Source organism: Centruroides vittatus, unplaced genomic scaffold (assembly GCF_030686945.1).
Source record: "Centruroides vittatus isolate TY-2023 unplaced genomic scaffold, ASM3068694v2 contig_459, whole genome shotgun sequence".
Taxonomy (NCBI): Eukaryota; Metazoa; Arthropoda; class Arachnida; order Scorpiones; family Buthidae; genus Centruroides; species Centruroides vittatus.
The window spans coordinates 43,067-165,744 of record NW_027122255.1 but is presented as its reverse complement, the minus strand read 5'-3'; the positions used below and the strand labels follow the sequence as shown (position 1 = coordinate 165,744).

At 30.1% G+C, this 122,678-nt stretch overlaps 3 protein-coding genes across 4 annotated transcripts; 1 reads left to right on the top strand and 2 right to left on the bottom strand.

Moving 5' to 3' along the window:
* Positions 1-5,056: 5,056 nt before the first annotated feature.
* LOC136977476 (tigger transposable element-derived protein 1-like) lies at positions 5,057-6,307 on the bottom strand. Its single transcript, XM_067272972.1, has one exon. The coding sequence runs from the start codon at positions 6,305-6,307 to the stop codon at positions 5,057-5,059; it is 1,251 nt and encodes a 416-aa protein (XP_067129073.1).
* A 22,297-nt stretch (positions 6,308-28,604) lies between these two features.
* Positions 28,605-70,663, top strand: LOC136977411 (protein FAM107B-like). The gene is made up of 6 exons (XM_067272880.1): positions 28,605-28,621; positions 44,191-44,251; positions 60,708-60,774; positions 63,353-63,569; positions 64,261-64,414; positions 69,773-70,663. The coding sequence occupies exons 2-6, from the start codon at positions 44,201-44,203 to the stop codon at positions 69,881-69,883; spliced, it is 600 nt and encodes a 199-aa protein (XP_067128981.1). The 5' UTR covers positions 28,605-28,621; positions 44,191-44,200; the 3' UTR covers positions 69,884-70,663.
* Positions 70,660-112,510, bottom strand: LOC136977410 (general transcription factor 3C polypeptide 2-like). Of its 2 annotated transcripts, XM_067272879.1 has the most exons (21): positions 112,383-112,510; positions 112,089-112,198; positions 105,375-105,430; positions 95,324-95,545; positions 94,984-95,168; positions 92,434-92,791; positions 85,003-85,152; positions 84,875-84,899; positions 84,722-84,797; positions 83,948-84,037; positions 81,767-81,885; positions 80,362-80,575; positions 80,101-80,286; positions 78,272-78,450; positions 76,337-76,543; positions 74,644-74,737; positions 74,486-74,564; positions 74,290-74,409; positions 71,749-71,973; positions 71,501-71,599; positions 70,660-71,433 (listed from the first exon to the last, which is right to left on the bottom strand). In XM_067272879.1, the coding sequence occupies exons 2-21, from the start codon at positions 112,105-112,107 to the stop codon at positions 71,311-71,313; spliced, it is 2,826 nt and encodes a 941-aa protein (XP_067128980.1). In that variant the 5' UTR covers positions 112,108-112,198; positions 112,383-112,510; the 3' UTR covers positions 70,660-71,310. The 2 variants fall into 2 exon arrangements, with proteins under 2 accessions (XP_067128980.1, XP_067128979.1); XM_067272878.1 differs by lacking the exons at positions 112,089-112,198; positions 112,383-112,510 and adding an exon at positions 105,907-105,978.
* Between the last annotated feature and the right edge of the window lie 10,168 nt (positions 112,511-122,678).

Genomic DNA, 122,678 nt, shown 5'->3' with positions numbered 1-122,678 from the left:
AAACAATATTGACAAACGGCCGGATGGCCGAGCGGTCAAGGTGGCAACCTACCGCTCTGGGTAACCCGGGTTCGAATTCCGACGGGTCGAAAAATCTCCAGGAATTTTTCGGGGGTGATCCGTCCGGGTATGTCGGGCCCCATCCCTCGCCACCCGGTCCCCCCATTGTGGGCCTTGCCGAACCCATAATGGATTGCAAAAAAGGCCCTCTTAGTGCCCACAGGGCGGAAAGAGTTAAGAAAAACAATATTGACAAAAGACGCCAATGTAATTACTTCCTTTTTTTTTCTTGTGATGATCATGGAATGCAATTTTGTAATTATAAAGATAAATATACGGCGGATATAAGTGGTTTTAAAAAGTTTATTTCCGTATTTATTACATGATATGCAACGTTCTAAAGACTTATTTGCAATGTATTATATTAATTATTTTATGTCCTCAATCAAAGGTGCCGATTTGATTATCTGAAATACAGTCGATTCACATTACCTGGGATATTCGGGATTCTACTGTACATAAAGTCGTACGAAAATGTATTACTCACTATAATTGTAATTTTTTACTAATGGGTTAAAATGTATGAATGAAAACTAAACCTATTTTCTGAAGCTGTTTATCGAAAGCAAAGAGATAGTCGCCAGAAAAGTTCGTAACAATTTTATATAAGGATCTTTGAACAAATATTTTTAAAATGTAAACAAAACAGGAAAAATTCTCTGTAATGTGTTGAAAACGATTCATCAATGTAGGTTCTGAAAAAGTAATTTACAGATCTGAGATTGAAGATCAATTATTGAAAAAGAACATGTAGACGTCCGACTTTAGACGGGACAATTCGGTTTTTCAGCACTCTTGTCCTCCGTCCGATGGCACTTTGAGCCCGGATGTTTATTTTGTCCTCATTTTTGGAATCTGTCTAAAATTCGTAGCTAAAAACGTTCGAAATTTTATTTTCATGAAACTTATTTAAAAGTTACAATTGAATTATAGTTTGATCTCTTGAAAAAACATAAAGAAACATACAGGAGAACAATGCTTTTAGAGCAAGATCCTTTGCCAAAAATCTTTGACGCTTATTGAACTGAAGTGCTAAAATAAGACAATGCAAGTACATAGCCGATCTTCCGAGGATGAGTGTCTCACAGGAGGCCTTCTATAGAAATTGGCTTCTATTTAAGTGTTATTAGACACGTGAAAAAATATAAGGAAACTTCATTCGACTAGCCCATTGGTGTTCAGTGGATTATTATCCACTCGGCCGTTGCTGGGCACTCCATCCATATGACTAACAAATCTGAGATTTATTTATATTAGATATATAAAAATAAAATTTCATAAATGTTTTGGTGTTACAGAAAACAAAACTGAATAGAAAGCTCCTCAATACAGCAAAAAAAAATTTTTTTTTTAGTCGAAAATGTGGGAAGCGCTAATTTTGTGTACAAGTGGTTTTAGCAGTAGCAAAATTTTTTATACGAAAGAATGAGTTGTCCGGAATTCAAAAATTGCCTGTATATGGTAGCTCATTGACACATACGCAATGTCCCTAGTGATGTAATGAATATTCGGTTACTATCCGGTATTCGGCCTATTCGGCCTATTTTTCGCTATTCGGCCGAATACTAAATACTTAAAAACAGGAGTAAGTAAACTAATCATTTTGGTAACTTTTATTAATGCTGAACATTAAATTATAATTATTAAAGTTAATAAGAAATAGCATCTAACTCTAGTATTAAATTATTTCGTAATTAAATAATATTATAGACTTTATCTAGCCCGATATCTTATGGAATTGATGGCGTGTAGGTTAGAATGTATCGGGCATTAATGTTATTGTTTAGTTAATTATGTTATATTCGTATTCGCGTGTATTTTTATATTTTTTACGATATTTTAAAATGATTTGCGCAACGTTTTATTGAAACTTATCGTATTTAATGGAAGAATTATTTATCTATTTCTAAAAGATGAGTAACTAATATATAATTTATTTTATATATAAAGCAAAGAATGAGCATTTCTCATTATATACAAAAGATAACATTTGAAATCATGTTAAATTTTAAAAATATTGACAAAAACAATAGCAACAAAATATCACAAAACTTCACAAATAGAAACCCCCAATAATATATTTGAACTGTTCCACAACTGGGGAGAAACTAGACCATATGTCCCCACTAAAGTATATCCTTATGGTACTATTCAGTCTACAAATACGTAGTAAAAACAAAATTTTAGTGCTTAATTAAAAAGTTAAAAAGATCGATTGCAAATAAAATAACTTATAAGTTATAACTTACATCTAAATACCAACAACTGCCGAATCATATCGGGCTATTTACGGCTATTACATAAATTATAAACCAATTTGGCATTAGAGGTAGGCGTTAGGCTTCATCTCATATTAACTTTAATAATTATAATTTAATTAATTAATTTAAATAATTTAGACCTACTGGAAGAAAAAATCGTAGTGACAGCGGGCCAATAGAGAGCAGGGTGCGCGATCCTTGCCATAATGCGGTTTGCGCGCCAATTTTCGTACGTGCGTTAATCAAGCCGAATAGTTTGGCCGAAATCGATTCGGCCATGCTCCTGGCCGTATTCGGCTCGCAGATGGCCGAATATTCGGTATTCGGCTGAGACCGAATATACTATTCGTTACATCACTAAATGTCCCCCATTTTGAAAGTTTTGAAATGGATACTATTCGAATTCAATTCCCTTAGCAGAAGACTGACACCCTTTCTTTTGGACGGTTGTAAAAACTGAAGAACAGTTTCGGGTTCTATCGCGTTACGATGTCTTATATTAGCGAGGTTGAAGCTGAAGTTTTTAACGCGAAAACGTGTACGTCGGACGTTCAGCGCCGCTTTCCTGTAAGCCTAGAAGTTTGACAATGGTGTTTGGAAAGTCAGTGGAATCATGCTCGACATTCCAAACGCCATTGTCAAACTTCTAGACTTACAGGAAAGCGGAGCTGAACGTCCGACGTACACATTTTTGCGTTTAAAACTTCGGCCTCAACCTCGCTATTGTAATGTAAAAAAAGTTAACCTATTGTATTTATTGAGGCGAAGCGTTAGAGAAGCCTCCTTTATCTAGCTTATAGAATTGAGTTCGTTCTCAAATTTTGTTCGGTCGATTTTTATCGAACTTTGTTATTTTATATGGAATGGTATGAGACGAGGAAATTAAAAATGTAATAAAAATTGGGATCCATAATTTTGTTTTCGAGATACAGTGGGATCAAAGAGATAATATCAAAGATCACTAGCATCATCGCGCACAATTTTTTTTATATTCTTTTTTATGCCAGAGGTAACGTCACTGCCTCGGAAACGGCAAGTGATCGTCACAAATAACGTAGGGAACTACAACGTTGTCCTTTCAAAATTTGTATTTGATATTTCCAATATCGTATAAAAACTTGAATATCAAAATGCCTATTTAATTGATAAAATCATTTCTATAGAAAATTGTAACTACATCCAAAATATTTAAAATTGATTTTCTTATTACTAATTGCCTTTTAATTTTCCAAGGACGAATGGCTTTATTGCATTACAAATATTGGATTGACGTCTAAACTTTTCAATTGATACGCCTATTCGGTAACAAACTCTCTAGCAATTGGGAAATATAAAACGAAAATTTACTAACTCTAAAATTTGAATGGACAATTATTTCATAATTAAAGTAAATATTATAATAATATATTTGTTTGTAAAGTGGGTCATGTCATAAATAATCTTTAAACAAATTTTTAAGGAAAATTATTTTAATTTAATTATAATAAGATTATTAAATAACAATATAATATGATTTGAAATGAAAAAAGCAAGAAATACTTTTTAAGTTTTGAAATAAAATAGACTGCAGTAATTGTAACTATCAAAAATTTTCTATTAATGTTTATTGCTTGTTATTCATGAAGAACAATGTTTAAAACTTTGCACACAGCTCTTCGCTTGTCTGTATTTTATCAAACAACTCATTAGTGTTGGTCATGGGTTAGTGCGTCGCCAACAGACTGGCCACGTGGAGATTTTTGTGTTTTCTTCACGTTAGTAACACCTAAATAGGGGATATTTCCCATAAAAGACCACCCGGGAGACGTTCCCCTTGACAGATCGTCCATGTGTCTCGTTGTCATAATCGAATAAACCCAGAACTCGCACGAAGAAGTGTCTAGTCTCGAGTGCATTCCGCTCAATCTTATTAACGTAATAGGAGTCACAAGACAAACTTGGTGTTCCCCGAGCGGAAATAAGTCCAAATTTTTCAGATGGAACATTTAATGTTAAATTTAAACTTTAATGATTCAAAAGAAATCAACATGTAAATATTGATTTATTTCGAATCATTAAAGAATCATTTTTATGACCTTGAGAAAAATCTTGTTTTGCTGTTAAAAATGTCAGTCTAATGTGATAATTTTTACACCGAAGTGTTAAATTGGATCTCATTCGTATAATACAGTTCAGAATTGTGAACATTTCAGTTGTTTATTTTCGTTAAAATGGAAGTAACCGACGAATATAAAAGACACGTTTTATACTTTTTATTTGGTGAGAATGCTACAAATGCAGCCAAAAAAATAAATACTGTACATAATCAAATCGTAATTCGTTCAAGGACTGCGCAGAAGTGGTTTGAAAGATTTTAAAACAACGATTTTAGTGTGGAGGATAAGGCTCGTACGGGAAGATCCATCGACTTCGACGACGATGCTCTCTCTGCACTAGTCTGCACTGTAAAAAAGGCTATTTCTGAATACAGTGGTACCTTGACATACGAGTTTAATTCGTTCCGTAACCTTGCTCGTATCTCAAATTGCTCGTATCTCAAAGCAATTTTCCCCATTGAAATTAATTGAAATGCCATTAATCCGTTCCAGCTCCCAAAACACCACCTCAGTTGTTTTTGTTAAGTGTTTTTGAATAAGAAAAAATGAATTTACAAGAAGAAACATTTATTTATAAATAACAAATACATATTCTATAAAAACATAATAAAAGAAAAAGTGAAGTGCTTACGGAAGCGCTTAATTTTCGTCACTGGTCTTCGCTTTTTTCGTCACGCTTTGCTCATTTTCACCTGCAGATCGTTTAAAAAAAACTGTCCAAGGAGGTTTGTTTTTTTTCTCTTTCAGGATATTGCGGAAATGAGTTAGGCAAGTTTCGTTGAACAACTCCGATGCACGACCAGTTGCAACTTTTTCGGGGTGATTTTTATCCACGAACTCTACAACTTTCTCCCACATTGCCAAGATCTCCTTTATATCTCTTGTTGAGATAACCTCCTCCATCTCTGGCTCCTCTTCAAAACTAATTTTTCGTTGAACCACCGTTTGCTGCTGCGAATGTAGATCGTGTAACTCCTTGGTTGTCAGCTCCTGAGACTGTTCCTCGACGAGTTCGTTCACATCTCTCTCATCCACCTCCAGACCCATGGATTTTCCCAGAGAAACAAGCTCCTCTACCACTGACACTTCGGGTTCCAATCCCTCGAAGGCTTTTTCAACTACAGCCTCAGGCCACAGCTTCTTCCATGCAGAAGTTAAGGTCCTCGTTGTAACACCCAGCCAGGCCTGATCAATAATTTTTAGGCATATCACGATGTCAAAGTGGTCCTTCCAGAACTCTCGAAGGGTAAGGTTTGTGTTCTCCGTCACCTCAAAGCAGTGCCGAAAAATGTGCTTGGTGTACAACTTTTTAAAATTAGAAATCACCTGCTGATCCATGGGCTGCAGGATAGGAGTGGTGTTGGGTGGTAGGTAGGGAACCTTTATAAACTTGAACTCTTCGAGTAAATCATCTTCGAGATTTGGTGGGTGAGCAGGGGCATTGTCGAGGACAAGAAGGGCTTGCATGGGTAGGTTGTTTTCCTGTAGATATTTTTTAACAGAAGGGCCAAACACCAGGTTTATCCACTCCACAAAGAATTTCCTGGTGACCCACGCCTTCGGATTTGCCCTCCACATAACTTGCAGTTTTTCTTTTAAAATCTTATGTGACTTAAAGGCTCTGGGATTTTCCGAATGGTATACTAGCAGAGGCTTGATTTTGCAGTCGCCACTCGCATTGGCGCAAAGTGCTAGAGTTAATCTATCCTTCATGGGTTTGTGACCTGGCATCATCTTCTCCTCTGCCGTTATGTAAGTCCTATTTGGCATCCTTTTCCAGAAAAGCCCTGTCTCGTCACAGTTGAAGACTTGCTGGGGGATGTATCCTTTGGCTTCTATCAGTTCGGAAAACGTTTTGATGTAAGCTATGATTACATAATAGGTTATCATCACTTCTTGCTAAATGTTATCCTGAATTGCGATCTCTAAAGTTTTGTATTCTAGTATTAAGTTACGAGATCATTAAAACAGACTTTCTATAGACAAAATAAACATCTCAATTTAATATTTTATTTATTTATTTTGCAAAATCGAATATTGTCCTTTACTAGTTAGTTATTCGTTTCAGAAACTCTTCATCGATTGCTCTTTCTATACTGATTTTTATCATAAAAACACTTTCTCATATCGCGACTTTTCTCCTTTAAAACAATTTTTATACAGAATTTGATTATCTTTATTGTTATTTTGTTAACTAATCTTATATTCTATGAGCGTTAATACCATTTCAGAAAGAAAGAAAAGAGTTTTGTCCAACGAGAAGTGAAATAGGATCTTTCTAGTAGTAAAACAATACATTTTCCTACAGCCACCCAGATAGACTTACATCAGAAAATAAGTTACTCTATGTATATTCCTATTTACAAAATTCGTAAATTCTTATTAGCATAAATTAGAGATAAAAAATTGTTGACAATTAAAGATTAAAATGTTTCATTCTCGGTTAGGGGCGGATTTAGGGGGATGCACAGGGTGCAGCTGCATCTCCCTTCTGAGGATTTTTTCTAAGTATCTCAGGAAGTAAGAAATTTTGTAGGGCATAATGTTTCTTTTCTGCACCACTCTAAAGATTTCTGGATCTACTATTGCTCTTGGTTACTGTAATATTCAGTTAAAAATGCATAATGGAAAAAAAAAATATTGTGCAATTCCAGTGGCGTGCCGTGACATTTGATGATAGGGAAGCCGTGTTTCTGTTAGAAGCCGACTTACAGGACAATCAATTAATTGCGCGTCAGGCCCGTTCGTATTCGTTTGTTCGATAAGCCAGTAAAAACCGCATACTTCTTTAAATGTGTTTTTAATAGATTATCTGATGTACTTAATAAATATCAGAGGTAATTATATTGAACTTTCTTATTAGATTCAATAAATTCCCTATGCCCTCTAAATGAAAATTCTTGCTTTGAGAAAAAACATATGACATCTATTAATTTAGATATACCTATTAAACGTAATTATCTTGTTATAATTTTCAATATTTATTTAATATTGTCTACCAATGTTAAATTCTATTCTATTTTGATTTCCAAATTGCTTCAATTTTACGAAAGAATCGTCATTCGTCATAAATTTCATCGTCAAAATGTCGAAATTTTTTTGTTGACCTATTTGCATTCAATTTAGGCATTGGTCTTTCTTTTTAATAATGTTTTTTTTTTCATTATATGGTCTCGAGCCAAAACTTTTTTAAAATAAATTTTTTAATCACTAGCCACGATATAAGGGCTAAAATTAAAATTATACTTAGTAAAACAAAATGTGTGATGAATATACATGCTTAGTAAAAAAAAATTCTTCAATTGTATGAATATACTTTTAAAGAAACTTATAATTAAATATAACTTTGTGAAGAAACGTACATAAAAATAACAAAATATTCTTTACTTTTTAAATCTTAAAACAATCCACTTAGTGAAATAGCTCCCTACGAGTGGCTAATGAATGGAATCGGAGACGGTCCAGGTAGGTGTGTGCGTGCCAAATCCCGAGGGTGCCAATACCGGTCAATGTCAAATGCCTCTTTTGTCACGTAACTAGTATATATCAAAGAACGCGACGGGGTTGTTGTAAATTTGACATCAGCATTCTGAGCAGCCTTGGTTACTCACCACTTAATGGAAAATTTTTACTTAATCATACCACCATGATCTTTCTCAAATTAATACAATACATTTTAGGTATTCTTGAAACCGTGTTTTCTTATATGTTGAGCATCAAACACAAGACCGTGTTATTTATTAAACACTTGGCACTTTTCCACTTCTATTAGTTGCACTGCTAATTAGCAGTCAAACTAATAGAAGTGGAAAAGTGCCAAGTGTTTAATAAATAACACGGTCTTGTGTTTGATGCTCAATTTAATACAATACATTTTATGTTTCTGTTTTTACCTGAATAAAGCAATAGATTCAACACATTTATTGCTTTGTGTTTTAGCGTAATTGACAAAAAACTGCTTGAAAAAAATTGTACTTAAAAACATTTCAAATTTCTGTTGGGTGTTCTTAGTCTGTGGAAAAAATTATCTTTAGAACTTCGATAAAATTTTCACACATTAAGCCACAAAGCCACGTCAAGGCGACACCCATTTTGTGGTAGTTTTTTGATTTCCAGAAACTGACCCCGATTGCTCGACAGAATAACAATCGAGGAATAAAACTGGATATTCGTTGCTATTCGATTCATTCGGCAAACTAAAATAAACTACGAAAATTTAATTTTTATGTCATTTTCATCAAACTTTCCTATTAAAGGATGTAAATTCAAAATATTCAAAATATAAATAACTAAAAATTATAAAAATTGCATATAAAACATATACTAAAAAGTTATTATATTGTAACAAAGATGCTGTTCCTTAAAACCCCTTTGCTACCAATTTTTGTGTAGTTAAACTGTTTTTATACAGAAAAATAAATTAGAACGAAAAATATTACGATATTTATTGTGTATCGATTGAATGTTTCATGTAATCATAGCGCCAAATATTTAAGACACGTGTTATCTATCTATTGTGAGAATATTTTTAAAGAGAAATAAGCTTGTGTATCGGTCAAATGTTTCATGTAATCATAGCGCCAAATATTTAAGATACGTGTTATCTACCTATTATGAGAATATTTTTAAAAGAGAAATAAGCTTGTGTATCGGTCAAATGTTTCATGTAATCATAGCGCCAAATATTTAAGATACGTGTTATCTACCTATTATGAGAATATTTTTAAAAGAGAAATAAGCTTGTGTATCGGTCAAATGTTTCATGTAATCATAGCGCCAAATATTTAAGATACGTGTTATCTACCTATTATGAGAATATTTTTAAAAGAGAAATAAGCTTGTGTATCGGTCAAATGTTTCATGTAATCATAGCGCCAAATATTTAAGATACGTGTTATCTACCTATTATGAGAATATTTTTAAAAGAGAAATAAGCTTGTGTATCGGTCAAATGTTTCATGTAATCATAGCGCCAAATATTTAAGATACGTGTTATCTACCTATTATGAGAATATTTTTAAAAGAGAAATAAGCTTGTGTATCGGTCAAATGTTTCATGTAATCATAGCGCCAAATATTTAAGATACGTGTTATCTACCTATTATGAGAATATTTTTAAAAGAGAAATAAGCTTGTGTATCGGTCAAATGTTTCATGTAATCATAGCGCCAAATATTTAAGATACGTGTTATCTACCTATTATGAGAATATTTTTAAAAGAGAAATAAGCTTGTGTATCGGTCAAATGTTTCATGTAATCATAGCGCCAAATATTTAAGATACGTGTTATCTACCTATTATGAGAATATTTTTAAAAGAGAAATAAGCTTGTGTATCGGTCAAATGTTTCATGTAATCATAGCGCCAAATATTTAAGATACGTGTTATCTACCTATTATGAGAATATTTTTAAAAGAGAAATAAGCTTGTGTATCGGTCAAATGTTTCATGTAATCATAGCGCCAAATATTTAAGATACGTGTTATCTACCTATTATGAGAATATTTTTAAAAGAGAAATAAGCTTGTGTATCGGTCAAATGTTTCATGTAATCATAGCGCCAAATATTTAAGATACGTGTTATCTACCTATTATGAGAATATTTTTAAAAGAGAAATAAGCTTGTGTATCGGTCAAATGTTTCATGTAATCATAGCGCCAAATATTTAAGATACGTGTTATCTACCTATTATGAGAATATTTTTAAAAGAGAAATAAGCTTGTGTATCGGTCAAATGTTTCATGTAATCATAGCGCCAAATATTTAAGATACGTGTTATCTACCTATTATGAGAATATTTTTAAAAGAGAAATAAGCTTGTGTATCGGTCAAATGTTTCATGTAATCATAGCGCCAAATATTTAAGATACGTGTTATCTACCTATTATGAGAATATTTTTAAAAGAGAAATAAGCTTGTGTATCGGTCAAATGTTTCATGTAATCATAGCGCCAAATATTTAAGATACGTGTTATCTATCTATTATGAGAATATTTTTAAAAGAGAAATAAGCTTGTGTATCGGTCAAATGTTTCATGTAATCATAGCGCCAAATATTTAAGATACGTGTTATCTACCTATTATGAGAATATTTTTAAAAGAGAAATAAGCTTGTGTATCGGTCAAATGTTTCATGTAATCATAGCGCCAAATATTTAAGATACGTGTTATCTACCTATTATGAGAATATTTTTAAAAGAGAAATAAGCTTGTGTATCGGTCAAATGTTTCATGTAATCATAGCGCCAAATATTTAAGATACGTGTTATCTACCTATTATGAGAATATTTTTAAAAGAGAAATAAGCTTGTGTATCGGTCAAATGTTTCATGTAATCATAGCGCCAAATATTTAAGATACGTGTTATCTACCTATTATGAGAATATTTTTAAAAGAGAAATAAGCTTGTGTATCGGTCAAATGTTTCATGTAATCATAGCGCCAAATATTTAAGATACGTGTTATCTACCTATTATGAGAATATTTTTAAAAGAGAAATAAGCTTGTGTATCGGTCAAATGTTTCATGTAATCATAGCGCCAAATATTTAAGATACGTGTTATCTACCTATTATGAGAATATTTTTAAAAGAGAAATAAGCTTGTGTATCGGTCAAATGTTTCATGTAATCATAGCGCCAAATATTTAAGATACGTGTTATCTACCTATTATGAGAATATTTTTAAAAGAGAAATAAGCTTGTGTATCGGTCAAATGTTTCATGTAATCATAGCGCCAAATATTTAAGATATATGTTATGTATTAATATAGTTGTTAAAAAGTATATCGAGTGAATGTTATATGAAATTAGAGTATTAAAGATTACTAAAATTCCAGCTTATATATCAATTAGAATTAGAAAGAACCCGGTTATTACTTATTGAAATCATTGAATTAAATATTATAATATTAAATTAAAAGAAGGTGTAAAAATCATGCTACTTATCGTGATTTTACTGTCTGGCGTCGGGAAGAAAATTGTTCAAGTTAAATTTTAATTTGAAAGTCGTTAACCTGAAAGTAATATTTTTGTAAAAATTTTTGTATTTTGCGTAAAAAATGATAATGTACATAAAATATATTAAGAGAACTAAGATTATTTATTCAACTGATTCCTGTCTAAACTATTGCACATTTACCGCACCTTCATTTTAATAATTTGAGAGTTATTATCTTAATTTGAACGAAAATAAGCTGGAATATAACCAAAATCTGTATATAAATCAATCTCGCTAATTTAATTCAGCAATAATTTGTATAAATATCTCAACTTGAAGACAAATATGTTTCGGGTCGATGCTCTATTAGAATTTATACTCAATATTAATTATATAAATAAAAACAAAGGATTACTTACTTCGATGAGACTTGCCGAAACAGAATTCAGTTGAAAACCTTCTGAAAAGAAACAACAATAAAAATTAAATACAAACAATATGAAAAAGAACAATTGTAAAGTATTGTTAGTTGAGTATTACCTCGCATCAAGCGCGTCACTTATTATGTCGAAATTTCTAAGATAAACCATTTAAGTCATTACTACAAATATTTAATAAGCTTTTAATTTCGTATAATTCAGATACTAGGGATTATCTGTGCACGACATTTTAATTATGTTTACAGTTCGTAACGTCGTAAGGAATAGCGTAACGATAATTTTACGTCCCTTCTGTTAAAAAGTTGTAGGGAATGCACCGGTCAAAGGCGATAAAAGCGTAATTTTGTTTCAGAAAGTTACGAAATCACCGAAAACAAAAAAAAAAAAAAAAAAAAAGAAAAAATTGTTGGCGTCGGACTGTTCGGAGTTCGAAAGTTTTCGGGAAATACGGGTAAAGTTCACACTACTATTTCCTCGGTCACACTACTATTTCGGTACTTAGTCACAGTGTTGATTTGCGCCCGTTTACGGTGCAAATCAACACTGTGACTAAGTACCGAAATAGGTGAAAAAGGTTTCGAAATAGTAGTGCGACGGAATGTCATCCTGCAACACACATCGTGGTACACATATTGTCCGATAGAAAGCATAAAGAGATCGTAATTGGAAGATAGTAATAAATTTGCGAGAAAATGTCAGTGTGAGTGGTGAATTCGTGGAAAATCGTGTGCATTATAGAAAATTACAAAAATACCTATGAAATTTTGTTTCAAATATAAGTTACGTAGTTATATCGGAAGAGCTCAGAATTAGTGGCGTAGCGTAGTGGAGGCGGCAGGGGTTCCCCACCCCGGGCGGCACTTATAGGGGGCGGCAAAATTTCACAATAATATCTTGTAAAAATACCTAAATAAAAGGGCGGCGAAATTTTCCTCCGCCCCGGGCGGCTGACACCCACGCTACGCCACTGCTCAGAATAGGTCTCCAGGGGACCTATTTTGAGCTCTTCCAATAACTCAACGAGAGCGATACACGGGACATTCGATAAGTCCCCGTAGCGAAAGGCAGTTAACAAACCTTAGACAAATCGCTATTCTATGCTCACGTTAAGTGAGTTTCGCTACAGGCAGTCGGTCGAAATGCGTCTGGGTTCCATGCTATCAATAGCTATTACGCTTTAACCAATCACAGTTTAGTTAACATTGTATTTTTGCCGCGTGACTGCAACCCGCCGTTTTCAAAGTTTTTAGTATTCTGTAGCCTAAGAATTTGTTAAAATATCATCAAAGAAGGAATAACACAGCCAGCGAACTACAACTTGTCAGTTCGAGATATTAATTAAAACACTTCGGTTCTAGTCAGGGTCGGATTTATGTATTTCGAGGCTCTCGAAACCGTGTGAGGCCCCTTATCAACCCTTTACAATTTTAGAAGTCGATCACACAAAAAAGATAATTAATTTTAATCATAAATGTTTCATTGTTTAAAAGTATTTGCAACGTATTAGAAAATAAGATACCGTACAATTCAAAAAGGAAAACACTAAAAATTTCGTTTTTGTCACTTTTCGATGACAAAAAAGCTGCTAAAAGTTAAGAAAATCTACCTATAAAAATCAAATAAATTTTATATTAAAAAGATGGGATCACTAGAAATATAATATAAACAATACTGGTTATTAATATAATTAAATACTACACAAAATAAAAAGTAACGTATATTTTGTTGGTTTGTAAAAAACAAATTACAAAATTTGACTTCAATTTTTTTTTTGTACAAATTTTTGAGCTCCTTTGAAACTCGAGGTCTTAAGCTATAGCTTACATAGCTTACTTGTAAATTCGGCCCTAGCTCTAGCTTTTTTCGTAATTCATTGCATAAATGTAAAAGTAATGGCTTCGAAAAACGACAAAGTTCTTTAAAGCTTGTATCATTCAGCCGAAAAGCATTATCTCGAAGACGAAAAACCAAGATTCATGATGTCCAATGCTAATTTTCTCTATCTCCAATTGCTCGTGAAGTAATATCATCCTTACATCTAAAGTCGCCATGTTCTTTTTACTTTCGTTACGCTCCTAAAACGGCACCTCGAGAGTGATCGATAAGAAAAGCTTAGTCATCGCACGTGGCTATAGGAACCGAAAACAAAACGTGCTGTACGACTCAGAATAACATTTTCACAGTTGATTAAATGCCAATCACGTGGTTCCGATAGAAATTGATTTTTATCATATTCGTTGGTTTAACGATACAACTCAGAATAGGTCCCCTGGATACAAACATTGGAAGCGTTATACGTGTGTAGCTTCCACCAGCTAAACCGGGGTGAGGTTGGTGCTCTGTAAAGCGCATGCGCAAATGCCTATAATCTGGCTACTTGGAAGCGTTATACGTGTGTAACTTCCACCAGCTAATCCGTGTGAGGTTGGTGCTCTGTAAAGCGCTTTGCATCTCCGCTACTATGGAAGTGCGCTGCTGTTTGTAGCCATTTAGGAACGCGTGACGGTGAAAGAAAGAAAGATGGCGGCGCCCATAGTATCATGATAGAGGGATCTATGATTTTAAAATCGTAAGTCGAAGTTATTTTGATGTAGAAGGCTTCATAAAATCTAACAAATTCGTCTGACGGCTCAAAGATTTTTTTTTCTCCCACAAAATTTCCTCGTAACATGCTAATAATTTTTTTATTTCTCGTTTTGTAGAAGAAATGCGCTCTTCGTTGGAGTCTATATTTTCTAAAATTTGTAACCCCTTTTCAATTGAACTGAGGCGTTCTGTCAAGTTTTCACAGCTTCGAGAATTTTTTCTTTACCTTTTGTAATTGTTCTGACCGTCGATTCCGGTAGATCAAACTTCTTTGCCAATTCATAAATTTTCATTTTTGTATCGACGTCTTCAATAATGTTAACTTTACATTCCAAAGATAAAGTTTTTCTTTTCTTGTTTGATGCAGAAGAATCAGTTCTACTTCGTTTGGATGACATAGTAGAATCTCTCAAGTCTCCGTAGATATAACAAACACAGAAATAAACTGTAGCTATGCGTCGATTCCGCGCGACATGTCCAAACATGTAAGCTGAACAATAGTGTGGAGGGAGTGAGTAATCAAGAGTTGCGTGGTGCTCAAACAAAAGACGAATCGTCGAGATTTGGAAATCGCGTAACTCCGGGTTCGCGTAAGTCGAGATATTACTGTATACATGTATTATATCATTGTTTATATTACATAAAATAAGCACTGTTTTATTGTGATTGCTAGTTGTTGCAATCAACAGCAAAGACTCAATACAGTAAAATCCTTTGCATTTTAGTCGATTATTAGAATCATATCACGAATATTAAAATCGATTTATCAGTATTTTACTTTTCCCGTCTGTTATATATAATTGAGAAAAAGTGTGGCTATTGGTCAAAAAAAACCTTTCCAAGATTTTTTCATTTATAGATTCAAGGGAACCTTAAAACGTTGAGGGGAAACGATTTTTTCTTACTGTGTATGGGTGTTGGTGTGTGCGTGTCTACGGTGGGTTGCAGAGATTTGTTCACCCAGTTTGAAGTCTAATAATTCTTGTGTCTTTTGTCGAAAATTATTGAAATTTTGTATGGATAATTGTGTATTAGGATCATTAATGCTGTTAAATTTTGGTACTTAGAGGATTGGGGAAATAGAGAGGGTCGTGTGTCACGTCTGGAATGGGATCGGGCTTAATGAAGAATTTACTCGTTATTAGCATTTACAATTTTTTTTTTCATAAAATTCATCTCTGCCCTGAAAATAAGCTTTTTGCCATTTTATATTAATAATCTAAAAATTTTTAAAATAGAATCTCTTGACAGATGGCACTACACACAATTTTAACTTTTTTCCCGGGAAAGCAACACAACTCTTTGCTGGATTTTTTGTAAAGTAACCTGTTATTTTCATAATCATAATATAGTAAAACCTCGGTTTAACGGAATAATTCGGACGAGATGTCCGTTAAAGCCGAAAATTAGTTATACAATATGAAATAACGTTTCCAAATGCGTTGGTCATGGATTCACGACGCGCCAAAATTAGGAAATCTCCACGTGGCCAGCCCATGAGGAATTCCCCGTTTGTAACACTTATGGGCAGTCTCCCATAGAAAGTCCTCCCAGAAGGCATCTTCCTAGGCGAATCGCCTATGTGTCGTGTTGCCGTATACAAACAAACTAATCGATATGAAATATACGAAATTCAAACATAATAGATTGAAATTGTTTATAGATTTAAAAATTGTATTTACAAGTAATTCAAGAATAAAATTATTATAACCTGTAGAAAATTTTATATAAACTCTACTTAAAATCTGTTCACAACAAATTAACACGAATTTGGTCTATCCATTCATCATTTCATTGCTATTAAATGAAATTTTTATGTCGGAATATGAAAAACAGAAAACAAAATTATTCAAAATTGCAAATTCCACAATGACGATTAATAATTTCCTTCCGGATACTTTAAATTTAGATTAAAAATTACATAGAATGCAGAAATACAGAATTTATTTTTTATTATACTGTATATTCATTTATAAATACGGTTATGTACGAATTTTGAAATTTATGACTTTACAATCTACTTGAAGCATTATCAAAATTGATTCGTTGGCTAATGTAAAATTGCAGAACAGAGACAGAACTATCTATCAATTCGTCTTTAAACAACAAATATCAGAAGTGATTGCTGTTATATTAGAATATCCATTTACGTTTCGTCCTTCCGTCACATCCGGGATTTCAACGTCATATATCGGAGGTAAACTGTCACATTCAGGTTATTTGTCAAATCCGGGTGTTACTGTCAAATCCGGGTTAAATGTCCAATCCGGGAGTCTGTCACAAATCGATAAAATTCTTTCCACTTGACCGGCGTCTGCTTTAAGGAGGTACTGTGCCAGAGGATCTCTTTCTCTCAAAACATGTGCCAATTTTCTTTTCAAATTACTCCGTAATGTCTGCAAAATTAAATCCAAGATTAAATATTTCGTCAAAGAAAGAATCGAATGAAGAGAATCTGCCAAAATGTGCACTTACCTAAATATTGGTTATCGTATCCCTGGTTGCAATATTGTTGGAAGTTGTTTGAATGAACATCGGCTTTGGATTTCTCGCCTCTGCCGAAACAACAGCAAGTGAAGTTCCAGATTATTTTGGACTTCTCTTTATTTTCTGACGGACTTCTGGACATTGCGTCCTGGAAATTGGCTTTGATTTCCAGCTCCTTTTCGTACTCCACGAAAGCCTGTTTGAGTCTTGCTAGCTTGGCTTTGTCCCAATAAATCTCGGGATTCTCCGGCTCTGTAGGTTCGAAAGACTCCCAAGACTCTGAAGAAGACTCTGAAGAAGGCCCACTGACGCCTGGATCCTTCTGACACTCCGAGGGCTCCGACGAAAGTCCTCCATCTTCTGGAACCTTCGGATTTTCCGAAGATTCTGACGGAAGTCCACAGACTTCTGCCTTTTTCTCTCTCTCTTCAACCTTCTCTTCACTCGGAGGTCTTCGTCCGAAGATCCTTCCAATCCACTTCCAAAAACAATTCTTTTTTTCACTCATTTTCCTGAAAACTCGCAAGAAAGCTCAACAACAAATGAAAGCGCTTCGAAATAATCGAAAAAGAAAGATTGTTGGCGCGCGTCAACAATTAAAATATCTGTTGTCCGCAGAACTTAATTAATTTTAGAAATTCCGTTTTATACCTTCACAAGGACATGAACTACATTTAAAATTTTTTAACACTCACAAATCAACAAATTTTTTCCAACAATTTCAAAAACAAAAAAAAAAAAACTTTTTCGAGAGAAATAATCACAAACGAGAAGAAATTATGTATTTTCATAGCTCTAAGAACATAAACCTTTTTTTCAATATCTCTGAACGACAAGGATACAATTGATATACCCTTCTTCTAAATAGCGCCGTTCTCCTAAAGCAGTGGTCCCCATCTAGGGATCCGCGTATCCTCGGGTACGCGAAAAAAAATAATTATGGCGGATAACTATAAAAAATATTCGGATTCTGCGTTGAAGCCTTTGGCGACGTCATGGCACTCGATGCTTAGTTTTAAATAAAAACATAATCACATTTTTATTATATTTATCTGTGTCCTTTCCCACAATTTTTAATTTGAAACCTAAGTTTTGTATTTAACTAAACAAATAGATAATATTCTTAAAAAATAAAAATAAAAAAAATTAAATTTGACAAAATTACAAAAAAAAAAAAAAAAAAAAATATTTAGTCGTTTCGTATGATGATATATCGAGACGCTCCCGTTATGGCGTAAAGTTAAGTGCCGGGACTCTGATTTGAAAAAAAAACCTGTTTATTTGAAAAAAAACCTGACTTGTAATTTTTTTTAGTCTGCAAATATGAAATAAATAAATAAAAAGTTAATTACTACATTTATTTCTTTTATCGTTTTCGAAAATTACAAAGAATTGGAAAAATACCTATTAATCAGTTATTTTTTCAATTTAATAATCTATTAAAGATCTCGCGGGCCGGATAGAAACTTTTCGCGGGCCGTAGCTGGCCGCGGGCCGGGGATTGCCCGCTGTTGATCTAGTCTATTCATGATTCACATAATCAGGCGAGGGCGGCCGAATATCTAGCAGGCAGGTGGCTAACAGCCCACAACCGGTCCAGGATATAAAATTGGACGCTTTATGCGTGTGTTGCTTCTACTAGCTAAACCGGGTGAGGTTGTAGGCCGGATGGCCGAGCGGTCAAGGTGGCAGCCTACCGCTCTGGGGGACCCGGGATCGATCCGAACGGGTCGAATAATTCCCAGGAATTTTTCGGGGGGTGGTCCGTTCGGATATGTCGGGCCCCGTCCCTCACCACCCGGTCGCCCCATTGTGGGTCTGGCCGAACCCATAATGGGCCTTCTAAAAGAGGCCCTCTTAGTGCCCACAGGGCGGAAAGAGTTTAAAAAAAAAAAAAAAAAAAAAACGGGTGAGGTTGGTGCACTGTTAACCGCATGTGCTAATGCCTATATAATCTGGCTGATTGGAGACTGGCCCGGTTTCGACATTCCTTCCGCCACCGAATTATTCGAATATACAATAGCAATCTTATCGTTTTTTTTCACGTGTAGTATAGAAATTTGTAAAAGATACATAATGCAGTTATAATAAAATATTAATTTCAATTAATTCAAAGTACGTTAAAATATAAAAATTTATATTTTATAAAATACAAGGGAAGGTCATTGGAAGATGGAAGCGGCGCTTCCATCGCTTCCAATGACGGCACGCCACTGTGCAATTCTCAGAGAACGTAAAATAATCTTATTTAATATAACTAAATAAAAATTATTCGATAGTTTCAGATTTTCTAATACAGAAATAGCAGGAGAATATGTCAATGAGATTCCAAAAAGTCGCATAGATGAAAACGTATGAATCATTTATCAAAATTTGAATCAAATGTCTTAAAAGTTGGAAAGATCGGCTTTTTGTAATTTTTAATTTAATTTACCGAATATTTTAATTTTCAAATTAACGGATGAAAAATAAATAAATAGAATGTAAAATAATATTTTTAATTGTAAAATAATATTTATTAATTCGAAATCTGTATTAAGAATGATTAACGTGTGAACATATATTTTTGATGTCTCATTTTTATTATGTAGGAAATTTTATTATAATTTATGGCTCGAACTATAATCTTTATGTAGATATAGCCTACACCAGGATGATGAAAAGTCTACATAACATAAATACAATTACCTTATTACATAGTCATTTATAAGTCACAAAATATAATGTATACGTAAACCAATTTAACTAAATGTCTCTGATGTAGTATTATGGTATCCAAAAGAAAAATGCGTCCTCCAGAATGTCCTCCATTTTGGCTTTTGAAAAATGTTCTTCATCTATTCAAGTACGGCTTTTTAAAACAATTTGTCCTCTATTCATATTTTTTATATGATAAACCTATTCTAATGTCATGTGCATTAAGTGGTCTGAGTTTTGTACGATTTGAATCATCTGTATAAATGCTTAATAGCATTCAGTTTTTTCAAATGTTGGTGCCTTTTAATTTATTCTTTCAACTTATTTATATAAGATTCTGAGTTTTTCTATTTTAATATTACACTTCATATTGATGAGGCAAAATAATCAATCTGACAGTTTTTACACGGAAAGTAATGGAATCTTGTCAAGTTTAATGAAGATTTTGTAATTTTATAATTAAAAATATTAAAAAATTTTTATAAAAAATCTCATAACAGATGGCGCCATACACAATTTTATTTATTATAATTAAAAATATACTGTAAAAGTTATTTTTTAACGGCCGGGAAAGTTACGCAACTCTTTGCTGGAATTTTTTAGATTAATATCTTTATAAAGTTATTCTGCATCAAGAACCTGAATTCTTTGCCACATTACTCTTTTGTTAGATATGAGGTTGGCATTTACGTTCTTTTAAAAGAATGTAAAGATTTTTTGATATTCTTCGGTTAACGGGACACCAGTTAATCGATGAAATCCGATTCTCGTTTACATCTTAATATTTGCTGTATTTTAGATTTAATCGTATGTAAAGATTATTTGAATGCAAACTTACTCTTTCCTTTAAGTTTGTATAAAAGTTATAGAAGTCGATTATGAATTTAACAATGATTGTTAATACACGTTTGATATCGAAAACGATTAGCATATTTTCATGTTTGTATAATTGTGAAAAGTTAAATTTCAACTTCTAGTTGTATATTTTACGTACAACTTGTTATTTTATGTTATTGGTGATAAAGTTGATATTAGGATAATATTAAAAGGTAAAATTACATTTTAAAATTTATTTTCAACCTACTTTGCATAGTACAACATCATGTGATTAAGTAAATTACTTTTCTTGGTAGGAATGATGTACAGTACAGTGCAGAACCTCAAAGTTAGTTACTATAATGTTTTTTCGAAGTTCTCCATAATTGTTCCTTTTCATCAGTTTGTTGTTATTCGATTTAAAATGAATTTTAGGTTAATGTTACCTATGGCTCCAAAATGGCGGCTCGTCTCTGATTCCAGCAAATAGAAGAAGGAAAACAGTGGAGATGCATGTTCTAACCTAACCTAACCTAACCTACTCTAATAAATTACCATAATTATTACCAACAAAATTATTAGAATAGGTTAGGTTAAGTTAGAACGTGCGTCCCCACTGTTTCCTTGCTGGAATCAGACGAGCCGCCATCTTGGAACCGTAGGTAACATTAACCGAATTGTAGAATATGGACGAAGAAATTGGGTTTCGTGTTTTCCTAGAAACTGGAATCGTACATGTTGAGTTAGGAAATAATCCCAGCACGATTGTTGATTGGAATGATTATATGCGTTATGTTTGTACCAATTCCTTAATATCTTTAATCATTGTAAAATTAGGTGTACGAAAGTCGATTTACACGTAGAAAACAAAATGTCGGACGTGTTCTTCGGCAGCGGTGGGTATTCGGTGGAATTTGCCGTGAGTCGAAAGAGTGTTTTTTAGTCAACGTGGGAAACCGTTCAGTTAAAACATCGATTGATGCAATACGAAATAACGTGAAAGAAGGCAGTATAATATTTTCAGACTATTGGAAAGTGTACAAAAAGACGAGTTAGAAGAAGCCGGATACGAACATTTAAAGTATAAATCACATTATAAACTTTTTATACTCTGAAACCGGATGTCATACTCAAAACATTTAAAAAATATTGTAAGTTTATTCTTTTGTAAATTGTTCATTATTTCATTATAATTTTAAATATGTATGAATTACGAAATAAAATATCGATTTCGCTATAAATAGTAGTAAAAATGACTGGTGTCCCGCTAACCAAAGAGTGCCGATTTAAAAAAAATATATATATAGGCCTATGTTACCGGCCACACCCGATTTCAGGCCAAACTAGTTTGTCCTACGCGTGTCAGACCAAACTAGTTTGTTCTAGGCCGAACTGATTTATGTACTACAAATAGGTGCCAGTGTAAAAAAAAAAAAAAAAAAAAAAAAAAAATGTGATTTTGTGTAATTCGAAATGCCACCATAGTACACCCTGTAAAAATAAATAAAAGATAAAACATTTTATATGTTCCGCTAAGAAGCACAAATAAGTTCATTTTTAATTTCAGTTTGACTCTAAAAGTTATTTTATTTCGTTTGAATTTTTGAAAATATTTTTGAAAGTTAATTACCTTTAAAAGTGCATGGCTTAATAAAAAAAAAAAATACAAACTGATAAGTACTGATTAGCTTATTTTTATTTTATAGTTTTGTACAAGTGTTGTGTTACTTCTAATCAATTCCGTTTTTTGGTTATTGTTAGCCTAGGTATCGAAGGTGGCGGCTCGTCTCCGATTCCAGCAATCACAAGACAGGGAACAATGGAGATACGTTCTAATCTAACCTAACCTATTCTAATAATTATGGTAATTTATTACCATAATTATTAGAATAGGTTAGGTTAGATTAGAACGCCACCTTCGATACCTAGGGTAATATTAATCCCGTTTTTTATAATTAAGTAGACTATGTTTGAATAAATATTGTTCATCTAATTGATTACCTTTTAATTTTATTTTAACCATTAATATACTTGAGTAATAATTCTAAATCAGTTCGGCCTAAAATCAGGTTTGGCCGGTAACATATATATGTGTGTGCGTACGCAGGGCCGGATTTACATAAGGGCATTTGGGGCCTGTGCCCAGGGCCCCACAAAATAGGGGGCCCCATAAAACTAAAAAAAAAATTATGTTTAAACATAATTTTTTTTCTATTACCGCGACAGCCTAGTGTGGCCTAATCATGAGGGCAACGGGCAGAGAAAACCAAACCCGGGAAAAAACCTATGAAACATCGGAAAATTTCGGGAAAAAATTTCACATAGGTATTTTTCAGTTAAATTAAAATAATTAGTTTTACACAATAAAATATATGTATGTTTACAATAACCGTATTTTTAAATGAAATTTACAACTTCCTAGTTCAAATCTAATTGAAAGTACAGTATTTTGTGTAAATTTTCTAAATCATCAAATTTGTCTACTCTTAAAGGGGGGGACCCCCACCGAATTTGTGCCCAGGGCCCCTGGATTGGTAAATCCGGCCCTGTGTGTACGTATACAGTAATTTTAAATATAATTAGTATATACAGTAAATATACAATATATACAAATCTAACAAAAATATATACAGAATAAAACTTAATTTAAATGAATATTTTAATTTCTAACGATTTAATATGGTTTCATATCATTTCGAAATTTGGGGTTTGGAAGATTTTCAAATCGCATTTGGCCAAATAATGTTCGTTCGAAAAAATTAATATTAATTCATTCAAAAAAATTGTAAAATAATTTTATTAAGGATATAAAATTTATGAAAGCTCTATGGTTTATTTCTGAATCAACTCAATTTTTGTAAAAACATACTCTGAACTTGCCTTCTTAGTAACTTGCAATATACTGGCTTATTTAGAATCATTCAAAGATTGCGGAATAGTTGTGTTGCGATTCTTATATAGTACACCATTTTTAAAATTATTTCTGCCTTGAGGACACCAAGAGGGTTATTATTATTATGTTGGGTTAAGTGAGAGATACTCGGTTAACACCGGTGGCTGTGTACTATGCCGGACCAAAGTCAAGGCATAGTAACCAAAACAGAAATTAAAGAAGTGTATCAGTGTGTGTGTCTGTATTCAGGAATTTTCTCACAATATGACATGTATTCAATATAGTGGCCTTCTGTAGTGTGATGTATATGTTATGTATATGTGAGTATGTGTTTTCTGTAGTTTTTAGTATTTATGACCTGATCCTGTATGGCAATCATGAATCCTTCCGTCTCCCCAAAGAGGCATCCCCGAGCTAACCAGCTGTTTGACGCAGTTTTGTCGACAAAATCCTGGGCCAGATCGTAAGGATGCCTGCCATGGAGTGCCTTTCGAGCCCACGATTGCTTAATGGTGTCTATGCTTTTTATATGTTGCGTTGTGTCCATATGATGTGAGTGTAAGTTTAATGGTGTGTTATTCGAGTCTGCTAGAGTTACTGCTTTATGTAATTGTGATGTTTCTTGTTTTTTGTAGAAAAACTCTCGCAGTGACTGTATTTGTTTGTAGTGAAGGTTAACTATGTCAATCAGGCCACGTCCGCCATCTTTACGTGGAAGGGTTAATCTTTCTGTGGCAGATTTAGGATGATGTTGTTTATGCTTAGTAAGTGTTGTTCTTGTTTTCCTTTGGAGTTGCTCGAGATCTGTGTGAGTCCAATGTATAACTCCAAAAGAATATGTGAGTACTGGGATGACATATGTGTTTATTGCTTTAACTGTGTGTTTTGCATTTAATTGTGTTCTGAGAATAGCATTTAACCTACATTGGTATTCTTTAATTAATCTTTGCTTTATTTGTGTATGTTCTGTTAGTTTGGCCTGTTGGAATCCTAAATACTTGTAGAACTCGCCCTCTTCCATGGATTCAATAATGTCTCCATTTCCAAGTGCAAAATCTTCTTTCTTCAGGATTCCTTTTTCTATGTGAACTGTTTTGCATTTATCTAGGCCAAATTCCATTTGTATGTCCTTGGTGTATGAATGTGTGATTTGTAGGAGTTGATGAAGTTGTTTTTGTGTGGATGCATAAAGTTTTATGTCATCCATGTACATGAGATGTGACAGTGTAAACTGTGTTGTTTTTTTGTGTCTAATATTGTAACCATATTGCGTGTTGTTTAACATGTTGGATAATTGGTTCAGGGCTAAGCAGAACCAGAGAGGACTCAAGGAATCTCCTTGAAAAATTCCTCGCCTAATAAAAATTTGGTTTGTTTGTATGGAAGTGTTACTAACCCTGAGATGTAGTGTTGTTCTCCAGTGCTGCATAGTGTTTTGAAAGAATGCAATGAGTGATGGATGTATTTTGTACATGTGTAGGATATGTACCAGCCAACTGTGCGGAACACTGTCAAATGCTTTTCTGTAGTCTATATATGCCATGTGTATGTTTCTGTGTTGTCTGTGTGCTTGCCGTAGAATGACTGAATCTATGAGTAACTGTTCTTTGCATCCCCTGTGGTTTCTACGACAACCTTTTTGTTGTTCTGTTAGAATGTCGTGTTCTTCAACATGTTTGTATATTTTGTTTGCAATACAGGATGTCAATAATTTGTAGAGTGTTGGAAGACATGTAATTGGTCTGTATTGTGTGGGGTCTGTGGTATTGTTGTTTTTAGGTTTCATGTAGGTGATGCCCTGAGTAAGAAAATTTGGCATGTCTTGTGGATTGATGATAATGTGTGTTAGGTGTTTAGCTAGTTCCTGGTGCAGTGATGTAAACTTTTTGTACCAGAAATTGTGAATGTTGTCTACACCAGGTGTCTTCCAGTTGTGTGTTCTGTTAACAGTGTATTGGAAATCATGTATGTTTATTTCAACACAGGGCATAGTTGGTATGTTGTGCAAGTTTCTGTTCTCCTCCTCGATCCAGCCTGCATCAGCATTGTGCGTGACAGCACTGGACCAAAGAGAAGACCAATATGTTGTGAGTTCTTCTTCTGTTGGTGTGCCACTGTGCTGTGTAACAGTGTTTGCTTTGTTATTGATTTGTCTGTAAAAGAGTTTTTCATTGTTTGTAAATAATTTATTTTGTTGTTTTCGTAGTGTACATGTTTTGTATCGTTTGAGTCTACGTGCTTTGGCAGCAAGTTTTTGTTTTAGTGTATCAATGTATAGTGTATCAATGTATTCTGTAATGTGTGTGTTGTGATGTTCATGTTTTGTGTGTGTTTTTATTTTCTTGAAAATGTTTTTGAGCTGTTTCCTTAATTTGGGTGTTATGTTGTTTTTAGCGTATTGTGTCAGCTTGCCTAATTGCTGTCTAATGTCATTTATTTGTATTTCTATTCTTCTCTGCCAGGCAGGCTTGTGATAGAATTTTGTTTTCTGTGTGTTTGTCTGTGATTGTACTTTCAGCCCATGGTGTGTCACTACTGTGACTGCTCCAGCATAAACTAATGTATGAATGTCTGCGAGTGTAGAAATTGAATGAATGTAGTGTGGTAGTAAGTGAGTGTTTACGTAATTTAGTGTTTTTCCTACTTCCTTTGACGTGTTGATTTTTGGTATTCGTGGTCGTTGTGTGGGATCTGTGCCTGTATATTTAGTGAGTGTTTCCTGAAATATATGTGAGAGTGTATTAACTAAATCCATGTCTATGTTATCAGTGATGGATGAGGAAATGTCTGTAGTATCATTAGTGGTAATTGTTGTATGTGTGTTATTATCAATGCTTGTTGCTGGATTATCCTGACAGGTTACATGATCTTCATTAATGTTAGATGTTTCTGTCTGTTGATGTATTTGATCAGCAACCTGTTGTTTGATAAGTTCAAGTGTTGTTTGTGGAATAAGGTTGTTGTGTATAATTGTTCTTTTTTGATCAACAACCCTTTGTTCAGTGACAGTGAGGTGAGGATACTGTTGTGTGAATCTATGGTGTAGTTGTTGTCTGTATGCTGTCATGTTTGTTTCGAGTTTTGTGATGGTGTAGTAACTACGGATGATAAACTTGTTCATTTCTACTGTCCATTTCATCCGTTGGCGTGGTTTTCCAGTCTTTGTGGTCTGTGGATGCATTGCCACAGAAACACCAAGGCTGGGTTTGTTCCTCACATCTGTTGAGGGCATTGCAGTAGCCATGCTTGGGCCGGTGCTGCTTTCTCCACCGGTAACCAAGGGAGACTGTGGCCTATTTTTCGAACGTGAGCCTCTGCCTAACCCACGAACGCGGACCTTGTTAACCCGGGCGACGTCCGAGCCGGTATCACACTTTGATCTAGTTATTACCATAATAAATATCTTCACAGAATGTGGGTGTGGTCACTCTTAGCTTCATTTCTCCCCATAGACCTTACTGGCATGGGTGTCCCTACCAGGAGCTTATGCTCCAGTGTGCATTGCCCTATGGATGAGTAAAATTACTGGGCTCTCCCACCACGACCAGGTGGTGACCACGGGAGAGTTATTATTATTATTATTATTATTATTATTATTATTATTATTATCTTGGGCCAGACTGACTTATGGGGCAACTGAAAGGTGAAGGAAGAGACCCAACATTTCCTGGACGGATTGCACATGAAAAATTCTTAAGGTTTTTATCACGTGAATTCGATTCCGGATCCTCCAGAGCGATAGGCTGAGACCTTAATGATTCGACCAAAAAATTTATAGCCTATACTGAAATTGTCAGTAAATCATTTTAAATTCAACTTATTAATTTCTCAAGAAAAATATTTAATTTTGAAAACATAGATGACTTTAATGTATTATTTGTATTATTATGTAAAATATGTTTTGTTAAAATTGAAATTTTCAGAATTATTTCATAAAGAATTTTGTTAGGAATAGGAATAGTCATGTTTAGTACATGACTAAACATATAATAAACACGGAGTAAACGTAAAATATTCTAGCATTTAGTAGACAAGCTTATCTCCTGATTATATCAAGAGATAAGCTGCATTCATTTTTTTAATACGTAATGTGCATTCAGATTTAATGAATTATATAATTTACGACAGCTTTAATATATACTGTATATATAATTATATATATATATACATATAAGTCTATTAGTGGATTAATTTGATATAAAAATGCCACAATTTTTGATAATATAAACCAACATTTCAATAAAAAGTAGCTTATAAGCAGTATCGCATTTAGAAATATGGTGCCCACATTAGCTTGAGGTGCCCCTGCATATTGTGGATCTACAAGAATATGTAGCACTTCTCAAATTAATAGTGCCACTTTTGCACAGAATGATTCTGTTATAATTTTAATTATGCAATAATTGTATTTTTACAGGTTCTTAAGTATTAAAAGGGCAAAGGAAAATGCTATTGAAAACCTTCATTAGTATGACCACCTTTTTCATGCAAAATACAAGTATATTCATACATTAATATTATTTGATAGATATATCTTGTTTTATTTCTATTTAAACAGCATGGCTCATGAGGGCCTTGTGACATTAAGCACCAATAATTCATCCAATCTCTAAGCTTTTAATTTGCACTACTACATTTATGAATTGTTTCTACATAAGATTATTTTTTCGTTATTGTTATTGTTATTTTGAATTTTTGCTCACCAAACGCTTGCGCCCCTAGGCCCAGGCTTAGTGGCCCTAATGAGAAATTTGCTACTGCCTAAAAGATAAATTTATAATGAAATTCATGTTTAATGTACAGTACACGCGTGAAATTGATTTTTTGCTGTAGGCTATATGTATAGATTTTTAACACGCAAAATTAAAGTTTTATATTTTATTTTATAGAAAAAAATCACACAGAAATATTTATTAAGCATTAAAAGTATTCACATTAAACGTTTATAATATTTTCCTAACTTTAAGGTTCCAACTAGCTCTCAAAATTAATGATCCCGAATGCCTAAAAATTACATTTCGATCTAACATTTTAATTTTTTAAAATAATATTTAACTTTTATTTACTTTAAGCGAGGAATGTTCGTTATCTTTTATATAATGAATTGTTTCCACTCAAAATTAAGGTAAATATCCAGGCATTCGCAGAAATTGATAAGAATTATTATCAGTAGTAGATTGTTTCTGTTCGTGGAATATTTTGTAGAATTAGATGATGTCTACTTACAAATTAAAAGTAAAAAATCCGTCTCAAAATCAAGTACAAGAATTTTTGTATAAATTAGAAGTTATACAAACAGAAAAACTGCAGATTTTGAATAATCAAAGAGTTGAAAAACGTAAAAATGTAAGTTATTTTCCATTATTTTCGTCTCGTTTAAAGTAAATTGATTCTGGTGCTTCAAATAATTTAATTCTCATTATATACATAAACACGCTACGTTTTAAATTAATTAAATTTAAAAATATACACAAATGACTATTAAAAAATATTAATTATTTTGCCTTCAGTTATTTTATATATTTTTTGAAATTTGTTAAAGATTTCTTTGATTAGGGGTCTTCAGGGATCTCGTGATTTATATAATTAATTTTTAACATTTTTAATTTAAATGAATATAATAAACAATAACAGACTGTTTTTAATTAACTTTTATAAATGTTTTAATATTAATAATATATTGTAAAGCTGTAACATTAAGCTAGGAAGTAATTAAACAAAGTAATATTTTATTATGATTCAGAGTATTTTATATATTTTCATATTAAAATATAGGTTAAACTAAGTAGAAATAAATAACTTCCTTAAATAATTTACATAATAAATTTCTTAATTAAAAAAAATTAACTGAAAGAAGATAACTTTGTTTACATATAATCCTTTAAAAATTTATCTGCAAATAAAATAAAATCAAGTTTAGATTTTTTAAAAATTATAATTAAATTATATATTATTAAAATAATCATATAGATGAATAGAATAGTCTTTTTTCTATAAATTTTATATTTCCTGCCTCAGTTTTATAGATCATATAGTAGAATTATGAATAATTTTATAGACTTTAATAAAATATTAATAACTAAATAATTATCAGGGCATATACTGCTAAATTATAATTAATGAATTATTATTATCGTTGTTTTTTTCTAATCGAAACCGGAACAAAATGAAAAATTTTTTAAATTATTATCCATAAAATGGGACGGAGGCATGTGATGATTCTTCTTCGATAATGATAAATGATGGTGACAAAATCTGTCTATATTTATATAGGCCTATATTAAATAAATATAGGTTTATATATTTTATTATAAGTCGTAAAGTTGTTTAGAAATTATTAAACTTTTTGCGTTAAAGTATACCTTTAATGTATATAAATCTATATTTTGTATAATAAATCATATATATCTGCAAATATAGGTTTATATATTTTATTATAAGCTGCAAAATTGTAATGATATAATTAAATTTTTCTCATTATACCTTTAATAGATGTCAATTTAAATACTTTAATGAATAAGATATGTAATAAGAGTTTAACTGTATTTGTTATCGAAGGATCTTTACTGCAGCTTATTAATTATAATTAACTACAAGTACATGCTTTCAAAGTTATAATGTATTGAGGATGTTCTTATAGTAATCAATAACGTGATGTCAAGTATCTCATTAATTAATGATTCATGACTTCTACATTAAACTTTTATTTATAATACTGTATTATTAATATATTTTTCCTCAATATATTTGTTTATATATATTTATTATATAAGAAATATTCGTTTAGAAGATTTGATAGACTCAAATTTAGATTTAAATTTTTTTAGTTTTTTTACAAAATTATGTATTTGCATTGGATTGATTTATATTCATGTTATTTATAGTATTATATAGGTCTTTCTATGCATAATGCGCCTGTAAAGCACGTAAACACGTGTCTGTAATAGAATGTATTAATAATATGCGCGTTTATATTATGCTGCATTGTACAGTATGGTATATACACATGTAGTACACATGTATACGTGTACAAACAATACATACATATACTTCCCTAAAGTACTCTCCTAAATCGCGTTACCCTCTCAAAGCGTTAATTGTAAACGGATATTTCCTATAAATATTAAATAGTAATTAAAATAGTTCTCTAAATGTACATTTTTCATTGAAAACGACATTGTTATTATCAAATTACATAATTTTCAAGCTCTAAAACTTAAATTTGTATGTAGACTTCATTACTATGAATAATTTTGATTGTTTTGAAGTAGGCCTAGTTTTAAGTAGGCTATTTTAGTCTAGGGAGGTTTTTGAGAGTTGACAAATGGTTTAGGTTAACCGTGGATGCACAAGACTAATTCTGACTATTAATGTACACGCTGACTGTTTTGTGTAATTTGGTATGCAATAGAAATCATTAATTCGGGATCAGAATAGTTCACGATTATCGAAAATGTTAGAAAACCGGGCGTATTTGTAGTTCGCAAAATTATATAAGATATATGCGATATAAAAAATTGCTGACATTTGCAGTAAATTATGTGCCAGCGCACGGTTTTAGCCTATATGCTTCTGATTTGTTTACTTGCGTTCATTAATCAGCCTGAAAATTAGACAATGCTTAACTATATAGTACTTTGTTATGATTGATTTCAAAACCAAACCTTAAAAAGCGTTAATGAATACGTTGTACAAAATCAACATTTACAATAATTTATGTGCATATAATAATTATTTTTCGGGAATGTACTCTACACATTCTATTCACAAAAACTCGCATGCTGAATATATGAGAAACCTGTTTTTAAGTGCAACTTGCAATATTCTGTAAATATGTTTACAACTACTTTGGCGATTGGGCACATATTAGGCACAGGATGCTGTAACAAAATGAGTAATTTGTTTCTTTTTTTATTATACCTTTCTCGATCCTACAGTGAACCTCCCATATGTATCAACTCCACGGTCTCATCTCCTACTTTCACTTGGATCACCGCGAGTCTTTAACATATCACATGTCCAAATGAATTTCGGCTCTATCAATGGTCAAGTGGAAAAGACTGCTAACCAACAGGCTAGTCCCGTAGAGTTTTCTGAGTTTTTTTTTTTTATGTGTTTAACATCTAAATAGTGACTAATTTCCCTTAGAAAGTTCTCCCGGGAGATACCATTCCTTGGCAATTTCTCGTGCAATTGTTGCATGTTCCTTCAATCCAAATGCTAGCATGTTGCAGGCCGGATTATCCTCGGACATTCCGGCCCATATTTACGCAGAATTTGTTTTACGCACGGGCAAATCCTACGTAAAAATACTTTACTATATACAATAAATATGTTATGACTTATAATTAACTGAAAAAATATAATATATAAAATAATATTAAGATGAAAATTATATTTTATATATGTTTTTCTGTTATTTGATTAATTAAATTGAAAATTTTTACTATGAAAAATATTGTAATAAATGTATAATATTTAATTTTTTTTAAATAATAAATTTCGAAATTATTTAAACTTAATTTTATTGTAGAAGCTGAAAAATTTAAGTTTAATTAAATGAAAAAATTATAAGATAAATAAAAATATATATTCTAAGCTATACAAGTTTATATTTTAATGTTCAATCTATTAACTTGAATTTTATTAAAATTATAATTATACATTCTTACTTTAATGTTGTTTTTATTGTAAATAACAGTTTAAACGAAAATAAATTACTGTATTATAAACTAAATTATTGAAATTTAGTTTATAATACTTGAAATTATTGAAGCGAAAAACTTTATAACAACGAATAACTGGTTATATATTGTAGAAATATAAAGAATTGATCTTCTACATTTCTATAGCAAATGAAAGGATAAGGAATTCTCAACCTTTTATCCTTTCATTTTGTGGATTAAACCTGTAAAATTTGAAGCAGATTTCATGTTTCTTGAATATAATCTGACTCTCACCCACTCCCATAATTCTTATACCCTCTCACATTTTCCTTTATTAACACAGTAATTATTATCTATAGAGGAACAACTTAACTTAGGAAACAGTAAAATTTGAAGAGGAGGAAGCAATGTCCCGTAACTAGCTTTTCATATGCGATGCGCAGGATTTTATTTTTGACTCTCTCTGTTTTTTGGAAAAAATGTAAAGAAACAAATACGATAGAAATGATAGGTTATTTTTTAACTTTAACAAAAAACAAAGTTATCGGATTTGGCCCTAAGGCGGAAAAATTTTAAATTTGAAAATAAAAAAATAATATCGATCATTTTTTTGGTAACCCCCATTTTAATGCCTCCCCTTTATCCTGGGTCCTGTCTATGCACCTGTTGCACCTGCCTAGTTATGGCACTAAGAGAAGAGGAAATCAGATTTACTGTTCATTACGAAGAATAAATTATGCTAAGAAGAAACTAGGATTAAAAGCTCAAGAATGATTTAATTTAAATAATAATAAAATTTGAATACTTATATTCAAATTTAATCGTTATTTTATTTAAATTTGGGATACTATTTATTGATTTTTACCTTTATTTTTATAATAAATTAAAATTTAAACGCTATAAATTTCTTTTTTATATTATTAATAGATTTATGAAATATTCTATTATGTATACATTCTTGTTTTTAAAAAATATATTCAATTTTCCTTATTTATAAATCATTAATTCACTGATTTTGAATTTTTTCTTCAACATCATGTTGTATATTATATAGTGGTTTGTTGTTTTTTTTTTGGTATTTATGTAATTTTTTTAAACTTGAAAAATTCTAAATATAGATTGTAAATAATTATATTAACAAAAGAAAGAGGGAAAATTAATATTCAGTAGAGTGTCACATCATTTATTTAACTGTTCTATTTATATATATCAATTTGCATTAATAAATAAGGTACAGTACAATATGGTTTATTTCATATATATGTCGCATACTAATTGTTTTGTATATTAATACATGTAAATGTTTAATCACTATATTATTATTTTATTATTTTCTTTTTATAATTTATCCTTATACTTAATGTATTTATACATAGTTAACTTAATTAGCAACTATACATAAGTAAACTAATACAAAATACACATTAAAACCATTTAAATCATTATTGAAATATAAAATTTAATAAATAATATGACTTTTTATCTACAAATAAACTTTTTATATGCAGAAAAACACAAAAAGAACACTTATTTAACATATAATTAATATATAACTGATTGCATAATATTTTAATTAGTGTATTGATAAGTAATTAGCTTATACAGAATGCCTTCAAATTGTGACAGAGATTTCTTTTTAATTTGAAATCTTGTCAAGGAAAATAAGATAAAAGGTTTTGTTTTTAGTTACAAAGGTGAATATTTTGGTATTTTATCAAAGTAGTTTATGCTGTAAAATATTCTGTACTATTTTTAAGTAATATCATATCATTTGACAAGATATTAATTAAATGTTTGCTTCAAAAATGTAAATTTCATGCTTAAAATTTGTATTACGATAAGCAAGAACAGTTAACTTTAATAAATTTTGTTAAGTTTTCAATAAATGTATAATTTTTCCCATGAATAACCTCATAAATTACACAGCTATTTGTAGTACAGGTTGTGTTAATAATCTTAATAAAGGCTCTTAAAAATTAAATGTCAAAGAATTCTTTTGAGTTTAGTATATAAAAAAATTATATTGATTATAAAGTAAAAAATTCATTTTCCATTTTTATAAAATAAATTGACATATAAATAACTTATGAATAATGCTTTATATTAGAAAAAAATATTTTTAAAGTATTATTTTTTCTAATATAAAAGTTAAAACAATAGTATTCCTTTCATAAAATTTTTTATAGATATTAATGTAATTTTAAAGGCAATAAATATAATTTTACCCGAAAAACTATTTTTTATATATATTATTAAGGCATATTGTTAAATAATATTAATATTAATTGGGGCGGAGAGTTAGCTAAGTCTCTTCTATATGACTTATAGAATTGAGTTCGTTCTCAAGATTTGATCGGTCGATATTCATTAAACTTTGCCACTTTACATAATATGAGACGAGGAAATTAAAAATGTACTAAAAATCCGGAATATTTGATTTTTATTATATTTTCAAAGCGGGGTTCATATTAGTAATTTAGATAAGATTCTTAAGAATTCTACCATACAATATTTCAAAACATATCCTGCAAAAAAGTAAAAGCTATCCTATGGAGGGCAGAATTAACGTTTTCGTGTCTCTTTGTCACTTCCATAAGTAACAATATTCCTTAATAATATATAAAAAATAGTTTTTAAAATAAAATTATATTTATTGCCTTTAAAATTACATTGATACACCACCTATAAGAATTTTTACAAAAAAATAATTTGATATTTTAAAACATTTGCTTCAGCCTACTTGGTCTTATGGAGTATCCATCCTGATCCTAATGGTTCTAGTTATCCTAATCTCTAGGATTTGATGATAATGTAGGAAATAAGATTTTAGGTTTATAAAGTGTTTTTACATTAATCTTATTTCGTAAAAAATTTCAATTAAAAATTAATTTTACAGTCTAAAGTTTATCATAAATTAATGCTTTATCATGTTATTACATAAATAGTCTTTTCTTTGTATATTTAAAAGTTTTGCTGAATGAATACACTATAATAAAAATGAATATTAAATATTTACAATTCGAAATAAAATATCTTCAAATTTGCCTTATAAAATAAATTATTAAAGATTTTTTTTTATAAATTAATATAATATAATATATATAAAATTATATTTAAAATTAATGTTTTCTAAACTTTTTTCATACTTTATTACTATTTATTAATGTAATAAAGGACTTTAACATTATCAAAAATACGACAAAACATTATGATCTATTTGATTGGGAAGCTTAGTTTCAAGGCTTATTCAAACTTTATAAATCTTAATAAAAAGTAATTATAATGCAGTTACGTATAAAATTTATTTTAAAATATACGAAATATTCTGTTTAGATTTAAAATATTTAAAATGCGTGTAGAACTATTTTAATTAAATAGAAAAAATAAAAACTAATTGTTTTATACATATTTATGAATCATTTATTATTACGTATTTGCATTACAATCAATAAATAAAAATTAATTAATCATAGAGGAAGACCTTTTTTCATATATTTAATAAAGGAGGATAAACTTCATTTTCCACCAGTCATTCATTTTAATTCGAAAAATTAATTTAAAAATAAAAAATAAATAAATAAACAAACATTTGACTTCATGCTTTTTATTTTGACCTATTTGTATTTTTGGAATGAAAGGGGAAGAAATTTAAATTTTTATTTTATTTTTTCAGGTCATAAACATCTCAATAATGCGTATAATCACTATAAAATGTATAATTATATTACAAAATTTCCATCGTTTAATTTGCTATGTTATTTATTAATTAATGTTTTTTTAAAAGTCAAATTATGAATATTTTTAATAAAGAAATCTTAAAAATTTATTTTGTTAATCATAAAATAATAAAGAAATTTTTATTTATTTTTTCTTTAAATTAAATTAAATGTTTCTATGTTTTAAACTGATTTATATATTTAATTATACCTTAATTTTTAAAGTTGTTTAAAGACCTATACGGTATTTAAATAAAATATTTTTACGCATAAAATAAATAGTGAAATATGTGAGTTTGTATATATTTATTAATGAATTTAAATATTTCATACACAAAAAAATATTTTATGAAATATATTAATTATAAAAAAATATTTGAAAAATTAAATATATAAAATAATATTTAAAATTGTATTTACTTGATTAAAATTATAAATAAATATTACATTTTTCTATAGATAAAAGTATTTAAATAAAAGGAAAAAACAAGCTATAAATATGTGTTTGATGTATCATTTGATGCTACTTGTATCTTAAAATAATTATACGAAAATATGTTCGATAATGTTTTCTAATTGACGTTTGTTTCTGCTCCAAAAATTCTTTAATGAGTCTGTATAGAATTTTTATAATGAAAGGAATCAAATTGCTTTACTTTCTCTTGTCACAGTTGAGATCTAAGGAAGAGAAACCAGTCGAACATCTCGATAAGTCAACAAGTTTCGATATGGATCTTGCAATAAATAGAACACGTCAATTTTATAAGATTTGCTATTTTAAATTGACTTTTACTCATCAATTTTTATGCTTTTTATGATAGAAACATTTATTTTTAAATATTCAAAAAACCATAATAAATATACAACTACGCTTGCTTTCAATATAGGAATGGAATTTACAGCTTCGTTACTGTAAAAATCTATAAAGTATGAATCACTAAACTTAAACTTTTATTGGTAACTTTATTTAGTTTTTTACGTTATAAAGTCTAAAATTCCGGTCTATATACCGCATAATAATAATTACAGAACGAAAAAGAGTTGTAAGCATATATGTCACTTTCTATTCATCTTCAACAGAATTAGGCTCCTTATATATCGTGTTAAATGGAGCAAAACGAAGTGAGAAAATGAGTATACAATAAAAATAGAGTTATAAGTGAATTTAAATATCGATATCACTCATAAAATATTATTAAATATATGTAATCTTTAACGGAAAACATGGGTATGACGCATCAACCTTCCTCATGGTGATCTCACGGAAGAGAAAAAAAGTCAACTTTTTATTTCCTTCTCCCCGATTTTCACTGAAGTTAGAATAATTACATGAATCAAACATGTTCCTCGTAAAAACTTTCGACGCCTTGATTCCGAAACATCTATGCGAACGACCGGCCACTCACCCACATCCACTAATTGAAAAATAGGACTTTCGCTCATCGCTAATCAACCAATGATGTCATAGTGATATCACAGACATCAGTGGGAGGTTGTTGAGAGCAAACCGGCTTTTAAACAGGAGAAAACATTGGTGAGTATCTTCCTCTATCATTCTATATTATTCAACAACATTAACTAGATTATGATACTATATTTATTCCTGTTATTAATAATAAGTAACTTTTTTTTATAAGCATTTATGCATATAAACTTAGATTATTATAAATTTATTTATTATATTTATACAATACATTGAATAAAATTTAAAAAAATAATTATAATTTAAGCAATTTATTTTATTTATAAGATAATATAATATGCATAAAAGAATATAAAAAATATGAATTTTATGAAAAATGTAATAAATACACTCTGAAATTAATGCATGAACACTTTAAAATTAAAGTTTTTAAAAAAAAAAATAACTTTAATTAGTCAAATAATTAACTTTTTAAATCATAAAACGTTTAATATACAGTAGCCTATAATGCATTATTATATTCTTATTTAAAAGCTCTGTTATATAAATATGTTTAGAAATTATCAATATAATAAATATTACTATTTTATTTAAAATTTTTAAAATTATATTATGAAAATTAAGTAAATAAATAATAATAATAATAATATACATACATATTATGTTGTTTTGTATACATATACATGCATGTATTGTACGTATAATTTAATCTAATACGTACATAATCTAATGTATGTATGTACATTAGATTATGCAGTACATATGTATATATGTACTGCATAAGTCTTTTATAATAATTATAGATAATTGTTTAGTAAATACTGTCATAAATTCTTGATAAATAATTATTGCATTTATATGTAAATATTTATGCAATTTATTAAGACTTTATAACAATATGTATCTGCAATTATTTATAATTATAAAATATTCTTCAAATTTTACGTTTTGAATCTACTTCGTTATTAATAAAGTTAAAAATTATTTTATAAATATCATATACTCTAAATTATTATTAAATTAATATATAATAATAATAATAACATATTAATTATTCCCAATTTTAAACATATTTAAATAATGATAATAATAATAATAATAATATTTCTTATTGTGATCTGTTATCCAAATAATCAAAAATTTGGAATACATGATTAAATAAATGAAAATTTAATATTTATAAATATTAAAAAATATATTGTTAAATATATTTAACAGATTTAACTAAAAAAAAACTTTAAAAAAGTTTTTGCACTTTCTGTAACAAGCCAATGATTTTTGTTGCATCATTAACTTGAGAAATGATAGAATCGAGCCAATTATTATATTCTCCAATGATTCAAAAAGTTTTATTTATAATAGAAAAAAACACAAAATTATTAGGAAAATAAGAGAATCTATCCAATTCTTTTATGCATCTTCTTAACTTAGTTTGTACGAAATAAAAATATATTCGTGATCATTCGAGCGATAAGAATCAATTTTCCGAACTTAAAAATTGAATGTGATTTATGAAAACCAAGATATGATTTTGTTTTGTTTATATAAAAATGGAGAAAAATCTTAGTACGGTTAGAACTAGACTGACCTTGGCCCGAGGGGTTAATGAACAGATAAAAGCGAACGGTTGAATACATTTGACCTATATATGGCCCACAATATATTATGCACCATATATAATATATACTATACGTCACGATTCTTTTCACATTCATTGAAAAGCATCTCTTGCGTGCATCCCATCCAAACCCTTGTAGTTCCTACTTCTCAGAGGAGAAAGAGAGAGAGCGTATTAGAATAATACACATTTATATTTTGTAGTAAGTAAATTTTTCTTATTTTATATACATATCCTTATAAGATTTTAACAGTTAAATTTATGAAATGTGATAATAAGGTTAATATCAGATTATAGTTTAAAGCCCTTTAAAGTAATAGTAGTGACAGGATATTTAAGTATAAGTGTTTTAAAAGGAAAAAAAAATTTAACGAATTCCGGAAACAATTTAAGTTTTTTAAACTATTGAATACTTTTAAACGATGTTATGCAACCCGTATTTTTATTTATTCTCCACCTTGATGATTCACATAAATGTATTACAACAATAAAGTAAGGTTAAAAAAAGAAATCTTGGATGTATCAGCAGGGGGTCTTTTAGACGTAATTAATTTAGGCTTTTACTATATTTAGCGCCTCTATCTATTAGAAACTCCTATACAAAAATATGCGCTTGTTGTGGTCCACTACTCGAAGTCTAGGATCTTTAATCTTGTATAATGTCGAGTATCGTACGATACAAATTTTCCTTTATATAAACTTATATAAAAAGGATTTTGCGAGTCTCCATTTCTTAGGTATTCTAGGTGGTTTTAGGTGTCAGATGTAGCCTACTGTACAGAAATGATCGAGCATTAGAAATTCTATATTATCTAGGATCCGATATATTAACCAGTATCAAGTATCGCGTCATAAGGATTACACTCTATAGCAGGGGTGGCCAACAAGTCGATCGCGATCGACCGGTCGATCGCCAAGCCAATTTTGGTCGATCGCTAGCGATGTCTTGACTTAATGTATTATATTTGTAACCGAACGCAACTGTATGCATGCAGTTATGACTCGACTCATAAGCAGTGAGTGCACTTCGTACTGAAACAGTGTATAAACATAGTATGTATTTCACACTTCCCCCTCCCCACTTAGACTATGCCTATGACAACAAGTCGATCGCGACACATTTTTCCGATAAAAAGTAGATCTTATGTGCACAAAAGTTGGCCACCCCTGCTCTATAGGATCAAGTCCCTTTTACACAAGTTTATCAAACTTTTATTAAAGGGACCAAATGAGTCCACATAGGCTTCAGGCAACGTAAAACCACCATTAGATATTAAATAAATTAAGGTTAAAATAAGATATCTTAGCCCTTACGAAATAAATATTCTACATTCATTTATTGATGATCACCACGAGAAATTTTTATTATTACTCATAACTGTACTTTAATAAATAAATCTATTTTTTTATTAGGAAATATATGTATTTATAATATAAGAGCATGTAGCAATTTTCTTCTTTTTAAATTATGCATTACTTTAAATAGTATATAATAAGAGTTGAAACCCTTGAATGAAGAAGATCTTAGCAATCTCCCTACTTGAAATAATGGTGTATAAGGATGATGGATGGATGTTTGAGAACTTCCTGCTCGAATATTTTCCGTAAATTTAGGATTTAGAATGATATTTTTGCTTTAAATATAGATTAAAAAATATATATTTTTATCTATTAATATCTGATAAATCTTTCAGTAAAAACAAGAAAAAATAAACTACTTTCTATTGATTATATTAAAGGAAGTAAGATGCAATTTTCTATATTTGTAAACATAATTTTTATATATTTCCATATTTGATATTTAAAATATCAATAAAAATGTAAAATATTTTTATAATTAATTTAATCTTAATTAAAATTACTTAAAGTATTTTTTCTTGATTAAAAAAATGGGCTAATTAGAGTGGTCATGCATTTAGAAAAATTATTTAACTTACTTTTTGTTTTATTTTTTATGCATTTTTTTTAAATAAATTTTTTTTTAAATTAAAATAAAATTATTTAAATTGTTAAATTTAAATAATTTTGTTGATATCAATTAGATTTTATTTCCACATTTATGCTATTAGTTTTTTAAATTGATTTTGCTATAATTTATTCGATTACTCTTAAGTTTTAATATTTTTTTATTAACTCGAAGATTATATAATTAATATTAAATTAATGAAGTTTTAAATATAAAAAATAATTAAAATTTCTTGAAATTTTGATGTTTTTTTTTATATTTAAAATCTCATTAATTTTTAAAGAATCAATTTTTGATTCTGGGGAATTTTCTTTATAAAAATATATTTTATTATTATTTATATAATTTATGCTTTATAATTTTAATTGATTTATTTAATATTCATAATTTTAATATAATAAATGGAACTTCATAACTTTTAATGTCCATCTTATGTAAGGTAGATAATAAAATTTACATTTCAATATCAAAATTGAGGTGGTAGGACATTTAGTAGGGGGCCCTTCAGCTTAAAGGGGTCTCCAAAATGTTAGTAAAAGACTTAAATTTTGGAAATCCCCTCTGACTGGATTTCTAATGTACTAGATGCAAGTCCTACTACGAAGGAGACTGTAGAGTCATTTAACTGAAGGACTTCAAAAAACATTTGTTACATATTATTCATTCCATGGCATTTCTTATGTATTAAGAAAAATTAATTTTTTATATCTTTTATTATTGTGTTCGGAAGAGCTGGAGTTCTGATCTTTATCTTGCCTCTCTCAGATCCTGGCAAATATCGTAGAATTATGAATATTTAGATTTATTCGATGACGTTCCATACATTTATTCTTAAATTACTGTTATTTAATAATGTCAATGTTTTTCAGTATAAGTTACTTGTATTAAATATAACGGTTAATATTTATTTTTTTAAATATTAATACAATAATTTACATATGAAGGATGTTTAATTATGCACATAATATAGCAGCTTCCAGATTCTTGCATGTTATACTAAATTAATGCAGAAGAATACTCAATATTTTTTTCTGAACTTTCGAAAAATAAATCCTACATTCACGAATACAAAAGAATTATATTTATATAAATAAATTGCTAGTAGATAATTTCAATTAATTTAAAATTAATTTTTTAAATTTATTAGTACCGAATTTATACTTACGCTAAGCAAAGTACAGCATAGGGCATCACTTTACAAGGCACCTTACACTGCCTAGGACAGTGATCCCCAACCCTATGCCCGCGGGCACCATAGCGCCCGCCGATCGTTTTACGTGTGCCCGCCGCTGTGAAACCACGATAAAAATAAAAATATTTCGGTTTTCAATAAAATGCTATGTAAAAGTTTTTTCGTTTTTAATGATTAACCACTCAAAAGTAGAAATGGCGTCCAACACAGATAAAAGCACAAAGCGAAATGCGACCGATCTCTCTTTCCCCTCGCGCCAAATCTTCACCAACCAAATTTCCCATATCTGAAATGAAATAAACCGGTCCGTTCCGAATATCATAAAATCAAAGTACAGATTACGACTTGCAGATTACGACTTAGACACCTTGACGATTGCTTACGAGCAGGAATATCATCATACTCTCCTAATTACGAAGCAATGGCCAATGAAATGCAATGCCAAAAATCACATTTACTTTCAGATTTATATTTTTTATAAAGAATTTTTATACTCTGTAGATTTTGTATGCATTGTTTAGTAATTACTTGTTTTGTAAAAATTATTGTTAATAGTCTTGTGTATGTTTTATTACATTTTTGGAATTAAATGTTATCTGTACATTCTGTGTATGTATTATTAACTATGTCCAAGTATAAATTCACCTCGAAAAAATAAATGGTGCCCGCCGTCCGGCCGGTATTCTAGAATGTGCTCTTAGGTACAAAAAGGTTGGGGACCCCTGGCCTAGGACCTCTCACGCTCATATATTCCCATTTACTGGATGGAAGGGCATCTTATATGCTATAGCTTATAGCCACAATAAATCTAAATGCAATCCTGAAATATATTCAATTTTAATTAATTATTTATTTATATTAAATTCAAAAACTAATTTATTAATTTTGATTAAAATATTGTATAAAAAATTCTATTAAATATTATTAATCCGTAAACATAGTTGTGATATAGGCAGAAGAACCTAGGTTTCTGCTTAGGCCATTGCACTTTTAGAAGCCCCAGACACACGTATGTATATCCTATTTGTCAATACTTCTGTCTTGGTCCAGTACACAGAATTCTGTACTAGTAGGATCCTAGATCTCGTACAATATCGTATCGTGGTTATGTAAGCTTAATATTACATAAAGTTATATAAAAGGGAGTTGTAAGTTCATGCTTGCTTAGGGCTTCCTTAATAAACACAATTAAAATGCTTAGTAAGTTCACAATGTGAGGATCGGGGCATGGCTTTCAAGCTTGGTCGAACTCATTGAGGGTCATATCCATGAGTGATGGGCACAATTATAGTGCCTTAATGTGTTGGTGCCTCAAGTTAGTTAATTCAATCCAATTTTTAAACTTTAAAATTATTCATTAAAAATTTTCTTATATAATGTTTTACGTTTTATAATAAAAATATTTTATTTTTATTTCTAATTATTTTCTCCTGTGTTAATTTAAATGGTTTTATTTTGATATTCTAAATTTGATTACAATCGTAAATAAATAAATGTATAAAAATAATTTAAAATATTATATAAGTTAATTAAATATAAAATTTTTTATAAATTTAATAAAATTTTAAAATATTTCATTAATAATAATAATAATAAAAGCAAATTATAAGACAGGATGTAACCTTATTTTAATTAATATTTATATAAAAATACAAAGGAAATAAATTACAAGTAAATTATTAAAAAATATAAACAATAATATATTATAAAATGTTAAAAAATAAAATAAAAAAACACATTAAATAAATAAATTTATATATATAATATTTATTTTAAACATACAGAAATACTTTAATAAATTTAAAAAAGATGACTTTGAAAGGTCAGGAATCTTTTAAGTATTAAGAAAAAATGAATAAAAAAAAAACACGTGTAAAACTTTTTAATGAATAGAGAATTGTTTAACTAATTATATATATTTTAAATGTTTTTTAACTTTGAAAAAGATAAAAGGTAAGTATCAAAGTATAACATAAACTCCTTCTTTACGCTATGTAAACCTTTTAAAAGACTTAACAAAGTTAAAAAGGTTTTATATACCTGACATGTTCTGATTCCAGTAAATATTTTGTATTATTTCGAATTATTTTCTTTTATTTGTTACGTTTATTATAGCGTAACGTGGTGACACGAACAATAAAATATCCTGTTATATTTTTCTTTTATATACACCCTTAACTAATGATGATGTCTCATTACTCTAAACACGAAAAAAATTTAATTTTTATAATATTTTAATTAAATAAATTAATTTTTTTTGTATAATATGATAATTTATTATATTTACAAAGCATATCATATATTTATAAAGCGATAAATTATATTATTTTTCAGCTTTATCATCATGTTTCATCGCGCTTGTTTTTGTGGTGTAACTGTATTACCTCCTATCAAGGTGCGTTCTTTCCATTTTATAACTCTACACTCCCTTATTGTGACTTTTTATTCAGCTTTTATAACTCATAAAAAATGTTTTAAAATCTATTAAATATATTTTTATAACTATTAAAAGTGCATAATGTCGAGTAGTGCATTAATTAAACTGGGTCATGTTTTACTTCTGTTTCTAAAGGTTATTGTAATTAAAATTCGATTGCAATATTTTAATACATTTTTTTAGTTAAAAAACTGTTTTAAAATTAAATTAATTCAATTGTTATTATTTTAAATTATTTACTTTATTATTAATTTTTAAATCGTACCGGAAGATGGCGGGATGATTCAAAATTGATAAAGATTTTAAAAAGTATATAAAAAGCAGCCTTGTATTGAGAAATAATTATTTATATTTTATTAAATTGTTTAAGTAGAGTATTTTTCAAGTGATATTTATGTTAATGGATGAAATAAAATATATTTATAAAAATAGATATTAAAAATTGTATCTACTAACTATCGACGATAGATGGCGACAAAATACAATTATTTAGTTTTTTTTTTACTTATTTTACTTTTTTCTTTTGTATTTATTTAAGTAAATAAATACATAAAGTAACTTTATATTTAATAAACTAAATAAAGAATAATTTTTAATAAGTTATATTATTATAATTGTAAAACATTAAAATTTATTTAGTAGTCTATTGTATGTGTTTACAATGCAAGTTTTTAAAAAAATTATTCAATTATTAAACACAAAATCCTGAACTCTTTAAGATATTATTATCATCTTTCGTCAGAATTTTTAAAAATAATAATTTTGGAATAAATTATTAAAAATGTAATACAATTTGCTGCAAAATATGATTACAGAACGTGTTAAATGACGTCATTTTACAGATGCTGAAAATTTGAAAAATACTTCAGAAATGTTAAAGTAATAATTCCAATTTTAAAAATAATGTGAAATAAATTACTATCAATATAGTTTATCGTGTACAATTATCTATTTACGTATATAGTTGTATATACAATTAACCTCACAGGAAAAAATTTGTTTCGCTAACTTTAATTAAAGTTTATTTCATATGTTATAAATGCACACGTCCATAAAATATTCTCATTAAATTATAATCAATCAATCATCCAAGAAATTTATTTATTTTTTTATAAATTACAATTATTTAAGTTAAACATATATATATGTTTAACTTAAATAATGTTGCAATATATATACAGTATGTATATTACACATATAAATGCTATCTATCATTTTGCAGTCATTTTGAATTTTATTTTCATAAAAATTGTTATGAAATTTTCGATTTATACAAATTAATCATCGAAATTTTATATGTAAAAGTTGATTAGAAATCTTATAATTATATATAATTAGGTTTATAGATATTTCGTAAAAATTGATAAAAAGAATTCTTTCGTGTGGAAAATTGGTATACTTGGCCCACTTATTATATATTATTAAAGGAAAAACCGGAGAGATCCTAATAGAAATATGATTAAATGCATTTTATTTTATAAAAATAAAATATAAAATATATCAAATTTTCGGAAATTTTCCAGATATAAGATAATTTTGCAATTATTCAATATGGCGTCTACAAAATTTGATTATAGTAAATTATTGAAAACCTATAGAAAAAAGTTAAAGAAAAAGAAATAAAAAATAATAAAAATCTAGAATATTTATCAACTGTTTTGTTTTTATAGGAAATAGGATAAAATAAATAAGATTTAGGTCAAAGAAAGTTTAAGTTTAATCGTCTCAATTTATGCATTTTAAAGAGTAATTTAAATAAGTAATTCAAATTTATTATTATTATTATTAATAATAATTTAAAGTTTATAATTATTTACGATTATCATATAAAAATGGATTAATCTTTTTTTTTAAATCTATTAACTCTTTAAGTCTATACATTTAACTTAGGTCTAGAAGATAAGAATTTTTGATATTTAGGGTTGGGCAACTTCAGCTGGAGAGAATTTAAGTTTGACCCCCCTCGTGACATTCCATAGACTGTACTGTCTCAGACTAGACGAGTTTCTTGGCATCCAAAATTTTACTAATTTTTTTCCTTATGAGAGTGTCACTAAATAACCTAAATCAATGAATCGTACTATAAAACTTTAATGTAATGACAACTGAGCCATTGACAGTGATTAACCCAAACATGTTTTATTTTTTAATAACCCAATGGAGTCTGAAAAGGGGAAATAATACCAAAAATGTTATTCTATAATAAAATTTCACAAAATTTTGATATGTTTTAGTTTTATCCTATCAGTCTCTTCCTTTTAAGATAAATATTCTTTGTTTACGTTGGTCTTGTTTTCTACTGATACATATATATATATAGACAAGTGTACGAGACACATTAACAAATGATTTACAATAATTTGTTAATATATATCTTTAAAGCCGGATTTTATAGATATAATTATATTGTTAATAATTAATTGCATATTTTTTATACTATAAACTTATTTAGTTTTATAATACATACACAAAACCATAATTTATTTATTTATTTTTATAATAAAACTGAAATAATTAGAAAGTATTAAAAACAATAAAAATATTAAATATTATCTAATATTTATTTATAGAAAGAAGACTAATTTAAAAGAGATAATAAATATATTTTTTTGTCATATTATCGTCTATATATACAGGCCTATATATAGATGATAATATGACAAAAAAATATATATATATATAATATTGTCATATATATATATATTATATATATATATATAGATAGATGATAATATATATAGTTATGATTAGGGATGACAATAGGTCCATTCCTAATCATAACTGTCCATCCCATTTTGGGGTCTCCGTTAAGTGTATAATGGTTGTATATATATATTGGTGTAAAGTAATTGTTTTTGATAACTGATGAAAAGTATGATTTCATTCTCGTACTTTTATGCTTTTCGTAGGGTATTGGGGTATTTGTCACTAACCTAGGCTTCATTTTACTTTTCTTCAGATCCACATGATGAAAATGTAATTAATATACTGAACTAAATTCCACATAATTCGTGATTCGAACGTAGAAATAATAAACAAGATAGCCATGACTTGTCGAGTTTTTTATAAACATTTTTTCCCACTGACTTGATTTAGGATATACACACGACCAAACAACTTATATTTAATGATTTTATTTAAATTTTAATTTTGACATTAAACATAATTAATATAAACGTTAAGTTATGCATAAGAAGAAATCCAGTTTATATTAAATATAGATATATTTATCTTTCAAGTATAATTACTCAAGGCTAATATACTGGAAAGATCAGTTATAAAATTTTTTCGTATGAATGCACACATATATATTTATATATTCACACATTTTTTTCACATTATAAAATATTTTTTTCATGTCAATGCCCATATTACATATGTTTTTCATATTGCCACAAGGCATATTTCTAAATATTTTTCAATATTATAAAATGTTTTTCATAAGAGTAACTATATTGCATATAAACATATACAATGTCCATATTACAATATATTTATACATTTTCCACATGTTTTCCATATAAACCTATATATTTTTTCATAAAGTTTTAAAGTCAAAAATATAATTTAATACTTAAAAATCGCTATTATTTGATTTAAGGTATGAATCTATTTGAAAATCTGAAAAAATTTACATATTTTATGTTGTTACATAAATGATTTCTTAATATATAAATTAGTTTTTACGCAAAACAGCATTTATTTGCAATAAAATTCATTTAAAACATTACAAAGTTAAAACTTTCAAAATCTCATTTTTAATATTTTATCATTTTAAAAGAATTTTAAAATTATAGAAAAAAATTAAAATACAGTATTTATATGCAGTTGTAAATGTATGTAAATAAATTATATATTTATTTGTAAGTGGTTATAATTGTTTATTTATTTTTTATAAGTTAACTTTTTAAGGTCTATAAAAATAATATTTTAAATTTGTTTGAATTTTATATCTGCTTTTCATTCTTTTTTTTATTTAAAAAATGTATTACGGTATTATTCAACAATTTTTATCTTTTTGAGCAATCTGTTTCTAACATAAGAACAAGTTTTTATAAGAAAACTTATGACACAAAAATATTAGATTTTTATTTTCATATTATGTTGTATTCAACAGTAAAATTTTAAATAAATAACATTATTTTATAAATAAATCGTAATTTTTAAAATATTTATTTGGATTTTAATAAATTCTCCCCATTAATTTTTCTTCTTAAGTAATATCTCCCCGATCTACTTATTGAAAATTTTATATTTAATGTAAATTTAACCGTATTTCCGCATACATAACCAAGCTAATTGCGACCACTTACTTTTAACATTATAAATATAAATAAAATATGTATACACGCGTACATACATACAAATACAGTATACATATATTATTTTTTTCAAATTGATTTTTTTTAAATTAAAACAAAAAACAGATTTTACATCAGATTAATACTACGTAATTTTAATAATAAATTTATAAATATAATTTTAACAATTTTCTTAATACGGAAGTTTTTAATATAAATAAGATATATGTATAAAAAGAAGAAGAAGAAAAAAAAAGCAGAAATCCAGTTTTTCAGGGGGCGCTTTAGTAACAGGTACTGGACTGTTCGTCTGCTGGCGATAGTCACGTGGTTCGTTGTCATGACTATGGACAGTCGGTCGTCTGTAACAAACAATGGCGGACAGAAGCGTGTTCACTTACCACAAACAACTCGCGTAGTTCAAAGGATTATTGTACGACGATTTAAATAAGTGGAAAGTAATGTAAATAGTCTATTTTATCTATTATATAACTTCGTACGAAGTGTGGCATCGTGCCAAGTTGTAAAAAGCGCATCTGAAGTCATCGTTTCCGTCTGAAGTATAGAGAAGATCAGTTGTTTTTATATATATATATATATACATATATATAAGATGTTTAAATGTCTTTCGATGCTGTTTATAATTCGAACTTAAAACTATGGAACTACGTCGTCTTTCATGTTGTGCCTTTACTAAATAACTTGAAAAAATGGGAAATTCCAATCCTTCGCAGAACAAAACTTTAAAAGCAATCGATGGATCGGACGAAGATCATAAACTACCTTCAAAATCCAAGAAAAGTCGGTATAAAGTCTTAAAGAAACGGGTAAGGAAGGTTGTTTTTCTCTAATGTGGTGTATAATATCAAATATAAAGTAATATAAAGCAATTCTATTATTATCATCATTATTCATTTGCTTTTTTTATCTTCCATGTTACTTGTCTTTAAGTTTTAAGGGGGAAAAATCAGAACGAACTGGTCAGACAAGTATGTATATAATGTTGAAAGTCACGTTTATCTTGAAGATTCTTCGACACGTGGTATCTTATTTACTTTTTCTTTCTAAAATATTTAAGTTCTTTTAAGAAACACTCGTACACAAACACTTCCAAACTCTAACTTTTTCATGCTTATAAGGAAATTATTTAAATTCAGTTATATAAATATTGATTTTAAATAATTTCCTGTCAGGTGTTAATTGTATATTTAAAATTTTTATAACTATTCAATATTTGGCTGTTCTATGAACCTTTCTTTTTTAAATTTCAAATGAAGAAGATAGTCGAGGTATAGTTGTAATTTAATCTAAATACACTTTAGACTTTAAACCCGTAAGAACTATTGTTTAAATATGGTGACAGTTCACAAACTCTGACAATATATGAGGCCAATTTGATTTGGAAAAACATGGTCAATCTGTTAGTTGAAGTTATGTAAAGAAATTGTACTAGATTTACTCGAAAATTGCTTTTTTTTTTAGCGAGTTAAATATCTGCGCACACGAAAATCATTTTATAAGAGTAATTGTTTTATTTTGTGATTCGACAGACCATAACATTAGTAAGCCAAAAAAGAAGCAATTAGAAATAATTTTTGAAATAATTATCACACGCCACAATGAATTCAAGAATTAAAATATAAATGCAGTTGTTTTATAATCAATATTTTTTTTGAAAATACTAAAAATGGGATAAGATTCCGTCACGCATCATAGAATATAATTGAACTTTATGCGTTTTTTTCCTTTTTTTCTTTCGACTCTACGTAAAGTTCTATTCGTTTAAAGGTGACTTCTTCAAGAGTAGGTCTTAGATACCTCTAGGCATTTCTCATTCTTTCTGGTAACCTTCGCCATACTAGTGAATACTGGTTTAACATTTAGTCCAACCTCCTTTTTGCTTTCGAAAAAGAAACCTAGATTGCTTATATACTTGTTAGTTATCAAAAATTGCAGTAGGAATAACATTTTAAAATTATAAGGAAAAATAGTTATAAAAATTATAATTTTGACATTTATTTTCTAGAAATTCCTTGTGAATTAATAGAATTTCTAGTTTTATTATCTTTATATTAGTTTTAATAAATCAAATCTGGAACCATAACAGTAAAAATGCCAGCTACAAACCTCTATCTTAGACAATGTACAGTTAATTAAAGTGAAATTCTGTTAATAGTTATAATATTTAATTAATTAAATATTCAAGTAAATAAGATTTAGGTTATTTCTTTACATATTAACTGGTTTTACAAGCTTAAATTTAATCATATAAAACGAGAACGTCAAACCAATTTCGTAATGCCGGGTCTAAAAAAAATAGTTACATATAACACCTTTAACCTATTTTATTATCACTTTAAACTTTTGTTTAAATATAGAATATAGCTCAAATCTAATCGAAAATAATAATAATAATAACATAATCAAATAAAAAAGCTTGCAGCTGTAACTTAATTGAACAATGGAGATTGTGTTTTATATATAGAAATGCATTTATGCAGAACATTAAATCCTTCCTCGACTGTTTTTAATTTTAAAAAATTCTTAAATATCTTGCTTCTGCATTTATATAATTACAGTATCGCATATGTAGTTAATTGTTCATTTGTTTCGGTTTATGAGAAAAAATATATGAACTTGATATTCATTAATGACCTTCTCAGATCAACGATGCCCTAAAATCACTACCTCTTAACCCCTATTTTAATTCGAGCGTATAAAAACGGCAACACATTATTTAAAAATGAATTAATATTTATATAAATAGCATTCGTTTGGATATAATTCTGTATAAATATTCTTCAAACTTGATAAAAAACAGTCGCTTCTACATGCTATTTCTGACTTGCGACTAAACAAATCGTTTCTAAAGCTTCTAGAACAGATTGCCTCAGACCGAAACCTGTTTTGTTCGTAAATATAAAACTACTTTAAAAAAGAGCACCATTTCTTGAAAGATGAACTTTAATTAACGTAATCCATTATCAAATTTAATATATTGTGGCATACATCACAGTTGAGTAAGATCTTAAGTCGTGCCCGTCTTAGACGTCGCTTCTTAAAGGGTTGAAAGATTTTTTACGTGTGGTCATCTCACCTTGGTGTCACGTTATATTCTGGTACGACTAGGTCATGCTGTGGAATGACGATCGATTTATTTCAATATTATTTAAGTTTAAAGATTTGCTTTCTTCATCCACATATTTGCTGCACGCGATTAACTACGTATATAAAAGCAGCAATCGCTCGTATCATGCACCGAGTGTTTCAGATCGTTTGTCTAATATTACTCATTCATTACACTCAACAATAGGGTCAGTATCTTATCTGATGGCGACTAGATGAAGTAGTTTGACTTACGCAATCAATTTTGGTAGCTAATAGATAATTTATTTTTTTTATTTTGATTTCAAACTCGAAATGTTACAAGACCGGTCTGACTTGGTTATCTATATAGGTCTATCCAGAATCGATCGCCTGTGACAAATCTCTATAAAGCATCTTTCTTATAAAAATTCGTTTACTTTCCTTATAGAACGAATTTTTCTATCTTGGTTATTTTTTTTCCCCTAGAAATTCTTTCGTTATTCTGTAGTTTCACTTGTCTGAATGCTTCTTTAAGGTTGTTTGTCGCCCCGCTAATAAGCATCGCTTTGTTATTTAGTTCTAAGTGATAAGGCATGTTCGAAGATTGTCATATTTCGTATTTATACTTCGAAGAATCGATATCAATTTGCTACATTTTACTTACCATTCTCTCTCCTCTCTCTTCACCTGTTTGCTTACTTGTTAGTCGAAGGAGGTCGATCGAGACTGGTTTTTTCACTTATTACTATCTTATTTTTATATTATTTGTTAAGTTTTATGATAAAATTAAAAAAAACTAAAAACTATATAATAAAATTTTTGATTTTACAACACATGTTAGATCAAAAAATATTTATTTATTGAATATCTGTTGGTATATAGATTCGTTACGTAGCCTACTCTATGAATATAATATAGTCTGTACTAAATATATAAATGGGCCCATTAGTAAATATATATCTATATACATAATGACGGCTCTAAATATAGATCATCCAGGCTCCAAGCTAGAAAGACTACCATTCTGGGCTCTAAGCCTTTAGGCGCAGCAAATAAATGAAAATACAAACTAAACTGCTAAACTTAATGATTTTCAGGTCGCATTAACGCTTGGGTATAGCCGGCCATGGCCGGGGGTGCCTTGCTTTCTTAGGGGTTGGCTTCATTCTATTGTTTATTATTAATATTTTTGTTCTAAGTCTGTACCTGTAAAATGACTTTAAAAAATCGGGCCGAGGCCTCAAAAGTGTTAACACGGCTGATGATTTTAAATGTTTAGCTGCGTTCTAAAGCTCTACGAAATGATTTCAGCAAAACGTTTCAAATCTCATCACAATCACCAAACAGATTTAAATACACACTCGTCGTAACCGAAAGTTATTGTGTGTTGAACTACGTCAAAGATACCATGGAAGAATTTTGTTTCGTTAAAAATGATAGAACCTACCTATTAAATTTTAAACGATTGTTTAAAATTTTATAGGTAGGGTAATTATGAAAATAATCTAATAAATTAAATTGTGTTTATCCATTTTTGCATGTTTAAAGTTTGTGACAAAGAGTAATTATTGTCAGAGTTATTTATAAAAATGAATACTTTCTAACGGTACGACAGCAGAAATCGTAAACTTCATAAACTTGACGTGTTTTACTTGTTCTCAATCTTCGTTCCGATTGCAATTTTCTCTCAACAAACCGTTTCTTGAATACGCTAGCGTTGAATTGGTCTTGACGTCATACTAAGCTAATCAACGGTGATTTGCAGTTAAGCTTTGGAACATACCCTTTCTGAACGCGAGGGGGGCCTCAAAAATGAGCCTGCCTGGGTTCTGCAAAGCTCCTGATTTGCTAAGTCTTCACTTAATGTCATTTCGTTATAACTTTGTTGAGGAAAGATATAAAGTAGTATTGTAGTCATTTACGATTATTGCTGTTTAATTTTCTTTATAAATAGTAAAATTGATTGTATGAGCTGGGAATTAAATGCTGGAGGTTTGAAACACGATCCAATAGGAAACTTAACTCTTGTTTATATTATCTGACTAATGGTAAAATTTGTTTCGCGTCATACGTCGTTTTGCTTAACTTTGCAATTTCCAAGAAACTATCGACGGCGTTAAGTGAAACTTTCTCTATATATACTGTATATACACACATACTATATTCTAATTCTTAAAATACTGAAATATATTGTTTGAATTCGAATTTATCCATTAATAATTATTTCTAATACTTAATAAATATTTAATACCTTTAAGTCTATAAATAAAGCTACATTTACAAGTTTATTTATCAGAAGGCCGAACAATAAATCAAAAATAAGTTTATTTGGAAAGTATCAAATTCGCATAGTGTCAGTACTTTTATCAATTTGCATTATTAAATCATAAATAGTTTAGTCATCATCAACTGGATTGTATTGACAAATTTCGATCATTGCAAAACGAAAGCAACTCAAGAATCCTTGCATAATACCGTTTAACTCTCTCCGTTTAAGTTTATTCACAGCTGGAACGTTTCGCCTTGTTTTCCTCCCACCTGTTGATTTCTTAGGTCGAAGGTTTAGTCACGAAACGACCCTGACCTCTCTTTTTCTCGGACATACCGAGGCCACTTTCTTGTTCCCCGAGCACGTTCTAAATTCTCAACTGATGAAACAGGTTTGAAGGGACGTTTCAGATACCATTAATAGAATTTTAAGAAGCGAATCTACTCCCAAATTCCAGCTTTTAAAATGTCTTGCGAGTTGAAAATGTTTTAAGAAAGGCGGACATCCTGTAATCTTTAAATGATTCCGTCCTTGACAGCTAAAAAAGGTAATGTATTGTATAGTAGAGAACGTACATCATGGACTTCTCACTCGCTCTCTCTTAATTCTTTCATAATTTTAACTTTCATCGAACAATAAAACGTCCAAATTGCTTTTTAGAATCCACTGATAGTAATTAATTGACAAAGAAGGTATTATTTTTTTCCTCTTAGATCTTGTTCTGTCAATTGTGTCCACGTTACGGAAACCTGTTATACAATTTCGACCTGATTAGACTCATTTAAGTCGCCAGACCGGAAAAAAGGAAAGGAAAATAATAATATTTCTTGTCAATTATTCTATTAAAAATGTCTGGGAAAAGAGTAAGACTTAATGGGATCATAAGTCTATTTAGCTCATTGTGTCGATCATATGATTTTTTTACGAGAAAAATATTCATACCCCACTCTCGATTGGTTCCAAATTGCTTGATATCCTCTCCCATAGATGGTTTCTTTGTCAACAACTAATTGTTAGACATTGCTAACGACCAAATAATTAACGTCTTCGTTATCTTCTACAGAAATTAGTAATGGGTGAGAGGGAGGGAGATGGCCACATCCTGTTTCTGCATCGTTAAAAAAAAATATATATATATACCGTTCTCTACAGTATTCTCTTGTCATCACTTCAAGTAAAAGAAATTCGAAACGTCATATTCATGCTCAATTTTCAAGGTTGTTATTGTTGATATGCCTCCATTGTGAATCGTAAATTCTTTGGATTGTTGATACTCGAGGATACATTGGCCTTATCTGAGGGTTCGGTTTGTGTTTATCGACTCGAAACACAATATCCGGATGGTTGGCATTGGGATATTTTCCGCACGGCATACACCATTTCCGGCCTACGACCTTGGAGACTAGTTTGATTTTCACTTAAATTACTCAAAAAAGTCCAATTCTTCGTATAAGTTATAATTCTACTATCGAGGAAATGCATGAAGATTCGGATTAATTTATAAAAGTCCTGACAATTCAATCAACATCCTTCTCTTATAATACCTAAAGAACGATTATAATTTAATTGTTTAATTATTGGATTTAATAGTTGCAACATATTTAAATTAACTAAGCACTAAGACTTCGCAATTATATGATGACAATTTGATTCAAGGATCTTTAGTAAACTGCAATGACTTTGCACAGTTATATGTAATCATATGCACAGAGCTTATTGCTTCTTTAACACAGTTCACGTTCTCCTAAGATGTCCTTGTATAAGTATTTATAAAGACTTCTCCAAATCTATAAATAATTTAAGTGAATTGTTGTCGTCTGTGATGCAATTCGTATATAAATATAATAGAAAATGTTTAATATTTTTTACAAATTTTCTGCCATTTTTTTTGCGTTAAAACTTGTTAACAATCGATTTAAATTGATTGAAAGCTGCAAAAATACGTAAAAAATCGTTAAAACTTCCAAAAAATCACCAAAATAATCCGATATTAATGAAACTTTCGATCATCTTTTTCCTTTAACGATAAAAACTTTTCCGTTCAAGAAAGAAAACAACATTTGGATCTTAAAGATAGCAAAAATTCTTATTCTGTATTTCCTTGTTTAATGGCTCTTTTTTAGTAGAAAATTTGCTTAAAATTCCATTTTCTACATCAATATTTCTTAAAATATTTTTCGTTTATTCACCCTATTTTATAGTAAATAAATAAACTAACGTGATGATATGTGAATGAATCATACAGATCCGTGATTTTCAATTAGTAAATTTTTTTTTTTCTACTTCGTTCTCTGTCCACCAATTGAGGAGTTTATCCGTAGGCATCTTAAAGACTTGGAGGAAATTTTTGCATGCTAATTGATCAAAAATTAAAGCCAAATTTTATATTATAATTTTGATTTTATAATAATTTATCAAGATGCCTTCGACACACAATACCAAACAATTAATGCACTTCATCAGATGCTCTTATCACCTATTTTATGCAAGTTTAAATGAATTTTAATGCAAATTTTACTTAAGTGATGTTCAAATCTGTTAGAAATTCCCGAATTTATGTTATAAAAGTAGTTTGAAATATAAAATTTAGCTTAAAAATATGAAGTTCCTTGCCCTTTGCACCTCGAAAACCTACTTAAGGTCTTCACAGATAAACAAATAATGAATATTAACGATGAAAAATAATTAAAAATATGTTTTCAAAATTTCATTACGAACATTTTAAGTTATTTACTTATTTATTTTTTCGTTGAAATTAATTAAAATTTTCATATTCATTAATTTTTTTTCATTCATGGATAACTCTTATTATAGTTTTGAATTTAACGAGGTACTTACGTAGATTAATTTTTTAAAATAATTATATTTTTAAAGATTTTTCCTTATAAAAAAAAATTAAAAGTATACAGGGTGGCCCAAAAATCAGTTAAAAATTCATATTCGCAAGTGTACACGTGTACACTTGCGAATATGAATCGCTAAACTGAACACAGAACAAGTAAAATTGACAGCAATGAAACCTTTATAGTGATTAACAGAATTTTGGGCTATACTGTATATATAAAATTTTAAATTTACATATAGAAAGTAATTATATACATATAGCCTACATGATAGCCAGAAACCAGTTAACTATTGTAGACTAAATTGCTGTCTTATCGCTCTAAAATACGTTATTTCTATAAAGAATGATGTAAAATTAATGTTTTTAACGCCTTAAATTTTTATATTTGAATTATATGGATTTAATTTTAATTAATTTCGCTCAAAATATATATATATATATAAAAAAAAAGAAAAAAATGAAAATTCAATGCGAAGATTCCCAATTTCTAGACATAATTTTGAAGCCACCAACGTGATTTGGTTATTTGAAGCGAATATTTCACGTTTATTTTTAATTATTTCACTTAACTTAATTCTTAACTTAATTTTTTTTTAAATTTATTATTCTTTTTTTTATTTAATTATCAAAATTTTAATGATTTAAACACATTTAAAGATATTCATCTTGATGTTTATGAACTATTCGCTACCCGGAAACGGAAATTGTTATCAATTTTTCTCTTTCATTCGTTGACATACATATATAATTTTATTTATTTATTTTTTTTATAAAATATTTTCAATATTTGAAATAATTTAAAAAAAAATCTAATCCTTATTTTTGGCTTAAATTTACACTTTACCATTGTCACCTCCATAGCAAGATGATTCTCAATCTCGTTGCTTTCGGTCATATTTTGGAGAAAGTCGTAAATGCCATTAAATTTTCAGTATCTAGATTCGGGAAGGATGATCAAATTCACCTAAAAAATGAATATTTTAGAGGAATTTTGCATTAAAAATTTTATTTTTTAATGCACTACTCTTTTAGAGTTTTCTACGTAGAGTCCAGAAGGAGGTCTCTCCAGATAATTGCATTTTGTGGACTTTACAGTATCGATTGTTATTCATAAATGTACTGCCGCCCAAAAATCAATTAACCGCTGTAAAGCTTAAATTTCTCTCTCTCTCTCTCTCTCTCTTTTTTTTTGCATACAAATTCGCAAGAATTGCTTGCGAAAGGCGCGGTTGGACCACCCTATATTTACGTTTGAGTCATCACGAACTTCATCACTATGTTGCTCTGGAATGATATAAAATTTAATATTCTAACGATGTAAAATTTATATACTTGGAAATATATTTTAAATTAAAAAAATTGAGTAAGAGTATAATAAGTTTATAATATAAAATATTAAAACAACTTAATTTAGATGCTATTTTCTTCTTTCTAATTATTCAATTTACATTTTCTTCGTGCAATTTAGAATAAATGGAAGCAAATATTTTAATTTTTTGAACAAAACGTAACGAGCGAATGCGTAACAAAATTTTTGTCATATTCGTAGAATTTTTGGGAACAGTCCAGTACCGGAAACGGAAGTTTTCTTTTTCGTTGAAATCGCCTCGTGTCTCATTGCATCGCGTGCTCCGCGACGCGTCGTTATATACATATGTTGTTACTGTATATATATTTTAAATAGATTTTATTTATAGTTTAAGTGCATCGATTGCAATTTTATATAAATAACCGATGATTCAACTAATAATAATTTTATATTTTCTTCAATCGAGAGAGAAAATTAAAAAAAATTAACTTGGAATTATTGATTTTCTCCATTTTTTTTTTTAATTTAAAGTTTGAAGTTTTAAACTATAATTTCGATATTTTTAATTTGATATATAATTTAATAAGTTATAAATAACTGAAGTTTGTAAATAAAATTCTTTATTTTCTAAACAGATGGTCATGAGAAAGAATTTATATCAAATCTTTTAATTAATGGAGAGAGACTTTGGCTTCTCATATATTTTAAATCAGATATTTGTCACTTTAATTTATTATTTTGTAAATTACTTTTTCTATTTCTTCTATTTCTTTTCTAGTATAGTACTTCTACTAGTTTTTCTACCATTTTGCTTCGTCTACTACTTCAATATCCAGTACTTCTTTCATTTCTTCTTAAGGTAGAATAATAATAAAAATAATCTAGAAATTTAATATTGCCGTCTCTTAAATGCATTAAGTAAAAGCAGGATTAATGGAAAGAACCATTGTTAAAGATTTATTAAATGGACATGACAAAAGATGAAATAATTGAAATATAAACAAAGTGATAATCTTTTGCTGTATATAATCTTCTATTATTAAACACTACATAGAAAGAGAGAAAGTTAATTTCTAACCAAGGACAATTTTGGAATAAACAGGAAGTTGTCAGTCATTATACTGGAAGATTTTCTCATTTGTAATAATAGATGATGTAGTCTTTATCTTATTTTTTTTTATTACGTAAGAGAATTTATGGCAATTTCGAATTAATAATAATCTAATTCGCTCCACTAAAATTACTTCCAAATGTATTTAACATACTTTAACGTATTTGGAAGTAAAAAATTAGTTCAGTACAATTTTACTGATTTTTCTTTTAGTATTTTACTGAATTAGTTAATTATGTTAATTGAATTAGTAAAATAATAAATTATGCTTAATTATCGTTATCTTAATTATGTATTTAGTGATATTTAGCTTGTTCAATATATCGATTTTTCTTAATTAATTTTCTAGAATTTTTTTAAAATTTAGGTTAATAAAGTATTGTTTACGTTGTAAAGATTATGACTTAAAATTTTTTTTGTCTCCTAAACTATAATTAAGGACGAGTTAAGCGTAAATTTTTATAAAAAATTTATAATTTGAGCAACATATAATTTATCATGATAAATATCAGAATTTTTAAGCACATTTTTGATATTTGTTCATCCTTTCAAGCGACTGTTACACGCCCTTCAGTACCTCAGCTTTCCAATATTAAACACTAAAGTTTATAATTAACTCTTCCTATCTTTAGCTTCCATCTTTATCTTACATTTTCTCGACTATTATACGCCTCCTCCTACAATTATTCTTATTAATTACATAATTTTCTGTAGTTGTTCTCTCTGTTCTTCAGATTAAACAGCAAATTGATAAGTATACATATCACGTTACAGGCAATTACTTCGTACGACCATCTTGAGATTTTCCCTGCCTTAACTATAAACCAACTTCCTAACTATTTAAAGCATCTTTTGCGACCGCGTCACTTGATCCGGTTGCTATGGCGACGTTTCAGGTGATGAGGATCGTTACTAGATTAAAAGTGGATGTTAGTTTTAGAAGTTAAACTCTGTTAATATGTTTACCTAGCAATACGTAGCTAAAATGCGGTGTAAACGCCATTCGTGCGCTATGGCTCGTAAGGAAATTCAATATAAATCAAATATATACGTCATTATTTTAAGAATTTTGCTATTAGTAATTAACTTAGACTCCTTAAGACGTATTCCCGAGCACGTGGAATGCATTTATGCACGTAAACGTAAATTGTTTACCTGCATAAATGCTAAAGGGAGTTCGAATAAATTTTCTCTATTTATATTAAGTTGCTATATATAGATTTGTATTTATACTCGTATCGTTTATATATTTAAACCTGTTTATTATATTTAAACTTTAACTGCAGTTAATTCGTATTTTTATTACCAGATGGCGTTTAACATACACTTAAACGTGGAAAGTATAAATGTACTTGTTTTAATAACAAGCAATGCCATCTGGCGCCTATATCCACGTTCACTAGCAAACCATTTGGGCCTTTTATAACCGCTGCTCGACCTCCCCCATCGCCCAGTAGACCAGACCCTAATCGACGCTTTTTCTTTATTCCAGTCGAACCGGGACCTTCACGTGCAGAGTGTCGTCGACTTCCACCGGAAGACGAACGGGAAAAGACCAGGTGAGTACCCATTTCCCCTCTTTTCTATATATTTTTGTTTATATATATATATTTCGCAACGCACACTTATCGATACCGAAAACTCATACCTTACTTCGACACTACCCTTTCGTTCCTTTACATTTTCTATCAATTCGAATTGGGAGACCCGAATTTTCGACCCATCGCACTTACAAGAACAATAGATTAGAGCAGGCAGCTGTTGCTCTTTAGCAGCAGCTGTCGTGTCTCCGCACGTGACTCGAGGTAAGCACGTGCGGTTAAAGTAGTACTACCAACACGTCTTTGAACAATGCGGGTCGCCCGCACCTGGTCTTCCAGATGCTCAACACCCGTGTAAGTCGATGCGCTGTGCAAACGGGAAGCGTTGGTTGCGTTAGGCTTTGCGCTTCATTTTAATATCGGAATCCTTCATTAGAGCACTGGCTCCTTAGAGACGCGCCTCTGCGACGCCTGACGCATCGCAAACGTTAGTAGTCGGGTGGTCTACTGATTATATCGACCGAAATCGATTACACTGCTCAAATTTAATACGTAAGTGATCGAAATATAAATGAAGCGAGAGTATATTTCCTGAAAATTAGAAATAAAAGTACTACTGGTTACTGTGGTAACAGTACGATACACTCGCGTAGAGGGAGGTGACGAGTTGGCGTGTGTAACTAAGTGGCACACGCCTCTAATAGATCTCTTGATGTTTTTAATGGACAGTTATTTTTTTTAATAGTTTCTGGACCGTACAAAACTCAATTATCTATCTTGCGTGAAGTACACGTCCTCTGTATACGTATGTGGGGTGATAAGAGGTGTTTGTTGCGCCTTATAGACTTTTTCTTATATTAAAAAAATGCTATTAAAGCGCTTTCAACTCGCCCTTTACTGTAGATGCTGGTTTATTCCTGGATAAAATTAAATCGATATCAACAAATATAATCAGGTATGCGCGCTCTTCAATACGTAACAACGCGGTACCTGTAGATTGTGTTAGGAAGAAACGAGTTGGAAACAAACCGACATTTTCTATAGCGAAATTTCGACTTTTGTGGAAACGATAAAAATCATCCGGTGCGTCACGTGTTCTAGTAGACTGACATCATGCAGGACTTCCTCTTAACGGTTTCGACTGAACTTCCCTCACGCGTCAGCACATCTGGCCCTCTTTGGACCTTCGAGAGCGACTGGATGGTCGTAGACGCCCTTTTCCTGTTTCGGAATCTGACGTTTAGGGATATAGAATGTGAAAAATCAGCTGATATATCGTAATAAGCTACTTAAAGGGGAGAGTTTTGACATACACTGTATCGCAATGCGTATAATTTCACTTCCTGTGATAGGAGCGAAATATAAATATTCTTTTCACTACAAACAATTCTCTTTTATTCTTTCCTCGCTTTAAAAAATTCATTTAAACTTTTATTAATTTAAAAAATATTTTAGATCATTTTCCAATTTATAAATGACATTTTCATTATTACAGTTTTTTAAAAAAGTAAATATCCTACTTGTAGTGATCAATGAAATCTTACAAACTGATTCACTTATGAATGCTTGGCATGAAGAACCCCGGGCATTTTCTGCTTTAAAAAAAAAATACACTTAAAGAATTCTAAATGGATAGAGTAAAACCAGTCCTTTCGTAGTACGCTGTCATTGCCCTTTCCTGTTTAATTTAGTGTTAAAACTCTAGCAAAAATAACAATAAAAATTCTACCCATTCACATAAATAAACGTATAACGAAGTAATGTAATTAAATGAAGTGGATATTGCCGTATTTAGATGTATAAATCCACCCTCATCCTGTCGTGTTGTGTACCCTGTACTTAATTTAATCGAAGTGTTTGACATGTTTAACTTAGAATTCTTCGTGACTCATCCACCCCCATCGATGACAATATTCACTCGTTATTGTTATAAATCCGGTCGATGATCTCTTTTTCAATTTTATAATGATTAAAAATTAAAAAGGGTCGAATTTTGGGATTTTTAATTTGATGTTTTTTTAGAAAGTACATTCATTAATTAATTATAATTTTTTTTCAATATTTTAGAATTATTATCTAAAATGCAGTTTATTAAAATACTTTAAAGAATTTACAAAATTACTTATGAATGTATTAAATTTCTTCATTAAAATGTTACAATTTTTAGCAGATTTTTATATATATTTTTTTAAATTTATTAAATTAAAAATAATTTTTTAAATCATTCTTTTAGTTAAAGTAGTTAGAATTTGTCAGGAAATTGCAAAATTTGATTATGTTTCAGCTAAACAAAGATATTTCTCAATTGTTAACTATCGATAATTAACATATACTACATGAAAATAATTTATAAATTATTTATTTATTCTGGGTTTCAATTTGAAGCCAGAATTATTCAATTAAATTGAAATAATTCATGAAATGAATATAAAAGAAGTCTGAATGCTAGATTTAAAGCAATTTTGAATTAATTGTTTTAGTAGCTATTTAATTATAATAAGAATTATCATCTAGAAATTGTATATGAAATTTATATCTAGTACTTTTAACTCTATTGTAGTTTTGCATTTGTAAATTATTATCCTTTTAATTTCAGATCATAACTGCACAAATATGATTCCTGAACCCGACTACAGTGATTCCGAAGAGGAAAATGAGCATGGACTTCGTCACACGCGGGCATCTAAAACTAGTTCTTCCAATGGAACATATGTAGATGATGTATTGATTTCTCCTAAGAAACTCACCAACCCTTGCCTTGAATCTATAGAAAGACAAAACTTGCATAAAGAGCTTCTTTTTAATCAAAAAATGTATGTTTTGATTTATTTTTTGTCAATTAAATAATTAGTCTTACACTAGCTTTAGCTTTAAAACCATTTTTTCATATAGAATATACAAAAAATCAGAATTAAGTATGCTTAAAAACTTTTAAATTTTTTTTATTTGACTTTAGTACATGATCTACTTCAGATAAAATCAATAATTACATATACAATATTAACATTTATGAATTATTGATACAAATGAATTTATTGCTAGATAGCTGAGACTGTAAAGATATCAGCCTTGTGCTTTGAGGAGTTGGGTTCAAATTGGAATAGGCTCAGAAACTTTCCCAAGGCCTGATCCAGAAATCAGGCCCATCTTTCACCATGCAGTCCACTCTGCCACAATGATCAGTCAAAACTTGACATGCTCAGACAGATCATTGTGGGTATGGAAAAGGATTTCTTACTACTTTTGGGGCACCAACAACTAATAAATTAATATCATCTCTATAATTTTCGTATGACTAATTTTCCTTCAAAATGTTTTAAAATAAATGTATTATTAAAATAGATTATTATGAAGAATTTAATTTTGATATTTTATTGGAAGTGAACAAATATATACCATAAATAATTTTCTTTCTAACAAGTTATTGGTATCTTAATAACATTTTGTTTGTTTATTCTAAAAATATTACTAACTAATAATTTTTTAAACTTGTTTTTATTTCAGAGGTAAAAGTGTTTTGGGTCAAAAATCCGAATTACAAAAAGCAATGGACAAATTTCGTGAAGATCAAAAGAAAAAAGAGTTGGAAGAAGAACGGTTAAAGAAACGAACAGTTTTGGAAAAGAAACTTGAAGAGCAAGCAAATAAATTGAAACAGGTAAAAACATAACAATACAATTTTAAATTTAAAAATATAATTTATTAGACTGAAATAAAGTTTAATTTTGTAATTATTTGTCTTTATGGTGTATAAAATTAATAACTAGACAAATGAGACAGCTATAAAATTAAGAACTAAAAAATCCAACAATATCTAAATATTTACAAATGTTTTCAGCCATCATCAGGTTTTGGAATGGAACAAATTCACAAATATACATTTTATCTTAAGATGTTCTGTAATAAAACAGAATAATTACAAGTAACTTATCATAAACTTTGCCCTTACTATTTCAAGCTTTTAATCTCATTTTCTGGAATAAAAAAATTCCAGAAAATGATACATTCTTCAAATTCTTTCATATTTTGTTCAAATATTTAACCATTCTAATTCATGAGCAAACAAACTGCCATGCACCATCTGCTAGAAAATTTGAAAAGTTGGAGGTAAATTTAGAATGATAATGCTAGCCAAATATATGTTTCCTTCATTCCAGTTAAACAATGTCAGCTTCAATGATCAACATTGGATTTTAATTTTATATAAAAGAATTTTGTAAAGAAAACATTGTAATTAAAAGCTATAAAAAATCCTACTTTTTTTTTATATATAAATTCACTTATTACAAGTGAAAATACAAAAAAGTAATTTCATAGTTACCCATATGAGATTTTATTTGATGAGATTATAACACAAATTAGCAGGATGATATAATAGAATAATAAATATGTCACTTCAGTAATGTTAATCATTAATTACATAAATAAACCAGGAAAAATCTAGCAATTTGGATTGTTATAGGCATCAATATCAATCTGTATATATTGGGGGGTCATGCCAATGACAAAGAATAACAAAAAATCTTTCATGATTTAAGTAGACATAAAAAGTAAGGTGTACTTTGTTTCTATTTCTAATTTTCTCAATACAGTATAAATTAAAAATAGATGTATTTTGGAAGGGGGCATGTCCCCTCTTTTCCTTATGGATCAATGCTTGTGTTTATAGGGTGTTTTTTACACGTTGATAATTTTAATAATAATACAGGTTTTTATATTTATTTATGAAAATTTAAAAAAACTTAACTCAATTTTTTTACAATATTTATGATGTAAAGGAACTTTACTCTTTTGCAATAAAATAAGTTTCCATATACAGAAAGATCATTTTTATGTAAGTGGATTAAATTTATCTTAATTTATTAATAAAAACCGACACATTTACAATAAAACAAAATGTATTTTATTTATATTATTTTAGAAAATGTGTGTTATAAAACTGAAATTTTTTTATAAAAAAAAAAATTTTAAATACATGAATTTGTCATGTGTATGCATTAAACTTTTAAATATCTAAATTCATGTTATAATGTTTTAAAACGTATGTTTATACAAAGTTGTTATTATATTGTAAATTAAATGTTTTTTTCCTAAACTATATATATATATATATATAAAATACTGTAATTGATTGTCTAATTTTAACTGTCAATTGATTGTTAATCTGTCAAGTCCTATCTTTGAGAAAGACAACTCTCTGATAATTTTCAAGAAGCTTTGTACTGTTATGAAATGTTTACAGATCAGAACATCTGATATCAATTTTTGATATAAATAACTTTTTGTTTAAAAGTTTTAGTCCTATTATATCAATTTTTAAAATAGTAGTGACATATTTGTATTTAATTATTGAAAATTTAATGTATTTCATATTTTATGCAAATCTAGTAATAATTATTACAGATACACAGAGTAATGTAAATCTGGTCATTTAAAATTTCCTATAATCTTCCTACAGATTTGAAAATCAACCAGTTAAAATTAGATCACAGTTATATACAAAATGTGACTATTTGATAATCATAGAATTATTTTATGCACATTTAACAGTTATTTATATATATACTAATTAAGTACATAATGTACAAAAATAGTCAATTTTTAAGTTTTGGTAGAAATTTTGGTATTGCTGCTTAGGGGATCCAGATTAAAACTTCAAATTTTTCATGTGACTAAACATCAACATCTCAGACTTCATTCATCATTATCTGACTTGTGGACATGGAAAAAACACCCACAACTCTCAAAATGTCTCTAAGACAAGTAAATTCCTGCCTTATAGACTATTAATGAGAAATTTTGCTTATAAATATAAGCAAAAATTTGTTCATTCAAAGTTATTATTCACTTTTGTCTTATAATTGTCCACTTTTTACTATTTTAAATATGAATTAGCCTATTGAGATATAAACTCTAAGCAGCTTATGTTGTTAGTTCTTTTAACCTGCAGATAAATTTGCAAATTCGTCTGCAATGAATTTAAGACTAATCTATATTTACAGACTAGATGATTTAAATAGTAGATATTTTAAGAAAATTATAAAGATTTGTAGATTAGAATTTATTCTGCTATAAATAGTAGAGAGATAACTTAGCATAAATTTATTCAGATATCAATTTTACTTACAAATATGAAGTCACTAAATTTTAAAGAGAGTACATGTTGGAAACAATACAAGAGTTTGTAAATCTTATAACTGATTGTAAAGACAATATCTGATCTTGGGGATTATTATATTAACCTTGAGGTCACTTATAACACAACTGTAATGATTAATCAAGATAGTCTCAGAAACACTAAACAGGATAACTCAAAATCAAAACTATAATTTAAAACTCCCAATTTGAATTTTGTGAGGTCAAGAATTAATTAATTCATAGTGATCTCCTGCATAAGTTTTGCTGAATTATCACTCAACAGTTGCTCATCTTCCCTTATTCTCATTCAGCCTTTCTCTCTCAAAATGGTATTCAGAAACAAACAAGCAGCACAAGTTACTTCAAAAGTGAGTATGAAATCAGTAAAAAGTGACATTTAAGGAAAGCCAGAAAGTCCCTAAAATCATACTCATATAAAAAAGATTGTGTATAAACCTAGGCAAAAATAAGAAAAAATCATTTAAAAGTTTCAAATAAACATTTAAGATATGTGCTTGTTATTGGAAAACAAAGTGACATTATCTAATAATAATCTGTATTTTTTGCTATTTCAATTTAAATTCAAATATAATAGATTTTAAGAATATAAATTTTCTTTTTAATATTAAGTTTTACAAAATTAAAATAAAAGAAACTGCTATTTTCTATAAATTGAATGTTACGGAAAAGTAATAATTAGTTTTCTTGCATTTGATGACATCTTTGTTTTGGTCATCGGCTCCATTAAATAATGTTTTCCATTGGCCGGCAAGAACAGTTTTCTCTGCTTAGATTTCATAATTCACACTTCAACTTCTGATAACCTCACAAAAAGAATAAAATAAGCATGTTTGGATGCAATACCAAGTGAGTATGCCATGACGGTGACTGCCTTTACATCTTAATTTAATGATGTATTCCCTGATTTGCATATTATTCAAAAAACCTTGCTTTGAATTCCAAATGATTATGAGAATGAGTTGCACTTATTCTCAATTGAGTAAAAAACAAAAGTCTAAGGTAAAGGTATAGGGTTGCCAACTCTTAAAGTAACAAATTCTAAACATAGTATTTTTTTTTCACACTAATTTTAAAATGTGATAAGCAAAAGAAATCTTAGTCAAATTTGGGAATATTTTTTTATATTTCCCTTGATGATGATAATACACCTGGATTACCGAGACAGTTAAGGTGTCAGTCTACTGCTTTGTGGATCAGAGATCAAATCCAGACAAGCAACTGCAGGAATGTTTCATGTATTGATATATCATGCCCCTGACCCTTGCTATGAGCCTGGCCTGACATGGGTGGGCTTGAAAAAAAACGCCTCCTTAGTGCCCACAGGGCAGAATGAGACAGATGGAAAAAAACCTCTCCTTGTTCATTTTCAGAAAATTTTTGAACAGTTTGGAAAACAAAAACAATTTTTCAAAAATAAATTCCAAATAGCTGGCAATTGAGGATGAGTGGCTCAAGTGATACTTCTGAATTCCATCCTTAAATCTGTTTTTTGTTGTATTTAATAATATATATATTAACACCACAACTCTATTAGTATTGTGCCAAACAATCTGATGAATTATTTATTGGACTATATTAGGGCTAATTTAATAATTATATAAAAAGTTAGTGGCTAGAGGAAAGCAGTTAACCACCATATCATGATAAAAGATAAAGTTAGAAATTCTAGAATTATACTTTTATTAATTATTAAATTTATCCTGAGATGTGGTAACCAAATTGCTATATATATATATAAGCCCAATAAATAATCTGGCAGCTCACTTGGCAGTATGTTGTATTTATCTATAGTAATGTAGATTTATAAGCACTTAAAAGTAAATATGTTTTACAGTTGCTGGCAAAGTATTTAATTTGTCAAAATATCTTGATTTATTATCACATCACACATTACTTTTAGGACAATTAGTTCAAAGACGAGATGTAATAAAATCTCTCATGCAATCATCTAATTAAAAAAAAGTCCAAAACTATGAGCGAAATAATTTAATTCTTATAACTTGTGCACTAATGAGCACATAAGCAACTTCTTTATCACCAACTCATTTTGTTAGTTTAAATACCTGAATATGTAAATTCCTTACTTAACTTTTTACTCTTCATATAATGGTTTGATTGTTTTTGATTAGTGAAAAAGTGAAGGTTGCTTGTAAAATTTTCATTCCATAAATCCATATTTATATTGACAAATACAACAAAGATCATCATCAAAACACAATTTTTCAAATATTTTGTAACAGTACAAAGAATAGAAATACATCCAATATTGATAATTTCTAAACACAATCAATTTTTAATAGCCATATATATCTAAAAGTTAGATACAATTAATAAATTAGCTTAAATTGTAACTAAATCATCATTGGGCTAGATTCTGTAATTATTTTTAGACTAGAATTAAACTATTTATTTATTAATCTGAATTTTTAGATAAGCCCAATGTATCTAAATGGTAAACTTGAATCTTTGAAGCCAGTTTTTTGTACACTGTTTACCCACACAACAAATTTTGTATTTATACTTAAAAAATGCCAATCTATCAAGTTCATTATTATTCCAATGTTAAGCAAGACTAATTCTGGTAGTGACGAATTTTTAAATAATAAATGGCAGTTCGTATTTGTGGATTAAAACACACAAATGGCTCTTGTTTTGAGTGGCCTACAATTTGTAAGATCTGAAGTGGTAAAACTTTATTTTAAACAAAAAAATAGGTCGAAATAAATGATAATGCTAAGTTAATTATAACAGGCTACAGTTTTAAGTGCTTTTAATGATTTGTTTATATCATCATTTATTTTAATTTGTATTTAATTTATGACTTATTTAAATTGATGCTCAATTTACAAAATTCTAGCAAGAAGAGCAAGATTTAAAAAAGGATGAACTTCAGGACCAACCTGAATTTCTTCGCGTGCATGCGAGAGTCTGTGCCCAGACGGTGTCGGTGGATTCGAAGTCGTCATAGTGTGAATGCCCCATCCGAACACTGTACATACCTCGAACATGTCAAACGAACGATATATGCAAGGGGGGAGTAAGTAGCAAAGAGCAGTATTAGTTTCGTCTCTGTTGAGTAAATATATTTTTAAGACGCCCTCCGTATTATTTTGGCGTCAGCGGTGTTTACTTAGATCGTAAATGTTTTATCGAAGTTTGGCATCGTTTAATCCGTTTACCGCAGATTGTATTTGAATTTTATGTACAAATTGCGTGGAATTCGACCAGATTTGTTCTGTCATCGACCATATTTATGCAAAAATGTTCAAATGTTCTACTTAATGTTCAAAGCACTACCACTGTTGCAATGGTGTTGAGTTACAGTACCGTAGAAAACCATACATTGTTATTCTAAACGGAAATATTTTTAGAATGTTATCGATCCATGTGTTGTATTTCTATTTTATTTTACAAAATATTTTGATATACTTTAATAAGTGTCTTGACAAAAAATATATTATCTAACCAAAAGGTAATTTATAAATACTAACAATCGATTAACTTACTAAAGAAATCAAACTGTAACTAAACCAAAAACCATTGCCCGTGCGCAAAGTGCCAAGAATATCGCTACGCGATTCCGAGCTGGATCGCGATTCTGTAAATTTGTTCTATCTAATGTACTATACCTATTTGAAATTTAACATATCTAAGTTCTGTTATTGCAAAATAACTGTTTTGTAACATTTAAATAACTCGCAATGACTGTTCCAGTGAAATAAAAACTAATTTCTTAAAAAAAGCTAAACAGTTCCAAGATTTTTTATTTGTCATAATTTACACATAGTTCCAAAAACGTAACACTTTTGTAATAAATCGGTGAGCGATAACAGATTCGAATCACTTTACAGTGGCATAAGTCAAATGGTGATTTATCACAGATATTTTTCTTCAAAATGCAAGCAAATTTAGTTAAATGCGAGCAATGCACCAAATCCAAATTAAATTTCAACACAATATTGCACCGATATTTCAAAAACTGCAAAATAAATTTCATCTAACAGAAATGTTGGATAAATTATTAAATAAAAATACATTTATTTATGAAGTGTATTGCTTTTCATACACATTAATATACAAAAATAACAAAATTTTGTTATATCACAGTTAAGCTTATAGAATTCGAACATGATTGTATCTATTTCTAGAAAACCAAAATTAACAATTGAGGTAGCATACTGTATTTAAAAAATACTTTAAAATATAAAATTAATTTCTCCATATTTAGAATTTAAAAAATTTGCTTGTTGCTTAGAAATAGATATTGTTACTGGCATTTGCTATTTCCAAATTCATATTTTTAGGGACTCTCATCTAATAAATACATTGAGTGTATATATATATATACACACTTTATACATTATTGGAATTAAATAAACCTAAAAACTATGATCATCAACTAAGCTTTCTATACCACTGCAAATTTGACATTCCCGACACGTGAATTAACCTGGCCAGACCGGCTTGGCCACCGGAGAAAAGCCATTGGTGATAATCAAGATTCGGATTCCAACATACCTATAATAAAAATATTGTAAACTGCTCGAAGTTTATTGTTTAAATTGCTAATAGATCAATTTCTTACCGAGTTAATGGAAGTTAATGGATAATCGTTTATCTCGGTAAAATTCATGGATGTGGAAGTCTTGATTCGTTCGATGTCCTTCTTGGACAATTTGTTTAGCTAAATTTGAATAGGAATAAACATCATTGGTTTTTTGCTTATAGAATATTAATTGTTAACACTAATAAAAATTGGTAAAATAAGAATTTAACTTACTAAAACTTAGTTATTATCTAGAAAACTTATATTAATATAACAAATAAAATTACATTTACAAATTCTTTTATCACAATTCCATAATTAGCCGTTACGGCACCATAAGTTTGCTTTGGGGGGAGCTTTTTGGACTCTCTAATGTCTCCCGCATTTTCTTCCTGAATGCCAGAATCCACACTAATGGGCGATTGTATTTCCATATCAGTAATTGGAACTATTCCCTCTTTTGTAGATCTCTCTTCTTTATCCAATGGCTCCAACTCAAACCTGTACAATGGCTAGAAAATGGCTAATTTTACAGAACAAGTCTCACATTTGACCATACAAGTGGCCGTCCATAAATTACGTAAGGTATTTTGGGGTGGGTGGGAGTCAAGGATTTCTTACTCAGAGGTAGGAGGGTAATAGATCTTGTCTTACGTAATATTCTTATTTTTATTTTTTATGTCGTTGAGTGTTGGAGTTTTGAATTTGTCTTTAATTTGGCAGTTTCTATTAAGAACGCTCATTGTACTAACGTCATCAAGTGTGATGTGAAAGAAACCACTACACGGCCTTTCTCCCATGATAAAAAATGTGTCTGCTAGCGTTATTATTCTATCTCTCTCTCTTTTTTTTTTATTTGAATAAGTGCACCACTCCTATGGGTGTATAACACAAAGTATACATAAACCGAAATACATGATACAAAGTAAACATAAATTTAGTATTCGGTTTTTAGTGAAAACTAAAATGTAGAACTAGAAATTATAAATAATCTTATCTTCCATATTTTTTGAACATAATTGTAAAAAGCATCAAACAGTGGCTTCTGAACAAGCTTATCAAGTGGATATGGCCACCTAAAACCAAGCGTAAAGATTTCTAATTTCAGAATAAGTCTATCTTGATCGTAAATTGGACAAAAATAGATCATATTGTGGACGGTGTCTAGGTTTTCTGGAGAGCAAAAGCAAGAGGCAGTTTCTGCCCGGTTATACATGCTCAATAAGTAGTTGAGCAGTAGCAAACGTTAAATCTCTAAGTGATGATGAGAACCTGCATTCAACACTAGGAAAATAAAGTTTTGTTATTCTACCAGTTTTACTGCTCAACTATTATTGATTCCATTTTTGCATAGCATTGTCATAAATATAATTTTTAAGGCTGCTGCATGAAAGAGGGATGTGAGTGTAGTCCAAGTCAGTGTCCTTTGCAGCTGACTTAGCCTCAAAGTCAGCTTTTTCATTTCCTTGTGTGTCAGTATGGCCACGAACAAACACAAAAGTTATCTTATTTACAAGATTTTTAATATGGTGCTGGATATGTGTGATTTTATTGCTATTGTAATTGGGATTTAATACAGCTTTTAGGACAGACTGAGAATCTCACTGTAAATGTTGATAGACAGCATTTTGTTTGGTAGTGAAGTGGCCCACTGAACAGCTTGGTAGACAGCATCTTCTTCAGCTTGATATGTGGAGGTATCTGTACCTTCTAACATATTTTGAGCAAAATATGTCAGTTTGGAGGAAGATACAGTTTCTTGAGCCAACATGAAGGATGCTTTTGACCCATCTGGGTAGATAGTAATGTCTGCATGGTTATCCATGGAGGAAGCAGATGATACCAAATATACAGGACCCTGGGGTAACCTTGTTTACAGGGTGATGATCAGAGATAGGGTAATTGCAATTTGGTAGCATTTGAACAGCCGTAGATAGGACTAGAGACTGTTGTTGAGCCTTGATGTTTGTAGTTCTGATGTAGTAGTTCAGAACCTTTTCTACAATACGTAGTGGCAAAGGAAGGAGCTCTGCTAGAATCAGAGAGGCATTAGTAGAAACAGTTCTGCAGCACTTTGAAATTCTGATGGTAAACTGTCTTTGAAGAGAGTAATTTACTTGCTACTGAATTTTTACTAGTTACATGACTCCAGCTATGGGCTGCATAAAGTAGCATTGGCCGTGTTGCCCCATTATATAGAGTTTTATAAGCTTTATGTTTTAGTCCCCTGGTGCACCGAGCACATTTTAGCAGCATGTAGTTTATTTTCTTGGCCTTAGCCAACATGTAACCAATATGGCAATGGAATGTGGTTTCTCTCTATTCTCTCTTGTTTTATTTTGTATGCAGTTTCTGTTTACACATGTACTAGCTGGTCGATTCGTCAATGTTTTTTGCGTTGTTTTGTGAAAATTAAAATTAATATGAAAATGAATATTATGACGTCGATTAATGATAATAAAAAAAAGATTGTTAATAATTAAAAAATAAACTTCTTAAAAGAAATTGTTCATTCGAATTTATTAAATTTTTATATTTTTAAATTTGTTCACATAGTTAATTAATATGTACTCACACTATTATTTATAAAAGACTAATTAATAATTATATATTTTGGACCTAAGGTTTTTAGGGTTTCATTAAAAAAAATTTATTTTTGTTAAAATCTTTCTATAAAATTATGCCTAAATATTATGTAAGATAGGGAAGGGGAGGGGAGATCAAAGAAAATATTACGGTTTCTTACACAGGGGTGGGTGGGGGTCCAGAATGGCTAAAATTGCCCTTATGTAATTTATGGACAGCTCCTAACAATGCACTAATATTACCACTCGAGAATGCCAGGTGTCGGATTTTCTTCTCTCCAAGCGATGCAACATTACTCCTACGAGTTCCCCGGAAGAGTCACAACTGACCATCATATCTTTCCAACCAGAAATTGAAATATCCTAAGCATAAAATAAGGCACATTTCTTTATTTTTCAATAAAACAAAATTAACAAAATAAGAAAAAAAAAGATGTACCCAAATACAACCATTATGAACGCTCAAAGAATACGAATTCGTGTCTTCAAAGTTCAAAATATTTGCAGAATTATTGTAACTAAAAGAAAAATAATTCATAATTAATGATGAAGTAAGAATTTTGGGTAAAAAAAACTAAAAGTTTACAAAAATATTACTTTTTATAGCAGTAATCAGAAGTGAAAAATATCCCTCTTGGTTGCCATTCCAGACTCTGAAATAATCCTTGTCTGTAAACATACACTGGCCAATCTGTATCAAATATTCAAATTTTAATATTTTATATTAAATTATATTTAAAATTCTTAAAATTTGTGAATGATGAAACCAAGATATATTATTTTGAATTAAAATAACTGTGATATTTGTATTCTTTCCATTTTTTGTAGCAAAGACAGAAACAATTCAAAATAATTATATTGACATTATACGAACAAATGAACAAAAAGTTTAGTAGATTTGGCAACACCAAACTGATCATGCTTGCAACTGTCTCCTACAGGTCTTGGGAAATTTTTAAGTCTCAAACATTTAGGCTATTTATTTTATATAGACCGGAGGGATGACATCTGAACTCTCTGCACGTCAGCTGCTTTTATTCCTTGCAAGTAAACTGTTCATGTTTGATTGCTCCTTACAATTAAAATATTGAACTATTTCTGCTTTTATCACAGAATGATGATTGTAACATACTTTTTTCATTTATTCTTTTTCTGATATCATAAAATAAAAATTTTAATTTATATTAAAATATCAGTATGGGCCATGTATAATTTAGCTATTAATATGAGCACACAGTAGATAGTCAATAAACTAATTTTAATGATGTAATTTTCTTAAAATCCAATATGCATTTAATACTAATGACAAATTAGTTGTAGCCAAGTTAATTCCAAAAAACTCTTAAAAGTACTCAGTGGGTTTAACAGAACCACCACAATCTAAACCAAAGGTTGCCAAACTTTTTTGATCATCAACCACCTACAAAGTTTTCGAAACCTCACATCGACCCCCACCAAAAAGTTTGTGTTACAAGCAAAACAAAGCACTTACTATTTGAATACATTTCTTTTAATTTTGCATTTGTTTTTCATTTATTGTATATTTGTTAATAATAATTTTTGTAACTGAGAATCAGTTAGATGGATAAGCTTGATCCTTAGCTCCCCCTTATCCTAAGCTTGATAATCAACCCCCTAATAATGTTATATCGACCACTTTGGCAACCTCTGATCTAAACACTTCAGTTATATTTCCACAATAAATCAAAATTTCTTATACAATTATTAAAAATATTCTTAATGTTAAAGCCAAGAGCCAAGAAGGTTCCTTCTCGTCTCCTATCTATTGCAATCCCTTGATTCAACAAATTTTAAGACTGTCTCATCCAAACTTGTGTTTTAAACTGGATATATCTGCAAAGTCTCATTCTAACTTTAAACCTGAAATGATCGACTAGTGAAAAAACTCCAAAGACAAGGTGATAATTCCATTAAGTAAATTAAGGATTTCTCTACTTGTAAGCTGTGTGTGTTCTTAGAATACATTTAATTTCATTAAATATGATTCAATTTGAATTATAAATGTTAATAATTAAAAAATATTTCTCCATAAACTGCAAAAAGAGCATTTACAGGCCTTCATCAAGATGTTCTTTGAACACCTTGCACCCATCTCCATGTATCTATCTTGATATTGAGGAGACTGATTTCTTTTTCATGATAAAAATTAGTGTTTGTGCGTTAAATGTTTTTCTAATAGTCTTTCCTCATTTTGAACTTTTTTAATTATATGCTTTGATCATTAACATAATATATATAATTTTTATAAATAAAGAGAACAAATATTTACTAGGATTATCCAAATTCCAAATTTTCAAAGTTCTTTCGGCAGACACACTGGCCAGAAAGCATCCATTCTCGGATGGACTCCACGCCAGATCCGTGATGTTGGTTGAAGAACCACAGAAAGATAGATGCGGAAGAATGGTCAACTGATTTTCTTCAGAAAATTTTAAAAGAGGGGATGATGTAAACAGATCCCATACAAAGATCATTCCTGCAATAAAACAACAATTTTCAAAATCTTAAGCAATTCTACAACAAACAATAAACTCCAACACTTGTTAATATTATAGTTAATCTTTATAAATGTATCAAAAAATTTTATTCTAATGCAAAAATAAATAAAAATTGTCAACCAAAATATTTCAGAATTAATACAATATTGATACAATCTTGACAGTGTCAGAAAATAGAATCTCTGCTTTGACTGAATTAAGTGGATCTTAAAGGAATGAGGCCATTTAATCTGACTGTAGCAGAGAGACTGTTTTCTGATGATCAGTCAAAATTCCTTCAGCACTTAATATTGATTGCACATCAGTAGATATGGATATTTATATAAATACAGACTGTAAATTCTTTGACTGTTCTTTGCTGCATGCTATATTTTACAAGTACTAAATTATTATTTATCAAATTTTAGAATACATTTCTTCCCAATTGATATTTTTATACAGTTGGAGATGATAACAGAGCTAATTCGTCTCAACTCTTCAGACTACCTTATACTTGTGTGCACACAAATGTATTCTTCCATGACATAAAATTTCATTTGAATAAATGAATGATTATTCTATTTAATCATAAATGGTTAGATTGTATATAAGTTAAAATTACATGTCATTTCATATTCAAATTCTCTTTGATAAAAGTAATAAATTTGGTTCAGTTTGGTATTAGTTTCAAATTATACACTAAGATGGATTATAACATTTAGGCATTATTCATCATACCTTTATGCAACTAATCAGTTACAGACATCCCTTTTTCCCAATAAAATGTATATTATTATATGAGTGAATTTGATTTCTAAATTCATTAAATTGGATTTATATTACAGTAGAGCATCGATTATCCGACTCAATTGGGGACTGGGGTTGGTCGGATAACTGAAAAAATGGATAACCGAAAAGTATGAAAAAATACATTATTAGTATAGTAGTATATCCCATGTAATCAGTATATTAGTATATTGCTATTAACCTACTTCGCGTTGAATTTTCATCGATGTTAAGCCTAACAAAAATTTTTTTAAAATAATAATCGTCGCTATCGTATCATTAAAAATTATTTCTTTATTTTGCACAAAATAAATACAAAAATAAAGGAAAAAGTAGAAAATTAAACCTCGTTTAAATACTGGCCTCCCTTTCATGGTCGAGCCAGCGTTTCCAGCTAAAACATGCAAAAATTTAACAAAAATATTATTAAAGTAGCCAAGACGTAGCCAAATATTGTAGCGCCACATCACTAGAGGACAATTGAATTTGCCAACTAGAACGCGGTCGGTTAACTGATGTGACGGTTGATCGGGAGTCGGATAATCGATGCTCTACTGTATTTATATTTCATATATATATATGAATAATACCAAAGACTTAACAATAGATAGATGACTGGCACAACTCTAACTCCTTTCAGGGGAAAATTTTTGAATTGAAATAACATGATTTCCAGTTTGAATCTGAAGTCTTTATAGTCTTTATACAGTTAATTGGGGCCTTCTGCCCCTAAGGTTTCCATATCTGGTCTCGTCTTTCATGTAAATTTGTAAATGATTTCAAACAAAAAAATAAAGTGTATTTGATAGAGCTTATATGAATATGTAGATTATGTACAATTATTTTATAATATTGTTTTGCAAGAATATTGAATGTCTAAATTATTTGGAAAATATTAGCAAGAAATCAGTAATTAAAAATAAAATATAGCAATGACTTACCATTAGCAAAACCACCAGCAATAAATCTATTATCATTTGTGGTTTGCCAATCAACACAGGTACAAACACCAAGTTCACTTTGAGGTCCCAACCACTCTTCTGATATCTTCAAGACAATAGCTTCAGTTTGATAGATATTATTTGATGAATTCTTCTTTAAAAATTCAGGATGGGGAATACTGGAATTTAAAAAAGTTTAATTTATTTAGTATTTCTTCTTTGTTATGCCAAAATGCATAGCAAAAAAGACAAGCCAAAGAAAGTTATACAAGCCTCTTGGAAGAATCATCTGATATGGAGATATGGAATCATTTCTATAAGATGACTCCATATAAATAAATAAATTATTTATTTCAAAACTCAGAGATAAGCACTCTGAAATTTCATATCTGCATTTCATAAATTATTAAAATCTAAATTAATTTTATTATAAAATTTTCATCTAAAATAATATTGATTTGTAAATGAATCTATCAAAACTTTAAGAAAAAAATACATATACTTTTTGTTATAAGATATACAGATTTATATATATATATATATTACTTGATTATTAACATTTTAAGATAAAATTGTTTAATTTTAAAATAAATATCATGTTTTGCAAATACAAAATATTCATAATATATAGATTACAAATACATAAAATTATATATTAACTGTTATTTATTTAATTATTAATAAAAGATGATAGATGATGGCTCTTCTCATGGGGTAAGGAAACCTCCAAGTAAAAATATTTGTATATTTGACTGTTGAATACAATTAATTCTGTACTAAACATAATATATTTTGAAAAGTCAGAATGTATTAAAACGAATGATTTTCTACATTATTTGAATAAATAAATATTTTCTAAACTACATATAAAAATTTGTATTAAATATTCATAACTTAAAACAAAATGAATAATGCATTTTACGTAACATTTCTTAATTATTTGAAAACAAAACTGTTGAAAAAATTTCATAACACAAAAATACTTTATCATCATTTGTTGCTTAACATTTATCAACCTGCAGCAAGGTAAGAAAAGACTAGAAATAGTTTTAACTTTGCACTGTCATCACTTGGCATTATGCAACAATTAAATTACTTATACACAACATAAAAACTTCAAGATAAAATCAAAAAGTAATAGATAAAAATGTTTTTGTTTATTACTAAATTTTATAGAAATTTTGAATGTACAAAATTCATTCTATAAAATCTGAAAATAAATTAACTTGCCAATATAAAAATATACTGAAAATAAACACTATTTTAATATTTCAAATAATATACTTTTAATTAGCTATTTATCAATTAGCTTGTTGACTGATGAAAAAAGCCCAAATATAAATTTCTGGTAAAATTGAAACAAATTCTCTCAACAAAAATTGAACTATTATTAGCTAAGAAATAAAAACTTTTCAACCTTTTATGCTGATTAAAATTACTTAAATATTTATTTCATTTTATTTTGTTAATTTTAATGTATCAATAATGTAACACAATAAAAATTTATATATAAAGTGCAGTTAACATAAGCTAACAAAACAGAGTTACACAGTCATCAATTATGTAACTCTCATGCTAATTCATCAACATTGTTAAGTATGTGAAGTCTTAAACTTTAATTGTACAATCAGTATTTTTAGAAAATTTAAAATTTTAATTTTTTCAAATCGTTAATATAAGACACTCTTCTATTAATCTAAAAAGATCAGAAGCTCTTTTGTTTGTGTTAAGTGATTGTCAACTATGCAGTTGTTTTGTTAGTTTATTACTTTGTATAAATTTTTAAGCTTTCACTATAAATTTTATAATATTAATAAATGATAAAGTACCTATAAATTCTTATGCAGCTATCACTACAAGCAACAGCTAATAAACCAAGTCGAGGCAATATTTCATCTATCAATGTATTTTTATACAGAGATGAATCTTCCCAGCATCCGCTTGGACACCATACCATGTCCCAGATTTCTCCTTGATCAACTGCTATACCGATAAAGTTTGGCAATTTGAATTCTCTGTATTATAAAATGAAATATAAATCAAACAATATGCAAAATTAAAATGAAGATTTTAATAAATTTTATTTTTACTTTGTATCATTTTTCTCATATTCTGTCAATCCAACATCCCATATCTGTATGAGTGTGGGCTGCAATTTATCTGGAACAAAGTTATGATATTCATTAGAATCTCGACAACAGCTCAGAGCAACATATTGTGCAGATGTAACGTTTATGGGCGTGGGACACCATGCACTAGCCCAGATTGGTCCTCCTACATAGAATGTCCTACTAGAGTATTCATCTGAAATTTTTAAAGAGATTATTACAAAATATGAAATAAAATTTTTGATTTTCATTCAGCATTTTAAAGTTTCAATTTTTAACATTTCAACAAAACATAAATCTGATATTTAACATTTTAAACAAAATAAAAAAATTTGAATGCTTTTGATTTTGGAACTATACAAATTGATGCAACTGAATAAAATGTGATAAAGATAAAATTACTTGTTTCTTTACATATCTAAAAAGCTGTGTTTAAAAATGTTTTTAGTATCTAATCAACATTCAATTGATATGTGAATTGAAGATGATCCAATTAGAGATGGAAAATGTTTCGGAATAAAACTTTTCAGTTACTTGAAGTGCACAATTTTGTTTTTTCAACTTTTTCATTTTTATAGTTTCTTGATTTTCTGTTATTATTAGTTTATTACTTATAAGAATTTATTAGTTTCTTAATAAAATATAAATTTCATTTAAAAACAACTAGAGAAAATATGTTTGTATGTGAAATATTTTGACAAGAAAACAACTCAGTATGTCATACACTAGAAAAATCATTAAAATAAATCATCTTTTCAGCTAGAAAATTAATGCCACCAAGAAAAGAAATAAAAAACTAGCTACTGTAGTTAATTTTGTAGTTAAAAATTTTTTGAATTAATTATTTCACAAGAACTGTTTTCCACCTTTTATTAACCAATATATGTATATAGAAGAGTGCAAATGTTTATAATCATTACAAATACATGTATAAACAGCAGGAACAAAGACAGACACAAACATTTGCTGTCCTGGCAGTTTCTTCTTAATCTTTTGCATTATCAGTTGATATCATACTCTACTCTGCTACTGCAGGATAGGAAAATGAGGTAACAGGAGCACTAGCATTCCTCTTATGTCTATTTATTCCTGAAAATGCCCTGTTAACTAAGCCAAAAATATCTGTATATTCCCAAATTGTTATGCTCATTGTTAATGGCATATTATTTGCTTTATTATATCAATATTAGTTATACACATTTCAATAATGTAAAATATTTATAGCTTATCTATTAAAAATCTATTTTATTTAATTTTAAAGTCAACAGTAATAAAATTTCATAATTTTGATTTGCATTAGATTTTATGTCTCATCTATTTTTTATTATAAATATTAAAAAAATAAAACTAGTTAATCCAATATTACAAAAATGATAAATTAATATACTTGTAATAGGAAGACTTTCAAATAATTTTAACTGATGCCACTGTGCCTCAGATTCTTCATTTGTTCCTATTCGAATTTTAGCAGAAATTCTCTCTAGAGGCAAATATTTTTCAATAGCGCTGAAATTTTTAAATAAAAAAATTAATAATATATATTTAAAAATATGTTAATATTTATAATTATAGTCAAAGACAGTCCATGAAAATGTCTTTATCACTTACATATTTTTAATGTCAGTGTACATCTGTTATGTTCAGAGGTGCACACCATTTCCTACACAAATCTTAAAAGCTTTAGTATCTTAACTTATAACTCTGCTATGACTCAAATTTTCATACCTGTTAAGCTGTGAACCCTTGCTACATTATTATTACATTAGAAATTCTTATAAATGCTACTATATTATGTGGTTCTTAAAAAAAATCAATTAAAATGGACTAATTTCATAATGTCACAATACTATTAAAACAATTTTCTAATGATTAGTGAAATATTTCATATCAAATGTAATAATTAAATTCATTGTAATTACTTTTTTTCTAGAAAATAAGCTAAATTTTCTGATTAATTAAAAAATAAGTTTTTAATTTTACTTTTTTGTAACATATACAATTAATAAGTAGTTATAATTAAATATTTAGTTACTACAATTCAAGAAATATTCAAATTAAGAAAAACACACAGCAGACTTTAATGATTGTAAATCATAGTTATTGTTAGTTTAATGTCATCAGATTTAGCAAGTCCCACAAAAACAGAAATTCAAATACATTTATAAAAGTTTATAAAACTTTAGTTATTGTAATCAAATTTGGTTATCATCATCATCATCATCTTCAACTAAATAGATATTTAAGCTCTTTTTTTGCCCTATCAAACTCAACATGTATCTGGTAATACACAATCATTATTAATTATCATCATCATTCTCAACCAGTGTTTTAAATGTTAATTGCTTTGTTATTTACTCACAATGCATTAGTTTAAACTGCTGATATTTAAATGGAAAGCCAAGAAAACCAAGACTATTACTTATCTTGTTCTAATGTTTATCAAATACAGTTCAAAGCTAAGGTCATTGGCCCCCAGGACAAGATTCTGATTTCATGTCCCCAAATATCTACTAGATATATCAAAATACTAAGAATCACTTTGTTGATTGTGCTTACCAGAATTTGCACTCCTGCATATGCCCTTTTGCTGGGCCCTAGATATGGTGCTGATCAGATACAAACATATTTAATTTAATGTAAGTTATCAGTTACACACAATATCATCATTAAAACAATCATTTATTGAACAATTACTTATTTCATTATTTTAAAATTTATTTTGAATAATTCAATAAAAATAATTATTATTAAGAATACATTAATCAATCATTCTTACTTTCTTTTGGATTAGTAACCCTTGGAAAGGAGAATATCATTCACAAATATTTTATTTAATACACTAAATTACTTAGTGTGTTAGTATATAAATTTTTATAATATATGTGCACTGAAAATTATCTATATCATCATCTTTTGCATTAATTACAATCTTAAAATTCTTTATATTCTGAAAACTCTGCAGACAAAAAATAAATGTAAAAAATATTGATTTATAAAGTTGAATTCTAGAAAGGTAAATAGTTTACATAATTCACAACATCCATTTTGTATTAATAATATTCCAAATTATTTTCAAATAAAAAGGAATTTGTTTTAAGATGTATTTAAATAAAAAAATTTTTTCAAATCAAAGTAAATATTCCTATTATAAGATGATATACGAAAATGTCATGCTATCAAAAATAAAACTTTAAATTATTCATTTTTATTATTATTCAACTTGCTTATGAAATGGCAGTCTGAAAAATTTATGATGTTATTTTGATTATGTTCATAATATTTGTATCAAACCATCTAACAAATTTTAGCAGAGAATAGGAAAATCCCAATAACTTTAAAATCTGATCTAATTAAAAATACTAATTAATAATTTCTCTTAATTTCATAGAAAGTCCATATTCCATTGATAATGGAATTCTATATAATATATATATGCTATATAGCTATATACGGATTAAACAATTAAACAATTTAATTAAATATAATACGTATTCATCATGATTTAAAGTTTCATTAATGCAAAATGTTTATTTCAAATTTTTATGATAAAACTATAAAAAAACCTAACCTTTCTGAAAGCAGTTCCCAAGCCTTTAGTTTTGGTTTCCATTCTTTAAATGCATCAGATTTATTGTATCTCAATACATATTTCATATGCCTATAAAAATGAAATTAGCTATTAATACAACAAATTGATACCATAATATTTTGTAATTATATCTATTCAAATATCCAGTAGCTAGTCAGTTTTTTAATACCATTGAGAAATATTAACTTTAAACTTTTCAATAGAATATATTTCAAATAAAAATCAATTGATGTTAATTCAATTTCTCTCCTATAACTTAATAAATTTGTTATTTTCAACAATGAATTCACCTTACCATCTTGCAAGCACACATCCTCGCCTGTCTCAAAGGCATCTACTAATTTATTCATTGAACAATTTTCATTTTATCTAGATTGGAGTTCAAATAAATGTTTGAAAATAAAAAATCCTCCAGACACAATATTAAAGAAAAATTACTTTTTATTTTTTAACTCAATTTCTATCGAGTCAAAAATTCACCCTGTACTTATCCTGCAAAAGTTTCAATCGATTCCTCACCCTGAAATTACTGCTAGTTGGTAGTTGGTCAAGTTACTTTATAACCATCCTGTATGTATGTTGTGTGTATGTTGTGTGATTTAAAAAAATGTTTATTTGATATATCCTCTCCAACAGTTTTTCTATTGTCAAAATTTTTCAAAAAGAATATTAAAGATAAAAGCAAGTATTAACATAGTTTAGTTATTAAATATTTTACTAAAAATTTATTATTTTGTTTTTAAATTAACTTACAAATCAAAACTTTCTTTTGAGGAAGACCAATATAATCCCAGGCTAGCTTTCTGTTTTTTACACTTATCCTTATTTGCTAAAAAAATTTAAGTTTATTTTTTAAATTAAAATAAAAAGAAACATCTAATTCCAAATTAAATAAAACAAGTTTACCTATCTCTTTATTTTCAGAAAGACACTGTTAAAATAAAATAAGTTAATTATTAATTCATCAGTTATTGTCAGCAATAAACTAATCACTGCTGTTAAATCATGTTGTAAATTAAATGTTTCATACATACTTTATGATAATTTTCCATATGAGCCAAGAGAGATGTTTTTTTATATTTGAAAATTTTTAAACAGATAAGACATTCAAAATTCTTATCATTCTGACAGCGAGGAGCATGATATTTAATTCCTAATGTTGTTGTAAATAGTTTTTCACAGCCCTGTAAGAAAATGGGTAATTTTAAAACATTAAAATCATTTATAATCTAGTTTTAATAATAAAATATATATTTATCTTCTTTTTATATTCAGTTAACTTGACATCATATTCAAGGTAATTTTTCTAACTGAACAGAATTATTATTATTAGGTTTTATGTTAATAAACCTTACTATTATATAAAAAATTTAAATGGACAATAGTATATAACTTAGCTATTCAATGTCACTATGCTTAAAAGTGAAACTGACGTCATTCAAAATTGTTACTGATTAAGTTTCCAATGATGCTTCGGTTGCAATCAGACTCATCAGTCTGAAAGCACAGTTAGTTAATAATTAAAATGGTACCTAATGCACAAAAGTGGGTGAGGGTTGTAATTTTAAGTCAAACACTTTCTGAAAGTGGAAAATTATATGCTTCAAAGAAGCTTTGAGAAAAATGTCATGACAATACAGAAACATATTAATTCACTGTAATTATAGGCAATTCACTAATTCATTAGGTTAAGTGCAACCAAAAGCTTAATCTTGCACTCAAAAATGTATCAATCAATAACACTGATGACATCCATTACTGCTACCACTTCCCTTACCCTCAACAGTTAGCATTTCCAAACAAACTCCAATTGGTTGATTAGTGCATTGAATGATGTGATCAATATTTGGTCGATCTCTCTCCAACCCATCCTCAGTGAGTCTGGTAGCAATCCGTAAATCAGCAGAAACTTTATAGGTAATATTTTAAAATCATGTCTGGTCTTAGCAGTTGAACTGGTAAGCATTTCCAAACAGATCCTAAGATGTACTTTCATAAATATCATCATCATCTTGTCATCCAATTTCACATAAAAAATTGATCCAAACATTTTTTTTCCAGTAATGAGGATATTAATTGATAGATTTCACTGAATAGCTTTTAATAATTTACATATTTTTATAAATATAAATTTATTATGATTAAGTAAATTTGTAATTGTAAGTATATCATCAATTGAGGATTTCTGAAAAGTTATAGATTGCTGTGCTGCATATAAATATATCAGGTCATAAAGGTGAAATTTATACATTTAAATTTTTTTTTTTTCTAGAAATGACTGGGAAAAATGCCATAGAATGTTTGATGAGGGTATATACAACAGAGTAACCAAAGAGTATTTCATCACATATTTCATTGGAAATAGACTGATCAGCAATGTCTGACAACAAAAAAATTTTGAAAAAACACATTTGCATGCTGTTGTTCTATCACCTCATAAGTGGTCACAATGCACAGCAGTCCAGACGTGGAACTAACAGACTACCATCTATTTAATGCCCTGCAGAACTATATCACCATTATACAATTCAATGACAAATGACAACACCAAACACTGAAAACTTTCTTCAAAGGAAAACCCCAGTCATTCTAAAGTTTGCAGCAAAAGTGGTAAGATTTGATTGATATTGATGTTGATTGCCTACAAGACTGAACTATATCATTGTTCAGTTAATTGTCAATAAAGATTTCTTTTTAATATCCAAATTTCACCTTTACAATCTGATAGCACAAAAAAAATAAACACAAAACTGAATACAAAACATTACTTTAATAAAACATGTATGTTTTATTAAAGTAATGTTTTGTATTCAGTTTGGAACGTTTAAATTGGTTGAATTTAAACGTTCGAAGGTCGTTTGAATTGGTTGAAATTCGTTCGAAGTGAAATTAATCGATTTTATCGAATATTTATTGTCTTTTACGCAGCCCTGAAAATGGCTGTTGCCGGTCCCAAGCCCGGATAAAGGAGGAAGGTTGGCGTCAGGAAGGGCATCCGGCCGTAAAACATCTTGCCAAAACTACATGATGAGTCTCAGAAACTGTGATAGAAGGAGAACTAGGGCGTACCCTGTAGGCGACGCGCAGCTAGATTGCCCTAAAACTGCGAAAAGTGGGCAAGGGCTACCTCACCAGTGGCGGATGAAGGTTAAAGAAGCAAGCCCTACATGAGGAAAAGGTGTTGAGAGTGGGAACACTGAATGTGGGAAGTATGACGGGAAGAGGAATGGAGGTGGTGGATATGATGCGGAGAAGGAGGATTGATGTACTGTGCGTGCAAGAAACGAGGTGGAGGGGAGACAAGGCGAAGGAACTTGGAGATGGATGTAAATTGTTTTATAGCAGTGCAAACAGGAATGGAAGAAATGGGGTTGGAATAGTGGTGGCTGGCAAGTGGAGGAGCAAGGTACTAGAGGTGTACAGGAGAGGTGATAGGATGATGTGAATGAAACTGAGTTTTGGAGATGATCTACTTGTGGTGTTTAGTGTGTACGCACCCCAGGTAGGATGTGCAACAGAGGAGAAAGAATGTTTTTGGAGTGAATTGGATGAAGAAATGAGGACACTGGAAGGAGGGGAGAGAGTAATTGTGGGAGGCGACTTCAATGGGCACATAGGGGGGCGGAACATGGGCTATGAAAGGATCCATGGAGGCCATGGGGTTGGGGAACCCAACAAGGAGGGGGAGAGTATATTGGGTTTTGCTGTGGCTTTTGATCTGGGGATTGTGAATTCGTTTTTCACCAAGCAGGACAGTCATCTGATAACTTTCAACAGTGGGCCTCATAGTTCGCAGATTGACTATATCCTTACTAGACGAGAGCACCTTGCGACGGTGATAAACTGTAAGGTTATACCAACAGATCAGGTATCGGCGCAACATCGGTTGATGTGCATAGACATGAAGTTAAGAATGTATAGGAAAAGTGGAAATACACAGATGAAGAAAATCAAGTGGTTTCGTTTGAGGGAGGAGAGGGCGAGGGCGGAGTATGTGGAGAGGGTGCTGCTACAAATCTCGCAAGAATGGGAGGGGGTGCAGGACTGGTGGGCATATAATGCCCAGGCTATCAGGAACTGTGCGGAGGAGGTGCTTGGTGTAACATCTGGAAAGATTAGGGTGCAAAAGGAAGGTTGGTGGTGGAATGAAAATGTGCAACAAGTTGTTCAGGTAAAGAAGGAGGCAAAACGGAAGTGGGACAGGTCACGTACTGAGGAAGATAGATTTGCGTATAAAACGGCAAAGCGTGAAGCTAAGAGAGTAGTGGCACAGGCAAAGGCAGGAGCATATGCGAATTTATACGAGGAGTTGGATACAAGGGAAGGACAGAAGAAAATATATCGTTTAGCCAAAATCAGGAATAGGGCAACGAAGGACATCTCGCATGTAAGGCAGATCAAGGACACAACGGGGACGGTCCTTCGAAGGGAGAACGACATACGAGAAGGATGGAGGGCATACTTTGAGGGACTTTTGAATACAGAGAATGAAACAAAGAACAGAGAGGAAGGAAGCCAAAACATGGGCATGGTACAGATGGTAACCAGAGAAGAAGTGGAAAGGGCCCTAAAGAGGATGAAGAACGGTAAAGCGGAGGGCCCGGATGGAATTCCTGTAGAGGTGTGGAAGTCATTGGGGAGGAAGGGCATTGACCTGCTATGGGACCTATTCAAAAAAGTCTTTGAGCAGGAGGAAATACCTAACGAATGGAGAGAAAGTATACTTGTACCTATCTACAAAGGAAAAGGGGATGTTCAAGAGTGTAAAAACTATAGAGGAATAAAGTTGATGTCCCACACGATGAAGATTTTGGAAAGGGTTTTAGACAGAAGGTTGAGAGCAGAGGTGACCATTGCAGGAGAGCAGTTTGGATTCATGCCAGGACGGTCAACAGTCGATGCCATTTTTGCCCTTCGGCAAATGTTGGAAAAATATTGGGAGAAGCAAACCCAGCTGCATATGGCATTCATTGACCTGGAGAAAGCTTATGATACGGTGCCTAGACAAGAACTCTGGAGGTGTCTAAGGGAAAAGCTAGTTCCTGAAAAGTATGTTAGATTGATACAGGAACTGTATAGGGATGTGGCCACAAAGGTTAGGAGCTGTGTTGGAGTGTCCCGGTGCTTCAAGGTGGGAGTTGGTTTACATCAGGGGTCAGCACTGAGCCCCTTCTTGTTTAACATGCTGATGGAGGTGATCACGGACGGGGTCAGAGAAGAGGCGCCTTGGACCATGTTGTATGCAGATGATATCGTTCTGTGCGCCGAGACTAAAGAGGAGCTGAGGGTTAAATTGGAAAGGTGGTTGGGCACGTTGGAAGGGAGGGGCTTGAGGGTGAGTAGGAGTAAAACAGTGTATATGTGTAGTGGGGAGGTGGATGGTGCCCGGGAGAGGGATCTGGAGTTGAGGGGAGACGTATTTCGCAGAGTCAATACCTTTAAGTACCTGGGGTCAACTGTGGCGGAGGATGGAGGTGTGGATAAGGAGGTGACAGGCAGGATTCAGGCTGGCTGGAGGAATTGGAGGGATATGTCAGGTGTGTTATGTGATAAGAGGGTGCCGCTTAGGTTGAAAGGGAAAGTTTATCGGGTGGTGGTGAGACCAGCTATGCTGTGTGCTATTGAGACTGTGAGCTTGAGGAAAACCCATGTCAAAAGGATGGAGGTGGCGGAGATGAGGATGCTCCACTGGATGTGTGGGGTTACGAGAAGGGATCACATTCGAAATGAATGTGTGAGGGGGACTGTGAAAGTTACGAACATAGAAGCAAAGATACAGGAGGCAAGGTTGAAGTGGTTTGGTCATGTGGTACGAAGAGAAGAAGAGTATGTGAGAAGAAGGGTTATGCAGATGTCAGTGAGGGGGAGGAGGAGGCGGGGACGACCGCGGAGACGGTGGATGGATCTTGTGGTGGAGGACTTGAGAGGGAGGCATCTGAATGTGGAGGCAGCCCAAGACAGGGAGCAGTGGAGGCGACTCATCAGAAACAGCGACCCTACATAGAGTGGGAAAAGCTGAGGAAGAAGAAGAAGAAGAAGACTTTAATAAAACATGTATAATAAATATAGTTTCATATATATATATATATATATATAATTTATGTATATGTTATAGTAAAAGCCTGTTTTTAGTGAAAATGCATTTTAACTAGTTGAAACTAGTTTTTACTGGATGTCATTGTTATAACCCATTTTGTCTAGTTAAAACTAGAATTTACTGCTGTACATGTTTTGGTTTTAGATAAAACTAAAATCAAACATTAACTTTTTAACTTTTAACATTAGTTAAAACTAATTTTAGCTACATAAATATGTTTGGGGGAAATAAATAAAGTGATGATTGGGATTAAAACATTTGTATTATTTAATACGATATTTATTGAAAATATTAGTCACACATCTGTGTTATTAACATTAATTAACCCTTTGTCCCTGAAGGCACCGATCGATCGGTACCCTGGCTTTTAAGCAAAACTTCGAGGGTACCGATTCATCGTTACTTTGGTAAATATCGGTTTTTGTAAAATTTATTAACAACAGATATAATCTCGTTCGATATGAAGTGAATAAAATATAATAATTCATTATATTAGTTGATAGCAGTATAAAATTTTGATTTCAAACAAATGTTTGATATAATGTGCGATAATTTCACAACGAATAAACATACATGCATAAGTGTTATATCGAATTGTACAAAACAATATTCTAAGTCTTTCTGGCTCAGTGCCAGCAAACAACTATGTAATTAGACAATGTTAATTTTCACAAAATGTTACAAATTATCAAGTTTATGTGTCAGTTCTGATATATATTATTTTTTTTCTTATAAATTTTTCTAATAAAATGCATTGAAAAATATCATATTTAAAACTAAAGATATTAATAAATGTAAGTGATTTTTTTCATATAGATATAATGATAATTTGATTTTTGGTGAACTTTTAAAATAATATTGCCTGACTGACCTATATTGCCCTAGGAGGGATCGCAAAATAAACGTAAACAAGATGTCGGGGAAAAGGGTTAAAGGGATACGAAATTCATCATATACTATAGGAATGTGTTAGCTGAATGACCTTGGTCAAAACAGTTTTTACTAAGCCATTTTGTTAAAACCCGTTTTGTTGAGTTAAAACTAGTTTTAACTCAAATTCATTTTTGACTAGAAGTAAATTCTAGTTTTAACAATGACATCCAGTAAAAACTAGTTTCAACTAGTTAAAACGGGTTTTTACTGTAACATATATATAAAATATTCTAAATGTTAGGTGATCATAAAGTATCCCTATTCAATGTTGTCCAAAGAAACATTTAACAGTTCAAATGCAACCAAATGGTTTAGTTTGATATGGTTTCATTTCACATGCATAAGACATTTTGATAAATTTTAAATTTCCTTTCTGTTCTTTTTTCACTTTTTTCAATTACACAAGACTGTCAATAGAAAGTTCCTTGAGATATGCAGAAATTTATTAACAAAGACTTCCTTTCAAAATTTTCATTGGCCAAGAATTTGTAGGAACAATGTCAGATTTTAAATTATGTCTAAATTTTGAATGTGTTGGGATTTTGATCAGATCCAGTTGAATACAGTTCATTGCCTTCATGTTTAACACCTTCAGAATGAAGAACAGTAATCACTAAGTCTCCATATAGTTAAGTGTCTTGTACAAATAAAATATTTATTGCTTAATAGAGCCAAAAGTGCCATAGTGATGAATTTTGGTATTAATTTTTTCTATAGAAATATCTTCTGCATGTTCTGAAATGTCACTGTATCAAATTTTGTTGATTTCAACTACTAAATATTTCTCCCAGATAACATTAAATAGGTGTACTCTAATTATGAATACCTGGTATAATCCATATAATAGAACAGAGTTTTCTGACAAATCAGAGAATCACACAGTAAGATAAATATTAAATTGGAGTAAATAATTTAATATTTATCTAATATTTATTTAATTAAAGCTAGAAAATCATACTAATGTAATTATTATCATTTTATTATTTAATATCTTTCAATCATGTCTACATGCATTCATACTCATTAATAGTGAAGTTGAGACCAAAGTTTTAAACGCAAAAACGTGTACGTCGGCCTCAACCTCGCTATTATTTAAATTTCATTGAATATGAAGGCATTTAGACAACTACCCTATAGTTCAAGGTACAATGTTTTCACATATTACTTTAGCAGAATACATGAAAATGATATTCAACATTACATTTTAAACTCGTTTTCTGTTAACTATCATCTTTCCATTCATACAAGAGAAACAATATTTATTTGAAGTTATAAATTATTCTGGTCTTTTCTCTTATAGGATTATCTTTTCTTTGATTCTGCCACAAATTGCAAAATCTTAAATAATAAAATTACAAGCATTTTTTTACTAGAAATACAAAACCCAAGCAATAAACAATTAGAACTGCTAAAGAAATAATATTTTATACATTACCTTATTTTTACACATAACAACACCTGAAGTTTCTAATTCTTGCCTCCAATCATGCATCATTTCTTTGGTCACTGGTTTTAATTCATGTTCTAATATTTTATATTTTCCAACCCATTGCTTTAAAAGTTTTTCAGTCCTACTCAACTTTTTATTTTCCAGAATAAACATATTGCCTTCGACTGTATCAGTCTTCAAATAGTGATCATCATCTGATTCAATTTCTTCACTTCCCAAATCAGAATCAGAAGATAATTTGTTGTCTTCTATAACAAAGTCTTTATCTTTAGATTTAATTAATTTCTTATCAGTGTGTGATACATCATTATCCTTGAGAAACACTTTTAGAAAAGCTTTAGCCCTAAGATTAATTAAACAAAATAATCAATAAACAACATCCCAAAATAATCAATAGCTTAAAAATAAAAGATTTTAATAAAAAATTAAATGTCCACATACAGAGTATTAGATATAGTATCTTCTCAATCTACACAAAAGTATAACTACATTTACGGTAATGTTACTTGTGTCAAAATCATGTAATATAGTAATTGGGAAATACTGGATGATTCTAACACTAAAATTTCAAAAAAGATTGTACATGTAATTATAAAATAGGAGCTAAGGTGAATTAATCAATGCACCTTTTAAAATGTGCTTTCTGTAATTTCTTGTATTTATTTGGTTTTGTATAGTTATTAAATTGTTTCATCTTTCTAAAGCGTTATTCTAAAGTTGGCCAGCAGTCTGGCAGTTCTGTTAATACAATTCTAGCTAAGATCACTAAGATGCTTTTTGTGGAGCAACTATTAGATCACCCTTACGTAATTTATGGATGGCCCCTAAGTAATACATTTTCAAAAGAAACTTCAGAGGTATGGTTTATGTATATGTATTATCTATGGAAATAGGAATGTGGTGGTGAGGGTTAAGCAACATTTTTATTTTTGTTTCACCAATTATTTGCAGGATATGTATTTGTGCAGGTTAGAGGAAATTACAGTAATTTTCCTAAAGCATTTTACAAATAATCAAGAAAAAACACTTACAAGGGAATCTGCGAGATTTCATTCAACAATTTCGATGAAATTTTGTGGATATATAGTATTTACTTGTATTTAAGGCATCACATGCAAAGATTTCGTTTTTGGGTTCAATCCCCATATGAGAGGATTATTTTTACAACTATAATTTTTAATCTTATTATTTTAAATTTCTTACATACAGCTTTTAAGGTCATTGAAAACATATTTTTTTACTTTGATCACTCCATTTTTAGGAAGTCCATATAACATTATAATTACATTTTGTATTATTTAATGTAATGTAGATTTATTAAAATCTGAAGAAATTTATTATTAAGAATGTCTAAAAAATTTATAGACTTCTTAATTGAAATATTGCAGTCATATGTAAAAGATGATAAGTTTTTATTAATTATAGATTTGTGGGGTGTTCAAACAAACTCAAGTACTGTACATGATGAAATTTTTGCACATGATGAAGATATTCCATCTTGTCAATTAAAAATTATACTGCTGAAACATACTCCTCTTTGTCAATGTTTGTTTTAAAAGACAGGTTAAAAATTTTATCAAAAAATTACAAAATTGTAATTATCTTCTTAAAACCAATAGCAAAATTGCTATTAAAATACAATCTCTAATTCATAACCAGTTGAGCACACCAGTTTCTTTTGACATGTTAAAATATGCATAGTTTAAATTTCAAATAATACACACACAACAATTTTTTTTTTAAAACGTTAAATTTATTTTTTACTCTGTGTTGTTAAAACAAAATGTAAAAACTGTGTAAATGAAGTAGCAATGATTGTATGTGTTTGGTACAATGAGCCATTGTTTTAACTGTTTTTATGGTAAAATACTATCCAAAATGCTATGATATCGTGAAACAGTCATTGTAATATTTCTTGCATATGTATATATAATTTCGAACTTTCGGGTGAAAATGAAAACTTAAATTATAGAAAAAGAAATTAAATACTGTGATATTTTATAATGAATAACAAATTATACAGTCAATAATTAAAATAGCATAAAAATTGTACGTAAGAAATTTTAAAATAATAAGATTAAGTTATAAGTGGAAAAAAATCCTCATATATGGGAATCAAATCAAAAAACAAAACCTTTTCATGTGACACCTTAACTAATCAGACCACACCACTACTTCATGAATCAGTCTTCCTTATTGGTATTTATGGTTGGAGAATCTTTTATCCTAATTTTTTGAGAATGCCTGAATAGTGGGTCCTGTGGCTTTGGTATAAATACAAGTAAATACTACACATCCACAAAATTTCATTGAAAGTGGTGATGACAAACTGCTGGGGTTCCCTTGTTAGCTGTCATTGATGTCCTCAATTCTTATAATTATAAAAATAATTTAAATCAAAGTGTTTTAGAAAGTTCCTTACATATAAAATACAACTCAAATCAGTATGATAAAACAAATAAATATTTTTGTAATTAGTTTCAAACTTCATTTAAAAGAAAAAGTTTTATAAAACTATTACACCATAAAACAGACCTGCATTTACTTTTCCTATCACCATTACGTTGTGTTTTATTTGGAACACCAGCATCACATTGATTATTATTTTCTAACGTTTTCAAGTCAGAAAATTCAGTATCTTGATTGGAGTGAATAAAACGCATATGTGCATATATGCTGCTGGGACGCAACTGTTTGCCACAGACTTCACAAGGAATAAGCTATAAAAATTTTATTATTATTATTATTATTATTTACATTTAAAAAAAATCTATAAATTCACTTATTCAATTACATTTCTAAATAGTTGATTAGAAGTTTCTTTTATCTTTAAATGCTTAAAATGCATTGAATTGAATTTAGCAATTATACTCACTTCAGGTACATCCTTCTTTACCTCTTCAGATAAATGATTTAAATCTTCAGAATTAGGTTTTATAAGATTGTTCTCAGAAACCTTAGATCTTTTGCTTTTCTGAATATCATCACTTTTTTTTGACTTAGCTTTCTTGATATTTTCATCAGAATGGATAAAACGCATGTGTGCATATATGCTGCTAGGACGCAACTGTTTGCCACATACTTCACAGGGAATGACCTAAAAATTGTAAATAATAGCTTATTAGTTATATTTATATATTTTTACATTAAATTTTAATATTTTTAACTAAAAAATAAATAAATATAATAAAAATACAGATATAATGATAGACAGAATATGTTTACTTGCTTTCTGAAAGGTATTTTTAAAATATTATTATAGTATTGATAGTTTAAATAAATATGTTTAATTTCCTATTATATTTTTGTTTATTTGCCTAACTTCATCGTCAAATTGTAACCCTTCCTTGCATTTTAAACTATTCAAACTAATTTAAACTAACTAATTCACTTTAATGCAAGTTAGAATGCAATAAACTTTTCTAACTGGTATCAGGAGCCTGACAGAAAAGGAGATTCTCATAAACATTCCATCCTGTTTAATTAAGCAAGGGTTTACTGTCCCAATCTCACAGAGTTCATTAACTCTATTTAACTCAACTTACAGAATATAGCTGTTAAAGATAAATGGAGATTCATCAATTTAATTATTATTAAATAACTACATTTAAATTATGAATAAAAAAATTTGATATATTTCATTCAATATTCAAATTATTATAAAGAGGTCATAACATTTTTGAAGATCTGTTGAAATTTTATATAAAATTCCAATACATTTCTTCAACTTGCAGTCATGTTTTATAGATCATGGCTGCAGAATGAAAAACTGTATTGAAATTATTTTTACAAAACTGTGAGATCCACGAGTTAATAATCCAATTCATTATAATGTGGAATAAAAGTTTTTCCCAATTTATGGTATTTTCGTCTTCTCACGGGTCCAATAAATAAAGAACACGTAAACATTAAGTTAAATCGTCAACATTATCCAGTTGTTGACAAGTAGGAACGTCGACAGTTAAAATAATTCCACAATGGCAAGAGAACAACAGAGAGTCACATTACCGAATTACCACACCTGATGGAGATATAACAGCCGCACAGATGACCTTTGGGGAAGCACCCCCAGAAGAAGTAGGCACAGACTATGGTTCGGCTCACCATACTCCAGGCAGACATAATACAAGGAAAGTGGACATAATAGAAGAAAGCTGACTCCACCTTAGTAACAGGTGGCTCTTAAGGCTCCCTGTCCCATTGTACTCCATGTGGACACTCTCCCCAAAGCCAGAACCCAAGGCTAGTTCACCATTCTCCATACAAAGGCTGACAATGACCCAATACTACAAGAGGTCAACTGTTCATCTACTCAATAGAGGTACTTAGGAATTGTAAACTCTCTTTCTCGGTCACTTAGACATTAAGTTAGAGTTAGTATACATAGTACATAGAATTTAATCCAATAGATATCAGTATATATATATATAAATGCTTGAGCCTGCATATAACTGTAATTGTAGCTGGTTATTGTATCATACACTTTTCTTTTAGTTTATTAAATTTGTTGTTTAGTTAAATTGGCATTGATTTCAATCATTCAAACTGGGCACCCTATCAACTTACATGTGGCTCTCCCCACTCAATTTAAAGCCCTCTGATAAAGGTTAAGATACGAGAATCGTGAGTTAAGACGTGTTATTTCTTAACTGGTGTCAGAAAAAGAATCTGACGTAAGATCATGTTCTTGCACCAAACTATGAATAAAAGCCATCCAGTGATGCTGTGAGCAGGCCTTACCAATCTGTCGCTGATCAAAAAAAAAAAGGTTCATGCCTCAATCCCCAGCTTCTCACAAAATCTTAAAGACTTTAATATTACAAATTTAATGTAATTGGCTTCTTGTTTTAATAAGAATGCTGTATCTGTTTGATGAAACCATATCTCGTTCTATAATTTAGGCTTAGTAAACACTAGTGTTCTGTTTACTAAGCCTAAATTGTCTTTGGAGAACACACAACACTAGTGTTTACTAAGCCTAAAGAGTGAAGGCTGTAGTGAAATTATTATTTTTTATATCACTGTTTAAAACAACTTAGTTTAAATTCTTATAATAATAATAATAATCCCCCACAGGCACATGACCTTGTGGTGGTGGGCTTGTGTGCTTTGAGGACACAGTGGACTATGCTGTATAGGTGTGCAACCATAACAGACAGGTCACTGTCAAGAAGCCAGACAAAGAGTGCCTAACTGAGCAACATGGTTCAAAGGACTAGAAACAATTCTTTACCGGATCATTAAGGACTGCGTCATGTGATGGGGTTCCTGGCCATCTAATGAGAAGTGGGCTACAGGATTCGAAGCAACCAGCTGAGCAACCAGGGTTGGCCCCTGCAGAGATAGTGGAAGAAAACCAGCATCAAATTAGAGCTGGTATAACACAATCCAAGTGTAATACCGACTCTATTGTCACCTGGATTAACAAGGTCCACGCTTGTGAATTTGGCAGAGAATCACGTTTAAAAAATTTGTCACAGTCTCCCTTAGCCACCAGTGGTGAAAGCAACACTGGTCCAAGTGTGGCTACTGCAATGCTCATACAAGTTCTGGGAAACCAGCCTAATTTTGATGTTTCTGAGGCAATCCAGCCACAGACCAGTAAGGCAGGTAACCCATGCCAATGGATGAAATAGACTGAAATAGACATTAAAAATGAATGAATTTATCATCCTACTTACTTCACCATCACAAAATTTGAAACAGACAGGACAGCTTACAGACAATAGTTACATCACTTGTTTTCACATTATACACATCTCACAGTCACTGTACAAAGGGTTGTTGATCAAAATAGGACAATTATACATAACAACCTTATACTACAAACAACACTAGAACATATCAAACAACAAACTGTAGAGCAATTAAACCAACAAAAAAATACTACAAAAATCAACAACAATCACATTATCCATCAGGATCGTTAAGATACATGCATTGACAATACTGTTCCTACCACCATTATTTTTACTGATGCTGACAATATCAACACTTCTTCACTGCCTGAAATAGATTCAGGTTTAATTCATACACACTCTCTCTCTCTTCTTTTCCAAGAAGTATTCACTAAATTTACAGGCACTGACCCCTGCATAACCACCAAACTTCTAAACTAGTAAGAAAAACACTATATTACGTGAACACTTACATATTACCAGATTGCACTCATTCTACAAGGGTGGATCCAAAAAAAAGGTTACAAGGGTAATAAAAAATTATTTATTAATAATAGACAGAAAATACAAAAGGGAATTAAGAGGCGTAATTGCCAATCACTTTTCCACATAATCACCAAATCTATTTAGGTATTTATCTGAATGCACGACCAACTTGTATAACCCAGCTTGATAGAAATCACATCCCTGCCCATTGAGCCAGTTCTCGGCAGCTGTTTTCACATCACTGAAGAGAACCTTGTTCCAGATAAGTGTTTCTTCATTTTTGGAAAAAGGGAAATAGTCACTGGGTGCCAAATCTGGGCTGTATGGGGGGGTGGCTCCAGACTTCCCACTTGAACTTTTGCAAGCAGTATGAGGCCTGGCATTGTCATGCAGGAGGATGATACCATCTCTCAACATGCCAGGATGTTTGTGTCAGATGCCCATAAGAAATGAATCACAACTCGCACCTCCAAGCGAGACCACTTTTCTAAACGTCTTGCCATTTCAATCACTCTGACGCATCAGAGAACTTACACTACCTACCTGCACAACCGCTGTAAGACAACTAGTACATCTGTCTCCACTCTGGGAAAAAATATTCCCTCCACATTAATTACTTTTCAAATGCTGCTGCTTGTAACGTTTTTCTGGATCTACCTACATATTTCTACACTCTCAGACATCCACACACTAGTCTAAGCTGGTGCAGTCACAGTTGTGATCTACCATGGACTAAAACCACATCCACAGACAGAAACAAATAAATCAAAAATCCTTCAGAAGCCTGCCTAGCGAAGAAGAATAGAAACACAAATAAACAATATTAGACAGCATCTAGGCAGGCTGACAATATGCTAACAACAAAACACCTAAATTAATGAAACTACTAAAAAATTTTTCAAGAAAATTAAAATACACAACAAGCACAAACAACAAACAACACAATGTCCATATTGCAGAATACATTGACACACTGAAACAAAATCTTGCAGTCAAAGCATGGTGACTCAAATGATACAAAATTTGCTGTGTGTGGAAACAAAATAAATTAGTCACAAACAACAAAAAAACTCTTCTACAGCCAAATTATTGGTCTTCTATTGTCATGCACAATGCTGAAGCAGACTGGAGCAAAGAGGAGAGCAAAGTCATTGCACAATGCTGAAAGCACACAACTGGACAGCACCTGGTGGAGACAACATTCACAATTTCTGGTACAAAAAATTCACATCCTTGCACCAAGAACTAGCGAAACATTTAACTCAAATCATCAACAATCCACAAGACATGCCAAATTTTCTCAAGCAAGGTATCGTGAAACAAAAAAAAACAACAAATATCCTGCATAGTACAGACCAATTGCATGTCTTCCAACACTTTGCAATGCAACAAGTAAGACGTAAGAATCTTGTACACAAAATGTATGATCATATTGATAAACATAATGTTCTTACAGAACAACAAAAAGGCTGCTGCAGAAATCACAAAGGTTGCAAAGAACTACTACTCATTGACTGTTATCTTAGGGCAAGTTCATAAGCAACTAAGAAACATTCACATGGCATATATTGATTTCAGAAAAGCATTTGAGAGTGTCCAAAAACACTTGGCTGCTACACACAATCATCTACAAAATTACATTCCCAATTTTACTATGCTTCACTGGAGAACAACATTACACGTTAACCTTCACAATACTCATAAAAATATATCAAATATATATCAAACAAGGAATTTTTCAAGGAGATTCCTTCAGTCCTCTTTAGTTCTGTGTGGCACTTAATGCTTTATCTAACACACTGAACAAAACACAATAAGGTTACAATAACAGACATAACAAAACAACACTGTTCACATTATCACATCTTGTGTACATGGACAATATCAAACTTTACACATTCACACAAAATCAGCTTCATCATCTCTTACAAACTACACATGCATACTCAAATGATATACAAATGGAGTTTGGTCTAGACGAGGGATGGCAAACCTGTGGCACGTAAGAGAAATCATCTGGCACGTAATGTATCATATGATCAATGTTTCCTCTAAGCTGTGCGGCTGTGCACTGCTCAAATTGTTGCTGCGCACGAGAATTTGTGTGCCACACAGGCGAGCATGCACACTGATTTGAAATGTTGTTTACTTATTTCTCACTGTCTGCAACATGATTATCGCTGCATATATTTCGATTAAGTACATTAAATCATTGACAAAAGATATTTTGTATGGAAGTATGTTTTAAAATGAATTTTAATCTACTTTATAATTAATTATTTTAGTTTTTATAGGAAAAAGTAAGATTTTATATACATATTCTCAGCAAAAATTTTTTTGCTCAGAGAAGTATATGTTCCACTCATCTACAAAAAAAATTAGAGGGAACATTGCATATGATTTCTGTGTTTTTCAACCAGATTTTTTACATTTATTCGAATTAAAGCGTATTCGTTTAATTTCTTTAAATATCATTATTTGAAGTCTAAGACATTGGCACGCATTAACATCTTTAAAGCTAAGTTTGCTTACAATATGGCACGTGGACTCAAAAAGGTTCGCCATCCCTGGTCTAGACAAATGCAAAACACTCCACTTAGAAAAAAAAGTTCTGAAAAAAGGAGACATTGTACTCAGAAGTGGAGATATTATCAAATCCATGGAAGAAGGCAAGTTGTACAAATATTCAGGATTCCAACAGGCCAAACTTACAGAACATGCACAGATAAAATAAAGATTAACACTTGCATACCAGAACAGATTACATGCAGTACTAAGAACACACAAAGGCAAAACATACTATTAAAGCAATTAATGCATATGTTGTCCCTGTACTCACTTATTCTTTTGGAGTTACACACTGGACATGCACAGATTGCAAACAATTCCAAAGGAAAACAAAAACAACACCTACTAAGCATAAACAATATCAACTGTAGAAAGACTAACTCTTCCTTGTAAAGATGACGACTGTGGCCTGACTAATATAGTCAACCTGCATTACAAATTCTGAGAGTTTTTCCACCAAAAACAAGAAACATCAAAATTACATAAAGCTATAATCACACATCTTTAAACTTACACTCTGTGCATATGGATGTAGGTCAACACACAAATAACAGACACCACTAAGCAGTCATGAGCCCAAAAAGCCCTTCATGGCAGGCAAGCCTTCATACTAGCTCAGAACTATGTTGACAAAACTGAATCAAACTACTGGCTGACTAGGAGCTGTCTGTTTGGAAAGACTGAGGGAGTTTATGATTACCATTCAAGATCAGGTCATAAACACTAAAAACTAAACAAAACACATCCCGAAGGATACATCACTAACAAATAACTCTTGCAGAAAATGCCACATCAATACAATATATAACTTCTGGTAGCAAACTCTTAGCACAAACAGACTATTTACATATGCATAATCAAATAGAAAGTATAATACACCAAGAGCTTGCACAGAAACACAGATAATTAAACATCCAGGTATCCTATTACAAATATACTCCACAGGCAGTTTTAGAAAATGACACATACAATATACTATGACAGAGCCATAATCACAGATAACAATTCATCATAACAGACCTGACATAACTCTCATTGACAAATGTGGTAAGATTACTTATATAACAGACATCACTGTTCCAAACACTCATAATATAAAAATTGCTAACACTGAAAGAATCAACAAGTGCACTCTACTTGCTCAAGAAATAAGACGGATGTGGTGGATGGATAAGGTATTTATTGCGTGTCTTGTCCTCTCCTTTTGTGTAGTGTTACATCATGTATACTATACAAAACTCTAGAAATGTTAAACCTTAATAAAAACATATACATGGCACTACAGAAAGCTGAATACTGAACACATCACATTGTTAGGAAGTTTCTAATGTTGACATACATACCAATAACACAGCTTAATGTTACACTTGTTTGTGTAGCTATGCTTTGACTTTAGTCAGGCATAGCACTTAACACCAGTATTAGCTGAGCATAACATTCACAACATAATAGTAAATATATACATAAACACATTATATCACATTGCAAACAAAATCAAAGCAGCATCTTGACATAAATTTAAAATATTGTGAAAAATTGTAAACTACATATACTGTTTGCTGCATAAAAGTTTGTACCTAATTCTAAGTAATTAGCAAAAGTTGAGCATGTGCAGCCAAGGTCAGTTCTACCTGTTATCAAAGCAGTTCAAAATGGACTGCTTTGTTCTGCAAAATGTTGGGTGAAGAAAATGGTCGACAGGGGCATCTTTTAGGGCTCTAAATCAACAATACTAATCGCTGCCCACTATTATAGCCTTGTATGCATCACTCACACAATGCAATGTGCACGCAGCTAGAACTTTTTATTGCAAGATTGTGAAATTACGACCATTGAATATAGGAAATCATGATTTTATCTTTTATTTATGTAATTTTTCTTCCTTTTCAGGCTTCCTAAGTTTATGTATTTTTTGAAATTTGATCAGATAAATGGAAGAAATAAACATATCAAATGTTGCTTCCCTGTAAATCATTTCAAGTTTCACAGATTAATTTCTTTGTAAAATAGGGCTGGTGGAAATACAGTATTAACTATGTAAAAACACATAAACAGATACTAAAAATGTCTTCTTTACTCGCCATGTCCAATCATCAGGAACAAGCTATTTTCCACAGCAGAGATGACCTTTCTTCAGATGCTACGCTTCTGCCAAATTATGTAAAACAGTCTAAAATGTTCACAGGTGAACATGGTGATTGGACATGGTGATTGGACATGGCGAGTAAAGAAGACATTTTAAGTATCTGTAGCATTCAGAAAAATGTTGACTTTCATATTTAACAGTTAGATTGGTCTAAACGTGATAAAGCTTTTTCATGTGATATAGTCATAGTTAAAAAAATCAATTCTCTTCATTCAAAAATTAATACTCTCTCTAATATTCTTAAAACAAAAAATTCTGGTAATTTTATTGAATAATTGCATTTGTCAAGCTGCCTGAATAACACCATTACCCAACAAACAAATTTTGAAGATGCACACTCTTTGTATTATGAAAAATAATTTATATATACAGTAGAGCATTGATTATCCGACTGCCGATTAACCGATTTATCGGTTAACCGACTGCTTTCTAGTCGGTAAATTCAAATGTCCGCTAGTGATGTGGCGCTACAATATTTGGTTATGTCTTGGCTACTTTAATATTGTTTTTGTTAAATTTTTGCATGTTTTAGTTGGCAGCACTGGCTCGACCATGAAAGGGAGGCTAGTATTTAAACCAGGCCTAATACACTATACTAATAATGTATTTTTTTCATACTTTTTGGTTATCTGACTTTTCAGTTATCCGACCAACCCCAGTCCCCAATTAAGTCGGATAATCGATGCTCTACTGTATATATTTTTGTGCTGAGTTGCATGACAGGTCTTGTTGTCCTGAGCAAACTCAAACATCCATTTCAAATGAATTAAAATTGAATTTTTTTGTCCAGAGATAAAGAAAGAGCAGAGAATATAAGGAATGGTATTTTTGTAAAAATATATTCATTTTGAATTGCTATTGTGTTGAATTGCATTTATTATGCACGAACTCAAAGAGTTATATCCACATAATTTTTTACATTTTTTACCATATTAGTTGAGTCCTACGGTGCCTAATCTTAATAGCTTTCTTGTTACTGATTCATTTCTGTTATGAAAATATTTTTATTACTTTTTCAATTGACAATTTTAGAAATAATATATTATTTTTATGAATTAAAATTTAGTAGTTGTAATGAAAATGTTGTTGTTTCATAAAAATATTTATTGGTGAAACCACAAATCATGGAAATTTTTACCTATTTCTACCTTGTCCTTATACTATACCTTGTACATTTTATAAATGAAATGATTAAACTTAATTTGATTACCGCAATTTTTGTAATTTACAGGGAAGTGACATTTGATATTTATTTCTTCCATTTATCTGATCAAATTTCAAAAAAAATAAACAAACAAACATAGGAAACCTGAGAAGGAAGAAAAATTACATAAATAAAAGATAAAATCATGGTTTCTAATATCCGATGGCCATAATTTCACAACCTTACAATAAAAAGCTCTAGCTGTGCATGCATTGCATTGTGTGAGTAACACACGCAAGGCAATAATAGTGGGCAGTGATTAGTATTATTGACTTAGATATGCCCCTGTCAACCATTTTCTTCACCCAACAGTTTGCAGAACAAAGCAATCCATTTTGAACTGCTTTGATAACAGGTAAAACTGATCCTGGCTGTACGTGCTCAACTTCCACTCGTGCTAATTGCTTAGCATTAGGTGCAAACTTTTATGCAGCAAACAGTACATTCATTTAAAAAAAAGTTAATTTAAATTATAAATCAATAAATTGGAAGATTTTTAAAACGGGACTATAATTTTCCAAATATATACCCTAATTTTACACAAAAACTTAATCCTATCATGTTGTTTAATGATAAAGATCATGACAAAATTCACTTATGATAATTAATTTTTTATAATATAGGCCTATATGACAATTTCTAATTATAGAGTAAGTGATTTTACTGATGACATCATGTAGCATATTAACACAAACTGCTATATTAAGGGACTCTGATAAACAGCATAAATGGAATATGAAATCTTGCAGACAAAAAGAGCAAACAATAAAAAATCTGCTTTGGTTAAAAAAATGAAAATCTCAAAAAATTAACTAAAAATTTATAGATAAAAATGATAACTTACTTCAAGAGCATTATCTCTACTGTCTTCATCTTCATTCTCCCGCAATCGTTTCTTTCCTAAACAAAATTTTTTTTTATTTAAAATATGCAGGATTAATTTACAGTATATAAAAGATAACTGAATAAAAATCTAAATTAGATAATCAGTTTGTATCATTAATGATTAGATAACATTAATATTTCTAATATACAGATGTTAGAACAACTTCCATTTAATAGCACTACTTGTTCAGTTCTACAATTGGCCTTAAACTGAGTGTAATGCTAAACCAAAGTACTGTTAAACAATAAGAATTATATTTAAGAATAAAGTCTACAAACAAGTGTAAGCTTCTGAGTTTAAAATGATATCTTGTATTTCATCATGTATAATGCACACTTACATTTTTGGCCAACACTTTCAAGAAAAACAATCTTTCATTTTAATTTTTTAATTCAAATTTTTATTTGTTTATATTTAGGTATTTGTTTTTTGTATTATAAAGAAATTTTAAAATTTATGTTTTAACATATTAAAAAAAAAATTTATGTACCAGTATCAAATTTACGATATTTATGTATCATAGAAGGCCAAGAACTCTTCATCACTGTCAATATCATCATTAATTTCTACTGGTGTCTCCAGAAGGCAGTCTTTTATCAGTTCCAGGAAAGGTCCTCGATGGTCTAGTCATTAATCACATTAATTATTTTCTAAACGAAAGAAATCTACTTCATCCTGCCCAGTTCGGTTTTATCAAAAGAAAATCAACTTATCACACTATTCATGAAATTGTAAACTTTATTAAAGAAGCTTGGATGAAAATGGAACATTGTCTTTTGATCTCAATTGACTTTAGAAATGCGTTCAACACACTTTGGTGGCCAGCAGTTATGAAACAACTTAAACAATTTAGATGCCCAAAAAATTTATTCCAAATTCTCAACAATTACCTGAAAAACAGAACTGCTGGCACTACGGCCGATGAAGAATATATTATGAGATCAATCTCAAGAGGATGCCCACAGGGTTTATGCTCAGGACCCAATTTGTGGAATATTGTCTATGACAGTCTTCTCCACATCAACAATACAAGAAAAAATTGTAATTGGAAAATACAGGGTTTTGCAGACGACACCCTTGTCATGATTTCTCACAAAAATAGTGAAGTTCTCCAAATAGAGGCAAACTTACTGTTGGGAAAAATCAACAACTGGTGTGAACTAAATAAACTAAACATTAATTACAGAAAATGCCAAAATATGGTTATGTCAAAAGGACACCAGTTAAAAAAGGCATTTAGGATAGTTATTAACAACAATAGAATTAAAAATACAAAGAATTTCAAATACTTGGGAATTATATTTGATCAAGGGCTCACGTGGACCACACACTTAAATCAAATGTCTGACAGGGCAATTAAACTCTCCAATGCCCATCTTCATTTATCTAACAAAGGATGGGGATTGAATGACAGGAACATCAAGATTATTTACAGAGCCTGTATAGAAACAATGATTCTTTATGGAGCACCTTTCTGGGCAACCTGCACGGATACAATTAGGACTCATAAGAAACTGAATAAAATTCAACGCATTACTCTCATTTGGCTTTGCAAAGCATATCGAACGGCTCCTACTGCGGCTCTACAGGTAATTGCAAGTGTGCTCCCCCTACATATTAGGGCCAAAGAAGTGATGTGGAATTAGTACCTAGGAAAAAATGGAATCACATATCAGAATGATAACGAAATTGTTGACTATATTCACATTGGTCTTCTTCCTAACATGAGCATATCCCTCCTTAACAGGCTAGTCACAGAACGCCCATTGCTTCATGAAATCTTTAACATTCATCCAGCAAAATACTCATCCATTGCAATTAAATCTCTGGAAGATAAAGTCTCAGCTACTTACACGATTTTCACAGACAGCTCAAAACAAAATGATAAGGTAGGTGCGGCATATGTTATAATGAAAAATAAGTCAACAACTCCGATTTATACTGTTGGATACAGGCTAGAAAGCTTCTGTACAGTCCCTCAAGCAAAACTGTATGCCATTTTTAAAGCTGTTAATCATCTTAGCAATACGGGGATTGAGAACAAAGTAGTAAGGATTTGCAGTGATAGCCAAACCGCCATCCAAAAGCTCAAAAATCCAACATGTTACTTTTCTCATATGGTGTTTCATGAAATCCAAAACAACAGTAATTCAATCGTGTTAACCTGGGTAAAAGGACATGCAGGCTTAGCTGGCAATGAGGCAGCTGATAAACAAGCAAAGTTAAGTGCAAATTCTTCCTCCCCCCGAGTTCAGCGACATTCCCTACACCAGTATCAAGAACACTGTTCATGCTACGACTATCGGCCTTTGGCAGAGGGAATAGGAGAATGGTAACACTGGAAGGATAACATTTTCCTTCATCCCCAACATAAAGACAAGACTTAAACTGAAGCATCTTTCCATCACATATATAAATACACAAATTTTTACCGGACATGGCAACCTTGAGGTCTATCTTCACTGGTTTGGTCACAGAGACACTCCCTTATGCGGCTGTAACAACACCTCAATACAAGACGTTCATCATTATATATTTGACTGTGATAACTTCACACATGAACGAGAACCACTTCTAAGGACTGCACTCTCCCAAGGACTCAACTGGCCATGCGAAATGGACAACTTTGTGACGGATCAAAAACTTTTTAAAAGTCTCATGGACTTCCTTGCTTCAACTGGAGTGTTGAATCTGACTCTTGATCATCACGACAGTGAGTGAATTTGTGTAGTGTAAACTTTTCTTCAACAATTGATCACAAATGTATATAATGTAAATACTACTTAAGTCACTTCCACAAAGTGTAGTGGGCATGTGTTTGGTACATTTTCAATGTTACTAATGTACTGTTTGTTATTTAATCTCTGTATATTTTTTTTTATTTTATTTATTTTGGTTTAATAAATCTGATGAAGATGCCCTCTACCTCCCTTTTTCCGCCCCTATCCTATTTTCTGTATTTTCACCTTCGCCTTCTGTCTTCTTTATTTTCAAGCCAGGTAATACCACTGAGTGCACCTGGTCTTCCGCCCCTGTCAGCTACAAGTGTACAAGTGTCTCCAGAAGGCACCAGTTATGTAAAAATTGAAAATCAGTATTAGTTTGATCTTTGAAACCTGAAGATGAACAAAAACATTCATTTCAATATAAAATTTTAACTGCTCAAAGGTTACATTTTTGTAATCTAAACAGATCCTTATATTATACATGAATAACAACCAAATAATGGCATCTTGTCCACTTCATTTTTATATCTTGTCTTTACATTCATTCATTGTATAGATTGTTGGACCTTTTCTAGTTAGTTAGACAGACCTTTTTACTAATTAGATTCTAGATCTTAGTTAGATAGATAAACCTTTTCACTTTTTTAGACAAAAAGTATTAACAAATAACTAAAAGAATGGTTTATGACCTTATGCAACTGTTGAATGTTAATACTGCAGCTTGCACAACAAAATTTGATTATTTAAACTAATTAAAAGCCTAATTAATGTATTTTAACTATTTTTACAAGAGTATAACTACTCTGTAATAATTGGAATTGCTATATCAATGATTTTGCAGAGAAAATAAATAAGCCAAACAGTATGACATCTAACAAATATTTATACTAACACATGATCATCAATCTTCCATACTAAATTGTGTACTACCTTGTCCATTTACACTTTTTCTCTCCTTTGTTTTATTTCATGTTTCGATATATGATTATACTTTTTCTTCTTGCTCTTCATGATGTTGAGTTCTTACATTTGTTTTATGTATAATATTTGTTAATTTTGTGTAAGTAGATATCCACTATATAATTTATTCAAATATTTCACAAAGACTTATTATAATTAATAAAATATTCATTCTTATGTTAATCAAATATGATTCTAAAATAAGAAAAAACATTAAAAAATGAAATAATATTAACTTAAAAAAAAACAAAACAAAACAACAGAATAAAAATTAATTATTAAGTTTTCAATGCAAACAGTAAATAGTACAGACAGTATATGCTATCCATTTTGAAATCTTTATTTCAATTCTAAAATAGATAATTGACATGAAACAAAAATATAAACACTTGTTTTTATTATTTTTTATAAACTAACTCTATTTGGCAATTTTTTTCACAAAGTCGTCGATTAATTTATCATAAAAATCGCTCATTGATTCCATCAAAGTATTTAAAAGCTCTTTTCCCATTGAAAGCAACACTAATGATGACAATGTTTCCTCTGACCAAGTGTTCCTTGCAAATGTATCAATTTGCTTCATGGTTAAAAAACTGCACTCAACAGATGCACTCATAGATGGTACCATAAGAATTAATGATATTAAAGCATATAATTCTTTTAGTACATCTTTGTTCAGATTGTCATTAATTATAATATTTTTTATGTCTATGAGTAACTTGCAATATAGTCTGGACATGAATATAAATATTGCAATTCACTACATAATTTAGATAAATCAAAAAATTCTCCATAAAGTTTACAAATTTAAAGAATTAAAACTTGCTTTGGAAAATTGTTTTTTATATTTAAAATTATTAACATGTAAAAGTGATAAAAATTCTAAAGATTTTTTGTCTGAAAATCTGTCAATATAATTATAATTAAAAAGAAAATTATAATTAAATATAGCTTTGTAAAGAAACATACATAAAAATAACAAAATATTCTTTACTTTTTAAATCTTAAAACAATGCACTTATAGCTCCCTACGAGTGGCTAACGAATAGAATTATTGGAAGCATTATATGATATTTTGGTGTGTAGCATCCACCAGCTAAACAACTAAACAGTTGGTGTTCTGTAAAGTGCATGCACAAATGCATACAATCTGGCTGCTTTACACCATTCAAATATTTTTGCCATGAAAGCTGTCCTGTATTCAACAATATAGCACTTCCATTGGGAATATGCATGTAAGAAGTTATATTCAAATATACAATAGTAATCTTATTGTTTTTCACATGTATAGAAATTTGTAATAAAATACATAATGTGGTTATAATAAAATATTAATTTTAAGTAATTCAAAGTATGTTAAAATATGAAAATAATCGCAAAATACATATTTATATTTTAGAAAATACAAGGGAAGTGGCATGTCCACAACTTCCATGGATGGCATGCCACCATGCCACTGATATATATATATATATATATAGAGCTCTAAAGATGGAAATAAGATTAATATTTTCAGAATAAGTAAGATATCAAAGCATTTTTAAAGTTTTATTTTAAGAAAAATTTCTAAACCACCAAAAATGTTTTAAATTATTCTCTAAATTAAAAGTAAATGAATTATATATATATATATATATATATATATATATATATATATATATATTTATTAAAAACAGAACTTTACACCACTATAATGTACTTATACACATACATCTGAAGTATTATTTACAAGTAGAATTACTGATTAAAAAATTATCAAAAATAAAATTTAAGGATTGAAGGTGTTCTCAATTTCTTAAAAAATCCCCCACCTCACTACAATGCATTTACACACATCTAAAATATCATTTAAAAATGATGTAACTAATTAAATTCTACATTTGGTTATGTTTAATGAGTCTTGAGATGGAAAGATGGTGAGGTTGAAGCCATCTCTCTAAAATAGAGGTTCTCAACCTTCCTGAGGCTGCAGAACGCCATTCATATACATTTTATGCATTTATATAAAAATTAATGAGCAATTTCCCATTTACTATTCTCAGGAAACACTGAAGCAATAAACTTTAATGTGTTGAATAAAATAGAAACATAAAATTGTCTATGAATGCAGTAATATGTTGTAATATTAAAATGCATGCATTGTCATCAGACTTTGAAGGTTAAAACTTTGAGGACATACCTATACCATCTTAATTAGAAGTCGGCAAACTTTGAGAGGTGATACAAAGCAAGTTAAATAAAAGTATTTAATATTAAATAATAATTTTAAAGAACCATTTTAATAATGTAATTTGTGTTTCTAGTAAGGACTAACATACTGCTGCATGTACAGTACTTATTATGTAGAATTAGTGAAAACAGCATTAATTAAATGTAATATTTTGAAATGGTAAATTTATTTTTACTTTAGTTACATGTTGAAATTTATTTTATTGTGATATTCTATCAATACCATCACATTCACATAATTTTTGATAGCATATTTTAAATTGAAAAACTTATTAGTATGAATTTAAATTTATTTAAAATTCCTTTTGAAAGTATTTTGAAATTCAAATCGTATTTTTTTTTATTTATAAATAAATGATGAAGCAGGAGAGATTCGAACATATGTATAAAATTTCGTCTTTTCGCCACGTGCGCGACGATTGCATCAGATCAAATAGCACATAATTCCATCTAAACCGTATCAACGAACATAATTTTGAATTATTACACAAAATCACGCACATTTAGTCTTAAGTGTAAAAATTCCGAACTAAATCTAACAGTTCCCATGGACTAATTCATTCCTGTGCTTTAATGACCCATAAACTAATTTAGCCAGTTCAATGCGCCTATACTAACGTTAATTCTCACTTTAATAGTATAATACGAAATTTTGAATTTAAAAAACTAAATAAAGAAATCTTAAGTACTAAATTTTAAATCAAATTATATCGAGTAGCTTTTTTTATATATAAGTAATTACCGAAGTAAAACCGACCTCTTTTCCTTCTTCCCATCGTAACCACGTGGTATTCGCCTCTGGATCATCAGCTGTATCAGGTCAAAAACCCGAGCATGCGTACTGCGGTCACGTGATCAGATAATGCACTAAAAATTTTGGTGTAAATTTTAAAAAATTCAAATTTTTTTTAATATATATCCAATTAATACAATTAAAATAACAATAATGTGCTTATTTCTCAAAATAAGTATTAAAAATATAGAGTTACGTCGATTATTGTTAAAGAAATCATTACAAGAACTTTATATAAGCATTTTATATTTATATTACTTCTATATTTCCAATCTCTGAATGGTAAAGGACCGTTTCGAGTTTCAAAAAGTAAATATAATGGCTCGTAAAATTTTGACAAACAGAATGAAAATAAACAAGAGAAAACAAATTCATCGGTAGTAGCCGCCATATTTAAACCGGAAGTCAGAGAACGCCCTCTAACCATTATTTTTAATTCTTATAATATTTTTTTAATATTAAATATGTACTGTACAGTACATATATTATTACTATATTTCAAATTATTGCTAAATTAGTTTAAATATAGAAAATTTTATTATAATAGTTTTTTAATTCTAGGCTTTTTTAAAACGTCTTTCCGCCCTGTGAGAACTAAGATGCCTTTTTTATTTTATATATAAAGCCCATTATGGGTTCAGCCGCGATCAGAATGGACACTGGGTGGTAAGGGACAGGGCATATCCGGAAGACCACTCCCCAAAAATTTCCCGTGGTTTTCGATCCCGGGTCTCAGAGCCTGACTGCCACTCCGTCATCCGGCCATCAAAATCTAGATTTATTACTATGATTTTTTAGCTCCTTCCATGCAGTGCCGTAACTAGGGCAGCGCCAGCGGTGCCCAGGCACAGGGCGCAATGGTCTGGACCAAGTTTTGGGGTATAGTTACAGAAGCTCGCACCGGGCGCATAAAAGGCTAGTTACGGCGCTGCTTCCATGACTTTTTAAAATCGTGTCCACCATGGAGGTTCGTCCATGGGTTTCCTGTCTATCTAGCTAATCACTCACGGATATTCTGCCATGTTCTGTAATTGTTTCGATTGTCAATTCTGTGGGACAAATGCAAGATATTCATTTGTATGGGATTCAGCTTTGATATTTTCATCAGAAGTTTCATTTGCGTCATTCCCTTTATCATATTAGCTAAACCTATAACTACTTTTTTTTTTCCTATTTTCAGATACTCAAGACTGTATCTTTGATTTCTGCTCAATTCCAGACAAAATTTCAATCTTTTGCTACTTCAGTATTTATCATTGCTTATAATGCACGTTTCCAAATTTCAAACGGCGGGCAACCCCCGGCCCGGCTACGGCTCGCGAAAAGTTTCTATCCGGTCCGCGAGATCTTTAATAGATTATTAATTAGTTATTTTTCCAATTTAATAGTTATTTTTCCAATTCTTTGTAATTTTCGAAAACGATAAGAGAAATAAATGTAGTAATTAACTTTTTATTTATTTCATATTTGCAGACTAAAAAATTTACAAGTCACAAGAAGGCGTCAATTAACTACTACGGCCCGCGGAAAAAATGTAAAATTTATTCTGGCCCATGTTATAAAAAAGGTTGCCCATCCTAAACTAGATTTATAACTTAACCCAACCGTTAGGAGTTTACTGGCATGTTTTTATGATAGTTCTGTATAGCTGACAGGAGTTAATAAAAAAATTCCATTAAAATATTTGATATATTTATTCTGCTCTCCCATCTTATATTACTTACGGATTTCAATGTTAAACGGTGATATTACGATTTAGTATATCCTATCTGTAAGCGGATGCAGATAAAACGTGTATAATTCTTGTACAATGTTAAAAAATTAACTGTTATTTTGGCATCATAATTTACAACAAAATTTAATGAATGAGACGTACAATGGTACAAAAAAGCTCTAGAATTTATTTTCCTTAAATTTACGATTTAAGTACCCGTTGTCATAAAAATTTGTCTTTCCACTGTTTTCCCAAGACTACAGATATTCAAGTACAAAGTAACTGGTTTCGACTTATTTCTACTTAATAAGTAATTAAATAATTAAGAGATCAGGGAATGGGGACATAAATAAAACCCTGTTGAAAGCCAGAATTTTACTTAAACAAAAGCTTAACCGAACCAATCACTCGCTCAGTACCGTGGGGAACTGATTTCCGTGTACACCTGGTATTAAAACGAATTAGTTAGAAAACAAATGACTATTAAGTTTAACATAGTTAGATTTTTACAGCTATGGTGAGAAACGTTTAAAATTTACAACAGCCCTGTGGTGTCCTTTGATATATACTAGTGGTGCGACAAAAGAGGCATTTGACATTGACCGGTATCGGCACCATCGGGATTTGGCACACACACACCACACCCCTACCTGGACCGTCTCTGATTCCATCCATTAGTTACTCATATCGAGCTATTTGACTAAGTGGATTGTTTTAAAATTTAAAAAGTAAAGAATATTTTATGTTATTTTTATGTACGTTTCTTTACAAAGCTACATTTAATTATAATTTTCTTAAAAAGTTTATTAATACAATTGAACAATATATTGTACCAGGTATGTATATCCATCGCACATTTTATTTCACCGAGTAAGATTTTATAATTTATTTTTAATTTTAGCCCTTATATCGTGGCTAGCGATTCAGAATGTAATTGATATATTAAAAATACATTTAGAGAAGTTACAGTTTTTACTGGCTTATCGAACAAATGTATATGAATGGACCCTAGACCAGTGATTCTTAACAGGGGGGCCGTGGCCCCTGGGGGTCCATAAAAAGTTTGCCGGGGGCCGCCAAATTATGCAAAATTTCCTTCAGAATATAATAAAAAGAAAATTGATGTATAACCGAATATCGTATTGAAAAGTAAAATAAGAAAGATTTTTCCTATTTAGTTTTTATTTCTTCCTACATACAACTTTGTTAGTACAGAAGAAATAAATGCAAATATGCAACTTACACTGCAGTATTTACTTCTTTTATTCCAAAGCAATTCTAAAAAACTATTAATGCTTGGAATTTTAAAAATAATTAGGAAAAATAGTAGGCTTTGAAAATTTAAATATTTTTGCAAAAGATATGCAAAATCCTTACAAGTTGTGGGCGTTTTAGTTTAGTTTTAGCATCCACATTGGATTGATTTATCGACATGTTTCTTATTTTATATTCTGTTAAAAATTAATGAGTTTTCATGTTTAATTGTAAAGTTTGATTATTATTTAAATAGATAATGAAATAATAAAGTTATGATTTACATTTATTATATAAAAAATAAAGCAATAACAAAAAAATCAATTTATTATAGATAATTTAACAAATATAAATTATTATTAAAAAAATGGGAATCACAAAAAATATGAAATATTTGGTGGGCCGCGAGTATAAAATGGTTAAGAACCACTGCCCTAAACCATCACTGAAGCGCAATTAACTGATTGCCCCTGGAAGTCGGCTTCTTACAGAAACACAACTTCCCTGTCATCAAATGTCACGACACGCCACTGGTTGATATCTGCCATTTACAGGTTTCGGGCATAGAGCCCCTCATCAGTCAACTAAACTATACAATAATTAAAATATTACATTGAGTATTTGACAAACTGAATGTATTGTTTTTTGTTCCCAATATTTAGTTAATTATATAAAAATATATTTTTGTTGATCTGTAAAATCTATCTAAAATATCAGATACTTAAGTGATTACTTATTGTATAGTAGAATCTTTTGAAGTCTATTTCAGTTCAAACTACCATTTGAATGAGATTTATCATATTTTTATTTAAAAATATTGATTTATTTTGCAGTGAGCTTCTCTTATTAAATAAAATAAATTTTTAATTATAAATAAATTACTTTAAAGAATAAATTAATAAAAATATAACACTTCAAAAGTCCTACACACACTAATTAAAAGTTACCTATGTTTTCCTCTATTTTCTTCAGAACATTACCATTTGAAAGTCATTAAAACAGTCTGGATAGTTGCTTTTAAACCTTTGACCTGGATCAAATTTAACCTCGTGTGCTCCGACCCTTGTCTCCATGATCGACATTGTTATACTTTCTGCATATATAGTTGTACTTAGCTGTAAATAAACACGTGATAACGGCATTTAGACTCTTTCTTCAATTCAAGAATACACCACTCAACCCCACGATGACCCTGTTCGTGGATGCGATCGGATTGACCGATCTAGCCAACTTCGACTATAGAGAGGTACCCTTAACAGTCCCCTCAGACCATTTTAAGTTGAAAAATTTTCTTTTTTTACAGTGAATTGTATAAGTCTACACTTATATTGAATCTAATGATGTCTTCTCTAAGTCTGATACATTGTCCACTGAATTTATCATAGGGACTTTGTGACTTCTATTTATTTTCATTCTTCTATTTCCTCCCCCATTCATTATCTTTGATCATTTTTCCATCTTGAAAGCACTTTTCCATCTGAAGCTTGGTAGTCCCATGATTGGTTTATCCAAGCTTCTAATTTTTCAAATGACTTTTGCATAACAAACTGATAATTGTCATTAATTTTATAAATATTGTGAAAATTCTGATATTTATATTACCTAAATTAGGAATTGTGAACCAACCAAACATTTCTAAAATAATAACTTTGATATTGTTGAGATATACCATATTTTCACACAATTTTAATTCTTTTTAACAAATTCCATCCTTCTTTTATGCTTTAAGTTAATTCTTTGTAATGTTTGATAAAGGGAAAATTTGTTTTACCCAGGCAATCCTAATGTTTCTAAATAATTTGTATATATTTTAATTCAGTTCAGAATTTTATAATTTAAACTTGATGTTTAATACAAGTCCTTATAAGCCCCAGATCATAGTAAAGTTTTTATAAGTTACACCAATGTGTGTGACACAGTAAAGAATGCAGCATTAAGGCATAGGAAAATGAAACATCTTATAAATAAATACACAAGAAATGACTGAGAACATATGGATAAACATATGAGAAATACATATTTTACTGTCTTTGGTACATTATACACATTAGCATTTTATCTTTTCTATTCGTGTTATTTACGTATACAGGGTATCCTTTTGTAATAAATCTATCATGCTCTACAACTTTGTAATTGACTTTTTTTACATACTGTGCATCATTTGAGTTAGGAGTACTAACATCTGAGTTTTACCACTATGGGAACTGCAAGTTGTCATCTTGTAACCCAGTCACTTACTATAACTGTACACCTCACGTTAGTAACTCTATTCAAATTTATCAGATATGTGGGTGTATAAGGACTTTTAAAATGGAAAGATATACAGGGTAAATAGTAAAAATAGGATTTAAACGTTAAAAAGAAATGTCAATAGTTACAAATAAATAACAACTAACCCGTTACAAAGCTATACATCCACAAGAGCCGAATTATCGGGCTAGAGTTGGCTATAATAAATAAATAATTAGTAAGACAATTTGGCACTAGAGCTTGGCGTTAGGCGTCATCTCTTACTAAACTTAATAATTATAATTAAATTAAATAAATAATTTTAATAATTTGGAACTGGAGGAAAAGAAATTGGCTCGAAGCGGGACTCGAACCCGCAACTTCTGCTATCCGTGCAGACACGTTACCAGTTACGCTATCCGGACCTTCAGTCCGATCGATGGTCGTCATGTTAGCTTATATATACTGGAGGAGGCGATCAGACTGAAGGTCCGGGTAGCATAACTGGTAACGTGTCTGCACGGATAGCAGAAGTTGCGGGTTCGAGTCCCGCTTCGGGCCGATTTCTTTTCCTCCAGTTCCAAATTATTAAAATTATTTATTTAATTTAATTATAATTATTAAGTTTAGTAAGAGATGGCGCCTAACGCCAAGCTCTAGTGCCAAATTGTCTTATTAATTATTTATTTATTATAGCCAACTCTAGCCCGATAATTCGGCTCTTGTGGATGTATAGTCAATAGTTACATTTGTATTTAATATTTTGTAGCTGTTCTCATCAAATAATTCTTTCAGGAAGAATATGAGAATGCTAGAATGAGAAAAACTGTACAACTTGCCAGATGGCAAGGAATAGTCTCCAACATTTATAACCCAGATCACACACAAATGTTTTGAGGATCTGATCAAAACTTAGTTTTTTCAGAATGATATTTATGCCAGCTTAAGCTTTACGGTTATCTAATATATTGTTAATAGTGAGACATTCCAAATATAAACAGCTGAGAAAAAAAGACATCAAAGTGTACTAAGAACACATGAAAATGACAACATTGAATTTGATTTCATCTTATAAAATTCTTTTATTATTACTTTAGATTTTAGTATATACTGGTGGACAAAACTTAATGACAGATGCTATTTTCAACAATTATAGTTAGAAATTGAACCACAGCAGCCTGTTAAAATATTCTTGAAATCCTGTTGTACTCTGTTATGTAAAACTCATGCAAATATTTGAGTTCTGCATGCATTGATGACGTGACAGCACAGGTAAAAGATTTCAGGCAATCTACACATACAGTCAGTTTTCATTGGACGTGAAATTTGAACAGGAAGGAGTGAAGTTACAATAATGAAATTCTGGACATGTCTTCTAGGCATCATTTAGATGATTTTACATGTGGAAGAATAATCAGAAAGCTGGAAGAAGGGCAGCAAATAACAGATGTTGCTTGTGAATTTAACATTGCACACAGTATCATTTCTAGGCTATGGGAGGCATTTCAAACTAGTGGAATGTGCAGCAGGTGCAAGAGGGGAAGTCATCCTAGCAGTATGATGCACCAAGAAGATCAGTATATTGTTCTTTCAGCAAAAAAGGAACCAACGGAGCACAGCTGGTGAACTGGCAAGACATTCACAGTCAGCCACAGGAACTAAGATATCTCATAAAACTGTTGCAAGACGTTTGCAAAAGAAAGGACTGTATGCACAAAGATCTGTTGTGTGTCCTCTACTCTCAAGAGTTCACAGTAGCACCATTGCAAATAGGCACTACAGTGAACTCTTGGCTTATCTGCATCGCAATTGGACTAATGACAATAAACTCCAACTGTACCCGAAAACTGGAACTGTACTTGCAGATAAGAATTACACCTCAATGAAAAATTTCCAGCAAAAATTCAATATTCAAATGTTTTTGGCCACTATTTCATCGTATGTAGAATGGAAAAGCCATTCTCTAAATAGAATGCCATTGTGTTCTATTTTTAAAAGCTTTCAAATACGTTCGAATAAATACGTTAGACTAATGACGACTGGGCTACCATGTTCTTTTTCAGAGGAAAGTAGATTCAGTCTATCATCTGATTCTATATGGCAGCTGATATGGCACAAGGTTAGAAGTGCTTGTCGTCCCAAAAATATTCAGGAAAAGGATTGATATTGGACTTGCAGTATCATGGTGTGGGCAGGCATCGTGGTCAATGGCCGCACGGACCTGTATGTGCTTGATCGAGGAACCAAGACCGGCCAATGTTATTTTGATGAAGTTCTGCTGCTACATGTTCAATTTTTCTGAGGTGCTGTCGGTGAAAAGTTTCATTTTATGGATGATAATACACCTTTTTATTGCACACAGGTTGTAGAGGAATATCTTGACAGTGAGGATATTCAACGCATAGTCTAGCCAGTCTGTTCTCCTGACCTGAATTTGATTGAAAATGTATGGGATGCCTTGGGGAGATGTATTGCTGGTCAACAATATCCACCGACAAACAAGAAGACCCTCATCCGTGCAGTGAAAGAGGAGTGGGACCACTTGCCTCAACATCTCCTGGATCATGTTGTTCTGAGTATGCCATGTTGTGTGCAAAGTTGCATCGCACTTCTAGGTGGCCATATCCCTTACTGACATGATGCTCAGGGTTGTTTATAGTAAGTATAGTGCATTTTTTGTACAACCATGTCTTTGGACAATATGCACCTTTTACAAAAACATCCTCTTTTGACATCCAGTGTACTTCCTTTGAACATAATTATTACATTAAATCATGTTGAATATGCTGTCAATACTATTTTCATTTTGGTCTACAACCACATGTCATTTTTCATATACATGCCCATTTCTTCTTCATCCTTAAGTTTTGTCCACCAATGTATATGTCAATCTGACATGGAAGTCAAGTATGTGGTTTTCAACTTAAAATTCTGATTTAGTCCTGTACCCATTGCATAAGTTGATCTTCAAGTAACCTACTAATGCAGATGATGGTACCATATATGATAAGGTTAGTGTCAACTAGGACTTGAGTCTTAGCAATTTTTCTGCTCCTGGAAATCTAGACAATTTTTTCAAGTCCTATGAATTCCCAGAACTACATAATTTCAATCATAAAAATTTCGTTTTAGCTATATATGATATTTTTAGTGAAGATCCTTACGTAATCCGTTATGATCTTTACGATGATCCGTCTCGAGTTGGTTCTTACGACTCGAGAATGTCCGTACGATGGTTCGAGGAAAGCTACACCTCCACACTCAGTCCAGTGAATATTTACAGTTTATTTACAAAACAAATATTTACAGGATGTACAAGTTTGACAACATTACATACACTATGCAACAAAGGTGTGGTGTCTCACGTCAGCTTGTCTGTTGGGGACTATTAGACTCCGGGGAAACTCCAGTCGGTTTGCGGAGTTGGCTCAACCGTGTGGCCGTCCGGTCTCTACACTAACTCTTCCCAGAGGAATTCCTAAGAGGAGAACACTCTCTCTACACCTCACGGGCTTCCTAAGTGTCAGAGACTACCACGTATCTGGTCTCTCGCCACTCTTACAATTTAAAGAGTTTCACGACGACCACTTGCGACCAATCAGGCCCTGCTTTTCCCCTGGGAGCTTCCAAAGACGTCCGCCCTCCTCCCGATGACGTAGCTTACAGTCGCGTCCGTCCCTTGTTTACATTTCTCAAACCGAGCAACACGTGGCAAACACATTGACCCATAAACGGAGACGCTACCCCTTTGTTCTTCCCTGCCGTTTATAGCCCCAACGCCAGGTGGGACCAATTATCCCGGTCGCGTGGCTTTTCGACCTGCTACGCTAAAAGCGGACCTTTACATTTTTCAATACATTTTATTGCCATTTTAATATGTTTATGCATTAATATAGATTTTCAAATAAAATTTGTTATACAGTAGAGTCCTGCAAACTCTTCTTAATGTCACCACCTCAGTCCAAGAGTTACCAAAAATTCGTTGCAAAATCTCAACTGAATTTACATGTTCGAAATCGAACGCAATTTAACGTGGTTGCGTGCTGCTGTTGTTGTGGATTTTGGTCCAAAACATTACCAAAAATGATGAGTTTTATGGCATAGTGACAATGCTAGTCTAAACATCAGAATTTTCAGAAAGATTTTATATGTGCAAATTCATATATGTATTGACTATGTATCAATAGCAACTATTTCTATTGTAGTTAAATTTTAATTTAAAAAAATACTGGCTATTCAGTGGCTACTTTCAAATTAGTGACACTCGCACATCATATCATTTTATAGTGACACCCTGAAAAAGAGTTATATTCTTTGTGAACACACAGAATTGATGCTGTTATATTGTTATTCACTGGCAACACTTGATAACTTATTTGATCCTATTGTTAAGCTACAGAGGTATAGATTAAATTCCATGCATTATTCTTTTGTTTAAATGACATGAAGTGTTGAGTTATTTGAGAGTAGAGTAGAAAAGGGTTTGTCATTATTTATAATGCTCATATTAACCACTTAGGCCATAACATATACATATACAACAACAAAACAAATTCTTAAAACATCATTTTCTGACCATCAAATGGTTAATATGATTGCTAACAAACAGTTGTTCTATCTGCAGTAACATATACATACAGCTGTTTCTTAGAAATGTAGACAAAAATTTATAACAGCAAATATTGCTACATATTTTAAACAATTTCTGATAATCAATTCTACAATTTATAGAAGTGGCTATTGTTAATCTCACAAATGTGTTTAGGTTTTCTGATGTAGAGAATATTAGCAAGATGTTGTAATACCTCTCCCAGCACCAGCAACATCAAAGATAAAAACCTTTTTGTTGATTGACATTCAGTGCATTTTTCAAAGTATTTACACAATTCTGATATTCTGCCAATGATATTTTGGATGTAACTCAAGGTTTTCCACAATTTTATTAAAACTGTATTAATGTAAAAATAAATTTCCTTATGAAAATAGTAATAGAAAAAACATTGTATTGCAAGATATATCTTGCAATACAAATAAATTTGTCTGCCATTTTGTATTTTCAGCTCACAGAACCCTCTACCCCTTTGGTATCTCAAGGTTCTACAGAACAGTTTGAGAAACACTGGTTTAGAATATAATTTATTTCATCGATCATTAGAAGTATTTTAAAACTGAAACATCATATTATAATGTTATTTTCATCATGCAGAATTATAAAAATAAAAAGTTTTATTATATTATTTAACAATGTAAACAAAAATAATTTTAGAAAAATATGAAGAAAAAGTCATAGCCAATTCTCTGGAATTAACTGGATAAAAGCAAAAATATGTTTTAAGTTTTCTTAAAAAATAAATTTG

Coding starts and splice junctions, on each gene's coding strand:
- LOC136977476 (XM_067272972.1), bottom strand. CDS start 6,307: ATGATAACCTATTATGTAATCATAGCTTACATCAAAACGTTTTCCGAA.
- LOC136977411 (XM_067272880.1), top strand. CDS start 44,201: ATGTTTCATCGCGCTTGTTTTTGTGGTGTAACTGTATTACCTCCTATC. Junction 60,775..63,352: donor GACGAACGGGAAAAGACCAG/GTGAGTACCCAT, acceptor TTTTAATTTCAG/ATCATAACTGCACAAATATG. Junction 64,415..69,772: donor AAGCAAATAAATTGAAACAG/GTAAAAACATAA, acceptor ACAAAATTCTAG/CAAGAAGAGCAAGATTTAAA.
- LOC136977410 (XM_067272878.1), bottom strand. CDS start 105,976: ATGATGATATTGACAGTGATGAAGAGTTCTTGGCCTTCTATGATACAT. Junction 84,038..84,721: donor TCAAAAGAAAGTTTTGATTT/GTAAGTTAATTT, acceptor TCATTTTTATAG/GCATATGAAATATGTATTGA. Junction 71,974..74,289: donor ACACCTGGCATTCTCGAGTG/GTAATATTAGTG, acceptor GCCATTTTCTAG/CCATTGTACAGGTTTGAGTT.